This window comes from Diabrotica undecimpunctata, chromosome 2 (genome assembly GCF_040954645.1).
Source record: "Diabrotica undecimpunctata isolate CICGRU chromosome 2, icDiaUnde3, whole genome shotgun sequence".
In the NCBI taxonomy this organism is placed as follows: domain Eukaryota; kingdom Metazoa; phylum Arthropoda; class Insecta; order Coleoptera; family Chrysomelidae; genus Diabrotica; species Diabrotica undecimpunctata.
This window is the reverse complement of record NC_092804.1, coordinates 57,229,080-57,332,503: the sequence shown is the minus strand read 5'-3', so window position 1 is coordinate 57,332,503 and position 103,424 is coordinate 57,229,080. Positions and strand designations below refer to the sequence as shown.

The following is a 103,424-nucleotide window of genomic DNA, read 5'->3' as shown; positions in this document are numbered from 1 at the left end:
CTCCTTGCAGTCCATGCAAAACTATTACTTTTAATCCAATATTACATGTATAAAAAATAAAAATAAATTAATGAGTCAGCGCACGGATGCTGTCGGTCCGCAGTAGCAGCGTAGATACAGATAAACTAATACCTATTAGAATTAGAACGCTATTAGTAGTTATATCACCGTACACCTATTCCAAATAGTAGGTTCACTCTTTTGATCTCGGCTCTTGCCGAAAGATTTTTTGCCGGTAGTCATAAATGATATTGAACGCTCCGCAAATACATTGAACGGTGCCTGAACGATAGAAATTTAGAGAGGACTGACCGGTGAGAATTTGGTAGGTACGGGGCGTGAGACGACGGGGGCAGGTAAACCGGCGCTAAATCGAGAGTGACCCAACTTATTTTATCACTGAACGGTGGTTATATATGAGTCGCAGTCTAGTGCTGTCTGTCTAGTGCCAGTCTTGTTTGTCGGCCGGCCGGTGCATATGTGGATTTGTGTATTGTTTTCTTTATTTTGTTGCTATCGTACAAGTACAAATCCAGTAAACTGTTGTATTTGTCGAAATTTTTGTGGTGTTTGTGTAAGTATCTACAGTGTCGTTACGTATATATAGATAATATAATAATTATTATTTGGATATTGCTTAATATTAATGTTTTAGTGAAAGAAGTATGAAACGAACTTTACAGCAGTCGCTTTTGGGATTTTTTCCAAAGAAGGGGAAAACTAATGATGAACCGAATCCTCAAAACGATAAAATCCTAACTACGCCGAGTATGGATATTAGTACAGATGGGGATGCTCCAACTCCCTCCACCTCAGATAGAAACAGAGAACCAAGCAATGGTAAGTTACTTTAATTTTAATCTCTCACCATTTTAAAGCATTTTTTTTAGCTGGTCTGGATTCTGGTATGGACTACGATTTTGGTAAATATTTATCAAATAATCCAAAAAATGACGAAGAAAAATTAACAGTTTTAAAAGAAACTTGGACCCCTCCAGAGACTTTTAAGTTCCCCGTCTGTGGTAAAAGAAAACTTTGTTTTCAACGTCATTGGACCCAAAAGAATCCATGGTTAGTATATTCAAATATGTTACAAGGATCATTATGCAAAATGTGCGTTTTATTTGGACAGACCGAAGGTGGTCGCGGTGATCAAAAACTTGGAAGTTTTGTCACAAAACCATTTAATAACTGGAAAAAAGCTCTGGAAAAAATGGAACATCATCGAAATACAAATTATCATAAATATGCTGTTGAACGGGCAAGAAATTTTGTAAGCGTTATGGAAGGTCAAACTCGTGATATTACAGAGTCGTTTAATGAAGAAAATAAAAAAATTGCCCGAGAAAATAGAGAGAGGCTATGTGCCATAGTGGACACAATCTTATTTTGCGGACGGCAGGAATTGCCTTTGAGAGGAAATCAAGACTCTGGTGAAATCGGTATTATAGATCCTCTACATAATGACGGTAATTTTCGTGCACTACTTCGTTTTCGTGCGCAAGCTGGTGATGAAGTACTTAAAAATCACCTTATTTCTCAAAGCAATCATTCTCGGGCTATGTACACATCGTCCGTCATTCAAAATGAAATTATTGATTTGTGTGGAAATGCTGTTCAGGAGCAAATAATAAATAGAGTGAAACAATCAGGTTTCTTTGCTGTACTTGCTGACGAAACTCAAGACATTTCGCGTCACCAACAACTCTCACTTTGCCTTCGGTATGTAGACTGCTCTTCTGGAAAGGCACTTATTCGAGAGGATTTCATTGAATTTATACACGTTGATGAAGTAACAGGATTAGCTCTAGCTACGACAATCATCGATAAACTTAAGTCGTTTGGATTAGATTTGGAGAATTTAGTTGGCCAGGGCTATGATGGTGCGGCTGTGATGAGCGGACGATTTAAAGGAGTAAGAACAATAATCATGGACAAATATCCTCGAGCACTATTCGTACACTGTGTGGCGCACACATTAAACTTAGTTTTGGGTCATTCATGCGAGATCCCTGCAATACGAAACTGCATCGGAACTATTAAAAGTATAATTAACTTCTTTCGGCAATCTGCACTCCAGGATGGACTTTTAAAAAGAACTGCGGACGAGATTGAAGCACCTCATTCAACGCTTATCTCGCTTTGTGAGACACGCTGGACAGAAAAACATACAGCCGTCGAAAGATTTGCTGAGATGTTTCCTGTAGTAAATTCCGTGCTTCAAGAACTTCAAGAATCTGGAAGGGAAATTGCAACCCAAGCTTACCAGTTACAAGTCGCAATGGAAAACAGTCAATTTATAGTTTCACTAACTATTTTAAGGAAGGTTTTCTCCTATACGTCAAGCTTAAACCGAACCCTACAAAAAGTCAATGTAGATTTAACCGACTCTTGCAGTTACGTAAAAACAATAAAAACCACTTTACAGAACCTTCGTAACGAACGTGAATTCTCAAATCTTTTTGAGGAAGCAAAAAAATTAATTTCAGCAGATATAACTGTTCCAAGAGTAAGTAGGAGACAATTGAACCGCAATAATATACCAGGGGACACTGCTGAAGTTTACTATCGGCGAAATATATTTTATCCATTTATACAACATGTAGTGACCGAGCTTGATGCTCGCTTTAAACCTCACGAAGAAGCAATTTCAGGAATTCAGTTGCTTCTACCAGATCGCACCCAAAATACTGAGAGAGCAAAGAAATGTATAGCAGGAATCGGAGAAATATTTCTCAGGGAAGTTGAAATAAAACAGTAAGTGAGTATGAGCTTTAGCACAACCACTGGTGCAATCAAGAACAGCCGTCTACTGCACTAGAAGCTATGGACCGATGTGATGAAATTTTTTTTCCAACGGTTAGGAAACTTCTTCAAATTTTAGCAACACTTCCAGTATCTACTGCCACACCTGAACGTACTTTTTCATCACTTAAACGGTTAAAAACTTATCTTAGAAATAGAATGGGAGACGAGAGGCTTACAGGATTAGCTCTCATGAGTATTCATCGGAATGTGACAATAGGTCTAAATTCCTCAGAAATTGTAAATAAGTTAGCTGAAAGAAGGAAGAGAATGAATTTAATTTTGTAAAACGGTATTTTAAGTTTTAATAAAATTTTTAGAAATTTGTTTTTATTACTTTTTTCAAAGGTATTTCAAAACCAAACCCCGGTTTTACTTAATTTGGAAATTAGGATCCCCCCATTAAAAAACTATAAATACGTCCCTGGTCAGCCAGGTAACCCTTGATGGTGGCGGGGTAAGAAACAACATGATCTTGGAGAATATATGAAATTTATTCATTCCATTTAAACCTCTCTTTTTAGGGGTCTCCAATAGACTCGGTGTGTTCTATCATTACAATAAATGCACATTCGGCTTGTCATCAGAGAATAAAATTCTCTCCAACAACGATGCTCCTAATTGACGCGTTCTCGAGCAAAGTTAAGTCGTGCTTATTTCTGATATGCGTCCAATTTGGACTCTGTGTTAGACCCTTTTACGAGGAGACTGAGTCATATTCAACCAACGGGCGTCGGTCCTATGACTAACCATTCAACTTGGTGCCGTATCCACCGGAAAGATATTCTTAATATTTCCTGCATAATAAATACTTCCTTCACAGGTCATCTGTTAACAAATTGTAAGATTAGTGGGAAATTTATAGACGGAAGATGCGTCGCAGATACACTGTGTACTGTGCACTACATTCCTTACATCCTACAAAGATGGATAATGTTACGGGTTATCTAATTAGCGTAACATCTTTCATTTTTAAAAGCTGTAAAATAGACAACATCTTTTTAATAGTTGCTTTAATCTAAGTATTAAAATAAAATTGTTGGGAATAAACTAAAATTCTCCGAGTCGATTATTTTACTCTCAAAATATTACTATAACTTTACTGCTTATTTGCTGTGGTTATTTCTGTCCATTTTCTTTAAGCAGGTTGTTTATCGAGAATTAATTTTTTCAATTTGTTATTACTCTCATAACATTATCGTAAAACTGATACGATATAAATAAATCACTTTCAGAAATACCAATCATGCAAAATCCGCTTTGCTAATCTAACAAATAAATGAAAAATGTGTGATACACATTAATTGATTATATAGTTCAATGTAAGTGATGAAGTAAATAAAAGCCACTTTGAGAAACGTTTACCACAAATACTCATGTGATAGTGGTAAGAACTTTACTAATATTCTTAATTTTCATTGAAAATGTTTAAGTTGCAGAATGAAAAGGAACTCATACTATAATTATAAAGAATGTTGTATGTCAAATGGTAAATTTACTGAAAGGTACAGTGAGAAGAGCGCCATCGCTATTTATTCTTACTAATACGCTATTTAACCTTAGAAGTTGTGAAAAGATATGTGTAGTTACAAGATTCAGGCGACATAACCAGACATATTGCTACTGCTACTCAAGAGTAAGTTTAGGTTGAGCTGCATTCGAAAAATGAAGGACGTGTTTATTTAAAAAGGAAAGCTTTCAACAAATGTGTTTTACCAGTCCTCAAATACGGAGCAGAAACCTTAACTCTCACAAATACATCAGCTGAAAAATGGAGGACACAATGCAAAATGGAGGGATCAATGCTTGGAATAAGCTTGAGAAATATACTAAGAAATGAGTAAGTTCGTAGACGAACCGAAGTGGAAGACATTATCGAACATATTGCAGGGCCAAGATGGGCGGGACATGTTGCAAGAACGAAAGATGGCAGCTAAACAAAAAAATTGCTTGAGTGGAGACCACGAACAGACAAGCGAAGCGGAGGAAGAGCTCCCACGCCTATGTTCAACAATGGACAAATCAGAACTGATTGATGATGAAGATAATGCCTGTTTATAGTTCCGTTAATAAAAAAAAATGCTTCGTCAGAGAGCTTAACATTTTTTAAAAGGTTTAGGTCGTAAGTACTATTTATCTATCATTGTGTCAGCTAACTATACTTATCTATCAAAATTATCATCTGACAACTCTTGAACAAATTTAACTGTGAATAGTTATTACGTAATACTCTTAGAACAGATCGTTATTTAACGATTTCTTCTGTAGTTGCATTAAATTTATAATTTTTTTAGCATCAGGGAACATATCAAAATCTAACAAATTGGAAATTATTATATTTAGGAATAGGAAATGGTACATGAAAAATATTCAGAAATATTTAGGTAATTTTTTCTACAAAAAGTCTTTGCCTCTGCGATATAGTGCTTTGCAGCCAAATATGGTGGACTGTTCTAGATTCTATAGCTTAAGTCTCCATGAAACGTCCTTATTGTCTGCATTTGCATCTTGACTGGCGTATGTCCGGTAAAGAGGCTTCTTATCGTTTAGAGTTGATTCCTATCTGTTTTTTGCAGTCTAACACCCCTACAGGTTATAATTTACTAGTGGTAGTTATTTATGTTCGAATCCGGTCGTGGGTAGAGGATACTTTTTGGCACTTGTGGTCATACGGTTGTCCGTCCAAATTTCGTTTATAGTATTGCTACGTTATAATCTAAACATTGTGTTATTAAGGTTTTCTGTTTATAATATCAACCACGATTTGATTTTACATGAAAAGATATAAGACTTCTACGGACAGTCTCTGACTGTGTCGATACTTTCCCATCTCCGTCATCTTACCCAGTCTTTAATTTCATAATTATATTAGCCGTAACAGGAAAAGTTTTTTATCCACTACCGTCCAAAGTACTTTATTCACTGGATAACTTAATTAGAAATTAAATTTTCAAATTTTATATAAACAACTTTACCTAATATTCTAAATCCATGAATCTAATATTTTATTTGAAACCAACCAATAAATTATTATATCGAGTAATGTCATGACAGTCTAAGAAATCATGCGTAAAATCAATATCACTATTATACCTACATGTTTATTTTGAAAGAATATTCAAATAGCAATACATATCCCTTGTGAAATTAGGAGGATATACGCATCTCAAGATTGAAGCCAGTTTGGGCTTTATATGTAATAAAGTAAAAAGGAGGAAAATATAATAGTAGCTAGTTATTTTCTCCTAGGTACCTATTGTTTATCGTATTTGTCTTTTCAATATTAATTTTACTTTGACATTCCATTTTGTGATAAATTTTTTATTTGCATTTTTGCATTTTTTATACATTTATTTTGTTATTATTGTAAACATGATTTATAAAAATAAAGCTTTTTTCAGTATCTTATTAGTTTTTATGTAAAATTATATTACAAGACATTAAAAAGTACTATGCCACTTCATAAAAAGTTGCATGTTTGTAGGTAGTTGTAAAAACAAAGTCACCAACGACGTACATTACCTACAAAGGCTCTCTTTCCGTACTAATTTACAACTCGGAGATTATAGTAGCTCATCTAGTCATTCTTAAAAAGTATTTGACCAGTGTTGTACATGGCATACATTTATATCTATTTTCAAATCCTCCCAATATCGATTGTATATACCTACCTAAAACTATTATTTTTCACAATAATTGTAACATCTAAATTACCCTCTAATTTTCGGTTCTCTAACATGTTAGCCAACTTATTCTTAACTCTCCTCTCGTAACAATATCTACATTCTTCAGTAATATCCGATGGTCCAATTGCTATGACTTTCGGTTTGCGAAGGTTTTTTGCCTAGATAAAGTGACGTGTTATGGAATTCAAATTGTAGATTTCTCACGCCAATTTCCTGAATTTATTTTAAACGTAAGAAATCTCCGGATTCCATTGTTTTTAATAGATGTCGCTGTAGCGTCTGTGTGTAGTTATGTTTAAATAACTACTAATATGAGATAAATATTTGGTTTCATTTATAGAGCTTACCACAAGTTTTGCTCTGATGATTCCATAAGGATGAAATACGTAGAAGCGAATGGTAGTGCTCGCCAATAAGATTAACAAAACAAATTAAAAATGTATGTAAACATCTGAAGAGGAACAAAGTACTCGGACCAGTGGATATATCCGGAGAATTGTTTAAGTACATAACGAACATCTTCGGCAACTATTTAAAGAGTACATAAACACAAGCGAAATCACAGGGAATAGAAAACATTATATCTCAGTACTATACATAAAAAGAGTGACAGCAACAATTGTGAAAATTACCGAGGAATAGCCGAAACCGGATCTACGAGTAGAATATATGGGAAAATTGTGAAGAATCGAATCGAGAACGAATATTTAGATTCTGAAGCAGAAAAACATGCAGGTGAAACCGGATCTGATTCCGAACCACAAAGTACAAATATTTTCATCATAGTAAATTAACAAAAGTGATATACCTCTCTAATAAAGTTAGAGTTAAAAGAAGACATAAAAACGGGAGTAGAACGTTAATTAGATTAAAATAATATATTTATTTTTATTTGGAAATCGAGCTAAACAAAATCATCATATCAACACAACTCCGGACTGGTTTTTTATCAACAATTAAAATCAGAGCTGTACTTGAATATGAGTTTAATTAACATAAAGTGTTCAAGTAAAATTAAATGACGAATAATAATTTATCATCAATGGAAATTTCTACCACTTCTCAAGGCAATTAAACGTACTCTACTATTGTATCTCAACAAACTAGTCCAAAATTTCTACTAAAAGAACAAGCCATCATCTTCAGTTCAATTAATGGCGCAAAATTGCAAGATTATCTATTGCAACTAGGACCACTTGTTAAACTAAAAAATATTACCTATTTATCCGTCAAGAACCTCTAATAACCGAGTTTATCTTTCCAGTGAAACTGCAGTTGGTTTGATGACTTTCTAAATAAAACAGGATCCATAAAAATAAATAATGAAGTACTTTTAGCACGTAGACTAATCAGAACGACTTCTTTTAGCTAATGTTAGTCCAACAATCCTACATCAGAATCTAGGCTTGAAATAAATGTCACCAATAACATGTTTGAGAATTGGAGCTACATATCTTGAATATAGCAACATATTCTCAGTTTTAGGCGTCAAGTTTACATGGAACGTTTAGATAATATAACCATACCTAAATTTATCGTGGTCATTTATGATAATGTTAGCTACAAAGTATTTTTATCCAGCGACCAATCGCTTTGTTTCAAATGCAAACAAAATGGCCATCTTGCCTCACAATGTTCATCAGAAACCTCTCCCCTACTCAATTCTGATATAATAAATACTATTTCAATTTCTAATCCACCTTATAATATCACTTTGCAGATTACCACAACAGTTAACCACGATAGTAATTCACCAACTTTTCCTCTTCCAATAAATTTGATGGAGGTGCCAAATCTGACTATTCCAACAACCAAAAAATCAACAGAATCAACCAAAGATCTATCACAAACCCCATCTCCAACAGAAGAACTCGCAACCAACTTATTTTACAAGGGATGTAATAAAAGTAGTTCTAAATAAGAAAAATAAAGGCCGACACCAATTCTGCACCAGAAAAAAACAATACCATCCATTCAAGATCCACTCAAGAATAACAAATACAAATGTTTTACATTGATACAACAACTAAAGTAACCACAGAAACCGAAGAAGCTGCTGAAAGATTTATCAATAAATATTTACAATCATATGTCTTAAACTACGATCAATATCGGGATCTATGAAATGAGAATATAGAGCTAAAGATGTGTATAATATTGTTAAGGATTATATACCGGATTTAACATCACTCATTAGATTGCTTGTAGACACTCATGCTCATTTTACTGACTCAAAATTAAAAAACCGAATCACACGACTACGCAAAAGACTAGAAAAACTATTAGAACGTGAAACATCTGAACTCGATAGTGATTCAAGTGTCTCAACTAAATAATAAATCATTTTCAATAGTATATTACAATGGAATTTAAGTGGATGTTATACCAATTTAACAATGCTACAGCTTCTTCTCTTAGATTAGAGTATGCACTAGATTTTATTTCTTTAAAAGAAACCCACTTCAAAAATAACTCAACGCACAACCTGAAGCTACATTAATTCGATTTTATACCAACCGACCCAATCATAATTATGTCAGTGGAGGAGTAGCAAATATATAAAGTTAAATATACCCGTTCAAAATATAAACCTCATAACTAATATCTAAGCAGTCGACGTAACATTACTGACCCCACTAAAGTTCAATATTTGTAGCATTTATGTTCCATCAGACGAAACTAACTAAACCCAAACTACTCAATATTCTCCAACAAATTCCTTTACCTAAAATAATCACGGTAGATTTTAGTAGCCATACCATTACATGGCGATCAAATAAAACAACACCGAGGGGAAATATGTTAAAAAAAGTTTTTAAAACTATGAAACTAGGCTTACTTGACGACGGCTCTACAAGAAGGTTCAATATGGCTAGGGGAACATCTTCCGCCATTGATCTCTGCATATGCGAACCCTCATAGATCAGCCAAATCGATTGGACTACACTAAAAGATTTATATAGTAGTGACCACTTCCCAATCTTATCAGACAGAATGAATCAGATCAAAATTTCAGACTCCATTGATGACACACTAATGAGCTTCAATTATTTTGTACAAATAAACACAAACCAGTAGCTGGTTAAATACACAATGTGAGGCTGCTATTAAATTAAGTAAAACAATTTGGAACCTATACAAAACTATTGATCTATTAACAGAGTACAGAAAATGTAGAGCTGAAGCAAAGAGAATCATAAAAAAAGCAAACAAGAATCCTGACAGAAATACATATCTAGCATTAACAGCAGCACAAATATATCATCGGTTTGGAAAAAGTTAAGCTAAAGTTAATGAGCTAGCTACTACCTATCAAGAAGCACTTAATAGCATAAAAGACACTTCAGCACAATTTATTAAAAAACTTCCCATAGAAACAAAAGAGTTTCTATTCCAAATTTTTAATATTATTTATTCTCAAAAATCTGGAAAAATGCCATTTTTATCCCTATTATTGGACCAAATAAAGATAAATTACAAGCAGAATTATATCGTGCTATATCATTAACATGTTTTTCATGTAAACTTATGGAAAAAAATAATCAACAAAAGATTAATGTGGAACCTAGAACGCAATGATCACCTTACCATCTACTCCAGTCGTCAGAGACAAAAATGACACTGAAACTCTAAAAATCATACGATCCCAAAAAAGATGCAAAAAAGTTACAATTGACATGAATCTAGTAGGCTGCTGTCATTTAGGTATTTAAAGTTACTAAAAGACGTTAGTATAATATTTGTGCTCGTATTAAATTTAATTATGGCTTGATGAATAAAAATTATATGTACTTCTAGAAATTGAGGAAAATCCGCATAAGACAACTCGAGAACTTGCCGCCGTCAATGATGTAAGTAAATCATCTATTTTGAGAGTTTTGCTTAGAGAAAAATACCACCCTTACAAAGTTCAGTTGGTTCAGGAGTTAAATGAAGATGATCCTGATAGAAGGCAAGAATTCTGTGAAATACTGATGGAAAGAATAAACGCCAATTTACAGTTCATAAACAAAATAGTTTTTTCTGATAAAGCGACGTTTCATTTAAATGGAACGGTTAACAAACAGAACTGTAGATATTGGTGCATAGAAAATCCTCACTGGGTGTGCGAGACTTACACGCAATATCCTAAAAAAGTTAACGTTTGGGCTAGTATCATTAACAATAAAATTATTGGTCCTTATTTTTTTGAGTTGATGGTGAGGTTTATCTAGATTCTTTGATTAACTTTTTAGTGCCTTCATTACGAAGATTTTTTCCCGATTTTAATCATCCAAACGAGATAGATCGATCTATTTACAACCAACAAGACGGAGCTCCGCCGCATTTTGCACGTATAGTTAGAAATTATTTAAACGAGGTTTTTCCCAATAGATGGAATGGAAGATATGGAACGATCTAATGGCCAGCTAGATCCCCCGATTTGACTCTTCTCGATTACTTCTATGGGGTTGTTTAAAATCTAAAGTATATTTTAATAGACCAAACAGTATTGCTGATTTAAAAATTAGGATAACTGAATAAATTAACAAATTAACCCCCGAAGTCGTACAAAATGAATTCCAAAATCGCCTCGATTGGTGGAAGAAGTGAATGGTGGTCATTTTGAACATTTCATTTAATTGTAAAGTACATTGAACAATACATTTTAAATATTATGTGACACTATTATCTTCATTCAACCTAAAGTTTTGTGATAGACATTATCAAAATTTTACATCTGTATTGCCTTACACCTTAATCCCTTTTTTCCTTTTTTTTTCATCATTCTCGTTGCGAAATATGCCTTTACTATATATATATATATATATATATATATATATATATATATATATATATATATATATATATATATATATATATTATATGCTAGGTATATTCAGTTCATGAAAGCAGTTTCACTAAATTATCCAATAAAAATACCACACGTTTTTATTCTATGCTTGTATTTCCATGAGTATATATTCCACTACATACATAATTACAAATCAGTACAAATTTAATAACGTAATAAAAAATAAAAGGTATAGATAAACTCATTTTGGTATAATTACTACGCATCGGACCAGTACAAAAACATTAAAAAATATAATAACTTATTAGGTAATCATAAACTATCAAGCTTGGATTTTGTAGGTCCTGGTAGCCTTGACGTTGTTCACGGACATTTCCTAAAAAAAAAATAAATAAAAAATTTAAGATATTATTATGCAATTAAGTATCTTAAAACTAGACTTTAGACCTTAATATAAATTTCGACAGATTTTTTAAATACAAAATTACCTCTAAAATTTACTAAATAATTTTATATTACATCATTGTAGTTCTGTGAATGTATTTTGAAGTAATATTAAAAAACAATTATGTGGTCACAGTGTAAATTCCACTCAGTCCTGAACCTCTAACTGAAAGAATAACTTTAATATATATGAATAAAATCTGTACTTTAAAAAAATTGGGAAATATCTAGACCAAAAATTAAATTATGTAAATGCTTATTTTTGTAATTTTCTATGCCTAAAACAACAGGTGGCGTTAGGAGCAAATAATTTGATTGAAGAATACCAGAAATGGGGATTAAATATCAATTTAGAAAAGACAAAATACCTCTCAATTGGAGCTGAAGCAGAACAACTCGATATCGATGACAATCAAAAAATAAATCCATGCAACGAATATAAATACCTGGGCGTCATCTTCGACCGTAGTGGAAAAGACGAACGAGAAATAGAACATCGAATTGTACAAGCACGAAGGGCTATAGCATGTTTGAACGGAGTTCTATGAAGTAAAGAAATATCAAAGAAAAGAAAATGGAACATCTATGAGACAATGGTTAAAACTAGCCTACTTTATGGAGCCGAGACATGGAGAATAACCGAAAAATATAAGAAAAAGGTCGAAGCCACGGAAATGGATGCCATCAGAAGATCGATGAGAATATCAAGAGCCGACAGAATACGGAATGAAGTGATAAAACAACAAATGGGTATAGAGGGCACTATAGTTGAGGATATTGAGAGAAAACAACTCATATGGTATGGGCATGTGAGCCGAATGGGGGACGAAAGATTGCCTAAAAAACGATGATGTGGCAACCCCCAGAGAAGAGGAAACGAGGAAGACCACCACAGAGCTGGAACCTGGGAGTTAGGAAAGCGATTAGCGCTCGAAATCTGGACGAAGACCTAACTCAAGACAGAATACAGTGGCGTTTGGGAGTCGGACAACGTCGTAAGACGTTATAAAAAAACCGAATATATATATATATATATATATATATATATATATATATATATATATATATATGTATATATATATATATGTATATATATATATATATATATATATATATATATATATGTATATGTATATGTATATGTATATGTATATATATATGATATATATATATATATATATATATATATATATATATATATATATATATATACCTAATTTTAAATATATTATTTAAATTTATTACCTAATTTTAAATATATTATTTAAATTTTATAAATACAGAAAACAGAGTATATAACTTTTTATTTTTAAACATCTTATTTAGTTCATATACCTAATAATTAAATTTACTATCAAATAATTTTTATTTATATTTTTATAATTTCATATAACTATAATTTCATATAAATAGAATGTTGGATTTTTGCAATTATCATTTCGATCATTATATTAAAGTGCGATAAAAAGAGTTATTACCTAGCACCTAAAACATTTTCATGTTTTTATACAGTCACAGCGGAAGAGTCCATTTGTGTATCTAACGAGGGGGAGACAGTTAGATACAAAATATCAAAACTGACCATAATTTGTTGTTTTGATTTTTGAAATGTTTCATCATTTTTATACAGGAAACGTAAAAAAGATCTTACTAACGAATGCGATAACGCATGTAAAAGGCTTGAAAAAAATACACCCAAAAAACTGCTGCTGAACAGAAATTTGATTGAAAATATTATGAAATTGTAAAGAGAATAGCAAAAACAGCAATTTTGTTGATTAATATAAAACTTCGCGCTAGTCTACAGTATGGCCTACTGAACCTGAAGCCTGGCCTGCTTTTTTGTGAAGAGACCGATTTATAAATACCACAGAGCGTCAAGATAGGCGTCTTGGACTACTGGCTCTACGAGACCGTTTTGCTACTACGCGTCAAATCGCTGACCAGTAGAGTAGAAGGTAGAGCTGTCAACACATTATTAATTTTTTTACTTGATAAAAAAAATTCTTGACAACGTTATTGTTTCATTCTTGATGTTACCATGTTGCCAAAAAATTAAATTTAAGAAATTATTTCTTCTGGGTGGAACACTTCTAATGTCACTGAGTACAAGGCACATTATTAAAATCTACTTCTATCTATCTATACAACCCCTGCTGTCCAATTTTGGACAGCAAGGGTTGTATAGATAGATAGGCCTTCTCTTCCTTCTTCCACGTCTCTATTGTAAGCAGTTTGTATCCACTGCGGACCTGCGTGTTTCTTCAAGTCATCTGACCATTTTTTGTGGCCTTCCTCTTTTTTGTTTGTAACTATATGGTCTCCAGTGTATAATCATCTTATTTCAAGATAAAAAAAAGGAAAAAAAATCTACTTACCATTTTAATTTCGTCGGCGGAAAATGTCCTATCAATTACAGTTTCTGCTCCACTGGCATCCTTTTGGACTTCATGCAAAGTGTTTCCATTAATTGTAATGGTAGATTTTACTTTACGACCATCAGGAGTTTCTTGGTCAAATTCCACTCCTGGCTTGAATTTCAAAATTACGTTTTTAAAGGTTGATATCGATGATAGAACATACTCATCGCCTTCCTTTTGTAGATCCACTACTGGTGAAACTGCTGATCCCATTTTGCGGACCACCAATCCAACACCTGCAACAAATAGAAATTTTAAGTAATTTATAATACCAACACAAATAACATTTTTTCTGTTATTAAGAAACAGAAGTATTATAGTTAGGGACAAATTTATTGAATAAATTCATTTTTTCGAGAATGGGCGATTTTAGAGACAATTCCCGATACACGTCGATGTTTATTTTTAAATTATGATTTTTTGGCATATATATCATACTAGTGACGTTATACACTTGGGCGTGACGACGTAATCGGTGATTTTTTAAATAAGAATAGAGGTCTTATGCTAAGTCATTTGAAAGAAACTTCTTCCAAAAACTTCAACCGTTCTTTTACATTTTCGCAGCAACCATCATTTTCACTGTCTGACTTGCACATCAACCATAGTTTTCACTTTCTGACTTGCACATCTGCTTATGGTGATACCTCAGATCACAGCGTCCGGTGAACGGACACTGTGATCCTCAGGTCACCGCTGTGAACCTCAGGTGAATCCTCAGGTCACTGCCAATTTAATATAATTTTTGCTGATTTGGAAACCTAGGTTTTAAGTTTTAGGCAGTAATTATAGATACTTTTTTTGTGTTCCAGGAAATGTTTGCTGCTATTTTTATAAATTCCTTAAATTTGCTGCCAATTTACTGTCACAAACAAGGTTTAATTCTTAAGTTAACTACACTTCAAGGCCGTTAAAGCCGCTTGCCTGTCTAAAATAGCTATCTTAGCCATAAAGGAAATTTCTACTGGGACAGTCTTGGCCACTGATCTCTGTTGTGTTTTTCCACCGAAAGACAATTTATTATATTTTGAAAATATTTTGTTTATTTTTATTTAAAATTTAAAAAACATTTAAATAGACAAAGGTTCCGTTACTGGGTGTTTTATGGGCGGTCGGAAAAGACAATACTTTACTTGACTTAACAGCAAATTTTTCGGTAACTTCTTTAAACAGATTATGTATAATAAACAGACCGTACGGCATTTTATGATATTACTAAAGAAGTATTTATAGTGAAAGCATCTGCCAGGAAACCCTTTTGCAAGCAAACGAAGGAATCGTAATCAATGAAGAGGTTGTAAATAATATTCGATACGCAGGCGACACTGTACTAGTTGCAAGGACAGTAGAAGAATTAAAACGATTACTTAAAAATATAAATATTGCCTGCAACAATTATGGCATAAGTATCAATATCAAAAAAACCAAGTATATGGTCTCCAGTAAGAACATGACACAACCAGCACATATTAGTATAAACGGCATTCAAATTGAAAAACTATCAAGTTACAAATACTTGGGAACTTTAATAAACGAAACTGGAGACCAAAACAATGAAATAAAAAGACGTATCGAAATTGCCAGGCCCACCTTCATAAAGATGAGGAAATTCTTCTGCAACAGAGATAAAGGCATCCCTCTACGATTAAAAATGCTAAGGGGCTACGTATTTAACACGCTATTATATGGTGTAGAGGCCTGGACTCTCAAACAGAACAACATAAAAAATATTGAAAGTTTCGAGATGTGGTACCGTCAAATGCTGAAGATAAGTTGGGTTGAAAGAGTCACAAACTTTGAAGTAATGCGAAGGATAGGAAAAGACCCAGAAATGTTGTCAACGATCAAACGAAGAAAAATCGAATATTTGGGTCACCTGATGAGAGGACATAAATACGCATTACTTCAAAATGTAATGCAAGGAAAAATAGAAGGAAAACGGAATCCAGGCCGTAGAAGAATGTCATGGTTGCGTAATTTGAGAGAGTGGTTTGGCTGTACCACTAATGAACTCTTTAGGTCAGCTGTAAACAATGTCAGGATAGCCTTAATGAACTCTTTAGGTCAGCTGTAAACAATGTCAGGATAGCCTTGATGATTTCCAATCTCCGATAGGAGTGGCACAAGAAGAAGAAAGACGTATTTCGATAAAAGTCTTGAAGGGGTTACTTTCTATATTTGCAAACAAAAGTTAACGGCAACTTAGTCAAAACAGATAAGTGAGTAGTTGAACCTATAACGGGAATTTTATTAGCACGGCCAAAAATTATTACCTCAGAATTTTTTGAAAAAGGTTCATCAAAGATAGCTAAACATATTTACCGGTTGTTTTATTAGAAAGTATAACCAGTCTAAAATAATTTCTTAAAAAATTTTTACAAGAATTAAAGTTATGTACTGTTTTTTCTAAATCTAATAAAATAAACGAAAATTGGACAAGATAATAAAAACGAGCTTTTGGACACGTTACAATGCAGCTGGGGTCGCTTCTGATAAGGCCTAGAGTCTAGAAGACGCGCAAATTTCCATAAACTAAGCGAGTTTGATAGGGGGCGGATAATTGGCCTAGGAGAAGCCGGACTTTCTTTTCGAGAAATTGCGAATTGGGTTCACAGAAGTTCAGATACTGTGTTAAGATATTATCGGGCATGGCATCAAGAAGGTCGAACACGAAGATAGAGGAAAACAGAGCAGCGCCGAAGAACTAGAAAGCGTTAAGATCGTCCCGTAAGGTTGATGGCCTAAGAGACTGCTTATTTACTTCCAGGTCTATTGCAAATCTGTGGTTTACAGAACGTGGAAGACCAATTAGGATGCGAAAAATGTATCGTCGAATTCGAGGGTTTGGCCTTTTTTTATAACGACTTTCAAAAAAAAGTTAAAATTTTGAGTGGTTAGCAAATAAAAAAAAGGAAAATAAATAAAAACCAAAAATATCGACCGGTATAACTGAAATTCAATCATTTCCTGTATACCAAATTTTAATAAAATAAACGAATTTAGAATATGTGTTCGAATTTCTGCCACCTAGTATAAGTATAAAACAAAAAACAAAAAACAAGAAAGTTAGAATATCTCGGACATATTACACGTGGAGAGAAATACACCTTGCTCCAACTGATTATGCAGGGAAAGATCCAAGGAAAGAGAAGCATAGGGAGGCGTAGAATGTCATGGCTGCGCAACCTGAGAGAGTGGTACGGATGCATGGTATAAAGTACGGATGTACATCAAATGAACTTTTCAGAGCAGCCGTCTCAAAAGTCCGAATAGCTGTGATGATTGCCGACCTCCGCCGCGGAGATGGCACTTGAAGAAGAAGAAGTATAAGTATATCCATTTACTATACATGTGAATTCACCTTCAGGTCTGGTTCAGGTCCGGTCGGTGAATTATTTAATTGCTAACCAAATAACTTAAATAGTTCATTACGTCCCTCTTTTCTTCGAATATATTAAAACAATTTAAATGTTAACAATGTCTTTAACAAGAATAAATTCAAACAAACAATGGTACCATAATGTTTAACATTTGAACGGAATATATCAGTCTAGCAGTAAAATCCAACAATAACGTTAAGTCATTATCAAATGTTTGTATTTACTCGTTCAAAGTTCTAAATACCTTATAATATTTGCAGCGCTTATCTTAATTGATTGATAAATTGAAGTTGAATCTCAAAGTCAATATGATATTGTACAAAGTTTAAAAAATCAGCGAAAACATGTGTCATTAAACAAACAATTTTATCGTTGCTTGTAAAAATCAATATTTTAGTAGTTTAAAAAATATACATTCTGAATACAAAATAGTATCTGAGGGAAGTGATACCTAATGTAAAAATTCTCATCAGTATAGGGAAAGTACCAGTAAAGGGAAAGATGAAAAATTATAAAAAAATTGCATTTGACAAAAAAATAGATAACTGACCCACTATTACATTAAAATATACATACATACATACAAAGGGGCAAACATTATAATTGTTATGTTGTGTTGTAAACCTGCCTTAACATAAGTGACATGTAAAATAGAAGAAGAAACACAGCAGTGGAAAGATGTCGACACACATGGACAGCCTACAGACATTTGTCCTATGGTTCTTTAGATGTAATTATTAGTTTGTCTTTAATAAATAATATATACAAAAACTCGTCGCCTTGTAGGAGAAAGAATGAGGTAGCTGATTCGTTGATTCAAAAGCAAATATTTGTAAAACTATATTCTCACCTTCCTACGTTTGGTAGATATATTTTTATTTTATGATTTACATAAATAAATAGAAATATGGGAATTACCAACAAATCACTTTTTCTACGTTTTGACTAGCATGCTTCTATTTAAGAAGACAAACACGAAGTGATTTAGTTAGGTTTGAATAGTTTGAATGTGAAAAACTGACAGGCGTAGGAGATACAGCAGGAAGAAGGCATGTCATGCTGATCGTATAGTCTTTAATTTAGTTGCACGGGAAATTCAAATAGTTTTAATTATTATTGCTTGTTTATTAAACAAACTATTGAAGAAAAGACAATTTTCTACAAAATCAAGAGTCATTATAATAGTCACAAAAGTCGAAACCTAACCTAACAAGACGTAGTGGGGTGTGAAAAGAAATATTAAAAACTGTCAAGATATAAAATTCGTTAACCATGGAAGAACAAGATGCTGTCGACTGCTGTCGAGGAGAACCAACCAGTCGTTGTAAAAATAAAAAGTAACGTAGTGGGCAATGAAATTCAACCTATGCCAAAGGAGGGAAATTTGGCTTACAAATGGGAAGAATAGTGCATGAATTTCAAAGGATTTTTGAGGGCGACAGGTTTAGAGGAGGAAAATGATGAGAGTAAACTCTATTACACTACCTTGGTATAGATGCAAAAAATATTTACAAGTCATTTGAGGTTAACATGGATACTGTAAAATTTAAACAAGTAGTAGAGAAATTTAAAAAATAATGTAACCCGAAGAAAAATTTAACAGTAGAAAGACTATTGTCGTACTAGAATACAGAAAGATGGTGAAATCATTGGGAATTTTATGACTAGTTTAAAGAATTTGAGTTTAACATGTGAATTAGGAATTTTTCTTTGACAAGTACTAGCATATTTTGATAACAATCTACCTTTAACATTATCAGTTGATCAAAGTTTGCAGTCGGTGCAGCGATTTTACAAAACAAAAAACCTATAGCATATGCATCTAAATCTTTGTCACAGTCCCTGAGGTTCCAGCACGTTTGCAAAGGATGATGCTAAACTTACAACTTTATGACTTAGAGGTTAGCTATACTCCAGGAAAATTTCTTTTCATCGCAAAAACATTAAGTAGGGCACCAGTAGAAGGCCCAGATAATACTGATAGTGGAGATGGACAGTTACGTATACACGGAAGTTTATTAGTTAACAATTTAGCTATGTCTTCAAAGGAATTAATGGAAATACAGGCAGCAACCAAAAGATAGAGTTTTACAATCAATAGGGTTGGCCAAGTTCGAAAAATAAACTGCAAACAGAAATGAATCCATATTATAAATTTAATCATGAAATACACATAGTGGATGGACTAGTCTTTAAAGGAAACCAAATAATAATTCCCGAGTCATTGCGTCAAGTCTTATTAGAAATAATTCATGAAGGTCATTTAGGTTATAAAAAATGTATTCGACAAGAACGTACAGTGGTTTTTTGGTCACCAATGACAGTAGATATAAAGGATAAAGTTGAATAGTGTTCAGCATGTATTAAATATCCAGAACTACTATTACTACATGAAATACCTTTTCCTTGGCAGTCAATTGGTGTTGATCTTTTTATTATAGTAAAGTGACATATATAGTATTAGTAGGTTACTATTCTAAATACTCTGAAATAGTGCCTTTAAATAATACGTCAGCAAAATATTTGCGAGACATGAAATACTATTGATCTTAATATCTGATAATGGTTCTCCATTCTCATTAACAGAATTTCAGTAATTTTTAGTAGATTGGGATATTACTTATCAAAGTTCTAGTGCTTGGTATCGGAAAAGTAATTTATAGTTTGGTATAGTTTGGTGTGGTAGAAAGAACAGTTCAGACTGTAAAGAATATTTTTAATAAGTGTATAGAGTCAGGCTCTGATCCATATCAGGGAATGTTGCAATACAGAAATATAACATTAGAATGTGGTTATTCTCCAGCTCAGTTATTAATGTCATGATAGGATGAATATAACAAGTTTATTAAGAAAAAAGAAAAGAAAGTAAAAGACTATCACGATAGATCAGCTAGAAACCTACCAAATCTGTTTGTTGGAGAAAATGTATTTTATAAAAAGGTGCCATCACGACTGTGGTTAACAGATACTGTGATAGAAATATGTTCTTTTCCGAGATCATATGTAGTCAGAACACCTGAAAGTGTACATTATCATAGGAACAGACAGCACATATTAAAGCCTGCTAGTACCTTCAATTAGTAGAAATAATAGTAAAGTGATAGTTAAGCCTGAAAATAGTACAGCAGCTTGTTCCAGTTTGCATGAGGCTCCAAATATGAACAATACAGCAATTTCACTTCAAAGTTATAACAATTAAAATGTTAGCTTAAATAGGTCACACATACAAAAAGTAAATAATCATTTTGCATCAGGAGTGGTCGAATAGTAAATAAGGCAAAAAGGTTTACGTTTTCAGAAGAGTAATGTGGACAGACATGGACAGCCTACAGACACTTGTTCTACTGTTATCTATTCTAACAAAAAGTCCCCAGACTACAACAAACAATAATGGTATACGAAAAAATCGACAATATCTGCAGAAACCCTAATGGAACTAATTAAAGAATTATTCGATTCTAAAAAACATATATTAACCTTTGAGGAAACAGGTCACTTATTTGAAAACATGCAGAGGAAAATATAATTTTATCAGTGTTATCAGTGTTACAAATAAATATACCTCAGACATATTTATGCATCTCTTATCCAAAATCCATTCAGTCACATCCGATCGCCAATTAAATTCGAAATGTACAAAGTTCAGAAACAAAACTGATAAAACAACTCAAAATATTCAAATACGAAAATGAAGAACTCGACACCGATACATCGAGTGAGCCATCCCAAGAACTAACATTTAATTAAAAATATATTCAATTTATTCGAATGGAATATAAATGGGTTTTATACTTTATAACTTTCAGTAAATAATCTTTTATCTTGTATCATTTTTCTTCAAGAAATAAATTTCGAAGATCAAGATTGCCATATTTTTATTATATACAATTGGAAAGAACCACATCACCAGATTCATAAGTAAAATTGTAAAAAAAACATTTGGTAAAATTCATCAAAAAGATATTAATCCAAATTTAAGTAAATTGTCTCATGTAAATGTCTATATGTGGCAAATAACCTTAGAGGTTGATGCAACTATGTAAAATAAAAAAAATCAAAATGAAATTTTAATAGTCATTCAAAAATTTTTGATTTGTAAAAAAACATAATGTTATTCTTGTTCTATTTGGATGACTGGTTTTTATACTACAAAAAAACTAAATCATTTATGCATCATCATTCTAACCCACTATAAATTAATAATATCATCTAAACCAGTTTCGTAGCTCGAAGATACAAAGATTTCTATTTTAGACATGATACAAGACACAAGACTGTTGATCTTTATATGGAGAGAAAAATTTCCTCAAGCTATTTGAATATCTATGCTGTTTCTTGATTGTTAAGCAAAAATGTAAACTTAAAAAATATATGTTTAAGGATTAAGGAATTACAAATTTTTATCTAATAATACACAGTATCTTCTCTTAAGGTGCTACTAATTTTATGAAGGGAAAACGCTATTAAATTAGATGATTTATATATATATATATATATATATATATATATATATATAAATCATCTAATGAAATAGCGTTTTAATAGCGTATATCTAATTAAATAGCGTAAGTTTTATAAAAATATTTAAAGTGGAAATTATCCTTAATAGTCTACCCTTTGAAATATTGCTTTGTCTTTTCGAATAGTTTGAATATTCTCAGTTATTTCCTTTTTTCTCGCTCTTAGTACTACATAATATAGTCTGCAAAAGTTGCTGTTATCATAGAGGGTTCCTTGCTTTCGTATTCTGCTTTCTCCCATTACTACCTCTAAAAGAAATTGAAAAAACTGTTGACAGAAGATCTCTTTCCTCTATCCTTTTTAAGCTTTAAATTTTTTTGATGAAATTCCAAGCGGTCTTGGGGCTCAGTAGGAATGTCCTATTATAATTGAATCGTAAGCTGTTTGAAGTCTATAAAATAAGGTTTTAATTTAAAAGTTGTTCATATGTGCAACTAACCTGTTCATTCAGATTTTTGTCTAATCTCCTTCTTATGATTCCGGCGAATACCTTCTAGTGTAATTAATATATCTATAATTCTAGCAATCTGCTTTGTCGTCATTTTTATGGATGGTACATACTCTGTAAGGATGCCGTTGACTCATTCACTTTTATTGTTCTTTATAGTCTTATGGATTCTATTATTAGTTTAATCGGGGAATTTACACTGTTATCACTTGGTCGTTACAATTACATCTCATTATCTTCATACAATTCGTGGCAGAGCAGTTCTCTGAAATGCCTATGCCATATATCCAGCTTTTTCTTCTTATACAATATTAGTTGGCCTTCTTTACTCATGTAGTTAGTATTTCTGTATTCTTCACTGTTCCTTTTTCCCTCTTAGTAGAAATACCTTATGTATATTCTAATTTATATGATATTCCTCAATGTATTGGAGCATTTTATCCATTTACATTCTACCCTTTTTCCAATACACCGGTTTCGTATATCCTTCCTCTGCAACGTATACATTCTTATTTTCTCCGCTTGGGTTTTTTCAAATATTTTTCTCTTCTCATTCTTTTCTCTTCTCTTCTTTACTTGACCTTATCGATTCTAGGCTGAATTTGCATAGCTTTCTTATTATTTCCCTTCCTATTTGTATACTACTTTCATTTTTAATTTGAAGTAATATTTGTTGCCATATTTATCTGAAAATGCTTAGCAATGCATTTGTCTTGAGTTTGGCTACCACATCTTTTTTGTATAATACTCCCGGTTCCTGTTTCTTTTAATTTCATAATCCTTAGACTCAGCAAAGGATGTTAATACATGTTATAAATTCTGCTTCTTCCTACTCACAACACGATAAGAAGACTCTAACATGCCCACAGACGATACGATCTGGCGCCCAACTTGTACAACTCAAGTTTATACGACTTTTAAACGATAATCATAACAAGTGTGGTGTTGTAGTTCAACCTGTTGTACGATTGGTTAAATCGCACAGAAAGTATGACAAGCTTAAAAATCTGTCGTCCAACTCGGTTAGATAAACAATTTGTTGATACGATTTCAGCACAGTGGGAAGTAATAAAGTGACAGAAAATAGGAGATATTAAATTAATAATTACAAACCCACTTTAACCGAATGACAATTTATTTAAATTACCACTTATTTTGTATTGTTTAATTATTTTTGTATAAATATGATTTTCAGCAAAAAGTGCAAAGTTTTATTTGACAAATTTTATTTGACACTAATTGCATCTCTAATTTCTAGAATCTATAAGTAAAATAATATTGGATCTTCTCTTCTTCTTCTTAGCCTTCTGTCGTCCATGTTTGGACATAGGCCTCTCCCAACTCCTTCCATCGGTCTCTATCCTGAGCAACATATTTCCAATTTGTTCCGGCTATTCTTTTAATGTCATCAACCCATCTCATATGTGGTCTTCCTCTTAGTCGTTTACTTTAGTAAGGTCTCCATTAATATTGGATAATAATATACATTTTTGAACTCAGTTTACAGAAATTTATCGAGAGCATTCTTGTTTATACAATGTTATATCTAATGAGTACATATTTCAGTAAACATAAACACAACGGAAGTTAATAAAAGTTTTTAAATAAATTGAAAAAAAGTATCTCTTACTGTTTTTGTGCTATTACTTAAATTTTTTGCTGTAGATTTAGTAAATTTGTAGTTTGTCTTCATTCTCCCGCCACTAAAAAGGCCATTGTTTGTGTCTTCCAAACCTACAGAGCCTAAAAACAATCCCATCTACTATCTCAACCTAGATATCTAAAAAACCAAAGAAGCACTATTACCAACAGAACAAACCGAACGGAGGAAGAATTCTAAGAGTCAATTAAATAATTAAAAAAGGGAAAATCGTCTGAGCGTGACAAAATCGCTGGTGAAATATTGGAATATATTATTTGACGAAGAGGAATATAATTTTTCTAAATCTACAATAGGTGTGGAGGAAAAATACCTAGCGAAATAAGAATAATTTTATCTGCACGTAAAAAGAAGACCAAAAAGATTGTAATAGTTACAGAGGAATACCACTGCTAAGCTCAGACCTGAAAGTTTTCCTGAATACATTTTGAAACGATGAAACGTGAAACGATACATCTAACCACAGTTAACAGAATCCCAAATAAGTTTTCCTAAGGAAGAGGTGTGCAATATTATATATTATTTACTATTAAACAAATTATACAAAATATAAAACAACAGCGGAAAAGTAAAGCAATCTTTCTATTCATTGAGCTAGAGAAATCGTTTCACTCACTTGCTAGAGCTAAAGTTTGGAACAGTTTAATTAGAAGAATTATAAGCATATAAGAAAACACCGGCTACGTGATAAGAAGAATATGAAATAAAAATTGTTACATACTAACAAGAAATACGACTAAGAGGAGCCCTTAATCATACACTGATACAATGGACTACCAAAGCTCTGACGTCACAATGAGCGGGGATTTTAAAAACCTTTCCAAACTTTTCTAATTTGTGTATATTTGTCCCATAAGAAGTTGGAAATATTGGTTTTTTTTAATTGTTTGAAAAATAAATAAGGACTTTTGGTTATGAACATTCATTCTGTGCGATTGGTATTATTTGTTGTTCGTGAATTTGGGAGGTAAGAATATCAAAGGATTAAGATATTTACTATGAATGTTCATATTTAAAGGTTATGTTATGGTTGGATTCAAACTTTAATTATTTTTACTGTATTTCAAGATATATTGTTGTTGTTTTTATCGGGGTTATTTTAAAATTAATCAATAAATCATTGAATTTATTTACGAAGTTAAAAAATATTTAAATTAATGTTTTAATCTTTTTTAAGTGCTAGTGATTTTATCCCCTAAAAGACTAAATACATTCGTTTTCTTGTAGTTTAAAAGTTCAGTAATATTGGATATCTTCAACACATGTTTACTAGACATTATATGCCCAAAGCTAAAAAATAAACTCAAAAACTATTACAACATTCAAAAAACATTTTTTTAAACACTCATTATGACAAGTTAATAGAAAGGTTTCCGTAGAATATTATATTACAACTTAAACTACGAGAAAACGAATATATTTAGTATTTAACAGGATAAAATCATTGGGAACGAAAAAAGAATAAAACATTATTTTAAATATTTTTCAACTTTGTAATTAAATTCAATGATTTATTTTGAAATTACCGTGATAAAAACAACAACAAAATACCTTGAAATACAGTAAAAAAATAATTAAAGTCTTAATCATACAATAACACAACCTTAAAATGTGAATATTCATGAAATAGTAAATATCTTAATACTTTGATATTCTTACCTCACAAATTCACGAACAAAAAAAAAATGGCAAACGCAAAGAATGAATGTTCACAACCAAAAGTCCTTATTTATTCTTTAAGCGATTACAAAACCAATATTTCCAACTTCTTGTAGGATAAATACACACAAATTAGAAAAGTTTGGAAAGGTTTTTAAAACCCCCGCCCATTGTGACGTCAGACTTAGGTAGTCCATTTATATAATATGTGTGATATAATAAAGGAGTGTAGTCACTGAGTTAAAAACACTGTATATAGGGAACATGCATTTACAAATGGTATACAGCTCAGAACGTACCTTTGAAGATTTGATTATAATTATTACGACCACGGAAAAGAAGCTACAAGATAATATAAATTGAATAAAGACCTGATGGAACGAGGGTTATATCTGAATAAAAATATGACTAAGGTGCTAGCATTAACAGAAGAGAAAGACGTAAATTTTAATATAAAGATAGGTGGTAATGATACAGTAAGTCCAGCAGTTTTATTTTAAACAGTTTTATTTTAAATTTTATTTATTGAACCACAAAAATTTCACGATAAACGTATTTAATTAACGTAACGTACTTTAATTAAATTTAAATGAATGTAATTAAAATAGTATACAGACAACAGATGTTACGTTGGGAGGTGTGAATCGTGGGCTAATTAACCTTCCATTTTTGTTTGGCTGGCCTCATGGTGTGGCCCCACGATTTAAGCTGTTGTTTTTTGTGCTGTTAATACCGATTTTTTTACCTCTTTTATCTTTTATAGTTCCTTATTTGCTCGTCTCTCATTCGATCTTTGCGCGTTAAGGTCCTTAATCTTCTCCGTCACCCTACTTTTTCTCTTCCACTTATATTTTACTTTCATTATTTTTAAAAGTATAAAACGCATATAAACTTTAATGCGACAGTCCAAAAATGTCAATGAGGAAACGCAGGTAAAAGTAATTTTCTGTTCTGTTTTCAATTAACATTATTATTTTAAAGCTGGCGGTGCATTTAAGAAGATGCATCCTAGGCAATCGAGGACATCCTTGTTCAAATCCAACTGGGATGAAAACTTCAGAAATTAATTGTTTAATTATATAGTAGGATGGTAAAGGGACATAGCACCGAGATCAAAAATGACAAATAATTTTTATTGTAAAGATAAGTAAATAAAAAATAAGTTTCAATTTTTTTTTCAATCGTACTGTGTGAAATGGTGGTTTGTATTATGGTAGTTCGGTCATCAGAAAATACATTACTATGTGTTCTATATCTCAATATTTCGTCACGATTTTGTGACTTCTTCAGAAGAAAACTGCAAATTACATGTTAACAAATGCTGATTATCTCATTACTTACAACTATACACGTAGAAATCTAAATTTATTTTACATATCTGGATGATTGATGTAAACATTTTTATATTTTGATATATTTGGAAGTTATGGTAGCTGCAATACATCTTAGTTTAATTATAAGGAATTGAACAATTGTCAGTGGATTGGTTGAAGTAAAAAAGAGACCGTATTACCGACATTGTAAGGTGGAAAGGTACAGTTAATTTTAGAGAAATAAGGATACATGTTAAATTGATCTATAAAATATAATTGTGGTACGCAGTGAGTAACTGTAAGACCTAGATTGAGAAATAGAACAAGAATGTAGGTAGAGTAACTAAAAGATTAAGTGACTAACGTGTTTGTTTTGTTAGTTAGAAAAGGTTATATCATGTCATGTATGATTTAGAATCTTATAATAGATATTATTCAACTGGTTGGTGTCAGTCTTTATCGCATATAAACTTTCATCTTTGATCGATTCAAGAGTTTTATTAATATAAACCATCTCAAGGAAGACTTGATTTTTATATTCGTCAACTTGTTCTAAGATTTTTTACATTATTAATCAAATTTATGTCCTGTCTATCAGTGTTGGTCCACTAAGGCACAAGAGTTTTTTCTTATCTTGGAGTTACTTTTGTGTTGAGTAACACGTTGTTTAAGCCACTGTTGACTTTTATCGAATAAATGACATAGAATGTTAGAGTTGTTGTATTGGTCAATTATTTTGCTCACTAATGAGCATATATTTCATTGAAGAAATAAATAATAGTCCTCTCTGAGACAAATTCAACGGTGTAAGGTTTCGCTATCCTTCGCTAATTACTTTATGAAATATTTGAGGAAATCTTTTATAATGAACTAGTAGGAAAATAGCAAAAAATCAAAGACAAATGATATAGAAAAGGCATCTTATTAAATTAAATGTTCACAGTGACTACCATTAACTATAGGATAGTAGCTAGTTCTATGATCGAATGTATCATTAACATTCTGAATGACATTAGGAGTGATGTATAATTTTTTTCTCTAATACCCTTTATTTCACCTCTTTCAATTCTTTGGCTTAGTAACTCATTTGTTTCAGCTCTTCGCTGTTGCCTGGTTTATTTACATAGACAAAATCGTGATTTTTTTGCGTTTTTTTTGTACACACTGTGTATATTAATATATATATATATATATATATATATATATATATATATATATATATATATATATATATATATATATATATATATATAATACATGACATATTGATATAATAATGAATTGTTTGCTCGTTGAATTGATATAATATATTATATAAACATAAATATTTATGATTCAATCAAATATTTTTAAATGAGTCAGTTGTTTAAAATGGAAAATATTAGAGCCCGCAGGCACATATTCTAGAAATTCAAATTACATTATAAATATTATGTATTGGCTGTTATTGAATATAAAAATAATCTCTTTTAGATTAATTACCCTTGTTTATTAAAAACAAAAAATGTAGTCTAAAAACTAGAATACAAGAATACAATAGTAAACATCAATAAACATGCTGTTTAAAAGTTGGTCAAAACTTTTTTAAGTATCGTTTTCGGAGTAAACTACAATTATTGTATAAAATAAGATATTGGATTTCTAGATCAGTAGCTATTTTCCAAATTATATAATCATTATGAATCTTACAATATAGTTACAGCGACAAAATATTAAAGAGCTATAATAATGATAATAGTAATTCAGGAATCGTAATACCTGTTCAATATTTATTAAACAAACAGCCTTTCTAATGGGTACAAAAAAGGTTAAGAGAAATCGTTTACCTAGTTTTTTCATATATTCCTCGAAATTCTCGCTTTTGTCAAGCTTGTATTTCTTTCCCAGGATTTCAGTTAAAGTCATCTTGAGTTGCCGGCTGCACACAAAAATTTAATTAAGATTCACTGTGATCAATTGACCCGTTCGATCTTTGAATATCAACTGACCTCTGGAACTCCTAGCGCGATGTTTCAACTAAGCTAAGCCGTATATGCTACAAAATACCGGGCCAGTAGAATATCTCTTGGTTGTGTTGTTGTAAACGTTTACAGACTGTGTTCAGTTAGGTCACTCACGTTTTTAAAGGCGTATTGTTGACTTGATAGTACAAAGCTAGTGCGATAAGTAACGATAAGGATGGATATGTTACGTGTTGTATTTAACTTTTATAATTCAGCTTGTTTTTTACGGTACGAGGTTCATTCGAAAGGTTATAACCTGAACTTTCAAAATAATAGCTCCGGTTAAATTTGTAGAAATATTATTCTCTATATTTTTAGTTAGAGTCAATTTTAATAAGATTTAAAAACGGAAGATAAATAAAAAGTACATTCAATTCAGCTTATGCAGAAGCTTGCGAAATTAATTAAATTCACCTTACCCCAGGAAACAAAGCCGACAAACACTTGAAAAGTCGAAAAATTACTGAGAGCTATTTTTTAACTGGAATGTCTAGAGAAAGTCAATATAAAAAGCGTACCATCTCGTGAGTCTCGAAATTTTACTGCGTCACGGTTTTTTTATTAACATTTAACCAAAAAAGTGACTTTTTCATTCATTTCAATATTGTGAATACATTACGTATTCTTCAAAATACTTGCTCTTCAAAATTAAAAAATGTTTATAAAAGCATTTAAAATACATTTCACAATGTGAGTTTTTATGTAGTTACTATATTTGCGATATGGGGCCGATCGGTCGAGTAGTTTTTAAACAATTCTATTTGTTTATCCCGTTTGAGAGAAAAAAAGGTCATTTTCAAATGGCTGTACAGGTGCTTTGTCAATACTTAGAATAATTTTTTTGGTCTGATTCTCCTCATAAGATCTCAAATTTTCATGTTTTAAAAAATTATATTGATTTTTAATTGTATACTTATAAATAATTGATGCAGAATGAAGTACTATTTTTGGCTTTATAAACATTTTAATTATCTACGCCTTTTTTACATTTACAAAAAAAAAGAAAACAGACCATCTGAAAGCTTATAACAAAACACGTCTTAAAAAAAGAAGAAGTTTGTACGAGCAATTGAACCGGAGATAATTTTATTTATTTTTAAACTCACAGCGCAATTGTTTATAAACATTAAGAGCTGAAATTTTGACAGTTTGTCAATGAAGTTTTAGTTCTTCATTTACAATTTAAGTTTATTATATATCTAATTAATATTATAAGTTAGTAAACCAAAAGAAAGGTCGCCAAGGCCGCATGGTGGTGGGAATTACTTTCAAGCTCTTGAAAACTGAAAAAGGGAACTTCAAAAAGAGAGCTCGCGGAAAACTGCAATATCTCGAGTCCTACTTAACGTAAAACCTTTTTTTATTTGGGGTAGCTCGTCTAAATAATAAATTCTAACATATTCTTACCAAAAATGTAGCGTTTTATCATTTTGAAGTGAATACATCTTATCGCTCCAAATGATGTTTTTGCATGGGCCCGAAATAATATTAACTGTGACGCGAAATATCGAGACGCCTGCGGTAACTTTGCGGTGTATAGTAATAAACATAATATGCATACATATTATACACTTATAAAAATAAAATAACTTTTACCAAACGTCATTTTATTTTTTTTTATAACGTTTTTATTGCTCCAGAACGGTTGGATGGAATTAGCTAATTTTGATTTTGAAATATTTATATAAAATAAAATATATTAAAATTAACTAAAATAAAATCGAATCGGATCAAATCGGATTGAATTGAATAAAATAAAATAAAATGTTTGTGCAAATTTCTTTCAAGCTCATGAAAAGTGAAAACGGAACTTTAAAACGGAGCTTGCTTGATAAAAAAGTGCAATATCTTGGGTTCTATATAACGTATAGACTTCTATACGTTAGTTAATAATAAGTTCTAACATATTTTCACCCCTATAAAACCACCATCAACCTGTAAAAATTTAGTGTTTTATCATTTTTTTTGCATCTTTTCGATTTGTTAATTTTTGTTACTATTTTTATTAATCAATTAAAGTTCGTTATATATATATATATATATATATATATATATATATATATATATATATATATATATATATATATATATATATATATATTATTTTAAAAGAATACAATGTCTGAACTGAAACCAAATGAAAAAACAATTTTATTTATAAAAAACATTTGTGTTTCCACCCATTTCTTTTTCCCATTATGAGTTCGCCGTTTCCGTTGCCCTACAGCATTCTATTCTACCTCACCTTCTCTGAGGTCTCTATCTGTAATAGCATTTCCTATGTTTGTTTTATATCTTGTAGCAGGTCTTCCTCTCTTTTTCCCGGCGGGTCCCAGTCCAATATTCTTTTCGGTCGGCAGGGTTCTGTTTTCAAACTCTTTTGTAATTGAGCATTCTACTTCTATTCTGTTCCACATTTTCTCTGTTCTTATTCTGTCCGTTCTGGTGATTTATAGACCTCTTCTCATAAATTCCAGTTCAACCATTCTTATTTTATTCCGTATTGATGGTGTCATTCGATTCGATTTAATTTAATTTTATTTTGTTTTATTTTATTTTAATTTATTTTATTTTATGTTAAACAAATATTTCAAAATCATAATTAGCCACATAGATCCAGTCGTCCTCGAGGTGTTATAAAAAAATAAAATGGCGTTTGTTAAACGTCATTTTATTTTTTAAATCAGTATAGTATAAGTAAGTTAATAAGTAAGTAAAAACATCATACCGAGCGATAAGGAAAATATCACTTCGAAATGATAAAACATTAAATTTTTAGGGGTTGGTGGTTGTTTTATGAGGGTGAAAATATGTTAGAACCCGAAATATTGCAGTTTTTTAAGCGCACTCCATTTTGGAGTTACGTTTTTAGTTTTGATGAGCTTGAAAGACATTTTCGACCTTTCTTGTGGTTTACTAACTTTAACCAGTTTCCATAATGTTAATTACGCATATATATATTAAACTTATTTCAATTTTAAATGAAAAACTGAAAATTCATTGATAAACTGCACAAATTTCAGCTCTTAAGCTTATAATATATTTTTTTTAAGATGTGTTTTTTTATAACCTTTCAGATGATGTATTTAGTTTTTTTTGTAAGGGTAAAAGGGGCGCAGATAATTAGATTGTTTATAAGGCAAAAAAATGGTACTTCATTCTTCATCAATTATTTGTAAGTAAACAATTAAAAATTAATATACTTAAAAAAAATGAAGATCTGAGATCTTATGAAGAGAATCAGACCAAGAAAACAATTCGAAATATTGACAAAGCATCTATACAGCCATTTGAAAATGACCAATGACACCCATTTCAAATGGGATAAACAAATAGAATTGTTTAAAAACTACTTTACCGACCGAGCCCATCTTTCCGAGCAAATATAGTAACTGTATAAAAATGTTGTGAAATGTATTTTAAATGCTTGTATTGTTTATTTTAATAATTATAAACAATTGAAAACAATGATTACTTTCGAGTTTAATTTGCAATAACTTTTTTGTTTATAAACATTTTTTAATTTAGAAAATCTCATTTTGAAGAGCAAGTATTTGCAAGAAAGTCGACTGTAGAACGTTTTCATCTAGAATGCGTGTTTTTCCACAATGAAATGAACGAAAAAAGTCGCTTTTTTTGCTTAAATGTTAATAAAAAACCATGACGCAGGATAAATTTTGAGACTTTGAGATGGTACGCCTTTTATATTGACGTCCCCTAGATATTAAAGTTAAAAAATGGCGCTCAGTAATTTTTCGATTTGTAAATGCTTCGTTTACTGGGGTACCTAGCGAACTGCAGAAATGAATTGATGTATGCTAATTAGTGAAAAGGAAAACGTTTTAGTGCAGATGTTTTCATCTATTTCTCTTTAGCCATCTGACACACTAATACTTTAAATTTTTTGTTTCAATGACATAATTATTTTCTTTTTTTGCTTCACATATTAGGCACTTTTACCTGTTAGGCTACTTATTATTTTCTGGCGCGACTTAGGCTTTTTCGTTCGAAACATCTAAAAATTTTAGCGGAAATCTTCTTTCGGAAACCCTTAGCGAAAATAATTCTCCCATTTATTCGGTAAGTTGATAATTAAGTGTATTTTTTCTTGAGTTATTTATTAGGATTTTATCAGTGTAATCTTTATAATTCATTGAATTTATAATATTTATGAACACTTATTTAATTTTAACACATATTTATTTCATAAATTCATCTTGCGGTGCTATCCTAATACTTCTTTTCCATCATTATCTATTTTGGGCCAATTGTTTTATCTCATTCCATTGCAGTCCTCTCTTCTATACTTCTTGTTACACTTGATTCTCGCATGTCATTCTGGGACGTTCTTCCTTGTGTATTCCCTTAATACCTGATTTCTATTTATCCTTTCTTGTGACACCTTTTATTGTTTTAGAAATCTCATTTCTGTAGCTTTAATTTTTTTTTTGTTATTTTTGTTGGTGCCCGTGACTCACCATAGATTATTGAAGGTCTTATTACTTTTTGGTATACTTTGGTTTTTACTTTCTTGGGTATCTCCTTCTTCCAAAGAACGTGTTTCTTATGATATTATATAATTTTCCTGCTTTTCCTATTCTAGTGTTTATTTCTTTGCCTATTTTCTCATTTTCTTCAATTATCTCCAAGTAGTTGTAAATGTTAACTTGTTGCAATACTTGTTCTTCTACATAAATTTTAATTTTTTTTTGCTTCTAGTTATCATTACCATTGTTTTGCTTCTGTCCGTGTTTATTCTTTACCATTCTGGCTTTACAACCCTGCGTGGGTTGTAGCCTCCTCAAGAATTTCTCTTCAGTCGTCCCCATCCATCTCCTTCCTCCACCAAGCACGTACTTCCACATTTCTTATGTCTTCATCTATGTTATCAACCCTAGTTGGGTCATTTTCTTCCATCCGCAATATATGGCCTACCCACCTCAGACGTTCTATCTTAATATGTTTTACGATATCTGGTTCCTGGTAAACTATATAAAGTTTGAAGTTGTATCGTCTTCTCCACACTCCATTGTTATTCACGGCTCCATAATTTCGCCTTAGTACTTTTCTTTCGAAACATCCTAATATGTTTTCATTACTTTTTGTTGGAGTCCAGGTCTCTAAAGCATATGTTAGGACTGGGCGTGTTATTGTTTTGTAGAGTTTTACTTTTGTATTTCTCGATATATTTAAAGATTTAAGAAGGCGCTCCCAGGTATACAAATTTGTTCACTACTTCGATGACGTCGTTTTCTATAACAAGTGGTCTTAGGATTTGTGGTTGCTTGCTTATTTTCATATACTTCGTTTTGATGGTGTTTATTCTTAAACCCATTTTGGTTGGTGTTTATTATTAAACCCATCAAAATAGATAGCAGATTGGTAGGTGGTAGGGCACCCTTTTTGTCCTGGGGTTGAGAAATCGGTCTCGAAGGTGGAGGAACTAATATCTTGGTCAACGGCATAAGGATGTATAAGGCAAGGGGAAACTACTACATTAAAGATCCCCATCGATGTCTCTAGTACAATCATCATGGTTTTAGAAACTAATAACGGCGTTACTGATCATGGCATCAAAATTAGACTGTCCAACACTAGAATAGGAACCTGGAATGTTCAGAGCATGTTTCAGTCTGGTAAAATTCACAATGTTATTCAAGAAGTGAACAGGTTGAATATCGATATACTGGGTATCAGTGAAGCCAGGTGGCCCAACTCAGGTTGTTTTTCAACAGACGAAGCCACAATATATTATTTCGGTAAACGAGAATAACCAACACAGACACGACGTGGCAGTAATAGTTAATAAAAAATCCAATAGAGCGGTGGAATGCTATTTCCCTATCTTAGAAAGGGTAATGGTACTGAAGTTGGTGACATCTCATGCCAAACTGAATTTGATATAAGTTTATGCTCCTACGGCGAATGCCGACGAAGATGAAGTGGAATTATTTTACCGAGATATCGAAGAGGTACTTAGAATAACGAAAATAAGAGAAATCACGATAGTCCTAGGTGATCTCAATGCAAAGATTGGAAAGGGACAAAGCGGAAAGTTTATAGGAAACTATGGTCTGGGAAATCGAAACGAAAGATGAGACCGTCTGTTACAATTCTGTTAAGATCAGAATTTGGTTATTACAAACACATTTTTCAAGTTACCCAACAGACGACTGTATACATGGCGATCGCCCGCAGACACATCGGAGAAAGTAGTCAGGAACCAGATAGACTACATTATGATCAATGAAAGATACCGTAATGCTGTTAAAGCCGTGAAAGCATATCCTGGATCAGACGTGGCCTCAGATCACAATCCACTTTTCGCCAAGATTACACTCACCCTTAAAAATATTAAAAGACATCAAAGAATCCCTACAATCCTCCTCCTCCTCCTAAATGCCTTCTCTGTTGAGGTTGGCGATAAATATGACAAATTTCTCTCTGTTTTGGGCTTGATGAATTAATTCATTTCCTCTTATGTGGGAATCCCTACAATAGACACAAGAAAATTCAAAGAACCTTAAGTAAAAGAATGCCTTCAACATGATCTGCATGTGAACTGCAGCAAATTGAACACAAACACCAATGATATTGACGAGTACTGGGATCGACTAAAACATTGTCTACTGGAACCCTGTAAAGAAATACTAAAGACTTCCGCAAGGAGAAAAGAAGAATGAAGGAATGAGGAGATACTTAATATGATGGAACAACGGAGACAATTTAAAAACAAAGAAAACAATAAATATAGAGAGATAAACCACGAGATTAGGAAGATGATAAAGCAGGCAAAAGAAAAATACTTTGAAGAGAAATGCAAAGAGATCGAAGACCTTCAAAATAAATATGATCTGTTTAACCTTCACCAGAAAGTTAAAGAACTGGCAGGACTAAGAAAACAAAATTCCACTCGTGCAATTCTGGATAAACACGGGACTACTATAACACATACGGACGAGAAAGTACAAAGATGGGCAGGATATATCGACGAATTTTTCGATGATGAAAGACGAGATCTGGAACACATAGAACTTACGTCAGAAGAAATAGGTCCTAAAGTTACTATTAAAAGTCATCCATAAGTCATTTGGTTTTAGCAAAGGCCTAGGAACGCGTGAAGCTCTTTTTTCACTTAATATACTGATACAAAGATGCCTGGACGTCAATCAAGATATATATGTATGTTTTATTGACTATAATAAAGCATTCGATAAAGTACGATATAAACAATTAATGAATGTCCTGAAATCAAAGAAGATTGACTACAACGACCTCAGGATCATATCAAATTTATACTATAAACAGCGAGCAAAAGTACGTGTTAACGAACAGCTGTCAGAAGAAATTGAAATTAGACGTGGAGTGAGACAGGGATGCGTATTGTCGCCAATTCTTTTTAATGCCTACTCCGAAGAGATCCCGAAAAATGCTCTTGAGGGTGAAACAGCTGGAATAAATGTAAATGGAGTTCCCAATAACAACATTAGATATGCGGACGACACTGTGATCTTAGCCGAAAATAATGAAGATCTTCAGAGACTTCTTCTTCTTAAAGTTCCATCTCCTATCGGAGGTTGGATATCATAACGGCTATGGTCACTTTGTTAGCTGCTGCTCTGAAAAGTTGTAGTGAACTACAGTTAAACCATTCTCTAAGGTTTTTCAACCAGGAGATGCGTCTTCTTCCTATGCTTCTTCTTCCTTGGATCCTTCCTTGCATAATAATTCTCAGCAGCTCATATTTTTCTCCTCTGGTTATGTGACCCAAATATTCTAGTTTTTTTCTTTTTATGCTGTTCATAATTTCTAACTCCTTATTTAGACGTCGTAGTACCTCAGCATTGGTAATCCTTTGAACCCACTGAATTTTTAATATTCTTCTGTAACACCACATTTCAAACGCTTCTATTTTCCTTATGTGTTGTTTCTTCAATGTCCAAGCTTCCATTCCGTATAGTAAGATAGAAAATATGTAACATCTTAGAGCCCTCAATCTGAGATGCAATTGAAGGTCTCTGTTGGTAAGCATTGTCTTCATTTTCACAAATGCTTGCCTTGCAGTTTCAATTCGGACTTTGATTTCTCTGCTTTGGTCATTTTTGTCATCAACCCAGGTTCCCAGATATTTATATGTCTCTACTTTTTCTATTTGGGTTTGCTCTATCATTAATCTTTCATTTCCATGTTGCGTTTTTGAGACAATCATGAATTTAGTTTTTCTCTTATTTATTTTTAGTCCGTATCTAATGCAATAATCGTTAATTCTATTTACCAATTCTTGTAGCGATTCCAGGGTGTCTGCCATTATAACGGTGTCATCAGCGAATCTTATGTTATTTACTATTCTTCCGTTTACAGAGATTCCATCACCCAGATCCGCTATCGCTTCCTGGAATATGGCTTCACTGTACACGTTAAACAGTAATGGTGACAGAACACAGCCCTGTCTTACTCCTCTCTTTATATCTATATTTTCGGACTTTTGTTCTTCTATCTTTATATTGGCCTTTTGATTCTTCAGAGACTGATGACCAGAATAGCGGAGTATGGAAAAGAGTACGGTCTAACAATGAACGCCAAGAAGAAGAAATTTATGAGAATATCAAAAACTCAAAGAAATAACGAGAATCTTCTAATAAACGGAACCAACGTCGAACAAGTGGACAAATCTGCATATCTGGGAACAATGATTAACTCCACAAATGATTACATTCAGGAGACCAAAATTAGAATAGAAAAGGCTAGAGCAAATTTCAACAAAATGAGAAGAGTCCTATGTACAAGGGATTTAAAATTGGAACTAATAGTTAGGTTGGCGAGGTGCTATATTTTTTCGACTTTGTTTTATGGAATGGAATCTTGGACTTTGAATGCGACATCAATGAAAAAACTGGAATCATTCGAGCTGTGGGTGTATAGAAGAATTCTGAAAATATCGTGGACAGAACAAGTCACAAACAAAGAGGTTCTGAGAAGGATAAATAAAGAAATAGAAATTTTAAATACAATTAAAACAAGAAAATTGGAATATCTCGGACATATTACACGTGGAGAGAAATACACCTTGCATGCAGGGAAAGACCCAAGGAAAGAGAAGCATAGGGAGGCGTAGAATTTCATAGCTGCGCAACCTGAGAGAGTGGTACGGATGTACATCAAATGAACTTTTCAGAGCAGCCGTCTCAAAAGTCCGAATAGCTATGATGATTGCCGACCTCCGCCGCGGAGGTGGCACTTGAAGATATATATATATATATATATATATATATATATATATATATATATATATATATATATATATATATATATATATATATATATATATATATATATATATATATATATATATATATATATCGGCTTTTTTGGCGTTATTGTCCACACGTGACAAATTAAAAAAAATATTACTGGTATAGAAATCTAGACTATACTTTAGTAGTTATTATTAGCAAATAAATATTTTTCAAGAGATTAGGATATTTTTAATAAGTGTTAAACAAACAATAAAATGTAAATATTTAGTTGAATCTATTGATAAGAAATATAAAAAGAAATGCTTATCAACATATCACTAATTGTAATTCTAAAGATAAATATCATCAGCAAAATATTATCGTCTAGGAAGCAACATAATTGATATTCATAAAAACTGAGTATCTATTTTTGAGGACTCAATACTGTGTCGAATTTTGCATCCTATGTGTAGGTCAGCAGTTAGTTCTTTATAGATAGTAATCATTTTAACTATTTATAAGTTACATAAAGGATCATCAGTTTCTTAAGTTTGTCAAACATGAGTTTTATCTACCTATTTTTTAATCTTTTTCTATACTATATTCCATTTTTCTCCACTTTTGACTGATTTTTTGCAATTTTTCTGTCTAATATTTTCATATATATTCAAACTTCAATGGCTATTTGCCGGCTGCAATTCTATGGTCTCGAATATATAATTATTTGGCTCCGTCTTATTGCAACTCCAGCAAGTTTTAATTTAATTTTGCTACGTGTTGTTTGATTCAACATTTTTATTTCCATAGTTCGTTGTGTTTTGACCATTTTTGTACGTCGTACGTTGAGAACAAATATTACAAGCTAATTGGAGCGCCTTGTTTTTAGATATTTGTGATATTTTATCTTCTTCTTAGAGTGCCGTCTCCCTACGGAGGTTGGCAATCAAAATGGCTATTTTTATTTTTAAACTTGCTGCTTAAACAAATAAATCGATCTGCATTGATACCAATCACGTAGATTCTTCAACCATGAGTTCTGCCTTGGGCCAACAGATTTTCTTCCTTGAATCTTTCTCTGTATTATGAGTCTCAAAATTTCATATTTTGGTCCCCTTATCACGTGGCCTAGGTATTCCAGGTTTCTGGTTTGTATAATGGTGATTAGTTCTGTTTCTTTACCAACCCTCTCCAGTACTTCTTGATTTGTAATTCTATCAGTCCATGATATTTTTAATACTCTGCGGTATAACCCCAGAGATCGAAAGCTTCGATTCTTTTTAACTTGCATTTTTTTAATATCCAAGTCTCAGCTCCATATAATAGTATTGAAAATATATAACAGCGAATGGTACGTAGTCTGATCACCAAATTTAGATTTTTGCACGTTAGGAGTGGCTTCATTCGTATAAATGCTGATCTGGCAATCTCTATTCGCCTGTTTATTTCTGCAGTATGATCATTGGTTTCATTGATCAAAGTTCCCAAGTACTGATATTTTTCTACTTGTTCTATCACGTTACCATTGATTGTCAATAGGTGATGTATATTTTGTAGTCTTTTGTAATTAGCATGTACTTCGTTTTTTAGCGTTTATAGTAATTCCTATCTCAGCAATATTCACTTTCGATAAGATGTTGTAGATCTTCTATACTCGTTGCTATGATCACAGTGTCGTCTGCATATCGTAAGTTGTTAATTAATTTTCCGTTAACGGTAACTCCCGCTTCAATATGATTGAGCGTGTTTTGGAAAATTTCTTCAGAATATAAGTTAAATAAAAGTGGCGATAAAACACATCCCTATCTAACTCCTCTACAACTCTTCATTTGTTCTGAGTATTGCCCATCAATTTGAACCATGGCACTTTGATTCCAATATAAGTTTTGCACTATATTTATGATTTTACTGTCAATGCGCTTGTTCATAAGTATTGATATTAGTTTTTCATGTATTACTTTATCGAAACCTTTTACGTAGTCAACAAAGCACAAGTGTAGATCAACGTTTACATCCCGACATCGCTGAATCAATATGTTGATGGCAAACAGTCCTTCTCGAGTACCCATTCCATTTCGGAACCCGAACTGCGTCTCGCTAATATCCTCCTCTAGCCTTTCGTATATTCCCTTATGTATTACTTTCAGCAGTACTTTTAAAGTATGACTCATGAGGCTCAGTGTTAATAATAATAAACGATAATCAGAGCACCCTTTTGCTGCTTGTTTTTTAGGGATGGTTATAAATGCTGACTTCTGCCACTCTTGTGGTATTATTGCCGTATCGTACATCACGTTGAATAAATCTGCCAATATTTCCAAATTATCCTCTTCCACTAGTTTTAACAGTTCTACTGGTATTTCATCTAATCCAGCTGCCTTATTGTCTTTAGAGTTTTTGATAGCATATTTGATTTCATCTATCGTGATCTTCTGTCTCTCTAAAGGATTTAATTCTTGTATGTTCTGCATTTCACCTCTTTCATCTTGGAAAAGTTCTCTAACGTACTCCTCCCATCGTCTTAATTTATCTGGTAAATCTATTAGTAGTACTCCTTTTTTGTCTTTTATGTGTCCTTGCTGTCTATTTCGACCAATTCCAGTTACTTCTCTTATTTTTTTGTGCATATTTCTCATATCATATTTTGTTCTAGTTCTTCTATCTCTTTACATTGTTTCATCAAATAGATTTCCTTAGCTGTTTTGATTTTTCCTTAATTATTCGTTGTATTTCTTTATACTTCTGTAGATCTTTTCCTTTATATTTCCTTCTTTCCTCTACCTGTAATAGTATTTCTTCTTTTATTATATTTTATACTCTTTAGTAAATAAGAAAGTTTACCAACTGCTGCTCAAGTTAGACCAATCGTTTTTATTTCCTTGGTCTGATTTTGTGATTTGCCCAAGTGAAAATATTCAGCTATTTGTTCTATACTTGTTTATTTTACTGTGATTATGGAGTAGCCGTAGTTCTGTTTGCCCTGTCAACTCAGCTGTTGCAGTGAAGACGTCTAACTTTCGTATTACTTATAAGGTGGATTCCCTGCTGATATTTTTCTGTTAAGTCTTCGCAAATTTTTCTATTCTTTCTGTCTGTTTTGCTGTTTCCGTTTCATTTCATGCTGTTTTCATTTTTGTGTTATTTCTATCTGAATTCTTCTCTCTTCCTGCGTAGAATATTACTACCTTTTTTTGAGTTTTTTTATTTTAACATTCTCTTTGTGTTCAATATTGATATTATCTCTCAGATATTAAGGTATTAATATATGCTTTATATATACTTAAAAAACTAGAACATCGAAGTAAAAAACTTCTGTTGTAAGTGGAGTGTTGTAAGTGTATTAAAAAATTAAATTAAAAAATCCAAGTGGATTAAAAAGTTCAGAACGTTTTCGGACTAATCAGTTCATCCTAAGTGAACTTTGGAGTACTTGCATAACTAACCGCAAAACCAAATAGTGACTGAGTTTACATTGTTTGGTTTTGCGTTTGGTTATGCAAGTACTCCAAAGTTCACTGACGATCGACTGATTAGTCAGAAAACATTCTGAACTTTAAAATCCATTTGGATTTTTAATTTAATCATTTTAAATACAACACTTACAAAAGAAGTTTTTTACTTCAATGTTCGTGCTTTTTAACTAATATGGTATATAGCCAACTCACGGGAATTATTCATTTTTAAATATATTTATACTTCTCCTCAAATTTCAAGTTCTCCTCAATGACGCCTTATCAAAGCAACCAAGTATATAAAGTTCCTAACTTGTTGTATTATATCATTTTATATGTTAGTTAGCTATTTGTTAATGAATTTTTTTATAGTTACAGCACAAAAACAATGCCGATATTTTAATCAAATCTGGTTTATATGATTGTTTCGTTAATTGTTCTCAAATATATCTGGCACACCTTGTCAACGATACCAAGTACATAAAGTTCATGGCTTGTTCTATTGTGTCTGCTTTAGCTATTAGTCTGTAATAATTAGTCTATAGATTACACAAAATCACAACTTTCTTCATAGTTAACAGTAATAAAACCGTGCTCCCTATTTCAATAAAATTTGGTAATACAAACGAAGTATTATATTTTGTGTTTGGTACCAGAAGAAATATAAACTTTTACTCTATCAGCTGAGTTAAAAACAGTTTAAAAAAGTGAAGATAAAATAATTATTTATTTCAAGATGCTTTTGGTAATTTTTTATTTTCCTATTACCGATAAGGGACAAACATTGAAACACCGATAAGAAATATTTATGGTCCAGTTAAATTAATATCGGTTCTATAAACAAAATAAAAGAAAATAAACAAAATTTGTATACATCAAAGCTAAGATCAAAATCAAAACGTTTATGAATACAAAAGGGTAAGAATTATTTAATAGAATTAGGGAATTAAGACAAATGCCAGATGGATGGAGACGCAGTTATATTAATTAGTACTTGTCTACAAAAACAAGGGAGATATACAACAATATACATACTACAGGACCATAAAACTACTTATTGTAAATATGTAAAGATTGTGAGAGACATATATAAGAGAGTAACAACTAGTGTTAGGACAGGTGTGGGTGAGGCTGATAAATTTCATGTAAAAGTAGGATTGCACTAAGGCTCGGTGTTTATTCCTTATTTTTTTCTCATTAATGTTGGATCAGGTAACAGCGAAACTACAGGGTAACACTCCCTGGTGCTTAATGTATTCTGATGATGTAGTGTTACTAGGAAATAGTGAAACCGATTTAGAACTGGAGCGGTGGAGACAATCTCTTGAGGAGAAAACTTAGTAGGATAAAAACAGAGTATTTCAAAACAGAGTTTCCTTGGAACCTGTAAATATTGTAGACTTGAATTAAATAATCTTTCATCGAAGCAATTTTTTAAGTAGGTAATAAGGCACTTTATTTTACGTTGCAATGTTACAAAAAATATTTATTACAAACGTATTTAACAAAAACTAATTATGCTTTTAGTTAGCGAGAGAAGTGCTCGAGAGTTACACAACGCGCCGGGATGAACTGTCCCTTACGGGAACCGAAAGCGAAGTCTGCAAATGCCGCTCCGATCCACTAAATCATAGGAAAAGCAAAGAACCGCCAATTCCACCTATTTCAATGACTTTTAACAAACTTTAACGTTCCATGCAGTGGGTTATTTCTTTCAGCAATAAACCGTTTTTTGCCATATCTTTACTGGGAAAATGCATAAATAAAACAATAAAGCTGAAAGATTTATTGCCCCTTTACGAGTTCCGAAAACAAATAAATCTTGTTAACCCACTTCTTGCCAGAAATAAAAAATTGTTTTTTAATGAATTAGCGAAACAGTTTAATATGAAGAAGCATTTGATGACTAGTTGTGGTCATAAAAACGAAACATTTTACTGGTATTTATATATTAAGATTATGAGAATTGGCGGTAAGATAAATATAATATATAGACTTTAACAGGAGACATAGATGGAGATGCATGCAGAAGAATTATGGTTGGATATATGAAGTGGATGAAAGCGAGTGCTGTGTTGTGTGACAGAAAATTCCAATGAAGTTGAACGAAAAATTCTAATAACAGCCGAAAGACCAGCCATGATGTACGAAACTGAATGTTGGGAGGTTAAAAAAAAGAGGAACAACGAATGCTTGTGGCAGAATTAAGAAAGAGCATATTGGGGGAAGTCTAGAAGTGGCACCAATTGTTGCCAAACATGAGAGAGCATAGGTTAACATGTTTTGGTCCTGTTCAATGTTTAGACGATAATCACCCAATACGAAGAATTGCTGATCTGACGGTGCTGATCTGCGGGTTTCTGACGTCTTGGGATCTTGAAGGAGACGCTTAGGCAATACTTGTCTGTAGAGGGGGTTGATATTGGTATGACCCAAGAAAGAAACTTATGGAAAAAGGTAATTAGGGAAGCCGAGTCCGCGTAGTAATGAAGACAAAGAGACTGATGTGATAATATGCAATGGGGAAAGAAAATGCAAGAGAAGGAAGAAATAGATACCAGGAAGAAGAACTAAGGAAAGTCCAAGATTAGATGAAGAGTGATGTAAAAGACAATTAAAAAAAAATTGAAATACGGGATAAATTTAGGAAAAATGGAGGAAAATAGTGACAAAAGGAAAATCCACCAAAACGGAAACACCAAAGGTTGTAAAAGAAAATTTAGCCCATCAGTGGTATCTTGCAAATAGAAGTTATTTTGTATAACTATATACCATTTGTTGTTTTTATACTTTACAATTTAAATATATTCAAATAGAAAAACTAGGTTATACTCTATAAATATTAATGGACCTTCATTAGTTTTCTAACAATTATTGAATATGTAAATGTTCGAACATTCTAAACAGCATATAATTTAATTCTGTTGTTAAACAATTTAAATAAGTATTAATATGATGTAAAATATTTACAATTGAGGGGAATTATTTTTTTAAATAAATCCAGAAACAAACAATACATCATTCGCATGAAAAAGTGAGGATAAATTAGTAATTATTTTGTTAATTAAGATTTCGGCTTAAAACAGTTTAGCACGTAGATACGTGCACCACTTTTGGAAGGTGAATTTTCTGGTCAATTTGATTAAATAACTTTTGTGATTCCTCTTATAGGTACCGAAATATCAACAACTAAGTTGATTGGTCATAAAAACTTACATAAGGTTTTTTTGAGAGAGTAAAACGAGCGAGATTAGATGGTTACCTGTACGAGTAGGTGATGATAATTACGATTCATCGTAGACAAAATTACTTGAATAAGAGTTAAAAAGAAAAAAATAGGACAGCATCTTTGCTTTATCGATTCTATTATTAAATTATATCATTATTTCCTGATTGAACGAACCCTTTTCAGATGGATGTTATAACTTCTGCATTACTAATTTCAAAAATGTATCATATTTTTGTTCGAAAATTTACAACTTACATGTGAAACAATGTGATGGGGTTTTATTAATTTGAGTAATTTTTTTTTGATTATTAAAAGAATTATTTAACTAAATTATTGATTGAAGATACGTAACGAATTGTAACAACTAATACTAAAACAAACTAATTGTAGAGTAACTAGAAGTTAAACTTTATTTTAATATAAAAGGTCTCCGTTTACATCTTGGAAGTAATACAATCCATCTCTATTTTTTTTTGCAAAATCTGTTTAAATTTGTTGACTGAACATGACCCACACACACAGACATACAAACTTTACTTAGGCAAACACATAAAAACACACATTAACACTTATTTACACCATGGTCAGTAGACAAATCACACCAGGTATCGTGTGGACAACCAGTAAAAGCCGAACCACAGCTGGCTCATCATACCGTTAGATTTGTTCTACAATTACTGCGCTCCCCAATCCAGAGGTGTAGTAAAAAATGTTATCTTAAGCGATGATCCAGAGAACTGGCGAATTTTGGGGGATTATAGCCTTAGCACGGTAAGGATGTATGAGATTAAAATAAAACGTAATTTTTCACAAGTAAAAATAAAGAGTAACTCCGGAAACTATACGGCACGTAGCGTTTCCACTCCAGAAATCAGACTGCGCGTACACATTTTCATACATAGAACGTTTCAGTTTGGTTCGGTGAAGATATGATCTCGCTTTTCTCGACAAAAATTATGTGCAATTGCTCTTCTACTTAACGATGAAGAATGAAAAATTTTGTTTAAAAGAAGGTTTGAAGTACATCCAATGCTAAGAGAAAGGAAGAAGGAAGGTGAATACTGGACTTTATACAGAGAATTAATTGATGACGATGAAAAATATTATGGATATTTTAGAATGAATAGGATTCACTTTAAATATGTTTTAAATTTAATTTCACCTTCAGTTAAAAAACAAAATACTACATTTAACGAAGCCATACATATCAAACCAAAAAGTATTTTTAAAAAGAAGAGGTATCACTTCCATACTAAAGTCCTAATTGTTTATCACTTCCGTGATTAATTGTTACAAAGCAATAAAAACACATGCATAAATGACAAAATAGCCTCGAAAATTATTTTTTTAAATATTCTGTATCAAAATCAAACAGATACCTAAATAAACAACGAGGGGGAAACGAAGGATATCTAATTCACATTATCCTTACCAACCGGTTACGACTCGTTACGTAGCCGTCGGCATCAGTAAAATATTGTTTTCGAATATACTGAACGGAAACGTTAAGTGTCCGAAACGCTACGTTCCGGACAGTGTGAGTTGTTCATATTTAAAACCATTTAAATTATATTTTTCGGAAACTAAACGCTATGTGCTGGAAACGCAACGTGCATGATAATATGCCAATTATATGCATATGCATGATAATAATAATATTCCAATCACAACCTAATCAGCTTATATTGGGAGATTTTAACAGTCACAGTTTACTCTGGGGCTATGCAAATTCGGACGCAAATGGAGACGCAGTAGAAGTATAGGGAAACTAGTGACCTCACGTTAATCCATGATCCTTAACTTCCACCATCTTTTCAGAGCAAAGTTTGGAAAACAGGATATAACCCGGATATGTTTTTCAAGTAACAACCTCGAAGACCGATGTACCACAGTAGTATATGGCCCCATACCAAAAACTCAGCATAGACCAATTGGTATAAATATCTTTCCATTTGTCAGACCACAAGCTATTCCATTCAGAAGGAGATTTAACTTCAAAAAGGCAAACTGTGTCTTAGACTGTGTCAAACTGCTCAAAAATGTGTCTAGAAAAGCTATCCCAGAGGATGTAGACAACAATATGTTCCGGGGATGTCCAGCGAGTCCAAAGAACTAATGAGAACATACGAAACCCTCTATTCCACTGACCCTTTTAGCCAAGAAACGATTGACTGCGGAGCAGTACTACTCCAACAACTAAGTCAAGCCAGACAGAAAAAGTGGATTGCGACCCTGGAAAAAATAGACATGACACATAGTAGCAAAATAGCATGAAACCTTGTAAAAAAACTTAGCGGTGATCCAAAATAACATAAACCACCTTGCAAGGTTACAGCAAACCAAGTCGCTGCTCAACTCCTTATGAATGGAAGAACTACGAACCGATATAAGGACCCAAACACTAGAAGAAGATTGAATTCGGAGACAAACCACCTAGGAACTCCTTTTACACTAAAAGAACTCCACGACGGTATGGACAGGTTGAAAAACGGGAAAGCTGCATGTGTGGATAATATATGCAGTGAACAAATAAAGCATCTAGGCCAAGAAGCAAAAAACTGGATCTTGCAATTTTATAACACGTGCTGCAAAACCTGTGAAATTCCAAAATCATGGAGGATATCTAAAGTAATAGCCTTTTTAAAACCAGGAAAGGACCTAGAAAACCCCAGTAGCTATAGACCTATCTCGCTGTTGTGTCACTTTTTCAAACTATACGAGAGACTCATACTCGCCAGAATAGAAAAAAATGTCGACAAGCACCTCATCCCACAACAAAGAGGATTCAGACCCGGCAAATCTTGCACCGGTCAAGTCCTCGCACTAACAGAACACATTGAAGAGGGCTTTGAAGAAAAACTTATAACACGGGCTACTTTCGTAGATTTGACAGCAGCCTATGACACAGTAAGGCACAAAACATTTCTCCGCAAATTATACGACACTCTCAATGACCACCATCTGGGTAAGGTCGTATATTCGTTATTGCAAAACACACATTTTTTCGTTATGCTGGAGGGTAAAGAAAGTAGGTGGAGAGTTAAAAAAAATGACCTCCCACGGGGAAGTGTTTTAGCACCAATGCTCTTCAATATATACACAAACGATCAACCTACGCCGACCGAAACCAAGCAATTCCTCTATACTGACGATCTTGCAATATGTGCTCAAGAAAATAGTTTTGAACAAGTGGAGGAGAAACTCGAAACTACCTTAAAAACAATGACAGCGTACTACCTGCAGAATTCCCTGAGACCCAATCCCTCTAAAACCCAAGTCTGCGCTTTCCACCTTCGCGCAAAGGAAGCCAAGCGAAAACTCCAAATTAAGTGGAATGGTAATACATTAGAACACACAAACCAACCTATATATCTTGGAGTAACTCTGGACCGGTCCCTCACCTACAGATAACGTTGCATAAAAACGAGAGGGAAAGTAACAACTAGGAACAGCATACTCAGAAAGCTAACGGAAAGTAAATGTGGCGCACGTCCTGGCATTTTAAGAACAACGGCACAGGCTCTGTGTTTCTCAACTGCTGAATATGCGTGCCCCGTTTGGGGCAGATCTGCCCACACCAAACAAGTTGATACTGCGCGAAATGAGACATGCAGGATAGTAACGGGGTGCATGTAACCAACGCCACTCTCAAATCTATATAAAGCAGTGGGTTTTGCAGAATCCTCAACACGCAGAGGCGTTGCAGAGCACATTGAGAAAATTAAACAGATCGCGGACGAGCGGGATGCCCTATACAAAGCTCGAACACCACGAAAGCGACTAAAATCTAGAAAAAGCTTCCTTGGAACAGTGCAGGATGAACCGCCTGAGTATTTTCCTCTTCTCCAGGTTCAATAGACCGGCCAGTCCCCAGACTTTAAAACGTGGAAAACTATGAATAGGATGAGAACGAGGGTCGCGCCAGTAATATCAATGGGGGCAATATGGGGAAAAATCGACCAAAATGATGTGAACTGTGACTGTGGAGAAACACAGAATATGGAACATCTTCTTACATGCAGAAACTGTCCTCATCGATGTCCCCTCGAAGATCTGTGGCTCGCCAACAAAGATGGAACCGATATAGCCCGATACTGGGCCGAAATTTTATGAATGACATGTCCGGACACGATAAAGTAAGTAAAGTAAGTAGGATAAAAATAGAAGAAAAAAACTACTACTATTTTTAATAGTAAAGATAAATATATTTGTTATAAAGAAGAATTTAAATTATTTTGCTTTCGCATACATACATAGAAAGACATTTTAAATTATAAACTTTGACCTCATTGATTGACTTCTCGTAAGTTGAAAACTTCTAAAAGTTTTATGAAGATGATTAAAATGTCAGTGACCGGAAAGTTAATAATCAATAATTATAAACTTAGCGTACAGCTTATCATTCCATCTACCTAGTTAGAGTTAATAGTCGTTAGAAAAGAAAGACAGGTAGTATAAATAATTATAACATTTATTGTAGAAAACATTTTTAATTATTCAGCAAATTACAACTCGCTCTCAGTCGTCTATCCGCGCGCAATCTATTTATGGATTAATATTATTTTTGGCGTTTTTTTTAGAAAAACTCAAACAAAAGTACTCCTTACAAATCAACATTTTTTAAGACAGGATGAATCATTTATTTTCGCTAGCTGATAAAATATTTTCGTTAAATGAATCACCCTGTAGATATTTAGATTTTTGTATTCTCCCTTTGTATTCATTTGATTTCAGCGAAAGACAATTAAATGATAGATACAGTCATTTGAAAAATCTTGATTTATAAGCATCCCTAAAACTTTGTTTTTGTTGCTTGTGCGTATTCCGTATCTGACGGATCAATATGAGCATTTACCAAAACATGATATAAAAATAGTAATCGGTGATTGCAATGCAAAAGTGGAGAAAGAAGCTATGTATGACGTAGTAGCTTGAATAGAAATCATGAAGTGATAAATGTTAATGGCCAAAAGAAACCGAAATGGATTTGGATCATTTTCTGCTTACAGCTATATGTGGAATGATGCAAAAAGATAAAGGAATGAGAAAAACAAATTCAAAGAGGAAAAATGATATGATATTCAAAAACTAAGCGAAGTGGAAATAAAAAGAAAGTATATCGATTTAATAAATAAAGGAATATTATCCCCGACAGACGCAGAAAAACTAGGAATAGAGCAAGTGTGTCAAACAAAGAGAGGCGATACTATAGAAAATGATAAAATTATTCCACAAAAGAGCCAAATGAAAGTAGGCAAGAATTGGTTCGATGCAGAATGCCTTAAAATAGCAAAGGAAAAAAAATATATTAAGACAACTGACACAAACAAATAATGATGAAGGTATAAACTAGAGTTACAAAGATTAAAGAAGAATAATGAGACGGGTATGTAAACGAAAGAAAAGAGAATATAACGAAAAAATAATACAAGAAAAAGAGAAATTATTGTAGAAAAAAGAATTACGGTTGTTTTATCAAGAAGTTAAAAACACCGATAGGGTATACCAGAATTACAATTAATATATAAAAAAAGAAGATGGAACACTCACGAGTGAAAAAGAATCAGTGATGGGTATATAGGAGAGACATTTTAGTGAAGTACTGAATAGGCAAAATACAGATGAGAATGAAAAATTGTGAAGATGAGATTAAAAGTATAATTATTACTCAAATATAACAAAGGACTGGAAGAAAACGAAATAGCTGCGGGAATGCTAAAGAACGGAGGGGAAGAACTACAAAAAAGGATGTATAGCCTAGGATATGAGAAGAGGAAAATATGCCCAAAGATTGGAGAAAAGCTTTATTATGCCTCATATACAAAAAGCGAGATAGATTGGCATGTGAAAATTACAGAGATATTGCTCTGTTGGATACTTGTAACAAAATATTAGCCAGGATGCTAACAGAGACTGAACACATTTGCTGAAGAAAAACTAGGTAAGTATCAGGCCGGTTTTGGAGTTAATAGATCAGTGACATATCAGATTTTTACACTAAAAGATATCCAGACTACCTGCCATGAACATAAGGCATCTTTTCATGCATTGTTCATAAATTTTAAACAAGCGTATGATAGGATAAGAAGGAATAAAATGTATGAAGCACTGCACTCCTTGGGCATACCCACAAAACTTAGCTGGGTTAGCTTAGTAAGAATGACTCTGAATAGTACACGACATTATATAGTGTGGAGAGGATTCTCATCGGGTGGATTTGAAGTGAACAGAGGTCTTAAATAAGGAGATCCGTTATCCACGGTGCTTTTTAATTTGATATTGGAAACAATAATCAGAAATAGTCGAGTTAAAATGACCTGACCCATTTTCAACAATGAATATCAATGTCTGGCCTTCGCTGATGATCTTAATATTCAAAGAAAAAACAAGAAAAATAATTAAGAAATGTTATAAAAAGATTAGAAAAGGGCGCAAAATATTTTGACCTAGAAATAAACCAGGAAAAGTCAAAGTACATGACTTTCGGAAATGCAGAATAAAAAGAAGAGGGACAGTTTACTTTCATATCTAATGAATCAAGAGAATATAATTTTGAGAGAGTGGTCTACTTTACGTATCTACGGGTTATTATAGAAAAAAAGGTCACAAAGAATGGAAACTGAATGCCAGAATGGCAAAGGGAAATAAAATGATGGGAAGTCTAAGACCAAGTCTAAGAATACTAAAGTTAAGGATATATAAAAGGGTAATAAGCCCCACAGTGACGTATGGTATTGAAGTGTGAACAATGAAAAAAGCAAATATGGAGAAACTGGAAAGATGAGGAAGAAAAATGCTCAGTTCCTCCCTAGTCCCTCTAGAAAGTGAGATGGATGGGACACTTGATGAGGATGAAAAGAAAGAGGATGTCGAAGATGATTCTAAGACGAGACCAAATCACAAAAAGAAGGAAAGGACGATCCAGACAAAGATGGTTTGGACAAAGGACAAAGCTCAGAAAGGAGGGAATTGATGGTTTTGAAGAAATAGCAACAAACAGGGATGAATGGTAAAGAATAGCAAGTCAATTTAGTAGGCAAGACAAGAAGCCACCCCACTTAATACAAGTTTTGTAATACATAAGTATTATTTTAATTGTATTTTAGCCGTAGGCCTTTAAGGCCTGTTGAGATTTCTAAATAAAATTGTAAAAAAGAAAGTGGTAAGACCAGTTCAATAAGCATTTAAAATATTGGCAAAAGAAGACTAAATCACATAAAAAAACTAAACTATATGTAATAATTATATTAATAAATTTTCAAGAAAATTCAAGGCTATTTTTAAGTCAAATTGTCTAAACGTCTGTCATAAAACTGTTGGGTCCATAGACGTATGTATTAACATGTTAATATATACGTATATAGCTGGTCCGTAAGACCTTGTGGCTTGACAAATGATTGAAATATATACGTTGATAAATACCGAGTGGATATTACAACATTAAAAAAGCGTGGTGTCTTCCCAAGTAGCAGAAGGATACTTAGAAAATTCTTTGGAACAACCTCCAATTATTTTTCTACACCAGCTTTAAGTCTGACTCTACAAATAAATCTGTTTTGAAAAATATTATTAACGAACATTATTTCCAATGCACCAGCTTTTAATTTCAGTAATTGTTTGAACACTATAAATATAAATATTAATTCAACGCAATATGATTGTTTCGATAAATGACTTGTTTTGTTCAGATTTAATTGCTTTTTATTTATAGTTGTTTCGGAGAAAATGCGTCTGTTACTGAGTTACAATACATTGCATTCATTCCTAGTTCCTAAAACTCGCAATGCTTTGGTTCGGAATTTTCCACACGTATTGAATTTTCATTCTTATAGAATATACTATCAGTATGGTTTACAATATGGTTTTGAAACGATTTTCTTGTGGCACGTTTTTCACTGAATATCTTATACTCGGCAATTGAAACGGCAAACATAACAAAAATGTAATTATTCTTACAATTTATTGCGCTTTATTCCCAACTATAAAATAAGTAAGACATACTAACAAATCCCAAAATGCAAAGTAAGACATACTTATCTTACTTGTCTATAAAGTAGAGGACTTTATAGACAAGTAAGTATTGTAAGTATTTTTGAGGTACTTTCCTGGGATTACTTTATTGGAGTAGTTTATTGGAGGACTTTATTGGAGATAGTTCATTTATTAAATTAAATCAAGTTTAACTTAAGAACACCTGTCAAAACAAATAGCACATAGTTATGGTTAGGGGTGTTAAGGTATAATGGATTTATGACATTTATAAATACGCCAATCCAATTTTTGATCTCACCTACACGTGCTAGATAACTAACAAGGCTCTGGCGACTCAGTAACCAACGGGGGACGAGGTAGTAAGTGATAGGGCACTTCGTTGTTCTGGAGTTAAGAAATTGACTCCGAAGGAGGAAGAACTGACAAGTCAATGGCATCGAGATGTGGATGGCAGCAGAAAACCACCACATTAAAGATACACACAGGATATCCATAGTGAAATCATCATAGCATTGTATGATAAAATATGGCAATCAAAGATTTACTGGTCATGCGGATCGGAACCAAGATCCGACAGGAAAGAAGACGTGGTCGTCAACCAGCGAAACCTCCGACAAAAGATAATCAACGAAAGATTAAAAATAGGTAAGTGGAACGTTACAAGTATGTATGAACCGGAAAAGACGCATTATCCAGGAAATGCAAAGATTGAATATTAATATATTAGGAATAAGTGAAACGCGCTAGCCAAGTGGAAGTAGGAAGTAGGAAGTGGAAATGCCAAATATGCAAGCATATAATATATTAATAACTTTTGGAAATTGTGGATTAGACGACAGAAACGAGAGCGGTGATAGATTAGTACAATTCTGTCAAGATTATAATATGGTGATTACAAATACATTTTTTAAACTGCCTATTAGACGTATATATACCAGAAAATCACCAAAAGATAACAAATAACGTGTTGTTAGGAATTATGTAGACTATCTAATAATAAATGAAATATACAGAAATAGTATTAGATCAGTTAAAACATATCCTGGATCTGATGTATCATCCAATCATTACCTCTTAGTAGCACTACTTAGTAGTAACTAAAAATAAGATTAAAGAGAACTACGAGAACAAATGCAGATAACACCGTCCATATTGCTAGATTACAGAAATGAAAAACTCACCGCAATACAAATCACACAAGAAAGATTTAATGAGGAAAATTTCAATGAAAAATGGTCAAAACTAAGGGCAACAGTAACCGAATTATGTAAAATATCGAAAAAAGGAAACAAAGACTGGCTCACGGAGCAAATTCTAAACTGGATGAATGAAAGAATATACAAAAACAATGAAAAACGAAGGAATAAGCTTTACAAAACATAATTTGATCAAAAATTTGTATAAGTAAAGATAAATTTTACTCTTGTACTGGCTCTAAGTGGTCTGACTATTATTTCAAGTAATAACTTGAATGTTGGTTCCTTGAATAATTTGTAAAGCTTTTTATTTGTGCGGTTGTTTCTATAATATTCTGTCCTTATTTAACCATAAAATCCAAGAAGTATTTTCTTTTCTCATCAATATTTATTTGTATATCATGTGCTATGCAGATGACCACAGAATACACCACCCAACAAGAAGCGAAACGAAGGGCTTTCTCGCAATCCAAATTTCTTTGCGCATGTGCGAATCCGTTATGTTTTAAATAGTTTATCTGTCAACCTATAAAAACTGAACTTTGTTTACGTATTGAGAAGTGTTGTTTCGTGTGTGTTGTTTAATAGTAAAAAAGAGAATAATAGTGTTATACATATTTCTTTAATAAACTCATTGTGATGACTGCACGAAAGGGAGGATTTTATTATGGGTGCCACGTTTAATAATTACTTTGTTTCTCAGTGTAACTATAATTTTACTACTGTTTTGAACGACTTCCTCATTACTTTTCTTAGTGTACTAAGTAGTGCAACTGTCATTCTCCCTCCGAAATTTCTGTCCTACGAATTTCTTGTTGGGTGGTGTATTCTGTGAGACGCAATAAAGAACTACAGCATGAAGATATTAACAGCTAAGACCAAATTCTTGGTAGAAGCAAGGGAACCCAGAAGATGGAAAATAGTAATTAACGATGAGATAACTGAATAAATCTCGAGATCCGAATATTTTGGAGTTCAACTACCTAGATATGGGGATCTTAAAAAAAGAGTCCAAAAGCAGACAAAAAAGTAAGGTTCAGTAGAATGCACAATACAGTCGAAAAAGAAAATCAAATAAAAAGAGCTTAAGATGAAAATTACAAAAAGGTCAATTTTTTCAAAGCAGTAATACAGCAAATCGAATATCACAATCGAATGATGAACAAGAAGAATATCATTATATTGTGGAAGTAATAAATATTTGAATGGGATTTTTAATGATAATTCCAAAACCAGTTATATTAAATATACCCAAAAACTTGCCGTTTTATTTTATGAAGTATATTTCTAGACACCCTATATGTACATAATAAATTTATAGTTTTAGCTAGAACATTTTGTGAAAGCTTCAGTAATATCCAGTAGTAGAATTTGTCAATATTGTAATAAAACTGTACCCCGTAACGGAGGGTTATAATGATATCGTTTCACCTGAAACATTAATAAACTTGCTTGTTTACTGAAGTAAAAATGGAGCAATATTAAATATGAATTAATATAAATTTTTTATGGTAAAGAAAAGATATTAATATTTAGTATAATTAACTAGGTATAAGTTTCTTCAGCACGCGACAACAATTTCAAACTAGTTAAAAATACATAATTAATGGTTTTGCTCAGTAGCGTTCCTTATACATATCAGGATTTCTTCTTGTTTTTTTCTCATTTATGATCTTATTTTTAACACAAATTGTTTTTTATTTACGCAAATCAAATTTTTGTAGATATCAAATTATTAAAAACCTTCTTTGTCACGTGCCATATCAGAATTATCCGTTATCGATCACAATAGCGAAGGATTCTCGTTTTTCTGCCACATGAAAGAATTGTCCTGCATTTGAAATCAGAGTCCATTTACCAAGGAACCTGTTTTCTTCCTACACCTCTACGGCATTCTTTTTGACTTTAAGAATCAGTTGTATCGATTTCCTCTCACTATATGTCCTAGATAAGATTTTCCGGTGTTTGATAGACTTTAGCAATTCTCTATCTTTGTTGACCCTCCTTAGTAATTCTGCATTAGTTTTTCATGCTGCCCAAGATATCTTCAGCATCCGTCTATGAATCCACACTTCCAATGCTTCAACTCAGTTCATGCTTGATACTTTTAGTGTCCACGCTTCTGCTCCCTACAAAAGTACAGACCAAATATAGCACTTAACCATTGTTTGTCTTAGTTTTAAACTGAGATGATTATTGCAAAGAAATGTCTTTATTTTTATAAAACTAGTTTTAGTAATTGCTATTCTGCGTTTTATTTCTATGTTTGAATGTAGTTGGTCCGTTATGGCAGTTCCCAAATAAAAACCTACTGAACTATTTTCAATTCAATATAACCAAATGATTACAAATTTAATAATTTCATCAACTTTGTTTTCATCACTGCTATAGGTATCTGGACATCACATCTATTTAAGTATATCACTTGCATCAGTTTTAAAACTATTTTATATTACTTTCTTTGTATGTTCTACTATTTCGTTCGAAATTTTGTTCCAAAGACTTCTTCCATTCTAAGAACTTTATCATTACTGTAACTTTTCTTTCAGAATTGTTTATTATCAATACAAATTATTTCAATTGCATTGAATTTGAAATGATCTAATACTTAATATCTAGTTCCTGAAGAGTTACATTTTTTATCCATTACAAATATTTACAGCTATGTTTTACATTTTGCTAAGTGTAGTAATTCTATCTTTAAACCTGTAGTATTATGGTATAAATTATTGTTTTCCGATAGCATGCAAGCATATTTAGCTTAAATTAGTGTAAGTTTACTTATGTGCACTCATTATCACGTAAATCATGACTATGGACGATCGTCATCATTATCACTGGGTCGACAGCCCATTTTGGTCTTGGCCTGTTCCAGGATTCTTCACCATTGTGATCTGTTTCATGTGTTTTTCCTCATTTTTTTTTTAATTTTAAGGTTGCTATATAATTTTCTATTTGTTCTATGCATCTCAGCTTCGGTTTTCCTTTTGTTCATTTTTTCTACTGGCATTTGTTTGCTAATTTGTTTGGTATTTCGCTTTCTTCTATTCTTCCCACATGTCTCATCCAACGTAGCCGTCCTATTTTAATGAATGTTACGATACCCGGATCCAGGTATATTTTGTATAGTTTAGTTGTATCTTCTTCGCCAAATTTCGTTTTCTTTTGTGCCTTTATATATGTGTGCAAGATTTTTCTTTCAAAGGCAGCTAATAATCTTTCTTCACTTTTAGAGATTGTTCAGGTTTCTGAACCATAGGTTAAGAGTACCGGTCTTATTAGGGTTTTGTATATTTGGCATTTTGCTTTTCTTGCGAATATCGGCGATAATTCCTCTAAACTAGATACGAGTTTTTATTTAAAGAATGAGGTGTAAATTCTAAGTGTAACATTAATTAATTAAGGTGCAGTAACATTAAAGAACTAGAAACACGCCTCCACGGAGGGCATACTTAACCTCACTCCATTACATATATGGATGGAAAAGACGGCGAAGCTAGGAGCTTATAGAAGGTGGATAAGATGGCGAGAAGCAGTGCGAAAAGATATCAGGATCAAATCTGGAGAGATAATAAAATATCATCTAGAGTTGAAAATGGTACCAGATGAAATGCAACCTAATGGAGACGAAATTGTTAAAAAGGTTGGACTGAAAGGATAAATTTAATCTAGGGATAAGCCACAATAGACGTCTTGGGTCGAGTGGAAGGATGGTTAAGTTTCAACTCATACTGAACCTAACCTAACACAAAATGGGAATGCCAACGAAATTATACTAATCGTCAAAATCTTTTAAAATGGATTCAAAACACAGAAACAAGTCTTTAGTAATGTGCTAATGTGCTAAAGACATATTATATTTCACAAGTCTGTCAATTGGAGATTTGAATCTAATTCGGACCTCTATTTAACAACTCATCAGAGTAATAGTTTACCGATATATCACAGCATTATTAAACATTTTTAACAATGATATTGGAAGGAGGCTTGCATGTTTCATTAATTCACAGTTCATCTTCTCCCTTCAGTTTTTGAATATTATTATCTTTTTGGCGGCCGTCGGTTGTAAACCAGTGGAACTGCTGTCAGTTGGCTTATTGTACACCTTCCATTCATTCCAGGATTCTAAAACTCTGTACTAGTTTGTACGGATCTAGAGACTGGAAACCATATGTTTTTGGAGTCATTCTATAGTCTCCGAAAAGTGTTTGCTGCGTGTGATATAATGCCCATATACAAAATGTGGTTGACTATTTCAGATCCTCTACTACAGAGTCTGTCACTTAAGTCTCTATAAAACGTGCCATTGCATGCAGATGTCTGCTTGTTTTCTGGAATACTTTAGTCCTAGTAACATGTGTCTGTCTAGTGTACATTTTGCGATTTGCTTGACTGGATATATTTTCCCGTGAGAGTTATGTTACCTGCTGATGCAGATAACATAACTGGTCGCGGACGATGCTTTTTGGCACTTCCACGGATGGCTATGATTATGTTTTATCATGTTTTACCAGTCTGATGAGGTTCTCTTACTAGCCTAGAGTCCATCTTAGTGCATACAAGAGCCCAGAGAGTTGCTCTACTATCTATGCATATATTGCAATATCAATAGATCCGCTTTAGCTCGAAAGTCCTTATATTAATTTCTCTTGTACACTACAAAATTCCAAAAATATCTGCCTGAAGTATGTTCTCCTAGTGAAATAGAAATGTTTAAATTTTCTTTACTCAATATCCCTTCTGCAGTTTTAGACCCGTTTATGTACCATATATAACCTCGCAATCTGGGCCGAGTGTTTTTTCTTTGTTATCTCTCTCGGGGGCAAATATCTACTTGGAAAGGTACTTTATACCTGTATCTGGGCATTATATGGTAAGAAATCATCATTTGTTCAGCATATCTGGGGCTTCATTTATGATTTAACTATGTCCTGATTTAACCGTTACGTTGCTTAGGTTTTCTCTCAGTCTATCACATTCTTGCATCTCCCTTATAAATATAAGGAGTGAGGTCCAATAGACCTCCATAGCTACCGTTGGTGTGCCCCTCGTAGCCCCTGTGATTCCAAGACAAGGCATATGTAATTGTTGGTTTTACCACCGTGTTATAAATTAAATATAATATGTCTGGTTCTAAACTCTACATTTTCGATGAGTGCGCCTGGTTACCATTAACGTAATTACTTCTCTCTTGATTGTTCGTTCTATCTGCTAGTTCCAAGTATGCTTCGAGTCTAATATTACTCTAAGATACTTTACTTTGCTCACCAAATTTAGATGTGTACCATTTAGGCTTAAAGGATCCAATTCTTCTGAATTCCTCTTTCTGGTAAATTCTGGACAAACCAACTTGTTGAATTCTATCTCTGATTGTGCCATTAAATTTGCCGTGGGCTAAGATGACCAGGTCATCTGTAAAGCCCAAGACATGATATCTGTCGTTTCTGAGTATAACTATCTATGATCAGATTCCGGAAGAGGAGATAAGACTCCTTCTGCGGACAGCCTCTGGCTACCTGTGCTGACTGTATCCCCCAGTAACGTTCCTCAAATTAAATGGCTCCTAATCATGCAGTCTATCCATCTACAGCTTGTTTCGTCTATCCCTCTTAGACGAATCGCCCTTGCGATTGCTTCGTAGGAGGTATTGTAGAATGCTCTTACTATATCGAGAAATTCGCCCAGCATCAACTCTTGGTTTTTCAGAACGTTCTCCATCCTGTGGACCAGATGGTGCAGTGCAGTTTCCGTAGAGTTTTGGTCGATATTCATACTGCCTCAATCAGACTACCATCCAAGAACCATTCCTAATGTGTCTACCGAGCATTTTTTTTAGAGTTTTCAGTACGAATGACATCAGACGTATCAACCTTAGAGAGGCAGCTTTTTTCTGCCTGGTTTTGCCAGATTTGAATATCAAAGCGACCCATGAGCATCCTCGCGTTTGGTATATACCCAGTGCTAAAGTTGCTACAGTGAATATTATCATGATAATCATCTAATTTCAAACTGAGTACCACTCCTTTCATAAATTCTTCTTTTTGATATTACATATTCTTGTCACTTATGACTGCAGAAAATAACTACCCGACGGAAATCGCGTATTTAAATATATAATAATATCGGCACATTAACATGAAAAGTACGTCAATATAAATGTTATTAAATCGATAACAAAAATATCCAAACGATCTCTTATAATAGGTGATATAATCATTTATAGAGATACAGAAGGCAATAATTTTTTAAAACATCAATAAAACTGATTATATAGATAGTCTTGATATATTATACTTGGAACGGTTGTTGGAGAAAATCTCCAAATATCAATTAAAACAAACAAAAGGTTTATTCAATTTGAAAGATTAAAATGAGTATATGACACAATGATAACATAATTGACATTTGGAGCCGGGGACGGGTTTTATGGGGGTTTATGTTTTTTGATGTATAATCTCCTAAACTATTATAGATATTTAATTTTGCCAAAATAAAATCCCTTTTAAAAAAATGAATAAAATGGCGTTTGATAGTGGCTTGTTGAATGGAATGGGGATATTTAAAAGCAAGAATTATAATACCATTCCAGTTTCATTGGAAGAACTAAGATAACGAATAGTTCATGAATGTAGTGTAGAAACCCCTAAAATACTTCAAAATGTTCTTCATAATTTCGAACAGCGACTTTATAATTGTATATATGACGTTGGTGGCTATTATTTTAAATATTTAAGTAAATAGTTATAGCTGATGTGTAAACTGTTCGGAATTATGAATTTGTTAATTAGAATTTAGTTCTTTTTATATACGTTACATTTAATAAAGTTTCCTATTAATGTTGCAAATTTCGTTTTAATGTAGTTTTTGACATGACCGGAAATTGACACCAGCAAAACATAGGCGTTACATTTAGCTTTTACGAGGTGTAACAGTTATAATAAACTGATACTTTTTTACAAGAATAGAGTTAATATAAAAAAATATGGATGTCTGAATTCTCCAGCGAAATACCTGTCTAACAATGTGTCACACATGGTATATTCCCTATTTAAAATTTAAGGGTTGGAGTATTGGAAGGGAGGAAGTTGAAAATTTACAGATATCTATATCGTTAAAAGATAACCCCTTTAGAATAAAGATCGACCTGTTTTAGCATTTTCACAAAACCAATGAATATTGCCAAATTTCAAGGTGGACTTTTTTGAGTGGCCAACCCTGTATAATAAAAGATATAAATGATATTATCACTTGTCAAACCAGTGTCATTGCGCGCTAACTTAATTTTACTTTGTCTTCGATACCTCGCATTTTTAACAGCTGGCAACCCTAATTTGCGACCATTTTTCTCAGGTAATCTTAGGTATATCATCCTAATTATTAAGAAAAAAATTAGCTTTAATTTATTATAAAAAACATGCATATACTTCAATTATTTTATTTTTGTTCAAAGATTAATTACTACTTATTAGTTGAATAGCTATTAGATGTGCTCATAGTATCCATAGTATCCATTCAAAGTTACCTTTAAGCAAGATGAATATATCAATAAGATTTATGGGATTACGCACATTTTGGGATTCAGAGTGGAGATCCAGCCAGTTAAGAGCTCTAAATTAGTGCCACAATGTAAGAGATACCAAGCATATGGGCATACTTGGAAATACTGTGCCAGAGAACCAAGATATGTGTTAAATGCACAAAGAAGCATTTAACTAAAGATTGTGTCAAGCCAAAAAACGTAGGACCAAAATGCGTCCATTGTGGTGAAAAGCATACAGAGGGTGTGTTGTCGCAAAAGAGACGCATAAAATAAAAAAGACAAATACAAAAAAGGTCAACCTACCAAATCTTTCAGAAAGAAGAGTAACTAAAAACAAAGATAATGCTGCTGATTGAAAACGAATAGGGAGAGCTACTGTAAATAAAAAATATAGCGATACATTAAAAATCAACAATGCAAATATACAGATGGAAAACCAGTATAAGAAAGAATCAAATTCGACTCTTCAGCTCAGTCTAGATGAACTAAAAAAAAATTGATATAATACAAAATTTGTGATATAAAAATGAAGTTAATCAAAATAATATTTGTCAAAACTTACCTAATTCTTTCATAAATTCATCGAAGTTTTCACTGTTGTGGAGTTTGTATTTCTTACCGAAAAATGCTTCAACCATTTTGATTTCTGTGTAAAAAGAAAAGACATATATTAAAAATATAGAAAATCACACACTTTAACGCATCTTTTATATATAGAAAATCTCTGTTTATGATTAAAAAAACCTTATCAATATTAGATAATGAAAATTCAACACGTAACTATTAAGTAACGATCAGTAGGGTAAACATTTTATTTTGAAACTTAATTCTCAAACTTAAATCTAATTCCACTCGATGTAAGTTAAAATAACGTAAATTAATTAGTTTGTCGTAGTTCTCTTTATCTCTTTGTCCCTCGACTAAGCGACTACTGTCATTATAAAAAATAAATCAACTAAAGATCTGTTTTGGCAGATCTCTTTGATACTATACATAAGGCATACCACATATCCAAAAATTGGCTCCTCTTAACTTTGATAATGATTCTAAAAACGAAAAATGCAAAAGATAACAATAAATATCGGATCAAGATACTCATAAACTATACACTGAAGAGTTTAGTTAAAATTGTACATACTAGGATAAATTATGGAAAATTAGAAGACGAAATACGTAATTCGTGGAAGAGTTTTAAAAACAGTTTGTGAACGAGAGAACCACTGTAGGGGTAAATGTTGTGATACGGCGATGCCTGAATATGAACCAGGATAGATATACGTGCTTTATAATTCTACAATAATGCATGCTTTCACCATTCTTATTCAACGTCATATGTCACAAAACTCTTTTGAAAACTGTGGAAGGTATTGTGGTTTAAGCATTCTTGAAATCAACACAAAGAGTTGTTTAGAGATGAATTTCTCATTGATGAGTTTACCAAACTACAGTAGTTTAGAATCTCGATAAGAGTAAACAAATCTCTTTTGTTTTAACTATGTTTTTCTTCTTCGTCTTTATGTGCCATTTGTCAAGCGTTTGATATCGCCATGTTAACAAGCTGCTGTAATGTTTCTCGGTAGCTACATAAAATAATTTCTCGCCCGTTCGACCTGTCTATCATCTAGTATTATGCAGCCATGACAGTTGTTTTCTTCCGAACCAGTGGTTTCCTTCCATCTTGCCAGAATGATAAACCGGAGTAAGCGATATTTAGGTTCCGTCATTTTATGACCGAAGTATTGGACTTTTCTCATTTTGGTGGTGTTAATTAATTCTCTCTCTCTCTCTCTCTCTCTCTCTCTCTCTCTCTGCATGGTTCTAGCACACGTTTTCGAGCTGCAACGGTAATACAACAACTCGAACGTTTCTAATCTATTTAGATTTTTGACTTTTATTTTCTAGGTTTCACATACATAAAGCAAATCGGACTAGGCAGACTTAGACTGCAAAAGATAATCTTTTACTACAAGCAACAACAATTTTGCGAAGCTCAGGAAAAAAGTTCCCTCTGGCCCAAATAGGTAATACTGTGAGATTTAAAGTGCCTGATGTTGACTGTGGTTGCATAGACCCACGAAATATGTAAGCGGTTGTTGTTGAAATAGAGGATTCAGACTATTATAAATTAGCAAGCAAAAATGGTACCTTCAAGCAGCTTTTCACATATATCAGTTCGCAATTTGTAAACAAAAATTAACTTCCATTGATGAGATTACAGCGGCTATACACGTTGTAACTGCAAAAGAAAGTGTTCCACGGTTAAAAGTAGTTGTAAAGGCAGGGAGCTTTTGTACAATTCAAAGTGTCATGACAATTTATATTTATGACAATTTATATATATATATATATATATATATATATATATATATATATATATATATAAGGTTCTTGAACTCCTAAGTGGAGCATAGAGCTTCAGTGAAAACGCGCCATCGGGTTCTATTTTGCGCTAAGGCCTTCACCTCATTCCAAGACTTTCCTTGGCCTCTTATCTCGTCCATCATGGATCTTCTCCAAGTTTGTACTGGGCGACCTCTTTTTCTTTTCCCTTGGGAATTCCACTCTAGGGCAGTCTTTGCGATACTGGAACTATTTTTTCGGAGTGTGTGACCGATCCAACCCCACTTTCTGGACTTAATTTCATTTGTTAACAAAGACCTGCAGTTTGTCTGTGAGGGTGTTTGTCACTTTCCAGGTTTCACATCCGTAGAGTAGAACAAACATGACATTTGATCGGAATATTCGGATCTTTATCCTTGTAGTATACTCGCCAGATCTCCAAACAGGGTTGAGCGTGCTGAAAGCTTGTTGGGCTTTTCGTATCCTCATACGAATATCGTCTTCTGTACCTCCGTTTTCCACATTTCCAATCTGCATATTGTCGATAGTAAATAGCGTGTTGTTCCTTGCATTTATTCTCATGGACTTGGTTTTACTAATATTGATTTTCAAACCTATTTTATTGGCTTCAGTGGTAAGTGTTTCCAATTGGTAAGCCAGATCTTGGAACCTTTGACCTAATAGGCAGATATCGTCCGCGTATTCTAGATTGCTTAGGCGTGTGGTTAACGTCCATTGTATCCCTCTTGTGTCGGAGTCTAGTTTGAAGGGAACATAGTCTATAGCTATGTTAAAAAGAAACGGAGAAAGCACGCATCCCTGTTTAACTCCAGTAAGTACGTCGAATTCGTCACTGTTGATCCCATTGTGTGTCACGCTGCATTTCGCATCAGTATATAGTGACTTTATAATAGAAATTATTTTTTGCGGGATGTTTCTTAGCTCTAAAATTTTCCATACAGCAGCGTGAGACAAGCTATCAAAGGCACGTTCAAAATCAACAAAAACTATGTATAGGGGTGTGTTCCATTCAACCGATTGTTCCATTATTACCCTCACAGTATTAATGTGGTCTATGCAGGAGGATTCTGGTCTAAAGCCTACTTGATTAGCTCGAAACTCAACCTTGTTTGTTATTCTTTTCAGTATGATGGCCGTGAAAATTTTATTTATGACAGTAAGCAAGGTTATTCCTCTCCAATTTTTACACAGTGTGAGGTTGCCTTTTTTTGGAAGCTTGATAATGTTACCTTTTTTTCAGCCCGCTCGATTGTGGTTTGTTTCCCACACCTCTCGGATTATGGGGAGCAAAAGTTCAGCAGTTAGATGCGGATCAGCTTTAAGTATTTCAGCAGCAATGTTATGGATTCCCGGTGACTTGTTGTTTCTCAGAGATTTGATAGCTGCTATTATCTCCGTTTTGGAAGGGGCCTCGCAAGAAATATGCAAGTCTATATTCTGCGGGTTTTCGACAATTTCGTCTGCGTTATCTCTGGGAATACCTAGCATCTCCTGAAAATGCTGTTTCCATCTCTCTACTTGGTCATCTGTTGTAGTAAGTAATTCGCCTGTCTTGGATCTTACAATGTTCGAACAGTTGAACCCTTTTTGTGTTAGTCGTATAGTAATTTGGTAAAGCTCCCTAGTTCTGTTGTGTTGTGCAGCTGTTTCTGCTTGTTTTGCCAGTTCTTCGGCTCACCTTCTTTTGTCTCTTCTTGCTTTTCTTTTAACTGATTTATTTATTGTTTGATATTCCTGTTGTCGGTGTGCTCTTCTTTCTACAGTTCTTGCTTGCAGGATATCTTTTTTTCGTTGTTTTCTTTCCTCGATAAGATTCCATGTTTCATCTGGTATCCATTCCTTTCTATCTTTCTCTTTTTTACCCAGTTTGTCTTCAGCTATTTCTGTCAAAACATCTGCGAGATCTTCCCAGCTATTTATTTCACGTTTTCTTGTTTTGAGTTGAAGTTCCTCTCTAAACATATGTCTTCCTGGGACCGTTTTTAGTTTATCTAGATTGTATGTTGGTCTCTTGGTGTTTCGCGTGGTTTTGTTTTTTGCCATCTTGATTTTAATGGGTCCAATTACGAGATGATGGTCACTTGCGATGTCTGCTCCTCTTTTATTAAGTACATCAAGAAGAGATGATCTCCATCTTTTTGATATAGCGATGTGGTCTATTTGATTTTCTCTTGTATGGCCAGTTGCAGTCCATGTTACCTTGTGAATTTGACAATTTAAGTTGTTGCAATAAATAAGATTACACATAAGAAATTTCCTTTGTTTTGTTTTTGTTTTCTTTTCATATTATATAAAAAAATTAAAAAAAAATGTTTCTCTGTTATGTTAATAATATTTTAGTTACCAATCGCCATTTGTCCTGTTTGTTTTAAATAAAATAATCTTATGTTTATTAAAATTATTTATCCAAATGAAAAACATACATAACTAATTTTTTATTTTTACTGGATAAAAAATATGTGTTTTTTAAAAACATACACCAAAAATGTGAGATGAATGTCGACATTCACCGGTGAATGTTATAAAATAATGGAGAGACACTAATGATGCAATGCGCATTTAAAAGCGAAAGTTACAAAGTTAAAAAGGAAACTGCTTTTTTCTTGATCCCTTGAAGCATTTTCCGCGAGTTTTCGTCATTAAAGGTTCGAATGTTGTTTAAACATTATTTCTACCTATATATTCATATTATACATAAAATGACTAGATTGTAGATATTTATATGATACAATGTTTAAGTGGATCTAAGTACCTACTGCAGTTTATTTATCACTATAAAGAGGAAAAATACAATATATTTTTATTTAAAAATACGTTTGCGGATGTTATCTTTGAACTTTGCTCGTCAAAAGTACACCATAAAGTTCACTCATACATATTAATGACCAAAATCAAAAACAATGTTTTATTATTGCTTAAATAATTTGCATGAGTAAAAGATACTTATCTATCAGTCACCGTATAAAACACAACTTTATAATTAGAATGGACTGGCTAAAAATATAAAGATATGAACTGTTTGTGTAAAATTAAAAAAAAGCTGCATAGGTACTCTTGCACTATGGACTCGTGACTCGTAAGGTCGTGGCATATTATCGTGCACGTTGTGTTTCCAGCACATAGCGTTTAGTTTCCGAAAAATATAATTTAAATGGTTTTAAATATGAACAACGCACACTGTCCTGAACATAGCGTTTCAGACACTTAACGTTTCCGTTCAGTATATTTGAAAACAATATTTTACTGATGCCGACGGCTACGTAACGAGTCGTAACCGGTTGGTAAGGATAATGTGAATTAGATGTCCGTCGTTTTCCCCCCGTTGTTTATTTAGGTCTTTGTTTGATTTTGATACAGAGTATTTAAAAAAATAATTTTCGAGGGTATTTTGTCATTTATGCATGTGTTTTTATTGCTTTGTGACAATTAATCACGGAAGTGATAAACAATAATTAGAACTTTTGTACGGAAGTGATACCTCTTCTTTTAAAAAATACTTTTTGGTTTGATATGTATGGCTTCGTTAAATGTAGTATTTGGTTTTTTAACTGAAGGTGAAATTAAATTTAAAACATTTAAACTGAATCCTATTCATTCTAAAATATCCATAATATTTTTCATCGTCATCAGTTAATTCTCTGTATAAAGTCCAGTATTCACATTTCTTCTTCCTTTCTCTTAGCATTGGATGTACTTCAAACCTTCTTTTTAACACAGTTTTTCATTATTCATCGTTAAGTAGAAGAGCAATTGCACATAATTTTTGTCGAGAAAAGCGAGACCATATCTTCACCGAACCAAACTGAAACGTTCTATGTATGAAAATGTGAACGCGCAGCCCAATTGCTGGAGTGGAAAAGCTACGTGCCGGAAACTATACGTGCACCATAATATGCCGCGACCTTTAATCTTACATGGTAACCGTTGTCATTTTGAAATTTATTTTATTTTTGTAGTTGGTCCTTAATTTTCAAGATGTTAAAGTAATTATCAATCGTATTTTTGTATCCAAATGAATAGCATTACTTTATGTTTAGTACATACATTTGAGTAAATTAGAGGTCAATTTCTAAGCCCATATCTGTTGGTATTAGAATATATAACAGGGAATATTCATGGAGACATTCGTCGGTGTAATGTATGCGAATAGTGTAATAGCAGTTGGGAATACTGAAAGACAAATACAATCTGGACCGAGACAGTGGCGGTAGTTTCTTAAATATAAAAGTTTAAAGCTTAGTAGGTGCAAAACACAAACAAAAGTTACTAATAAAAATAAGACAGTAATTTTGCATGGCAAAATGATTGTGAAAAGCAACTGTTTTAGATATGTAGGATCGGCACGACAGAGCGAGACTTTATAACACGGTCACTTACATGTCACAATACCTATCCCCATGGGTCATTTATTTCCAAAAAACTCATACATCTAGTGGAGAAAACCAATCAGAACAAAGGGAGGTACTTGGAGCAAGTTATTACGGACTCTAAGGCGTAACATCGAGCCGAGGAGGTGCATGATGCAGGGGAAAAAGTCAGTCACAAATAACAATTCCCAATGGAATTAGCAAACGTAAACAGAATACAGAATGTAGTGTTGTAGTAAAATCTGTAGAATGTTACCACATTACCTCAGCTAAGTCCTGGAAACCTGGCCCCTGATATGGAATGTGTATCCTTAAGTCAGGAAAAGGCTCAATACGAGTAAGCTTATATCTGATGTAGTAATGTGCGGTAATAGGAATAATGAGTTTGTAGGAGTGAGGAAGAAACTTTAGAGAGTGATATAAATGGTTGGATGTTTATGATGGGAGTGCTTAAAAAGAGGGAGCAGGATTCTAAAGAGAATTTCTTCTTCAAGAATTTTACTCTACAACAACCGGAAGACTTGTTGAAAGTGAGTGAATAGAGTGGCTATGGAAGTTGTCAGAAACCTAAATATATGAAGAGCGTAGACTGTTCTTAAGTGTGTAGAGTAAAGGAAAGAGTTTCTAGTTGTATATTATTGGAAGATATCTAATAGAAACAATCCAACGAGAAAAAATGGAAAGGCAATACCAATTAATCGAAAGCGAAGCACTTGCTACGCTCATATGTTGGATGCAGAGGAGATTGGTATGAAAATAAGGTCTCTGAGCATTGACCTGATTTAGGAATATATTTCTCAACTTTAAATATAGGGACAAGGCAAGTGGTCAGGTAGAAAAAATCAAAACCAAGGTGGCTAAAGGAAGAGATAGATGAAAGGGAAAGGAAAACTAAACTAATTATTTGGATAGGTCATGAACATGGGAAGATAAACTATCTTAATCTACGTTGGCCTACCGCTTTAAGTACTATGTCAAGACGAAAGCTGTTAGAGCCTTAAACGCCATCTGAGTGAATCTGACTTGCTTATCCTAACATAGCTTTAAGTTGTTATGAGAGAACTTATGCTTTGGTCGTGGTTTGTCGTTTGATCGACTAGGCTTAAGCTTAGTTATATGGGTCTGGGCTGTCTTATATATTTTCAAACAATAAAACATTTTTGAAGTTTTTATATCTTCAGTCGTTTGTTGTGTATGGCCTGGATATGCTTATAGCTATAGTGTACTATATTTAGAGTAGGATTGAAGGCGGCGACCTACGTGTTGTGTAACAAAAAATATACATTAAACTTAACAGTAAATTTTATAAGACCATCTTATAGTAAGTTAAAAAAATGAAAAAACGAAAGCATTTTGCGGAAAACTTAAGGTTTAGAAAGATGAGGTGAGTGACAAAGAAAGATAAAATTAAAAATGAATATATTAGGGACATTTTAGGTGTGGCTTTCAATTAATACAAAAATAAGCGAGCATAATTTAAGAAATTTTAACAATGAAACAAGAATAACCCAAAACAAAGAGTAGCAGAGTATCAAGTTTCTGGAAGCGTTTAAGCAACAGTAGCAGAGAAAGACCAGAAAAGACATGGCGGGAAGGACAGGAAATTAAATATGGTACGAACCAAGACATATAAAGAAACTAAAACAAAACTGAAATATTAAACTTGATACAAAATAATGAAATAGTATATTACATAACGAGAGTTGTAAGCTTATTACATGCGAGTAAAATAGTTGCGCATGAGCCGCGTAGCGGCGAGTGCAGCAATTATACAAGCATGGAATAAGCTTACAACTCAAGTTGTGTACTATCCTTTTTCTATGATTATTTTCATTTATAAAAATAAAAAGTATAACAAGTAACTTTTATTTATTTAGCAAAATTCGGGAACAGTTTAAATTAAACATTTATTTATAATAATTAATTGTAAAATTTTGGCAATTATTTATAACTATACTCTTATCCGAGTTTGGCGGTTGTTCAATAATACGTGGTGAATGGTGAGATGACGTAAACTGTACGGTGTGTTCTTTTTGAACATTGGTATTTTCAATGTATCTAAAGGTCTATAAATTACTTTCAATTGAATTTATAATTCTATTGGCCGTTGACGTCTTATTATTTATTGACTCATCGACATATCCTTCGGCCGTTGTTGAAGATTTCCATCCGCCATGTCGTTTAAGAGCCATTAATTCACCACCGGTATCTACCAAAATAGTGGCAGAAGTTCGTCTAAAACAGTGACCTGTGTACATTTTGGAATCTGGTAACTTTAAATATTCGGCTATTTGTTTAGGAACACCGCCTATTTTGTTTAATCCTACCACCTTTTTCGTACATTTACCTCTTTGATAATTAAGAAAAAATTGATTTATTTGCGGATCGCTAATTTGTAGTCGAATTTCTATATACTGTTTGCGGATTTTATAGAAATTTCCGGAAATAACGAAAGATCTACATATTTTGGTTTCCGTATCAGGAATTTTAACCAATAACATGGTACTTAAATCGTCAATGTCACAAATTTTAAGATTTTTTAACTCTTGTTTCCTACAAGCTCCACATATTCCAATAATTGCAATAACCTTAAAAAAAAGTATTATAAGTAGGCACATTTATGTTATGCTTTTAAATAACATACCTTTATTAACAAGTAATGTACATCAGGAGCTCCATTTAAAAATTTTTATTTCATCAGGATGTAAAATTTTAGATTTTTTGTTTTTAAAACCTTCTGATGGCCTTTTTAGATAAACTCACAATTTCTTATTTTTTTTAATATTAACATTATTTTTCAAAGTTATAACACTTCTTAGCATAGAATATAATGCCCATAATGAGGATGGTTTAAATTTCTTAGCTATTTCTCCAAAATAAGCAAGAGTAAGTTTTCAGAAAATGAATTTACATTATTTGTTGTACGCCAATCCATAAATTGCTGATATACCTTTTCATATCTTCCTCTAGATTTTTCTGGTAATAGGTTCTTGGTAGTGTTCGCAGCTAACTGCATAATATTGGGTGGTGTGTTACTAAATTCATCTTCACTATTCGATGAACTCATTTTATTTATCTGTATTTAAATTACCACTATCTTTACACTGACAGATTAATAATTTTTAATCTGTCGAAATAACGTCTGCTAATTCGTTTCCATGGTAACTCGACCAACTGACTTACAAGGCTTATGTGATATTACACATTTTTATAGAACTGAAGCGTAATTTTTTTTATGACGTGCTAGTCATTAAGTGTCAGTATCTGTTTTGATGTATTTACTTAGCATCCAAATAGTAGGTAATATACAATTTACTAGTAAGAGAGTAGAAAAAAAATATTATGGCTTTAAAAGTTGGATATGAATCAATAAATAAAATTTTTAAAAATTACAAATTGGTAATCATTCTGAAGAGAAATGGAAAGATCAAGACAAGAAAAATTTAAACTTATTAATTCCCCATTACTATTGTTTACATTTCCATTGAGTCTCCGATTCTGGTATTAAGGTCGTCCAAGATTATCGTTAACCCTTTGTCCTTTATTCCATCCACCACGTTTTGTAGTTTATTCTAAAAATATTTCGATCTTCTTCTGGCTTGCAATTATCAGGTACATATACTCCAATTATATTTGCTACTTCTTTATTTATATTATATATATATATATATATATATATATATATATATATATATATATATATATATATATATATATATATATATATATATGTTACGAGCAATGTCCGAAATTGGACAATCCTAGCATTGTACAAAAAATCTTGTCCACTTCTAGCATTGTACCCCTTTACTGTACAATCTCCGAAATATATATAATCGGCGGACTTTGTATAAAAGAATTGCTGTACAATGTTCGAATTTCAATAAGTAGCCATGCGTCAAAGTTTGAGATAATATATCAGATATCGATTCATATCGATTATTCCCCATTTGTTATTAACGACAAACAAACATCAATTGAGGTTATAAATCCATAATTAACCAGCGTTTTTGACTTTTGGATTCGTAGAATGAAATTATTTTAAATTAACATACATATCTCTTGAAAATCTAAGATGTTTTACAAACATCTTCCCTATATTATAGTGATGTATCTATCTCTTGAAGCTTTGAAATATTTCACTAACAATATCTCTATTGTAGAAGAATTTCTTCTTCGATTCGATTTTTCAATTTTTGATTTGGTGTGTCGCTTGTCAATAATAATCGATTCGAACCGATGAGCGTTTCGACAATTATTTTGATTATTTCGGACATTGTACAGTTTGGGGGTACAATGCTAGAAGTGGACAATAATTTGTGTACAATGTTAGGATTGTCCAATTTCGGGCTTTGCTCGTAACATATATATTGTATTATATTGTATGCATCTACTATATTAAGATCTACATATTTAATTTTACTTCCTCTTTTGCCTTCTGATCTCTTGGTACACCACTGTGTATTAATACCTCCAATTGCCGTTTTTCTTTAGATCATTTTCTTCGTCTCCTGTAAAGCACATATTATGTCGACGTTATGCCCTTTTATTTCTTTTTCTATTGATTATGCTGTTTACTGATTTGATATTCTATGTGGCTATCCTCCGTAGTAGATGTGTCAGTGACTGAGCTGCTAGAGCGAGTAGAACAAGTGAGTTTTGATGAAAAACAAAAATTATAATCTCTCAAAAATTATAACTAAAAGCTCTCCTAGAAAAAACATACAGAAGAACTTAAAAAATCATGCCAAGCAGGACTAAATTTTATGAAAATTATTTCCAGCAAAAACCGGGGAGCAGATCAAAATACACTATTACATGTATATAAATCTTTAACTAGATCTAAACTAGACTATGGTGCGATAGTTTATTCATCAAGCAAAGTATCAGTATTGAAAACCTTAGAAACTGTTCAAAACACAGCTCTAGGAATAGCTACAGGTGCGTTTCGAACGACACCAGTTGAAAGTTTACAATGCTTAACAGGAGAACCACCCCTAAGTTTACGATGCAAATACCTTTCTCTCTCATATGCTTCTAAAATAGCTAGTAATAAAGAACACCCTACTTATACCAATACGTTCACAGACCGATTTCAAGACACTTTCTCTACAACAAGACTAGATCCACCATTTTACGAAAGAGTTAGAAGAAACCTTCATGACCTACATCTTGAATTTCCTGAAATTCTCCCAACAAATTTAATTCTTCAACAAACTTCTCCACCTTGGTTAATATCAATTTCCAAGATTAATACTAACCTTAGTATATATAAAAAACGTGAGACTATAACAGACCTGATCAAACAATCATTCTTAATAGAAATGGAAACTTATAAAAATCACTATAAGATATACACTGACGCATCCAAATCTTCAGACGGTGTTGGTGCAGCCATCCTCAGACCCAATACATCCTTAAAATTTAAATTCAATCCCATTACTTCGTAATACACTGCAGAGTTGTTTGCAATATTACAAGCACTTATCCATATAAAAGAGTCGAAACCGTCCCCGTCTCTCATAATAACCGATTCACTAAGCTCACTTCACACTATCAAACGTTTATATACCAATAATTCAATTGCCTCACATGTCAAATCAGAAATAGAGATTCTAAATAATAATATCACTGTTGACTTCATGTTTGTTCCATCACATTCAGGTATACAAGGAAATGAAGAAGCAGATGAACTAGCCCGCTTAGCATCCTTCAGCCAGGATTCCATTTTTATTAATGAGGTTTTTTCAGATGACTTCAAGTCAAAAATAAAATATAAAGTGTTAAGTGCATGGCAAAATAAGTGGAGTGCATTACAAAATAAACTCAAGGAAATAAAACAATTAGTGAAACCGTGGCTCCAACCCACAGCGAATAGATACGACCAAGTGAGAATAATACGTTTGCGACTAGGACACAGTAACTTTACACATAAACACCTCTTTACGCAAACTGTGCCCCCAATGTGTGAAAATTGTCAAGTAACACTCTCCGTGAAGCATATACTCACTTAGTGCAAAACATGAAGCAGCAAAAAAGAAGCACACTATCCCAAATAATATAAAGGAAGCCCTAGGAAAAACATGAACATTAAAAACACAATAAGCTATCTTAAAGACTCAGGACTGTATTATTTATTGTAATTTTTTCTAACTCTACCTGTATTATATTTTTTAAGTCGCTTATAACCCTGTTGGTTACAGCGTAAATAAATAAAAAAAAAAAAATTATAATCGCAGATAGAAGAAATAACAATCAGCGACACAGAATCAATGACATCGAAGAGATGAATCAATGTATATCAATGTGTCTAGAGAATACACCTAAGAAATCAAAAGAGGATCAGCAATGGCCAAGGAAACAATGACGAAGCTCGCCAAAATATGGAAAAGTTGCAACATCACCACGTATACAAAGATGAGGTTTGTAAAAACAATGGTCTAAATGTGCCTATCTTCTAAAAATGTTGGCGACCACATTGACTCATCTTATTCTATTCACAGCAGCTCGAAATAGATCAGTTGACGTTAGACCAGTCCACTTTCTAAAATTGGCCAGCCAGGATATACGTCTACGTCCAGGGCCTCTCTCACCCTCAATCTTGCCTTGTAGAATCAACTGTAGAAGTCTTTTCCATTTTTTTATCTTCTTCTTAACGTGCCCCATCCCTAAGGACATTGGCGATCATCATGTCCCATTTGACTCTATCTGCAGCCTTTCTGAGAAGTTCTATTGACGTTTTCCCACTTAATGGTCTCAGATTCTTCAGCCAGGACTTGCGTCTTCTATCCGGTCCTCTTTTGCCTACCACCTTCCCTGGTATGACCAGCCACATCAATTCGTATTTCTCGTTTCTTAGTATGTGACCAAAGTAGCTCATTTTTCTTTTCTTTATAGTGTTGAGTATTTCTTTATCTTTTTCATTCTTCGTAGCGCTTCCGCATTTGTTATGTGTTGTGTCCAAGATATTTCCCACATTCTTCGATAACACCACATTTCAAAGTTCATGAGTTTGTTCTCTGTCGCCTCTGTAATTGTCCAGGCCTCAACTCCTAGCATCGTAGCATCTCAATACTCTAGTTCTAATTTCGATGTTGAGATTTCCATTGCATATTATTGCTTTTATCTTATTAACAGCACTTCTAGCTATCTCAATACGCCGTTTTATTTTTTTTATATGGGTCTGAATAATGGTCCTTGAAGAAAGTTGATAAACCCACTAGAGAAGCGTTCGAAATATTTTGCTGGCATAGAATGTTACGAATACCCTGGAACGCAAGAAGAACCGACGAGTCGATCCTTAGACATAGGTATCCAAAAAGGATCCGAAACATTGTTACCGAAAAAATCACTGATTACTTGGGTCATCTGGTACGTAGAGATGGTCTGGAGAAGCTTAAATTGCGGACATGGGAATGGTGCAAGGAGCGAGAAAACCAACATGTAGATCACATTACAAAAGAAGTTGGAGTCTCACATAACCCTTCATTCATAGTTTCAGAAGGCAGAGAAAGATGGAAACAAATCACGAAACATCATTGAAAATTCAAGATGGCACGAGGTTCGAACTGGACAACCGACTAGGAAGAAGAATATTGTATCTAGAAGCAATGGAAATATAGAGAATGACAACGTTGTTAAAATTTCTTTTAAATCTCTTTTGGATATTTTAAAGCATAATTCAATGACACTTTTGGAGCATTTTCAAAAACTCGTATAAGTCGTATACTGCACATAAGGAAAACTACTTAAGTGACTATCGGTTCCAATGTTGACATAATATATTCTTACGATATATTGACTTAACGTAGGATACTGATAATATTAAATGTATTTATTTATTTACTTTCTAGTTTTAGTTTCCTTTCACTATATGTTACATTTTTATATAATGTAGTTTTAATATTATCAGGTAAAACAATTTTCTATTCGTCGTATACTGAAACTACTTAATACTATTCTAAATATAAAAATCTGTTTTATTTATGTCCATATTGTACTTCTTTACAAGCAATCAAGACTTTATTGTTAAACAGTCGTTGCATCCCATAAAACTGCTTTCAAATAAATTGTTTCAGGGACACATTGATTTAAAGTTGCTTCATGCGTAATTGCATGCTTTGAATTGATAAATATAGGGGCGTCCGTTATAACGTTAAGTTACCAATGAATGTGATATAAACTTATTATGGGGTTGTATTAAAAAACTGTCTAGCATTTAGTTGCTGTCTTCTCAAATAATTAACAGAAAGTACGGCTGCGGCCATTGAATAGTTTACACCATCACATATCTAGTAGCCAATTTTGTGAATTTTTACCTCATTTAAATGCACATTTTACATCAAAGTGATGTTAATTACCAGTGGCGGACCCAGAATAGGTTGATTAAAATTAAAAGATAAATCTATTTTACAAAATGTAATAAAATGGAAATTATAGAATGAAGTTTTTTTGAATAAAGTGGATGATGTTCTTAATAACGACAATAAGGAAGTCTGCGTTAAAAATATCCATTTCATTTTAAATCTTTTTTCTATTAAATAATGATAAACAGTAACATTTGGTGGAAGCCCCATTATTGTCAATACAACTTTGCAATCTTCTGCTCATAGATAGCTCCAATCTCCTCATGTTATATTCAACAAGCTCCTCCCATGCCTGTTCAATTGCTTCTATAGTTAAATTTTATTCCGTTATCTAAGGTTTCTTTCATTTAATTTCTTTGTCAACTCTGTCCATACATTTTCAATGGGGTTAAGGTCTAGACTCCGGGAAGGCCATGGAAGAACACTAACATGAGTTTCTTCCAACCATTCTAGAACAATTCCATTCGTATGCACTGGGCGATTGTCATGTTGGAAGATGAAGTTGTTATTGGGGAATCTCTGCATCACTGATAGCAACATTATGTTCTTAAGAATATGTTTGTTATATAATTCTATTAATTTTTCTTCTATATGAGAAGAAACGCCCGAGTTTTCAGCACTTATCCATCCAACATACCTTCACCGAGAATCCTCCACTATTTCTTAAATGCTGAGTATACTGTTCATCAAACATATGAGTTCTCGGTCTATAAACTCTTATTCGACCATTGCTGTATAACTGACACACTTTTTGATCGGAAAATGCAACGTTAGAACAAAAGTTGTCTTCACGGTTTATGAATTCATTACAAAATGCAACTCGTCTTCTCATTTGCTTTAATTCTTCTACGTGCAGTGCGAATGTTGCCCGGAAACGCTGTCTCTTTGCTAGATTTTTTAACTGTGGCAAAGGAACTTCTCTCAGATAATCTACATCACCTCATCTTGTTGCCCTGTCCTCTGCACTACCCAATCGTGTTATACAATAAAAATGATCCCATCTTTGTTTGATTTTCCATATGTTCTATCTAGCTCAGATTCACATCTGCAGCAACTTGCCTTAGTTAATAACCTTTTTTGAGTTTGGCAATTGCTCTTGTTTTCTGCGCGTCATTCAAATGTATTCTAGGCATTTTGGAGGCGTTTAATTGCTTTTTATTTTATTATTCAATACGCGCGAGATTCTGGACAAGCACTTTTAGTAAATCCGTACGATACTGTGATTTTACAGTATTACAATGTAAAAATGAAGGTATAAGCTATTCAGTACATATAAATGTTCAAACCTATTATAAGCCAGCGTCCTATTTATAGATCTTTGAAAATTTTATTTTTTTTTTCAACCCCTAAAATTTGTTTAAATTTAAATAAAAAAAAATCTAACAGTTTGTCTGAAAAAGGAAACATAGGACAATTGAAGACAAGGTATGGATGTATAAAATATGTCTAAAATTTATACTCATGTATTATGACGAAACCAGAGCAAATAGGAACAGAATCAATATCATGACTTTAAAAATAATAACAGGTATGACTTATATAACAGTGTAAGGGACTGAGAAATTTGACGACATAGATAAGAAAGAAACGGGGAAATATCTTCTAATAGTCAATAAACATCAAACGTGAAAAAGTTCAAACACGGTAACAAAAGAACTAAGTTTATTTTTTAAATTAAATAATTGAAATAGATATACCACACAGCCTGTCATTTATAATTTTGTAAGGTCGTACTTTCTGATATTAAATCACTGGACAATTTACGTTATAACCTATGGAATTCCCGAAACTGTCGCATCAAATATGCTGTTAGATGGTTTCAGTGCTACCATGATACCATGGTAAATTAAAAATCATCCTTAGAATTTTTGATTTGAAGCTTTGAATAATTTCTATATTGATATTGGTGGCGGTTTCTCATAATTTTCTTTCATATGTCTTTCTATACTTTAGTAGTGTGTATGGACATAGAGGCCCAGAATCAACAATAGCGGAATAGGCGAGTATTAAGAGCGGCTTATCATGGCTAATAATGGTAAATGTTCCTTATTGTTTACACATGTCAATAATAAAAACATAAGTTTCTAATGACTTTTTAGTGATTTTTTTCTTACAGCCTATTTTTTTCGCTTCTCCCAGGAAGTTTGGTTCATATTTAGAGAATATTTTCTTAGAGCATCATGTCCATATGAAACATCGGCGACTGCCTTGCTTAAAACATTGTTACATTGATTCCAGTCTTGGACTGCTTGCATAAATGTTGTCAAACCTGTCCAATATCGCAAATTCCTCAACCATGAGAGTTTCTTCTATTCTATGTATGTATTCCTCTCCTTTGATTTTATTATTGATAATTAGCCAAAATAACTCATTTCTTGGTCCTCTGATTATATGTCCAAGATATTCTAGTTTACGTCTGTTCCATAATGTCCTATTCTTCTAAGAACTTCTCCGTTTCTGGCTCTGCTAGTCTACGGTATTTTGAGTAATCTTCGATACAACCACATCTGAAAAGCCTCAACTTTATTTATGATGTTGGCGTTCAATGTCAAGTTTCACATCCACATAAAAGTACAGACCATACTGTAAACTTTTCACGGATTTCTACGGAGGTATTGGATAATAGAAGCCTACATTTTGGAAATGTGTCTGGTCTGATCAATTCTAAATCTCATTAAGAAGGACGAATTAAAATTTTTGGGTAATCCAACATCCAAGGCATTAGAGCCATTATACTCTTTCCTTCCAGCGTCCGATGGTTTAATTCCAGTTGGGTTGGACCGACATTCACTTTACTTGTCACCATGTGTTTAGTTTTATGGAAGTTTATCGACATTTTCCAATTTATGCATTCTATATCAACTCTGTTGAATAGTTCTATACTGGCGTTGTATTTCTTTTTTTTACAGTAAAATGCTGAGGCGAGCGTCACGAAACTAGCGCTACAAGATGGCGTCATCACGGGTAGGATCACAAAATAGCGGTTTTTCACATCGATTCACTATTCTCGACCAATTCGTTGTTTCTAGTCATTATATATTTACTCTAAGCAGATATAAATTAAAAACTGCATGAGAAATAACTAACAAAATACAGACATTCAATGAAAATTAAAAAATTAAAAGTATGTCTTTCAATAAAAGATAGTAAAACCAACAGAAAAATAAAAGATTGATACCAAAATTTGATTTGTAACGATTCTTGACCGTCAAAATTTAAAAGTCGTCATAAATGTCATCCAATTACAATATAAAATTGTCTGTTTAATAACGCCCGATTTCATAAACAATTTAAAGTGAACATTAAATAAATAAAAAGTCACTTTACTTTAAGTGTAAATTTCAGTTTCATAATACTACGACCCAACTTTAATTCAAATGGTAGAAATTTGTCAATTAACTTGTCGTCTTTGTCTTACTTCAATTTTGTTTAAAATTACCAAAGTTTATTTTATAGATGAAAAGAACTGCAGGTATTATGAAACCGGGTGTGGCACTAAAGTGTACTTTAGTCTAAAGTGAACATTAGTTGAAGTTTAATTTAGGTTGTCATTATGAAATCGGTCTTTAATTTTTATTCTATACAATTCTCGTTTTAAAGTTGAACTCTCATATTCATACTTTGAAAGAAATTTCTAGATCACACATATTAAATATGGCTTTTTACGAAATGGTAGTAACACTGAACAATTGGGAGAGTCCATTTACCTGACGAGGAGAGTCCGTTATACAACATGTAAACTTTTTCATTTTTATTAAAATCTATAAAAATAGTAAAATTACTTCATTCAATTTTAAACATATTACTTATTTAAATTTTAAAAATACAAAAAACATAGTATGAAACTTCGCGCTAGTCTACAATACCGCCTACTGAACGACTTTTTTCAGCTAGAATCGCAGTATTCTCTGCTTATCGTATATTGTAAATTATATCTCTTCCTATGGTGATTCCTTTTTGATCTTTTAAAGCCTCCCAAACTATTTTCTCAGAATACACGTTTAAGTATTAGCACTGATTATAAACCACACCATGTGTGGTTTATAATCAATGGTATTAGTTAAAGTATTAAATAAAGTAAATAGTTTCATGTTCTGTAAGGCATTAAATATTTTGGTATGCTGTACGCGATAAAACGCCTTTAATGAAACAGATATATGCGGGTTTTCTTACTTCCCAATTTCGTTGAAGGGATGTTGCCAAAGAAAATTGCTCTTTTCTAGTTCCAAGGCACCTCTGGAACCCAAACTACAGGTGACTAATTATTTCTTTACACTTATTAATTCTATTTAGAATATGGAATAATATTTTAACGGCATGACTCATCAAACTAATGAGTTTACAATCGCTACATTTCTTATCGTTTGGTTTCTTTGGGAGAAGAATAAAGATCGATTTTATTCAGTTCGATAGAATTTCACTGATATTATATATTTTATTGAATAGTTCTTTTATATTGTCACCTGAAAGTAATTTCAGCAATTTACTGTATATTTGATTTGGCCCACTGGCTGGACCACTTGGTCCAGCATTTAAAATTAATGACTGCAATAGGGAGTATCGTACAGATATAATATTGAAGTATTATAGAAAAAAAAAAAGAAATATGGAGAGGAAGATAAAAGGAGATATGTTATACCGACTTGAACCTACATGAAAAATAAAAATTGTACTGATTAGAACCTAGAATATAATAGACATTACACATTTTCAAAATTTTTATCATTTTAGTAGGAGTTCAGTCTTTGTTACACCATCCACTTGATCTCCATTTAAATTGTCCTTTTTCTATTTAATGCAATTCTATTGCTATTCACACACACACATATCTATGCGTCATTTTAAGTAACTGATTTTTTTTGTTTTTAACGGCTTATCATTTTTTACTAGCTAAATGACTGTTTCCAATACCAGTTTAGTTTTCTCTCCAACATTTTCATCCTTGAGATATTTTCATGGATATACTCTATGACTTTTATTAGCTCCAATGGTGGTCTACGCGACAATTACTCGTATACGTACGGCATCTTTTATCCTTACTGAAACTTTCTGTTTCCTTTTTCAAAAATAGCCGTTTGGGAAGATAGGGTCATTTACATCACCTAGAGCACGATCTAGATTACCGATACGGCATCAGTTAAAGCACCCGATATAAGTAAAAAACTGGTACAGTTCATATCTAAAATATTATACAATAGTAAACATACGAGTATTGTTCCAGAAATGAACATATTCTTTCAAAATATAAAATAAAAATGTAATTCTTTATACTTGTCTTAGTGTAGAATAACTAAGTCACTTCATCAAGTTTGTTCGCGACACCCTGGCGTCGGACCCTCTTAAATATTTTTTCACACCCAAATAAAATAGGAGTAATCTTTACGCATCAAGTAGTGTTTTATCAGTTCATTCTCACACACCGCCCTTGAGGCATTGAATTTTTAAACACTCTCAATTCACGTATTAAATATTTCTTTCCGCCGAAATCGGGCATTTTCTCATACCGGGTTTTCTCTTAAGTGTTATAAAGAAAGAATTATTTGATATTGTATATTACGCTACGGCCGTGTTGGGCCTCTCTACTCTAAAAAGATTTAATTATAAATCGATAAACTCAAAAGTGATTTTATTTCTCTGGAGCTATATTTGCTCATATTAAGAATCCTTATTCTTTTAAACGGTTGCATTTTATAATCATTGTACAAGTGTCTAGTTCTATAAAACTTTTTCGTTTGATTTAAAAGTTTTATAAAATAATCTTCTATTGAATTATGATAATGTTTTAAAATTTTCACCAATTCATTATTTATTAAAGGTTCACAACTTTCACACCAACATTTGCCTTTTATTTCGTCAAATAGTTTTTCCAATTCTGTTTTAATTTGAGATTTGTGGCAATTGAGCATCTCTTTGAACGGTCTTTCTAAGAAGAGTACTGATTTTAAAAATAAAGGTTTATAAATTTAATGAATTTCAATGGACCTTAATCAGCAAAATTTTTCGAGGAAGAGAAAATGGAACCATGAATTAGGCGAATCTTCTGAAGGATCAGAAAACGAAGTTGAAAATGTTTTTAGTTTTTCTTTTAAGAACACCTGTGCCATTTGTGAACCTTTATTTTTAAAATCAGTACTCTTCTTAGAAAGACCGTTCAAAGAGATGCTCAATTGCCACAAATCTCAAATTAAAACAGAATTGGAAAAACTATTTGACGAAATAAAAGGCAAATGTTGGTGTGAAAGTTGTGAACCTTTAATAAATAATGAATTGGTGAAAATTTTAAAGAATCCTTATCCTTCAACGGTCACTGAAGAACCAAACCTATGGAGATACATCCATTCACAAGTCCTTTGAAGTAAGGCTTGGAATCAAAAGATTTCCAACCCTCGAATGTAGGTAGCCAGTTACAAGGCTCCTTCAAGTATGTAATTACATTTTAATCTATAATAAAATGATACTAGATATAAGATAGAAGAGATTAAGGAAATATCTCTTAGATAAAATCAACATAGCAAGGACTAAAAACGGTACGGCAAACTTACCTGAATGATAATAATGTTTTCCAATAAATTCTAACGTAGAAGTCCTACAAGAAAGAAAAACATCTCACACGACATCAATATTTAAGCAGGATGATCGAGATAAATACGAAATCTACACAGGTAAGTCGTAATGCTAACAAAAGCTATAGTATATAAAAAAATTCTAAAACTTAATCGATAGAAGGAAATTAAAGGAATGAGCAGCGACGAACAAACAGGTTTGTCGGCGGGGAAATCGTGTATAAGGGACATAATATACAATCCAACAAGTAATAGTTAAAAAGAGAGCGAAGAGTAAATCCGTTCATATGACAATTGTAAATTTGAGAAAATCTTATGATGCAGTGCCAAGAAGGAAAGATGGTGGAAAACATACAGATAACAATAAAATTGTGATAAAGTTATGCACTACAAGATATGCAAAACACTATTTGCAACTTTTAAGATATCAAAATAAGACTTTCCCAAGACTGCTGTACATTCCCAACACCGTTTAAAATTTATCTAAAATACATCCCACAACCATGGATACTAATACCAAAGGACGGGAATAGCAATCCGAGAGGAACACCTGTATAACCTAGACTTTGTTGACCAAGTCGTTATGGCTCAGGACGAAGATGATCTAGTATTTATGTTAAGGAAACTAACAGGTATGTTAAGATTATATTTATTAAAACAGGTCTCAAAACAAATTGTAAAACAATAGAATATCTTTCAACCTGTAACGAACAGATACCGAACTGATACCAGTCTAACAATTGGGAGGATATCGAAATTATTGACACCGAACATTTTAAATATCTGGGTTCACAACCCAGATGAAAAAATTACACAATACAAATGCGAGTAAATAAATAGGTTATGTTATTAGAGAAGAAATAATAGAAACATCAAGTATTAAAAGATGTAAAAACATCAAAACTCACAGTTAAAGCAGTTAAAGTCAAAAGAATTGCATCCGCATCATTTTTTCCTTTTTGTTTCTTTTGAGTTTATTGCAGATACAAGCTGTCATTAAACACTAAGTAAAATTAGGCGAAAATATTTTTATCCTAACGATAAAAACAAAACTCTTTTAAATCGAAAAAGAAGTGTATAATTTCTTGAATTAAAAAGATAGGTGCAGAATTCCTATTAAAGAATTTACAGTGTAGGATTACAAATTTAAACAATATATTGTGTATATAAATCAAGTAATTTTTAAAATTCACTTAAATATAGAACAATGCCCATTTTTTAATATAATTAAAACATAGAATTTAATTAAATAAATTTAGAAGAAATTTAATTTTAGTTTTGAAAATAGGTACACTTTATTTTATTTGAAATTTGAAAATGCATATAATAATATTATGTTTGATATGTCTCGGGCCGAAAACTACATTTTTGCATGAACAATAATTTAATTAAACATGATTAAACAAAATAATATGACAAAGAATAAAGCTAATACGATAGTAGAAAATTGTTTGTGATAATGCACATAATAGCAAATAGTGATTCATTATTTAATTATTTCGCGAAATACGATGTAGAAACGCAAAAAATTAAACGCCATAAGATGTATAAAGATTGAGGCGAATACCTTTCAAAATTTTCATTTATTGCTTTTATTTATAAATAATCTTTACAAAAAATATTCTTACCGTAAGTTAAGGTGCTGAGAGTAAAAAGTTGTTAAAAACACAACACCGGGTACTACTTCCACTTGCAAAGAGAGTTTAAAAACTAAAGTGCAATATGACACCAAACCGCCAGTTGTTGTCTTGATATGGTTTAATAACAGGGCACAATACAGAATTTTGCCGGTGTCACGCCACTTTTAGGCTAGGTCAGTAAGGGAATAGACATGCGCAGGAAAGGGTTTTACGTGGGGGCTACAGGAAGAGGTTGATTTCATAATGATTTTATTTTTATTTTCTGGATGGCGCAGCGTTGGGTATGTGAGACGAGGCATTGGCGTACTTATTTTAGGATAACGGTTTTTTTCAGAATTCTTCCCACCGGCTCTTAGTTTTTATTTTGGTAATTATTTAAAAAAATTGCTGAAATAAGTACGTCGGTCAAAGCTCTTCTTTTTTCCTCTTTTTGTGGGTTACTAAGGAGGGGGGGGTGTAAAATCAAATTCGGCAATCTCCCATTTCCATAATTTTGGGAAACCGCGAAAAACTGTAGAAACTGACAAAATTAAATTAAAACAATAAAACTGATGAAGAATGATAGAAAATTTGGTCTGTGATCGGGTGTCCAGAAAGAGGAGCTTAAGAAATTATTTCTTTTCCTTTTGATATTGAATAATATATCACTTAAACTAAAATATCAGGAAGTTCGGCACAGTATATTGCTTTATAAAGAATATATTTACAGGTTTCGACAGACTCTAACTCTGGAACAGGATCCTCCAAGTAGTTCTCGTTTGCTTCTTGTTCATAACTTTGAAAGAGCTCTTTGTAGTAGTTAAGCTGATCGAGTTGTATCCAGTCTAAACCAAAATGTTTGGTCAAACGATTTCGCACATTACACAGTTTTAGTTTATTAACTTTGTGAGTATCGGGGATAAGTTTTTCTGTATTGATCATGCCAATTTGTTTGCCTTTTCGTGTGATATTTACAAAAGATCCGAAATCGTTTTTGTAATGAAGTTCAAGCTTCACGAACAAGAAGTTCGTGAGCACAATCAAACAAAGAAAGCTTGAATATCTAGGCCACATATTGAGACACGATAAGTACCGTCTACTGCAATTGATTGTCCAGGGGAAAGTAGATGGTAAGTGAGGGCCAGGCAAGAGAAGACACTCGTGGCTCCAAAATCTGCGGAAGTGGTTCGGGCTCACATCGGTCGAACTATTCAGAAGCGCCGCAAACAAGATCAAAATTGCAATGTTGATAGCCAACGTTCGCAACGGACAGGGCACTTGAAGAAGAAGAATGAAGTTCACCTCGTATTAAAACACTTCCTGTCTTACATCGTTTTAAAATGTATCTTTTACATTCCTTAAACTAAAAACCCCATGCTCCTACTGGTTTAAGAACCTCTTAAACAGCAGACTTCCAATCGTAAACACAGGTTTGTTTCATATCAACGACCGTAGATAATTCGGAAATAATTTCCGTGTATTCGCCAGGTATCGTTACTACTTCTCGTTTTCGTAAATTCTTCTCAATTTGAACTCTATCGGATGCTAAGAATGAGTGGCCAACTACAAAAAAACTAACTCAAATAATTTAACATGGTGGTGCGCTCTCGGCTAGCCATTTGTCCAGCAGCATGAAAATACATTTTTCTTTTAAAGTGGAGACTTTGAGGAACTTTCAACAACAGTAAAGTTATAAAAATAAAGCTGCCTTGAATAATAAGCACCTTGATCAGGAACTTTGGGGAGGACCAAATTTTTTTGGCCGTCAAACGACAAAGTGACTAGGTCTTCTCTGTTTTCTTGAAGAAATTGGAAAAATCCTTCGCTCGAAGTTTGTGGAGCCATTTTTCTCGTATTTAATGCGTTCACCTAGCTCTAAACATTTTGAGCAAACGTCTGTTCTTGGAGTTTTAAAGCTCAAATTATATTTTCTGTTTAATATATAGCGAAAATACGATCTCTTCACAGCCTCCGATGGAATTGTCTGAGCAGTGTAGATTAAATACAATTTTGAGACGCTGAGTTCAGATGAAAGATACATTCTTTTCGTCACTAAACGGCAGTAATAGGATTCAGTACATTTTAATTGGTTTATAAAATTTTGCACTCCTTCCAGTTTATTCCGATATTTCGCAGTTTTTCGATCACCACCTCGGCGTTCAATCGGTACTTGTCCTCTTTCAGTAAATCGTTTTATCACATAGGAAAGCCTGTGTTTTGTTATCCCTAGCACGTTGAAAAAAGCTGCTTGGCACACTGGAGCTTTCTCCGTGGATAAAAAAATAACGGATGAAACATTTTACCTGGTGGGTGCTTCTTTGGAGAATACTTTTAATTCTTCGGCCGACGACGGACAGTCCAAATAAAAACATTTTGAGTCGCTTTATCTTTGGACTAAACTATGAAATTTTTGTATATCGTTCATTTTCAGCAAGCAGCACTTATATGTTTTTTAATTGTGACCATATGTTGGGTATATATAATGATAACGGTCTCAGAATCACAAACTTTGCGTTTGTGATTCTGAGAACATTTCGTAAGAACATGGTAATAGCTGGGACACGATTTCTCCATAAAGATATACATAATGGAACTTGGAAATCTCTTGATAATGCAACGGTTAACCAAATAGATCATATAATCGTGATGCAAGACACTGCTCTAACTTATTAGATGTTAGGCCTTTTAGAGGAACAAACATAGATAGTGATCACTATTTAGTTAAAGCACGATTTAAAGAGAGAATATTCAATTTAAAAAAGGAGATCGACAAAAGGAGAAAAAATCTACATTAATAAATTAAAAGATTCCGACGTTGCAAATGTATACAGATCGCAAATAGAAGATCAAATAAGGACAGAAAACTTAGAAGGAGAAGAAGAAGACATTAACCAACTATGGACAAATATACGAGATATTAGGAAGTTTTTGTAATTACCTAACGTAACGTATCTCCCTATACGTAAAGAACTAACGTATCGAAGAAGATGAACGTTAAATTGAGAGTTAAAGTTCTGTACGTAACGTAACGACGGTGTTGCCCTCATCGAATTGGTGATAAACTAATAAGTTGTCAGTGCCAGTATTGTCCTTGTCACTTAACTCTATTTTTGATATTCAAAATAAATAACAAATATTTTTTGAACAATTTTTACTTTTGGAGATGGATATTAAATGTAGGTGCCTTTATTGATGATGAAGAAGACGAAGCCATAGAAGATGCGCTTCTTCTCCACATCTTGCACGACTATACGGTCGCTTTAATTTAGATACCAAGTCTGATATACAATGTAAAAATCTTTTTCGCTTTTGGATTAAATTTCACCTTTCTGGATGATCCTAAGGGTTCTGGCCTACAACTTCCTTCAACAAAAACAAAACATCTTCATTGCTGAAGTGAAGTCGTTTTCTACCGCTTTCCATTATTTATAAAAATCAAAACAAATATACTTAACCACAAATGTGAAAAAACACGTGCTACGTGTTCTGATGAAATGTGGATGTTGATATTTTGGTAATCGGGTAAGATTCCCTTGTGCATTCGGTTACTTTCGGCTAGATAGGGATGCGTATGAACGTAACGTATCAGCCCGTTACGTAAGGTAATACGTATCCTAGATACGTTAGTTCAACCATTAATGTGCATGCTTATATGTCAAAAAGATACGTTACGTATACGTATTTGCTTGCACAAAAACTATCTATTGTGTTTCAAAAATCGGTTAAAATATTGGGCAAAACCAAGTCAGAAAAAAGAAATCATTGGTTTGATCATGAGTGCGAAATGACCACAAATAGAAAGAACGCAGCATATTAAAAAACCATCGACGCAGGTTGTACAGGGAGAAAAAAAAATAAGTATAGACGCCTTAGAAGAGACGAAAAACGTATCCATCGACGTAAGAAGAGGGAATACGAACATAACACTCTCAATGAGATACAAAGTTTATTCGATAAAAATGAAATGAGGAAATACTACAAATCCTTAAATAACAGCCGTCGAGAATTTAAACCACGATTAAAGATTTGTAAAGATACTAACGGTGAAATTCTACTTGATAAAAACTCGGTTCTTAACAGATGGGCACAACATTTCAGCGAACATCTAAATATAAACGATATTAAAGGAGGTTACAATAGATAGACAATACAATACAATAGATAGATGATAGACAATCAACAAAATCTACAACGTCAACCACACAGTAAAGACCCAACAAGAGAAGAAGTGTCAAATGCTATCCTAAAACTCAAAGACAATAAAGCCCCAGGAATCAATAAAATCTGTTCGGAAATGTATAAAAAAAGGTGGTGATCAACTTTTTGCACCAATCCATAAACTAATAGTACTTTGCACGTGGTTTTCGTGTGTATTAAGGTATAAAAAATGCTTATTAAAAGCTTAAAATTTTTATTTTAAAGAAGATCTTTTCGGAATTGAATCATTCCAGTATCAGGTTACTAAAAGAGAGAGTAAAAATACCAATATTAAAAAACAAGTAAGTTAAAATTTAAATATATAGAAAGAACACGTTGGTTTTTTACTACTTACATAAAAAGTTGTTAAAAACATTGTATGGCCACATAAAAACATTGGAAGGACATCAGTATTAAAAAACAATCCTCATGGTGTTTATAAAGGTAAATGCAATAGACTGTTAACTTTGTTGATTAATAAAAACTAAAAATGGGGGCATCTTACATGACCTCCTGGAGCTGGTGTGGTTTTATCGACTTACATTACCTCTGATCTGTGCTGGAGTCTAGGGCTAACTGATAGAAAGATGGTATGAAATATCAGTTAGTACCCGTCAATGTCAAGTGGAATGATGTAGTAGGAGCAAAAGTCATTGTGATTAAGTTTGGGAATAGGCCGTTTTTAGTGAAGAATTGTGTTTTGTGTGTAGTAGGATCAATAGCAATTTTTGGTATTTTAAAAAAGCTGGGAGAATGTAAAACAATGAGTGACTGTGATGTAAAATAAATTTGGTATACCAGGGTAAGACAAAATTTAAGTTAGGTAGTTGAAAATTAATAAATCATTTTAAAGGCAATAAAAAGAATGTTATTACCTAATTGTTTCATTGTATGAAGTAAGTATAGATAAAAGTTGGTTTGAAATTTATGGAAGATGAATCGAGGAAAAAGAAATAAAAGAAAAAGAAAGAAAAAGAAATAGGAGATGAATGTAAAGATGTAAGCTGGGGATACTGGAACTGATTTTGATAAGAGATTGATAGATGTAAAGTGAGTATTTATAAGAAAACCTGTGTGATTAGTTAAAATAGTAGTTATTGGAGAGGATGGGAAATTGGATATTGGAAAAGGGGGATGTTAGTGTATTAATGGTGACAAGAATAGAGTTAAGTATGGCGGATTATATAGGGTGATATTAAGCTATGGGAAAATAGAAAGAAATGTAGAAGTAAGTAAAACTGGATGTGTAGTTAAAAGAAAGAAAGTTAGATCAGGAAAATAATTGTCGATGTAGTGGAACGAAGTCTCTATTGATGCTGGTGTGACGATTAACACAATTTGGACTATTTTTTTTCTTGACTATCTCCAAATCCCCAAAAAGGTCAAGTTTGAGATAATCTCTACCTGGGATGTTATGAAGAAGAGAAATATCATCTGGTACCTTGATTGTGTGATTGTGATATTTAAGATGATGGGAAAAAGAAGAAGTGTAATGAGAAGTAAGATGGGGATTACCATTACCATTTCACTGTCCAACACTCTCCGATTCCTTTATCTCTATTGTTAACTTTAAAGATTTCCTTTAAAGTTAACAATAAATTGAGTAGATCATTATGCAATAGTAAGGACTCTATTGACTTCAGCAAACGCAGTGGAGTTTATAAACCTCAATGTTCTGACTGTGATGCCACTTATATTGGTAGAACTTGTAGATCTCTAGTAACCAGGGCCATTGAACATTCTAAGTTAGAGAACACTTCTTCTTTTCCCCATCATCTTAAATATCACAATCACACAATCAAGGTACCAGATGATATTTCTCTTCTTCATAACATCCCAGGTAGATATTATCTCAAACTTGACCTTTTTGAGGATTTGGAGATAGTCAAGGAAAAGAAAAATAGTCCCAATTGTGTTAATCGTCACACCAGCATCAATAGAGACTTCGTCCCACTACATCGACAATTATTCTTCTGATCTAACTTTCTTTCTTTTAACTACACATCCAGTTTTACTTACTTCTACATTTCTTTCTATTTTCCCATAGCTTAATATCACCCTATATAATCCGCCATACTGAACTCTATTATTGTCACCATTAATACACTAACATCCCCCTTTTCCAATATCCAATTTCCCATCCTCTCCAATAACTACCATCTTAACTAATCACACAGGTTTTCTTATAAATACTCACTTTACATCTATCAATCTCTTATCAAAATCAGTTCCAGTATACCCAGCTTACATCTTTACATTCATCTCCTATTTCTTTTTCTTTTATTTCTTTTTCCTCAATTCATCTTCCATAAATTTCAAACCAACTTTTATCTATACTTACTTCATACAATGAAACAATTAGGTAATAACATTCTTTTTATCGCCTTTAAAATGATTTATTAATTTTCAACTACCTAACTTAAATTTTGTCTTACTCTGGTATACCAAATTTATTTTACATCACAGTCACTCATTGTTTTACATTCAATGGAATGATTCAATTCCGAAAAGATCTTCTTTAAAATAAAAATTTTAAGCTTTTAATAAGCATTTTTTATACCTTAATACACACGAACACCACGTGCAAAGTACTATTAATACTATTCTTCATATGCCCTTTTCTTCAATCGGGAATCCCTTTGTAGACATTTCTGTCTAGCTATATTTTTGCTATTTATTACTTGTTGGCAATCTTGGTCAAACCATTCCTCGTTTCTTTTGCTTGAGGTTTCACCTAATGTTTCCTTTGCCATATTTGTAATTGTCGTTTGGATGACATTCCATTCTTCTTCAATGTTGTTTTGTTCTCCTCTTTCATTTAATATTACTTTTATTTTCTGCTGGTACTCATTCTTCTTTTTAGAATTTTTAAACATATATGTATTCCATTTTCTTTGTTTGGCGCTTTTCTCTGTTCTTACCATTGATATTCTTTGTTTTATTTTCGATATAACCAAGAAATGGTCCGAATCGTAATTTGCGCCTCTATAAGTTCTAACATCTGTTACGGATATTGCCCACCGCTTAGATATTAATATATGATCAATTTAATTAAATTTATTAGTACCAGGTATCATCCAGGTTTCTTTATGAATATTTTTATGAGGGAAACACGTACTAACAACTCTTAGTTTGTTTGCCATTGCCAACTGTGCCACTCTTATACCGTTGTTGCTGGTAATACTCGTATCATGTAAACTATGCTTATCAAAGGATTCTGCATATATTGGCTCTTTTCCCAGCTTCGCATTCATATCACCCAGGACTATAACTGCATCTCCTTCTGTGCGTTTTCACATTCTACTTGTAGTTGGAACCTGTTAGTGCTAAAGAAAAAAAAAGAAAGTAAATTTTTCCAGAAGAAATATTGTGTGACAGGACAAGTTTTTTACTATCCGACAACTAAGAAGAAGGAGAAAGATTGTTTGTGTTTTCAAGTTTTATCGGCAAGGAAGCTTTAGCATCATGTGGAAGTATCGAACCAAAATTATAACATCTCAAAATATTACTGTTTTTGTAATGCTTTGCATTTTAACAATAATTTTGTAGGAATATACAAAAAAAATACTTGCGCGTTATTTGCCCCTCCTGGTACTAGCTGTTTTAAAATTGATTTGGTATTAGGAAGTTTAAAATTAAAGTCCTAAAAAAGTGGAACAGTAGGCGGTACAGTACACTAACGCGGATCTTCATACTATGTTTTCTGTATTTTTAAAATTTAAATATTATTTTTAAAATATAATAAAGTAATTTTATTATTTATTTATTTTTTATATTTCCCACAAATTCAATAAATTATTATCTTTACTCCTAACGCCCCGTGTTAACGTATTAACCAGACCAAATATTAATAATAAACTATAAATAAATATTATTTGATAGTAAATGCCATTATTATATAAAGTAAACTATATGTTTAAAAATAATAATTGTATTTATATCAAAGTATTTTATCATGAAAATTATTATATAAATTTAAAGAGATGATTCAATATTGTTATTAATCGGATGACATTTATGACTTTTATTAAATTTTGATAATAATTACGAATGTAATGAAAATTACATTCTATTTTAGTAACATTCTTTTTCTTCTTAGGGTGTCTGTCCGTTCTGAACGTTGGCGATCATTCAGGCTATGATGACTTTGTTGGTTACTATACGGAATAGCTGTGGGCCCTTTTTCCTTTAATTTTAATTTTAGTAACATATATTCTTTTAATTTTTTAAAAGGCTGATCAAAGTCAAGATCGGGAAAGGAAGAGAATCGAAAGAGATTATTCTGGGCTCGACCTATCTTCCTTCGGAAGATCTAGTAGCGATACCAACCAATAAAATGGAGGAGCTAGTGAGACACTGCAGAAAAACAGGGATGCAGCTGCTCATCCGCTGCGACACCGACACACACCTCAGAACCCGATGGAGCACGAACACCAACAAAAGGGGTGAGTCATTAATGCAATTTATTATGGCAAATAATTTGGAGCTATTAAATACATATTAAATATAGATTAAGGGCATATTAAATGTAGATAAAAAACCGACTTTCATAACCAAAAGTAAAGAGCAAGTAATAGACGTTAGAATAGCCTCAAAATTCCTGAGGAATTTTATATCAGAATGGCAGGTGTCTGATCATTAGAGCTGCTCAGACCATAGACACATTAGATACTCATTTAGAGGGGAAAACGGCAAAAGTCACTTATCGGAACTCACGTTTAACCAACTGGGAGGCTTATAAAGAAGTTCTGGACCAGCATCTGTCGAGAATAAGGAGAACGATAAATGACGACACGGATCTAGAAATAACATTACCTAAATGGTCTAAATAACGCTGTCATTTCAGCATTCCAAGAAACCTGCCCTCTAACCGAGAAGAGTTCCACCAGGGATACGCCATGGTGAAATAAAGAGCTGTCTGTGATGAACAAAAGGACGAGAAAGCTATTCAATGGAGCCCAAAGTAACCGGGGGAGAATACAGAAAACCACATTCCATTGTGAGGAAATTGAAAGCACTCATGCTTGTGCTAGACTTCAAAAGGTGCTCTCAAAGGAGAAATCTCAACCAATAAGCTCACTCCTAAATGACAAGGGCGAGTATACCAATACAGGAAGAGACACGGCTGAAAACTCTTCAGAGTGCACTTCGCTGGATCACAAATAGTTAACTGGAAATCAGAAGGTAACTAGGCTCTGCAGAGGTCTTCAAGAACTAACTGGCAGACAGTCAAAAAGATTGTAAACTATGAAAAAGTGGGATAGGCAATGAACTCATGCGAGTCCTGTAAATCACCAGGAATGGATGGTATATATCAGTTGTTATTACAAAAGGGACCGGAACTTTTTTACAGTAGAATATGCAATTTACTCAGAAGTAGTGTAGCCTTTGGGTACATACATAAAGCATGGAAAGAGACCAGAGTAACTTTGATCCCTAAATCGGGGACATTAGGACGGGAAAAGACAGTCTCTAAAACCAATAAGTATATTGTTATTACTATAGAAGACATTAGAGAAACTGCTCGACATTAGGGATAAAACATTGGTACACACTCCAATATATCAAAAACAACATGCTTATAAAGCAGTAAATTTAATTGGTATAGCACTCCAAAAGACTCATAGAAAAAGTGGAGGAGACAATTGAAAATAAAGAGGTGATGCTAGGAGCCTTTTTGAATATAGAGGCGGCTTTCGACAACATACATAACCTGAAATGCAAACGAGTCGGGGACATATATAGTTTGAACTAGATAGAATCTATGCTCAGGAATATAATGGTAAATACCACTATCCTTGGAGAGACCGTATTGGTCCGGGTCGAAAGAGGATACACACAGGAGGAACTGGTGATGGACGGACTAATAGGAGACGTGTGCAAATGTTCATAAAACAATTGGATATGCGGATGATTTGGTAATCAGCTCGCAATTAAAGTACAATACAGTAGTAAGAGATCGCATGAACGAGGGCCTAGAACTAGTGAGACCGTATACTTATAGAGATGAGCTAAATATAAGCCCCCACAAATCCACCATACCAGACGGAAACTAGAGGGATTGGGTTCTCTAAAGCTGCAGGGACAAGTAATTCAGCCAAAGGGAGAGGTAAAGTATCTCGAGGTTAAAGATTAAAACCGAACATGTTGCACTGGGTATACACCATGATGATCAAACCCTCAATTACCCATGCAGCGACGATGTGGTGGACTAAGACACTTCAAACAGCCGTAAAAGCCAAACTCAGCAATGTGCAAAGATTTGTGTGTATCGGGATAACTGGTGCCATGCGTACTATTCCAAAAGCAGCTATGGAGGCTCTACTAGGCCTGCCTCCCTTGCATTTGATAATACAAGGAGGAGCAAATTGGGAGCCTACAGAATAAAATAATCACTGAAACTTTGCAATGAAGGGACAAGGTATATGAGTATCACAAGGAATGTGACGAAGAATTCTCATTTTTAATGAGAAACCAGATCACATGACAAACAAATAAGATTTTAAAAATTTCATATAGGGTGTGTGTAATTTCATTCCCAGACAGGAATGTATGGAGAAACAAGGAGTACCATACATACTGGTTTACAGATGGATCTAAAACTACACAGGGTGTGGGGGCAGGAATATACTCCACTAATCCAAGAATTAGCGAAAGCTTTGGCTTGGGGAGGAACTGCATCGTTTTTCAAGCGGAGAATTATGTGATACTGCAATATGCAAAAGGGAATAATGAGAGAGCTCTTGAAAAAGAGCAGATCCATATATTGTCTGACAGTCAAGCACCACTGAAGACACTGGCGTGTCAAGAAGTGACGTCTAGGTTGGTGTGGGGCTGCATCAAAGACCTGAATGAACTGGGAGACCGGAACAAGTTTAAGTTTGTCTGGGTAACAGGACATCAAGGCATCTAAGGCAACGAAATAGAAGATCAACTCGCAAAAAGAGGATCGAACGAATCAGACGAACCGGCTGTAACTCTGGGAATAGCAGCTGCAGTTCGTATGGCTGTAGAGAACTGGATTAGAGAGAGTCATGAGCTATATTGGAAGAGAATCCCAAAACAAACACATGGAAAAATCTCCAGTGGTGGACCACATAGAAAAAGAACAGAGGAACTGCTTCATATTGACTGCAACAAACTGAGAACAATAACAGGAATGTTAACCGAGCATGCCCCAGTAAGAGGCTTCCTGATTCAAATGGGCATTTATAATGGAGATCTTAACTGCAGACTCAACTGTGATAAGAAACTAGAAACTATAAAACATGTATTATGCGACTGTGAGGCGCTAGACCGTAAAAGACAAAAACTGTATGGGTAACCAAAAGGAGACTCTGGTATAATTGGGACACACGAAGCAAAAGATCTGTACAAACTTCTACAGGGTACGAAAATTCTAGACTCGGTGTAGGAAACAACAATGTGTAGTAAACACAATAAGCTTCAGCTTCGGTGATAACGGAGAACTTTTAGATTAGACGGACGTAGGAAGAAAAAAAAAGGCAGATCAAAAAACCAGGAAAATTTGATACAGAATATTCTACCGATGAATGGATGATCGCATAATTGCTAGTTTTATATAAATTCGACTAATTAATGTTAAGGGAATATTTGTCTAATGCTTTAATTTCGTATTTTGTAATTTTATTAATTCTAAATGTGATAATTGGAGTTGTAGAAAAAGATTTTGTACCTTAATGCTTTAGTCATAAACTGCACTTTATATCAACACGGGCATAAAGTCCATTATTTTGTAATTGGTAATTAAGCAATAAAAAAACAATAATTAACTAATACGAACAAAGAATTTAATGCACCAACACATAACTACCTATTTAAACAATTATATTATTAATAGCTTTTTTCACTTTTTCTAAGTATTACTAATTTTTATTTAAGATGTTACTATCGCAAGAAACAAATTCTGCACCTATTCCCTTCTTATTCTGTTAAAAATTTTGTTTTTCTGCGTTATATTACAGTAAAACTTCTGTTAACGGACACCTCTCTACAACGGAAATGTCTGCTGAACTTACAGTTTTTAGGTCACTTAACATTTCATATGTGGGTAAATAGGAAGACACCTCCGAACAACGGACCCTCTTTACAAAGACTCCGGACAAGATTTGCCTTCAGCTTTTCTAAGAAATTATTGTAATTTTACCTGCCAATAACGTACTATCAGGTAAAGGTTATTAAAAGATTCAAATTGGGGCTCTGGAAATCCAAATATGTACCTAACTGATTTTAGCCATAAAACTAATTATATTAGTAGGTATTTACTTTAGGTAGTATTTATGGTCATAAAACCAGGTAATTTAGGTACATCGAGTTTGATTTGAGAATTTTAGAATTTATTCATCCTTTGTACACATTTCTAATTTAGTTACTATATTCTGATCCAAGGGTAACAATGTCTTCGACTAAAGAAAGCTTTTAAGTTTGGAAGAAAAAATATCGGTGATGGAAGCATCTGAAAAAAAGAATTAAAGTGTTCGAGTTTTGGCCGAAAAGTTTCAAATAAGAAAAATTTAAGTTAGTGACATTTTTAAGAAAAATGCCGATTTAAAAAGTGGTATAGTGAAAGTGGAAATGTTCACCAAAAAAAGAGGATTAAAACTGAAGGTATTAAAATCGATATTATAGTGTACGATTGGATTTGTAAAGTGAAAAATAAGAACATTCCATTATATCTAGACCGATAATAAAAAAAGAGCTTTAGAGTCGGCGAAAGAACTCGATTTGAATTTTAAAGCTTCCAATCGTTGGCTTGACAAGTTTTGCTTAAAACATAACATTAAATTTAAAGTATTTTCTGGAGAAGCTGCCAATGTTAACCCTAACGGCGTTTTAGAGTGACAAAGAAAACTGACAAATTTATTAAGTGGCTATTTATTTGAAGATATTTATAACGCTGACGAGCTTGGTCTGTATTCTCGAGCCTTACCAAGTAAAACTTTTACATTTCGTAATGAAAAGTGCACGGGGAGTAAATCTGAGCAAAAAAGAAAAATTTTCGGTGATTGGTAAAAGTAAAAATTCCCGATGTTTTAAAAAATTTCATGTTGACAAACTCAAAGTCGACTGGTACTACAACAAGAAGGCCTGGATGACCAAATATATCATGACAGATTGGCTGCACAAATTTGACAGAAAAATGCAACGTCAAAAAGGAAAATTCTCTTATTTCTAGGCAACGAATATCCTATCCGGATATTCAGTTATCTAACAAATCGATAAGATTTTTGCTACCTAATACTAAAGCACATTGTCAACCGTTCGACCAAGGAATAATTAAAAAGTTTAAATCCCTGTATAGAAAGTTTTTGATGAGAATGTTATTATCTATAGAATGTTCTTTATCAACGGCTGAACTGGAGAAGTTCATTCTTCTTCTTAACGTGCACCATCCCTAGGGATATTGGCGATCATCATGGCCTATTTGACTCTATCTTCAGCCGTTCTGAAAAGTTTTATTGACGTTTTCCCACTCCATTGTCTCAGATTCTTCAGCCAGGACGTGCGTCTTCTCCCCGGTCCTCTTTTGCCTTCCACCTTCCCTTGTATGACCAGCCGCATCAATTTGTATTTTTCGTTTTTTAGTATGTGACCAAAGTAGCTCATTTTTCTTTTCTTTATAGTGTTGAGTATTTCTTTATCTTTTTTCATTTTTCGTAGCGTTTCCGCGTTTGTTATGTGTTGTGTCCAAGATATTTTCCACATTTTTCGATAACACTATATTTCGAAGTTAATAATGAGTTTTTTCTCTGTCGCCTCTGTAATTGTCCAGGCCTCAACTCCATACAACAGGACAGAGAACACGTAGCATCTCAATACTCTAGTTCTAATTTCGACGTTGAGTTTTCCATTGCATAATATTGCTTTCACCTTATTAAAAGCCTTTCTAGCTATCTCAATACGCCGTTTTATTTCCGTAATTCTATCCCATTCTTCATTTAGTTCGCAACCTAAGTACTGATATCTGTGCACCCTGCCTAAAAGTTTTCCTTTAGCACAAACACTGTCTTCCTCAATCTTGTTCTTGCTTACCACCATGATTTTTGTTTTATTTGTATTCAGTGCCATTCCATACCTTTCACAGTATTGGGTAATGCGATCAACCAAGATCTGTAGTCCTTCTCTGCTGTCCGGAAGGTGTATTGTGTCATCTGCGTATCTAAGATGATTCAGAAGTGCTCCGTTAATAAATATGCCTTCATTTACGTCTTCTAATACCTCATTAAACAATTCTGCTGAATACATATTAAAAAGTAAAGGGGAAAGCACACATCCTTGTCTTACTCCACGATTTAGAGGTATTTCTTTCGATTTTTGTTGGTCTATTCGTATTATGGCTTTCTGATATCGGTATAGATTGGCAATGATTCTCACGTCTTCGTCATCTAATTCTGTGTTCTGCAGTATTTTTGTCATTCTTCGGTATTGTACTTTGTCGAAAGCTTTTTCGAAGTCGACTAGACATATGAATACGTCGCAATTGATATCTCGACATCGTTCGATTAGTGTTTGTACAGTAAATAATGTTTCTCTGAGAATGAGAAGTCCATAACGATTGCTAAAGCCTTAATTTGGATTGTGGCAGCATGGAGAGACGTTTCAACCAAAACAATTGAAGTGTTTCATTAGGTGCGGTTTTTTAAAAAACTAAATAACTTAAAGAACTATCTAGAGATTGATGCTGCCCTATTGACGGAATATCCTTAAATAAATTTAGCTAGTTGTGTTAGTGATTTTAAAGAAAACGAACGTGTCCAATGTTTCCGACAATGAGAGTGACGATGAACTAGAACTTACTACATTTGTAAGTAATTTAAATGATGCTTACCTAAAATTAAGAGTCTTAGAATTATTTTTTATAGATAAAGGTGATGCAGGTTGAGTCAGTAATTATTGTGAAAAATAATGGTCAAAACAAAAATCAAAATAAAAATGATGATTTTTATAAAGTAATAACTACCTTTTTACATTAATATTTTATTTGTTTTATTTGTGTGTATGCTTATGAAAATATGTACGAAAATGTATAATTAAAGATCAAGCAAAGCGAAACATCTTTGTTATTTCAATTGGTTAAGCGATACTCTACACAACTAACAATTATTTTTCCCCGTTGAAGTCCGTTAGGGAGAAGAAGAAATTTACTCCTTCCAGTATCTTATTCTTTTATTTGAGTTATTTCTTTTATTTTTTGCCTCTTGTTGCTTATCAATTTTTGATTAAGTATGATATTGTATTTTTGTATTGGTACATACTATGCTAATAAAAGATTGATGACATCGAAATTATTAGACAAAAGAACCAAAATGACTATCTACAGAACACTGATTAGACCCGTAGTAACCTATGGATGTGAAACTTGGGTAATGACGAAAAAAGATGAAGCCCAACTCAGGACATTCGAGAGAAAAATACTGAGGAAAGTATATGGCCCGGTACAAGAGGAAGATGGCACATGGAGAATCAGGAGAAACGACGAGGTTAATGAGTTAAATGAAGGTTATGACATTGTAAGATTTGTGAAAAGTCAAAGACTGTCATGGCTGGGACATGTGCAGAGACAAAACGATGCAAAAACAACAAAGAAAATGTTACAATGGAAGCCCATAGGAAGGCGAAAAAAAGGAAGGCCCAGAACGAGATGGTTGGATGACGTGGAAGACGACCTGAAAACAATGAACATAAGACAATGGAGAAGAAGGGCACAAGAGAGATCTGAATGGAAGGACATAGCCAGACAGGCAAAGACCCATCCAGGGTTATGATGCCAAAAAAAGAAGAATGATATTGTATTCAGTAATTTTCACAGTTTTCGTAATGCTATTATTATTTTTTTCAGATTCTAGTCATCACATGATATTCGATATAGTCAAAACTATGTCACATGGCCGGTTTAGTATTAAGAGATTATCAATTTACCTCAACCAGTACTTTAAAATTTAACTCTTCGTCACTTGAAAAGTAAATTATTTAATTTCCTATATTTTAGGATTTTGTTCTATTAAAAGCAAATAAAATGAATATTATATTTATATAATTTATTGCAGACAACAAAATTTATTTTATGGATAACATTTTAAAAATAGTAATAATTTAGTTACTGCACTATATAACTATGCTTAACTATACTCAATACTAATTAAGGATACTAAATAACCTAAATATTGAATAAATTAAATACTAAATAAACTTAAACTAACCATAAATTAATCAGTTTTATTTATTAATATTTATGGTGATGTTTTCGTTTGCACATTGGTGTAAAGTAAATAATAATAAGCTATTATTTACTGTATGACGTCACCCAATGAAAATGCTTTTATTCAGTATCAAACCCGTCACTATCTGATTTGTCTATATGAATAATGAAAGGTCACACCTCATCCACAACTTGCTCATATGTCTAATACAAATTTGCTATTGTTCTGTCTTTATTATGTCCATCACAGTAAACTTTAGGTGAACTAATCCTATCGTCGCCGAATAGGTTCGTAATGTAATTTTCCTATTTTTTCAGTTTGTCTTCTGCTTCAAATATTACTTTACCGTGTTCATCATATAGCAGTGCAGTTTGTTTTTTATTAAAGATACCACCAGCTTCTTTCACTTTTTATACATGTTAAACGTATCGTTATATTTTCAAGTCCTTTAATTTCAAGACTCATTCCTGTTCTAGCACTCGAACGAGTAAGACGTGTGCCAAGTACAATTAAAATCCAGTTTGCCTTATCGGTAGTAATTAGTGTTTAATTTAGATTTAATAGTGTAATTTCGAAAAGTGATTTCTGGACAAGTTTTGTACGTATTGCTTTTGTTATAATATTAAATCATATAAATTATATTTAATTGATACAAAGTGCATACCAGAGACTGGTTTTACCAGTCTGCTGGTTCTTGCTGGCCATACAATTCAATGGATTTTAATACAAATTTGGATAGCAAAATTAGTTAAAGAAGAGAAATAAAACGAGGTTACTGTCTGTATTTACATGAACAGTACAAATATAAACAATACTCCTACAGTTTCTACCTTAACAATGGCCCTTCAAACTGCTACAAACAACATTCCAGCAACTACATCTCTTTCATACGTAACCGCTGCAAAATCTACACCGAAACCATCTTTCCCAAAAAAAGAACAGGCGATAGTTCTTCACGCAGAAGAAAGCCTTAAACTTCTAGACTACGTTAAAGCCATTGGTGACATCATCGGACCAAAAAATATTTCCTTTGCATCCAGAATATCTAACAATAGGATCTGCATATATCTAGTGAACTCAAATCTCGTTGATCAACTTCTGAAATCCCATCCAACCGTTCAAATCGGACGCCTTATTTTAAGTATTCGTAAACTTGTCTCCCCAACAAAAAGAATATTAATTTCTAACATCTCTCCTTACATTCCCCATGAACTGGCCGAAAATGCAGTGAAAAGTCTTGGTTTCCAAATAGCCTCCCCCGTGTCCTTTCTCAAAGCGGGTATTCCAGGTGATGAATACTCCCACATCCTTAGCTTCCGCCGTCAAGTATATATTTTTCCTCCCTCTGATAATTTTGAGCTTCACACCTCCTTTTTAATTCCTTTTGAAGGCAATGATAATAGAATTTTTCTGTCTACGGACAAAATGGAATGTTTCTTATGCAAACAATCAGGACATGTTGCTTCTAATTGTCCCAATACTTCATCTGACAACTTATCATCTGAAAATCCTACTGTTTCCCATGTCTTCCCAAATCCCCCCACCGAATCAACGTCACAGCAACAGAATACACAATTTCCATCTCATTCTGTATCATCTCCCTCCCAAACAAATCTATTTTATTTGTCTTCTTCCCCAGAGAATTGCGAAAATGATACAATATCTGAAAAGTCAGATAAACTATGTTTAAGTTCTCATCTTTCACAGAAAAGGCCACGCTCATCTGTATCATCTATAAGCTATAAGAACCTTCAATCTGGGGACAACCCTGCAACAGAACAAACTATGTTTCCTCCCAAACAAACAGTTCCTAGCTCCTCTAGCACCTCCAACACAAAAAAGAAACGAAAACGTAGTTCTTCTCTCGACCCCAGTCTATCCACTGACTCCAAGCAAGCAATACACGAAGCCTATAAACAAAACCCAGAAGCTTTTGCAGTTCCTCCTGATAATA

At 33.0% G+C, this 103,424-nt stretch overlaps 2 protein-coding genes across 3 annotated transcripts; one reads left to right on the top strand and one right to left on the bottom strand.

Annotated features, from left to right (window-relative positions):
- Nucleotides 1-665: 665 nt before the first annotated feature.
- LOC140433691 (zinc finger MYM-type protein 1-like) lies at nt 666-2,761 on the top strand. Its single transcript, XM_072521669.1, has 2 exons — nt 666-840; nt 891-2,761. The coding sequence occupies exons 1-2, from the start codon at nt 666-668 to the stop codon at nt 2,759-2,761; spliced, it is 2,046 nt and encodes a 681-aa protein (XP_072377770.1).
- Nucleotides 2,762-11,420: 8,659 nt separating this feature from the next.
- On the bottom strand, nt 11,421-85,218 carry fabp (fatty acid binding protein). 2 transcript variants are annotated; one of them, XM_072522959.1, is made up of 4 exons: nt 85,062-85,218; nt 62,339-62,422; nt 14,109-14,386; nt 11,421-11,662 (listed from the first exon to the last, which is right to left on the bottom strand). In XM_072522959.1, exons 2-4 carry the CDS (start codon nt 62,412-62,414, stop codon nt 11,609-11,611), a joined length of 408 nt encoding a protein of 135 aa, XP_072379060.1. In that variant the 5' UTR covers nt 62,415-62,422; nt 85,062-85,218; the 3' UTR covers nt 11,421-11,608. The 2 variants fall into 2 exon arrangements, with proteins under 2 accessions (XP_072379060.1, XP_072379059.1); XM_072522958.1 differs by lacking the exons at nt 62,339-62,422; nt 85,062-85,218 and adding an exon at nt 28,958-29,273.
- Nucleotides 85,219-103,424: the final 18,206 nt, after the last annotated feature.

Excerpts from the sequence above, each read along its gene's own strand:
- LOC140433691 (XM_072521669.1), top strand. The coding sequence starts at position 666 with ATGAAACGAACTTTACAGCAGTCGCTTTTGGGATTTTTTCCAAAGAAG. Across the intron at positions 841-890 it reads AAACAGAGAACCAAGCAATG|CTGGTCTGGATTCTGGTATG; the intron begins GTAAGTTACTTT and ends CATTTTTTTTAG.
- fabp (XM_072522958.1), bottom strand. The coding sequence starts at position 29,036 with ATGACTTTAACTGAAATCCTGGGAAAGAAATACAAGCTTGACAAAAGC. Across the intron at positions 14,387-28,957 it reads GGAATATATGAAAAAACTAG|GTGTTGGATTGGTGGTCCGC; the intron begins GTAAACGATTTC and ends TATTTGTTGCAG. Across the intron at positions 11,663-14,108 it reads CCGCCGACGAAATTAAAATG|GAAATGTCCGTGAACAACGT; the intron begins GTAAGTAGATTT and ends TTTTTTTTTTAG.